This window comes from Saccopteryx bilineata, chromosome 11 (assembly GCF_036850765.1).
Source record: "Saccopteryx bilineata isolate mSacBil1 chromosome 11, mSacBil1_pri_phased_curated, whole genome shotgun sequence".
NCBI lineage: Eukaryota > Metazoa > Chordata > Mammalia > Chiroptera > Emballonuridae > Saccopteryx > Saccopteryx bilineata.
In genome coordinates, this window is record NC_089500.1 from 64894845 (window position 1) to 65022469 (window position 127625).

At 49.4% G+C, this 127625-nt stretch overlaps 2 protein-coding genes, 1 non-coding gene and 1 pseudogene across 4 annotated transcripts; 2 read left to right on the forward strand and 2 right to left on the reverse strand.

Annotated features, from left to right (window-relative positions):
- Nucleotides 1–6564: 6564 nt before the first annotated feature.
- On the forward strand, nt 6565–44760 carry ZXDC (ZXD family zinc finger C). 2 transcript variants are annotated; one of them, XM_066247637.1, is made up of 10 exons: nt 6566–7640; nt 10766–10918; nt 11010–11088; nt 12455–12585; nt 16903–17073; nt 22328–23007; nt 24818–24902; nt 39250–39419; nt 41699–41800; nt 43086–44760. In XM_066247637.1, the coding sequence occupies exons 1-10, from the start codon at nt 6665–6667 to the stop codon at nt 43170–43172; spliced, it is 2634 nt and encodes an 877-aa protein (XP_066103734.1). In that variant the 5' UTR covers nt 6566–6664; the 3' UTR covers nt 43173–44760. The 2 variants fall into 2 exon arrangements, with proteins under 2 accessions (XP_066103735.1, XP_066103734.1); XM_066247638.1 differs by lacking the exons at nt 39250–39419; nt 41699–41800; nt 43086–44760 and adding an exon at nt 33710–34165 and having other exon boundaries at nt 6565–7640.
- Nucleotides 44761–44983: 223 nt separating this feature from the next.
- CFAP100 (cilia and flagella associated protein 100) lies at nt 44984–94944 on the reverse strand. The gene is made up of 17 exons (XM_066246767.1): nt 94877–94944; nt 93471–93578; nt 82072–82158; nt 72530–72630; nt 69994–70186; nt 67820–67887; nt 67577–67740; nt 67279–67359; nt 66658–66839; nt 66316–66348; nt 66137–66230; nt 64129–64177; nt 63898–64049; nt 49281–49416; nt 47742–47947; nt 46167–46260; nt 44984–45285 (listed from the first exon to the last, which is right to left on the reverse strand). Exons 2-17 carry the CDS (start codon nt 93517–93519, stop codon nt 45175–45177), a joined length of 1800 nt encoding a protein of 599 aa, XP_066102864.1. The 5' UTR covers nt 93520–93578; nt 94877–94944; the 3' UTR covers nt 44984–45174.
- LOC136315855 (U2 spliceosomal RNA) lies at nt 81048–81207 on the forward strand (annotated as a pseudogene).
- Nucleotides 94945–103104: 8160 nt separating the features above from the next.
- Nucleotides 103105–103180, reverse strand: TRNAI-GAU (transfer RNA isoleucine (anticodon GAU)). Its single transcript has one exon. It is a non-coding gene; the product is annotated as a tRNA-Ile (tRNA).
- Between the last annotated feature and the right edge of the window lie 24445 nt (nt 103181–127625).

Below are 127625 nucleotides of genomic sequence, written 5' to 3' on the forward strand. Positions count from 1 at the left end.
GAGTAGTAGCAAACATTTGCTTAGAGGAGAGCTCAAAGGATACTCTGAACCTCCAGAAAGATAAACAAATATGGGTCCTGGAGCAAATAATCCTGAAACATTTCTGGGGGCAGAATGACAAACTGAAGCTGTCCACTTCAAGCACATCATGAGAAGGCAGGGCTCTTTGGAAAAGGCCATAAAGCTGGAAAAATGGAAGGCAGCAGGAAAAAGACCAAATATAAGATGAATTGACTCCATAAAAGAAGTCATAGGCATGAGTCTATAGGAGCTGAGCAGGGCTGTTGGGGACAAGACATTGTGGACATCACTCATTCATAGTCACCAGGATTTGGGGCCAACTCATCAGCTTGTAATACACACAAAAGTTATTTTGCCAAGTTCAAACATTCCAGTTTCAAGGAACAAAACAGTTCCTCTGGAATAGCTGTCCTGACTCCGTTTTCAACTGGATCTACTCATACCAATTCACACAATGAACTGGTCATCTATTAAGTAAAATGCTCCTCTAACTTCTGTGAGCCGCTCTACCGAATTAATCACACCTGAGGAAGGGAGTCATGAGAACTTCCAATCTATTACTTGTCAGTCAGAAGCACAGGTGACAACCTGGACTCACAACTGGTGTCCGAAGATGGGAGGTGGAGTCTTTGTAGCACTGAACCCTTAACCTGTGGTATCTAACTCTATCTCCAGGTAAACAGTGTCAGAATTAACATAATTGTTTGGTGGTATTTGGGGGAAAAAACCCAAAAGAAACGCACATTGGAAATAACTGCCCACTTAATTGGTAATCCTAAGTCCACAGTGGTGCCTTTTCAGCCTGTTAGAGGTACTGGGTCATTTCTCCCAAAATGCAAACAAATACTGGCTGATTTCACTGGGCATAATGTTCTCAAAGTTCATTCGTGTGCCATGTGTCAGCATTTTCTTCCTTTAAGGACCATGGGATAAACTACATTTTGTTTATCCATTTATCTTTCAGCGGACACTGGGGTTGCTTCCAACTTTTGGCTATTGTGAATAATGCTGTTATTATGAGCATACATGTAAATGTATCTGTTCTATTCCCTCCTTCAATTTTTTTTTGAGAATATACCAGAAGTGGAATTGCTGGGTCATATGATAATTCTAGGTTTAGAGTTTTTTTGTTTTGTTTTGTTTTGTTTTGTAGCAGAGACAGAGAGAGTCCGGGAGAGAGACAAATAGGGACAGACAGACAGGAAGGGAGAGAGATGAGAAACATCAATTCTTTGTGTGGCTCCTTAGTTGTTCATTGATTGATTTCTCATATATCAATCAATGAGAGGGGGGAGGGGGCTACAGCAGACCGAGTGACTCTTTGCCCAAGCCAGCGACCTTGGGCTCAAGCTAGTAAGCCTTGCTCAAACCAGATGAGCCCGTGCTCAATCTGGCGACCTTGGGGTCTCGAACCTGGGTCCTCCACATCCTAGTCCGACGCTCTATCCACTGTGCCACTGCCTGGTCAGGCTAGGTTTAGATTTTTTGAGGAACTGCCATACTGTTTTCCATAATGGAAAAAAAGTTTCATTACAAAAATTACTTAAAAACAATCATGATCTTAAAATCAAATAGTGCCAATGGAAGTGAAGTTTAAAGTGAAAGTACCCTTTTTCTCCCTACTTCATAGTCACAGGTACTAGAAGCTTTTTAAGGATATGTAACTACATAAACAGACATAGTTTTTCCTCCTATACAAACAGATCCAGTCAGGGGTCCCCAAACTTTTTACACAGAGGGCCAGTTCACTGTCCCTCAGACCGTTGGAGGGCCGCCACATACAGTGCTCCTCTCACTGACCACCAATGAAAGAGGTGGCCCTTCCGGAAGTGCGGTGGGGGGCCGGATAAATGGCCTCAGGGGGCTGCATGCGGCCCGCGGGCCGTAGTTTGGGGACGCCTGTATGTTCTACACTGACTTTTCCTAACAATATATTTTTAGTGGAGACATACGGAAAATAGAAGTCCCTGTTTTAAAGTTCACATAGTCATTCTATTGTGTACCAGCACCACTGCCTAATTTCAGAACATTTCCATCGTCCCCAAAAGAAGCCCCGCAGCTATTGGCATCAGTCCTAATTCTCCCTCTCCCCCACCCCCTTGCCACCACTATTTTCTGCCTTTATGGATTTATCTATTCTGAACATTTAATATAAATCAAATCATAAAATGTGTGTGGTCTTTATGTCTGGCCTTAGTATGTTTTCAAGTTCATGCGTGTTGTAGCGGCACCTGTACTCATTTCTTTCTTTTTTTTTTTTTTTTTTTTTGTATTTTTCCGAAGCTGGAAATGGGGAGAGACAGTCAGACAGACTCCTGCATGCGCCCGACCGGGATCCACCCGGCTCACCCACCAGGGGCGATGCTCTGCCCACCAGGGGGCGATGCTCTGCCCCTCCGGGGTGTTGCTCTGCCGCGACCAGAGCCACTCTAGTGCCTGGGGCAGTGGCCAAGGAGCCATCCTCAGCGCCTGGGCCATCTTTGCTCCAATGGAGCCTCGGTTGCGGGAGGGGAAGAGAGAGACAGAGAGGAAGGAGAGGGGGAGGGGTGGAGAAGCAGATGGGCGCTTCTCCTGTGTGCCCTGGCCGGGAATCAAACCCGGGACCTCTGCACGCCAGGCCGACGCTACACCACTGAGCCAACCAGCCAGGGCTTGTACTCATTTCTTTTTATGGCTGAATATTTCATTGTGTGGATAGACCACACAATTGTATTTACCCATCCATTGATGGACACTTGGTTGTTTCCACTTTCTATTGTGGAGCATTTTGAATAATGCTGCTGTGCATATTCACATACAAGTTTTTGTGTGGATGTATTTTCATTTCTCTTGGGTATATGCTTAGAAGTAGAATTGCTGGGTCATGTGGAAATTCTATAGTTATTTGAGGATCTGCCAAGCTTTTTTACACAATGGCTTCACTATTTCATATTCCCACCAAAAATATATGAGGGCTCCAACTTATCTACCTCCTCACCAACACTTGTTCTTTTCCACTTAAAAAAATTATAGCTATTTTAGTAGGTGTGAAGGGGTATATCTCATTGTGGTTTTCATTTACATTCTTCCTAATGATCTATGTTGTTGAGCATTTTTTTCATGTGCTTATTGGCCATTTGTATTCTTTATGTGGAGAACTGTCTATTCAAATCTTTTGTCTATTTTCAAATTGGGTTGTCTTTTTGTTGTTGAGTTGTAAGAGTTTAAAAATCTATTCTGGACATTACAACCTTATCAGATGTGATTTGAAAATTTCTTTCCCATTCTGCGGATTGCCTTTTCATTTTCTTGTTGGTGTTCTTTGAACCAAAGGAGTCTTTAATTTTGATGAAGCCTAATTTGTTTCTTTCATTGCTTGTACTTTGGGTTTCCTAAGAAACCATTCCCGCCTGACCAGGTGGTGGTGCAGTGGATAGAGCGTTGGACTGGGATGCGGAAGACCCAGGTTCGAGACCCCGAAGTCACCAGCTTGAGCGTGGGCTCATCTGGTTTGAGCAAAAGCTCACCAGCTTGAGCCCAAGGTCACTGGCTCGAGCATGGGGTTACTTGGTCTGCTGAAGGCCTGCGGTCAAGGCACATATGAGAAAGCAATCAGTGAACAACTAAGGTGTTGCAACACGCAACAAAAAACTAATGATTGATGCTTCTCATCTCTCTTCATTCCCGTCTGTCTGTCCCTATCTATCCCTTTTTCTGACTCTCTCTGTCTCAAAAAAAATAAAATAAAATAAAAAAAGAAACCATTCCCTAATCTAAGATCACACAGATTTACACCTACATTTTTTTCCTAAGTTATAGCTTTTACATTTAAGTCTCTGATCCATTTTGAATTACTTTTTGTGTATGGTGTGAGGTAGGAGATCTAAATACATTTTTTTCACATGTGGATATCCAGTTGTCCCAGTAGCATTTGTTTAAAAAATTATTCTTTCCTCCTTTGAATGGTCTTGGAAAAATAAATTTTTGTCATAAATTTATATATATATACATATAAAGATGTTTCCTATTCTTTTCAATATTATTGATACACATTATTTTAAAAGTACTTTTCATACTAAAGCATTCATTTATTTAATTTTTTCAATTTTTTAAAAGACTTTATTCATTTTTGAGAGAAGAGAGAGAGAGGGAGAAGGGAGGAGGAACAGGAAGCATCACTTCGCTTATGTGCCTTGACCAGGCAAGTCTAGGGTTTTTTTAAATTTACTTATTTTTTACAGAGACTGAGAGTGAGTCAGAGAGAGGGATAGACAGGGACAGACAGACAGGAACGAAGAGAGATGAGAAGCATCAATTATTAGTTTTTCATTGCGTTGCAACACCTTAGTTGTTCATTGATTGCTTTCTCATATGTGCCTTAACCACGGGCCTTCAGCAGACTGCGTAAACCCCTGCTAGAGCCAGGAACCTTGGGTTCAAGCTGGTGGGCTTTTGCTCAAACCAGACGAGCCCGCGCTCAAGCTGGCGACCTTGGGGTCTCAAACCTGGGTCCTCTGCATCCCAGTCCGACGCTTTATCCACTGCGCCACCGCCTGGTCAGGCAAGTCTAGGGTTTTGAACCCCCCACCTCAGCATTTCAGGTCTACACTTTATCCACTGCACTAACACAGGCCAGGCAATAGTTACAGCTAATGCTCGACTTACGACCACGATTGGTTCTGACAGACCGGTCATAACACGATTTGGTCATAAGTTGAGTAGGCTATATGTACAGTACTGTGAAATGATGTTATAAAAATAACTTTAAGTCATATTTTATCATAATTTTTTCTTTATTGTTATATATCATAATTTTCTTTGTTCATTTTATGCCATTTGTATCATCTCTACACCATTTTGTTTCTTATTTTTACATTCATCAGGTTTAAGTAAAACACTGCATTACCAGTACAACTGGTTTAATATTTGCAAAGACAATTTCCTCTTGGTAGACATCTTGGCAGGGGTTTGACGAAAAAAAATATCCAGGACACAAAACACAAATTGCTGTACCGAGTGTGGGATAACAGTTGAAATGGTGCATGCGGAGATGGTAGTGCTGCCGGAAGCTGGTCCACGCTGTCGTACGTCCAGCTGGGCAATGCTTGCGCTGCCAGACACAGAGCAATCGTGGCTAGAGATTATGGTTGTAAAATCGAGTGGTCGTAAGTTGCATAGGTCATAAGTCGATCAATATTTGTATTGTATTTTCTGAGTGTCTTTGCTGCTAGCCTCTGGGCATATAGATGTGAACTGGATTAACACAGTTCCTGTCCTTAAGGAGTCTACATTGTAGAGCAGTGGTAGTCAACCTGGTCCCTACCGCCCACTAGTGGGCGTTCCAGCTTTCATGGTGGGTGGTAGCAGAGCAACCAAAGTATAAATAAAAAGATAGATTTAACTATAGTAAGTTATTTTATAAAGATTTATTCTGCCAAACTTAAGCGAAAATCCAACATAAAGTACTTGGTAGTTATTATTATATGCTTTAACTTGCTGGAACTGCTTTATAAATTTTATAAAGTTACTTCTCTACTTTATAAATCAGCATTACTGTGGAACCGGTGGGCGGTTAGAAAATTTTACTACTAACAGAGATACAAAAGTGGGTGGTAGGTATAGAAAGGTTGACTACCCCTGTTCTAGAGGAAACACAGACAATGGATAATCAGAGACAGGGACAAACAAAAGTGTTTGCAATTCAGAGTTCTAAAAAGAAACAAAGGGGGAGGTGGAGAAGGAGGGCTTGCGTAAGAGTGTACGGAATCAGAAGGCCAGCTAAAACTTCCCCGAGGATTCAAACACTAGCATGGTCTCTGGGGCTGGGAGTAGCTTGGCCTATTGGAGAAACTGGAAAAAAGATGGGGGCTCTGAAAGAGTACAGTGACAACGAAGAGGCGTGTATTCAGGGGCATACCAACAAGGCCATCAGAGGAATGGGGAGTACGGGGAAGGGCATAATTAGATCTGCATTTCTGGGAGATCACAGACGAGGGTGGTGTCACTGTGACGCCGGGCTTGGGTTGGGGCGGCTGGGCGCAGCACGCAGAAGGATTCCAGAGAAGGCGCGCGTGCAGGCGAGGCACGGCCAGAAGTGGGGCTGTGAGCTTCATCAGGAAAGGGAGCTGCAGGTGGAGGCAGGGAGGCGGGCGTCGGGAAGGCCTCTGCAGGCACGGTCTGCAGCAGCTCGCAGCCGGCTGAGCTTCCCCAGAAAGGTGTTCAAGCCAGACGTCAGGAACCACGCGTTCCAACAGCGCCTCTCCATTCCCGGCTGCGCAGTCCCGGGCTCTTCGAGCCTGTTTCCTCACCAGTGGGTGAGAAGGCTGGCGGCTAGTTACCACCCCCACTACCCGGACGAAAGAGGATTGCTGTAAGACGGGCTACCGGGTCCACCGGCGCAGAAACAAACCACAACTCCGAGCCCGGGAGTCTGCCCAGGTAACCGGGGGCGAAGTGGGCGTGCCCCTCGTCACGCAGCCCGGTCATCACACGCCCCGCCCCGCGGCGCACACGCACGCGCTCGCGCACGCGCAGCTCTGGGCCGCGCTGCGAGCCGCCCTTTGGCGCCGACTTGCCGCGGCGGCCGCACGGCGTCGCGCACGCCTGGGCGGGGCCGAGGGAGCTTCCTCGGATCCGCGGCTTCGACGCCGCAGCTGGGTCCAAGATGGATCTCCCGGCACTGCTTGGCGGTCCCACCCCGCGCGGAGCCCAGCAAAGCGGCGACGGCGGTCCCGGTCCACTTCGCCGAGGTCCGGGGCCGCCGCCAAGCCCGGGCCCCGCGCGACGCCGCCTCCTGCTGGTGCGGAATCCCGAAGATGGCGGGTCGGGGCCGTGGCGAGGGGAGGCCCGGGCGGCGGCGGCGGCAGCGGCAGGCCCCGAGCCGAACCCGCCGCCTTTCGAGGACGGCGGCGACTCCTTCGTGGTGCTGCTGGAAGTGCCGCGCGGCGCCGCGGCCGAGGCCTCCGGGCCACGGGAGGCTGTGTCCGGCGCCGGCGCGACTCCAGCCGGCCGCCCGGAGCAGAGCTCCCGCGGCGCGGCCGCCGCCCCCGGGCCCGGCGCTGCCCTCGCGGACACCGTGACCATCAGCAGCCAGGACTTGCTCGTGCGCTTCGACCACGGCGTCTTCACGCTGGCCGCCGCGCAGCCGCCGCCGCCTCCCGGCCCGCCGCCCCGGGTCCCGCCCGCGCAGCCCGGCGAGGAGGCCGCGAGCCCGGCCGAGGGCCGCCGCGGGCCCCCAGGCCCTGGCGCGCTCGGCTACCGGTGCCCGGAGCCGCATTGCGCGCTGTCCTTCGCTAAGAAGCACCAGCTGAAGGTGCACCTGCTGACGCACGGCAGCAGCCAGAGCCGGCGGCCCTTCAAGTGCCCCCTGGACGGCTGCGGCTGGGCCTTCACCACCTCCTATAAGCTCAAGCGGCACCTGCAGTCGCACGACAAGCTGCGGCCTTTCGGCTGCCCGGTGGATGGCTGCGGCAAGAAGTTCACCACCGTGTACAACCTCAAAGCGCACATGAAGGGCCACGAGCAGGAGAACTTGTTCAAGTGCGAGGTGTGCGCGGAGCGCTTCCCCACGCAGGCCAAGCTCAGCTCCCACCAGCGCAGCCACTTTGAGCCCGAGCGGCCCTACAAGTGTGATTTTCCCGGTAACCCAGGGGCTGCGGGCGGGCTGCGGGGGGTGGGGCTTCTGGGCCCCCGGCCCAAAATCGGTAGCTCAGGGTGGGTGCGGTGGCGCCCTGCCTCCGGCTGCTGGGGTGGGCAGGGTTTAAACTCGGTGGGCCGAGCATGAGGGGCGGGAACGGAAGCGCTCCGGTGTTTGGGGTTTGTGTTCCGTGGGTACCTGAACCCTGCACTGCTGTGGGATTTCTACACCGAGGGAGCGGAGGTGATCACAGCTGCCCTTACCCACAGTGGAGGCCGCAGATCTCTCTGAAGTTGCTTCTGGTTAATGAAAGAAAGAATGTATTTTCCCAGAGACTTGCTATGAGAGGCTTTATTTTCTTTGGCCTCATCATTTAGAAATATTCACTCCTCGGATAGTATGGGGCACACACTCGGGGCAGAAGGAAAACAGATGAGTGACCAGATGTAAAAGCTTAAAATAGGGTAGGACAGATTTTTTGTGTCTTTGGATACTTTTCTGTGGATTTCACAGTTTTATGAAGTTCCTAAAATTATCCTCATTTTACTGATGAAGTAAATGAGGCCGAGCATTGTGGAAGAAAATCCAGTCGTGTTCTTTCTCCACAGAGATGATCTGCAGCAGTGGGGAAAAAAGACTTCAGCCCAGCGAACTCTTTACCAGGATAGGAGGGTTTAGGTGAGAGACAGTGCCTCCAGGGAGTTAGAGAAGACCCTCCCTGGGAAGGAGTTGGCTTGGAGAAGTAGGGTAGGAGGCATGGCTGGTGGTTAAAGCTGCAGATCCGAGGCAGGAGTATGGGCTGCAGGGGGCCAAGCAGAAGGTAAAGGACCTCCCATAGCCGGTTCTTTAAAACCAAAAGGCACGCGTGCCCCAAGCACGACCCTTACGTGTTCGTTGGCATCTTACATACAGTCAGTGCTCTCCTAATGTATATGTTGTAAAACAGGGGTCCCCAAACTACGGCCCGCGGGCCGCATGCGGCCCCCACCGCACTTCCAGAAGGGGCACCTCTTTCATTGGTGGTCAGTGAGAGGAGCATAGTTCCCATTGAAATTCTGGTCAGTTTGTTGATTTAAATTTACTTGTTCTTTATTTTAAATATTGTATTTGTTCTCATTTTGTTTTTTTACTTTAAAATAAGATATGTGCAGTGTGCATAGGGATTTGTTCATAGTTTTTTTTTATAGTCCGGCCCTCCAACGGTCTGAGGGACAGTGAACTGGCCCCCTGTGTAAAAAGTTTGGGGACCCCTGTTGTAAAATATACTCAAGTCTAGGGTTTTGAAAGAATGAAGTGAAAAATACAAACAGGTTCTAGTGTTTTCTTCCCACATGCTGTGAATTGTTTTGTGTGCTCTTTTTCATGGAGAACATGGCTCTAAGCCACTGATTGGAAACCTTTTTCAGTCATACACTCTGGGACTCTTGGCAGTGGTTTTAAGATTGCTTTAAGTAAAGTGCACAGAGAGCATGTCTCTGAGTATAATACTAGGAAAATCAGGGACCCAGCCAGCATCAGGGCATGAGGTCTTCCTAAGGGTTTTGTGCTAGATGACCAGTGGCGTGTCCGTGTTCAAGATGGGTAAAAGCAGGAGAGGAATTAGTGAAGCCCCCAGAAATGTTCCAGATGTGAGTGTCTGGAGGACTGATCTAGACAGTGGCAGTGGGAATGGCGAGGCGACTCCAGGTGCAGAGGCAAAGTCAAAGGGCTGGGTTGCCGAGGAGGAGTGGTGGTGGTGGATTGTCCTCGTGTAGGCAGAGATTCAGCATGCTCAGATTTACCTGACCAAGTGTATCACCGCACCAAAGCCCCAAACAGGGAAATGTGGGGTTGGGGCGTGGAGTGGATTTATGGCAAAGAGGTTGATTTTCCCAGTTCATTGTTGCCAAGAAGAACAGGGTTCCTTGGGCCAATATTTTTAAGTGGTGTTGTGCATTTTTTTCTGTTGGGTAGTTTACAGGCACTGTGGTAGCTAGCATGTTAAAGGTTTTGGGAAGAGCTGCAGTGAAGATACCTGATAAGCATCTTATATCTGGCTATTTTCCACCCTCTTTGAGCTCTGAATGTTTTTGTTAAAAGAGAACTATTGGTGGAAAGTCTGGGAATTGCACCTTTAGCTGGTGGCTCAACTGGGAGCTGAAGATGGAGGTGATGAAAAGACAGTGTGATTGAAGATGACCCTAGTAACCTTTGACAGAGCAGGGAGCCCTGATGAAATGGGCAAAAGGAAAAAGAGAAGCAAGGTGGCAGAGGTGGGGGCTACCAGTTGCTGAGGATGTCAGGGAGGACATTTATGATGAAGAGCAGCCGTAGTCACCCTGGTCCCTACCGCCCACTAGGGGGCGCTCCAGCTTTCATGTTGGGCGGTACCAGAGCAACCAAAGTATAATATAAATAAAAAGATAGATTTAACTATAGTAAGTTGTTTCATAAAGATTTATTCTGCCAAACTTAGTGAAAAATCTGACATAAAGTACTTGGTAAGTAATTATTATTATATGCTATAACTTGCTGTAACTCTGCTTTATAAATTTTATAAAGTAAAGTTACTTCCCTACTTTATAAATCACCATTACTGTGGAACTGATGGGCGGTTAGAAAATTTTACTACTAAGATACAAAAGTGGGCGGGAGGTATAAAAAGGTTGACTCCCCCTGATGTAGAGGATGGAGCATTACCCCAAGAGATTAAAAAGTCTTGGCTGTTATGATGGTCTGTGGTCCTTCCAACCTCAACACTAACAGAGAACATCTTGTTCCTTAGTATCTAATTTCTCTCATTGTATTTTCTTGGGTCTCACACCTGCAGCATTGACATTTGAGTTCACAAAATGTATGCAAGATTTGTGCCACAGAAGTGGGAGCAGATGTCTGTGATTGAAGACTTTCCCTTGATCAGGTCCTTTCTTAGTCACATTAAAACAGGTGACTTGCATGTGACAGTTGGCCGCCCTTAGCCACCCTTGCTGTAGCTATTACAAATGTCAGTGGTCATGTCTTTGCAGAGGTGCTTCGGACTCGTTTTCTTTCTTGTCCTCCTCAGTGCCAGCAGTGTGAGCGGTGGCTAGGGCAGCTGAGTTCTGTGATTTATGCCACACCAGTGAGCAGGTTTGTGTTTTCTCTGTTCAGGCTGTGAGAAGACCTTTATCACGGTGAGTGCCCTGTTTTCTCATAACCGTGCCCACTTCAGAGAGCAGGAGCTCTTTTCCTGCTCCTTTCCTGGCTGCAACAAACAGTATGACAAAGCCTGCCGCCTGAAAATTCACCTAAGGAGTCATACAGGTAATGAGCTAGAGACTGCAGTGTCCCTGGGATCCAAGATTTTTAGTAACTCACATTTATAATGATGTGGTGTAATTTTTTCTCTTCTAAGGTGAAAGACCTTTTATTTGTGACTCTGACAGTTGTGGCTGGACCTTTACCAGCATGTCTAAACTCCTGAGACACAAAAGGTAATCTACAAATTGGTTGAATTATAATATAAGTTTTGGAAATGAATGGTTTCTTAGTAACAAGCCTCTGGATAAAATGTCTGTAGATTTTTTTAAGTTATAAGAAAAGCCAAATGGGCCCTGGCTGTTGGCTCAGTGGTAGAGCGTCGGCCTGGCGTGCAGAAGTCCCGGGTTCGATTCCCGGCCAGGGCACACAGGAGAAGCGCCCATCTGCTTCTCCACCCCTCCCCCTCTCCTTCTTCTCTGCCTCTCTCTTCCCCTCCCGCAGCCGAGGCTCCATTGGAGCAAAGATGGCCCGGGCGCTGGGGATGGCTCCTTGGCCTCTGCCCCAGGCGCTAAAGTGGCTCTGGTCGCAACAGAGCATCGCCCCCTGGTGGGCAGAGCGTCGCCCCTGGTGGGCGTGCCGGGTGGATCCCGGTCGGGCACATGCGGGAGTCTGTCTGTCTCTCCCCGTTTCCAGCTTCAGAAAAATACAAAGAAAAAAAAAGAAAAGCCAAATGTAGGTAATTTGGAAAATTTAGAAAGCTAAAAGAAAAAAACAGTTGAGAATTTGATCGTCTGAAGTCATTATTTTGGATATATACTTGTTTTTAAGTTTAATTGAGCCCTGGCCGGATACTTGGTTGGGTGGTGTACTGTCTGGACATGCAGGTTGCTGGTTTGATCCTGGTCAGGGCACATACAGGAACAGCTCTAAAAAAATTTTTTAAATTGATACCCTTTATATACAATTCAGTATTTTCAAGAAAGTTAACATGTGGAATAAACTTTCCTTATGTCAATACAGACTTTCCACGGTGGTGACAGCCGTGGAGGGCTGAGCCTCCAGAGGTGATGCTCAGTGTGTGTGCATCTTACTGACTCTTGACAACAAGCCTGCTGTTCTTACTCTTCCTGTTTGACATTGAGACTCAAGAGTTGAGTGCTTTGTCCACGGTTGCACAGCTGGGTTTTGAGGGATTTAACTTAAAAAATGTTCCTCAGGAACAGACAGTGTTTTTGTGGGGGCTTTAGAAAGTCCTTCTAGCATGGCAGTGGATTTTCTGTGCACACCTCTCGTTGCGCTCTGTGGGTTTGAAAGCTTGCTTACTGTCCGGATTCCTACACAGTGGGAGTAGCTTTATCAGTGCATTGGGACTCAGCTGTTTCTAGATTGACCAGCACTGACTGTTCTGTGTCTGGAGTCCACTGTGTCATTGAAGTAGAATTTGCAGATACCGGGTGGTTAAACTGGACATCTGCCATTAGGCTGGAGACACAGTTAAGATTTCCTGAAATATACAGATTATTTTTTTACATGCAGAGAGTTGGGAGGTGCCTCCAGGTTGTGTTGAGTAATCGGTGTCATGGTTTTCTGTTCTGGCAGGAAACATGATGATGACCGGAGGTTCACCTGCCCCGTGGAGGGCTGTGGGAAGTCATTCACGCGGGCGGAGCATCTGAAAGGCCACAGCATCACCCACCTGGGCACAAAGCCGTTCGAGTGTCCTGTGGAAGGTACGTTTTAATATGTTACTTTGAGCTGTAAACTAGCACCACATCCACATTGATGTAGTAATTTTTAGCTATTTAAAGGTAAGTTTTGGTTGCTTATAGACAAGATGAGTGTGTTACAGAATTAAATATTTTGTAGTTTATTGCTGTATTTGGGGAGCAGTATATTGGGAGGAACAGACTTCAGAATCAGACCTGGTTTGACTCTTGGCCCTGCAGTGCACTCACTAGATATGTGACTAATCAGTTACCTGTTTGATTTGGTGGTTGTGAGGATTAGGTGAAATAACATGGAAAATGCCAGTTCTGGGCTCTGGCACACATCCTGGACTCAGTCAGTGAACGTTCTTCCCGCTGCGATCACATAGCAGTAAAGCGAGGCTGGCTTTCTTAACATGGTGTTGGAGATTTTTTTCCTCTAAAATCTGAAGGTATGATTCATTCACCAGAAGTCTGCTGTGTGGCTTGGCTGTGCAGACCTCATTCTGGTGCTGCAGAGGCCCTGGGGGGTGGCCGTGCCCGGTCAGTATGGCTGTGAACTCGGGTCCTGGCTCTGCCCTTCCCTGAGTGACCTCGGGCAGACTTCTTTAGACTTCAGTTTCTTTATCTGGAAACGGAGTTGTTAAAGACTCATTTGTAGCTGAGAATAAGTCCTACAAGGTAATCAATACAATACAGATGATGTAACCAAGACAGCGTTTTCTTCATCAGAGCTTACTTGGGGTATGACAGGTAACCTCAGGGTGCGGTGGGCACAGAGGTGGTCACCCAGACTGTTCCTGGGCTTGGGAGCTGAAAAGGGAGGAGGAGCTAGCACCTGGGGTGGGGGTAGCAGAAGGCCAGTATGGGGGTTTCTCAGTGCTGCCAGATTAGCAGGCTCCTGAGTGCTTAGGGCAGGCAGGGATGTGATCATACTGAGTTGAGGCTTGGTCTGGATTCCTGGGGAGACGACCCTGGACTGGGATTTGGGAACAGGAAGGGAGAGAAGGCATAGATGGAAGAGAGAGGAGTTAGAGTTAACAGTGCTTGCTGAGGGATTTGGAAGGTGGGGGTTATGAAAGATGTTGGAGTCAGCATCTCAGTTCAGAGGGAGACACAGGGCAGGTGGTTAGAGGAAGAGGAGTTCTCATTGGTCATGCTGCATTTTAGGTACCCGTGGGCTTTGCAGGTTCAGATGTTCAGAGGGCAGGGCTCTGTATTGCTGTGGCTTGGTGAGTAGGTAGGCTGGTGTGAGGCAGACAACACACCAGTAATCATTTAAACCGTGGAAATGGATGTAATTCTCAAGGACCAGTGTACAGTTAACCCTTGAATACCATGGGTCTGAGCTACGCGAGCCCACTTACATGCAGTTGTTTTTTCAGTGAACTGCAGTTCAGTTGGCCAGCATAATTCAAACCCATGTTGTCCAAGGGTCATTTCTGTGGTTGGGAATATGCATGGGTTTTCGACTGGGCAGGAAGTCAAGCCCACCTAACCCCTGCATTGTCAGGGTAAACTATAAATCAGAGAGAAGCAGTGCAGTAATTGAGAGTGTTACTGCTAGAGTCACACTGCCTAGAGCCAAATCCCAGGTCTTCCCGTAAGTAGCTCTGTGACCTTGGACAAGCAGCTCAAGCTTTCTTTGCCTCTTCTCTTCATCTGTAAAGTGGTAATAAAACCTCCTAGAGCTGTGAGGGTTTGATTAGTTAATGCGTTTAGTTAAGGCACATATAAACTGTCAGAAAAGGTCACCTGCGGTTGTTGCAGGGACTGTTAACAAAAGAAGGCCTAGGACAACCCTGGGGACTGCCTCAGATTCAGGTGGGAAAGAAGAAGGGGACCCTGAGAGGAGCCCGAGAAGGAATATCAGCAGTGACAGAGTTGCTGGACCTGAGGCCAGGAGGAGGGTGTTTGAGTGCCGAGTGCTGAGGTGTGGTGGGCTGGTGCAGATGTGCAGGGGCTCCTCTGGCAGGCAGGCTCCCCAGGTCCCCTGCTTACTGTGTGAGGTGTGGGGTTCAGTGGAGTAGCTGAGGCAGAGCCCTGGGCCCTGAGAGCTGGGCTGAGAGGAGGCTGGAGATGCTTGCACCATTCTTTTCTAGAGGTGGTTGCAGATAATGGAGAGAGGGTGACGGGCAGTGGCTGGTTGATAGTGCTTTTAGGGAGTGACAGTGAAGGCAGGAACTTGGGGGAGGGGTCCCAGAGCCTGCTTTCATTTTGGGTAAGTATTGATAATTCTTGAGCCTGGGTGACTGTACCATTTTTTTTGTAGCTGGTCTAGGAAAAAAACTGTCCTCCATGGAAACAGGAGGAGGAGGGAGAGGATGGAGGGCCATCAGTAGCAAGCATGTTTGAAGGAGGACAGGTGCGAGACTGAGGACATTGTGTAACAGGGTGGAGCTTCTCCAGGGCACAGGTGCTGGTGTCTCTGTCCCAGAGCATCTCACAGGGAGTCAGGCTTGGTAGATCCTTGTGTGGTCACTGTGCAGATGGTGCAGGCTGAGCAGATGCCTGTGCAGTTCGGGGCTTGGAGGGGAGCTGTCACAGGGACTCAAGTGGCACCTGGGCGGGGTGGTTTGGTATCAGGGTGGGTTGATATTTATTAGTATCTCTGATTTGTAAAGAACTGACACAAGTCTTATAGATAATGGTGAAATTAGGAAAGAGAGCTGTTAACACATGAAAAATCTGTCATACTTCTGGTTATCAAAGGAAATAAAAATTCACTGCTGGCAAGAGTGGAGCAGACGGCCCCATTGTGGTTGACCTCTGTCCTAGGGAAAGCAGTGTGATGATAAGTACATTCAGCACCCTGCTCTGCGAGCTCCCTCCAGAAATCTGTGCTGTGGGCTCCCAGCTAGAAAGGGGTCGGGAACACGGCAGACGGTGTTTCCCTGCACTACCGGGAGGGAACACAGTAGGCACCGTAGACAGGGCCTGGGCCTGGGCGCGAGCCTGCAGCACCTCTTCTCTCTGTTGTGTTTTCCAAATGTTCTTTCATGAGCTGGACTGGGAAACAAGTTTGAAGCTTTGTGTGAAAATGAAATAAGTTCAAAACTCCTCTCAGAGGCAGCCGAAATCCTTCCTCGTCTGGTCATATCCTATCTTAGCCTCTTTTCCTAAAATAGTCCTCCTCCTCGCTCTGGACTCCAGCAGCCCCACCTCACCGCCTCGCAGGTTCCCGCAGTGTCATGTGCTCCTTTCCACTTTGCTGTGCACTGTGTGAGGGCGCTGTGGGTTGGTGTTGGCTCCTGTTGTTTCCATAGCCGCTGGGAGGTTGGTGCCATTCCTACTTGACAGAAGAGAAGGGAGATTCCAAAAGGATAAGTAAGGCCACACACTAGTAGGGTGCTGAGCTAGAGTTAGGATCCAGTCTTGCCAGCTGCAGAGCAGGCTCTGCCCACCTTGTCCAGCTACTCCTCATAGTGCCCATGCCTTACCGAGGCAGCTCCTCCGCCAGATGCCCTTCGCGCTGCTGCAGCTGGCATTGTTGAGGCCCAGTCCCTTCGTGTGCTGTCTGCCTCCTGAAACTTTTTCCTCATCCTCAGGAGCTGTGCGGTTTCCTCAGCTTCCAGCACACATCATGGCACTGGAGGTGGTTTCATACTGCTCTTTATTATACAGCTGGTTGTTTACCTGTCCCTACCAGGTCACAGTCTGCCAAGACTGCCACTTCCTCTTCTGTCCCCATGGTGCTGAGTTCCAACATTGGACAATCAGGGCATGAAGAAAGGTGGCTATATTTTTGAAGCTGTGTTTTCTCTCTAACCTGCATGTGGGTCTGTGTTCTTAATGTCTTGCTGAATAGTCAACAAGACAGTACCAGCTCCAGGCTCCGCTCGGGCCCCCGACTTGGGCCATTTGCTTGGTCCCTCTGAGTATCAGTTTTCCAGTGGTAAAATGAGAGGAATTGGCCTTGCTGATCTGCTGAGATAGTTTCTAACTTTGAATATTATAGGATTATGGTTGTTTTCATAGTATAGTGTATTAGCTTAGTAGAGATGATTAGTATAAAGTTTTAGCAATTAAACATTTAACTTTTACTACTTAATATAACTTAATCTTTCCAGCAGCCCTGGGTGAAGAAACAGGCTCACAGTTAATTTGTCCAAGGTCACACATCTTCTGCTCAAATGATGTGGGACTTCAGATCCCCTTTTAAAACAGTTTGCTTTCAAATTTAATTCCTTATGATGCTGCTCCAGGGAGTCTTCAGTGTATCTCTCTCGCCAATGGCTGAAGCATGGGCATGCGTTGTCTCATGACTGAAGAGATGAGGAAATGTCAGCATTGTTCCTTGGTAATTCACAGGTTTAACACTCATCATTCCTTTTGTTCCAGGGTGCTGTGCCAGGTTCTCCGCTCGTAGCAGTCTCTACATTCACTCCAAGAAACACCTGCAGGACGTGGGTGCTCCAAAAAGCCGTTGCCCGGTCTCCAGCTGTAATAGGCTCTTCAGCTCCAAGCACAGCATGAAGGCGCATGTGGTCAGGCAGCACAGCCGGCGCCCAGGTCTGCTCGGTTATGACCCAGCTCGGCCTGTGTCAGAGAAACAGACGTGGGCCATTGCTTTCTTAGCTCCTTTCAGAAATTGGCTGAGTCCTAGGTTAGGGGAATCGGGTGCAGTAATGTCTTACCAGCCCAGGGAGCATGGCTGCTAAGCCTGGGGCCCCGTTTGGACCCTCCGGCCACTCTTGCCTCTGCTTCCCTAATCTCTCCTTGTCTGAAGTGCTCACCTCGAGGAACATTCAGTCTTCTACTTTGGTGGCTTTTCCTAGCATGTGTCTCCTAAATCTGTATCTTCTGTGACCTCTGTCCTCAGCTCTGAGCCTGCTCCTCCACCATTTCTAATTCCGCTCTTCTTGCTAAGTTCTTAGGTTCTTTGTGAGCATGTCCTTCTCTCTCCTCTTCTCCGTCCTGCTGCTGAAGAAAGTCTTTGAAGACGAGAACAGAGTTACTTCAGGGCAGGGATGGGAGCAGAGGCATGAGCACAGAGGGAACCACAGGCGTTCTCTAGAGCAGGGGTCTGGACACATGAGGACTTGTTCCTTTGGCCACCTGGTGGCATGGAACTGAGAATTCTGCCTCTTGAGGCTGCATACACAGACCTACGGTCACTATGTTGAGGGGCCTGGGAGGGGGCCAGGGGGCTGCATCCTCTTGAGCACTCATGTCACCCTGCTGTCTGGGTGTGGTCAGGTGGCTGCGCCTGGCAGGTCCTGGCTGGTGAAATCCTAGCCAGCTATAGAGTTACCTGAGTTTGTTGCTAACCAGGCCCTGCTCCTTGCCAACTGGGTAGCAGGTAGCACCAGCCTTAGGGCGCCCCCACTTCCCGTCTATCCTGGGCAGGGCACAGGTCCGCTAGCCTTGGTGGCCCCATCTGTTTTTTTTTATTTAGTGAGAGGTGGGGAGGCAGACACAGACTCCTGCATGCAGCCCTACTGGGATCCACCTGGCATGCCCACTAGGGGGTGATGCTCTGTCCATCTGGGGCGTTGCTCAGTCTAGCTATTTCAGCACCTGAGGTGGAGGCCATCTCAGCACCCAGAGGTCAAATTGAGCTATGGCGGAGGGGGGAGGGGGGGAGGGGAGGGGGACAAGTGGAGAAGCAGATGGGTGCTTCTCCTGTGTACTCTGACTGGAAATCGAATCAGGGACTTCCACATGCCTGGTACCAACTGGCCAGGGCCTTTTTTCTTTTCTTTTTAAAGATTTTATTTATTGATTTTATAGAGATGAGAGAGAAGTGGGGTATTATAGCAAGAAGTATCACCTTGTAGTTGTTTCACTCTGATTGTTCACTGATTGTTGTATGTGCCTTGACCAGGCAAGCCCAGGGTCTCGAACTGGTGACCTCAGCGTTCTAGGTCAATGTTTCATCCTCTGTGCCACCTCAGGCCAGGCATCCATCTTTCAGATATGGAATTTGGTTCTCAGGATGAAACGTTCTGTTAAAGTGCCTCGAGCAGAGCTTGATGGGAGTTGTTTCAGTGAGTGAGTGTGCCCTTCCTCTGGCTTCTGGTCCTGTTTAATGTGTCTCTTCTTTCCTCCTTTGGCTAAAACAGTAATTGCTATTCATCTTTGTATTTAACAAGTCTGTCCCCGACACTAGGTGTCTTGAGGATTCATGTTAGAGGCTGTCACCACAGTTCACAGAGGCCAGTCAAGTTTCTTATACTGTCATTCAGTGATTGATCAGGTTCCTGCCTGTTTCTAAAACTTAACCTGCCTCGCCCATCTCTGAGCTGGTCTGTGAGGCCGTGTGTGCCTGGTCTTTGCTCCTTCCCCTTTCCTAGCCCGGCTCATTCCCAAGTTAGCAGTGCCCCCACTTATTCTCAGGTGTGAGGGCCTCTCGGGTGCCTCCACAGTGCCTCTTTTCCAGGCTCCCTATTGATTTATTTTTATTTTATTTTTTTTTCAGGCTTCATATTTATGATGTGACGTTGACTTAACTTGTTTGTCGTTCTTCCCTGCCACATGTTAGGGATAGATAGGCCCAGAGCTCGCCTCATGAGAAATAGCTGCTTAGAAATATCCATATATTGTGGACTGACTTTGCCAGGGGCTCTGCAGTCCCGCGATTAGCTGTTTGAGTTCCTCCCCATAGGTGGTCCTGGGATGGGGGGTCCTCACCACTGTGTCACTGACAGAGAAGCTGAGGTGGAAACGAGAATTTGCCTGAGGTGTGTAGGCAAGGAAGGGCTGGAGCTAGGTCATCATTGTAATTTTATGCTAGATGCTCTATTGTTTAATGGTTTTTGAATATTGGCTTTTGCACATAGCAAGTCTCCAGTAAATATCTTTGGAATTAGTAAAGTGCTAAAAAGAAAATTTATGAGCAAATTGAAATCTATTTTTTTTTTTTTTTGTATTTTTCTGAAGCTGGAAACGGGGAGAGACGGTCAGACTCCCGCATGCGCCCGACCGGGATCCACTCGGCACGCACGCCCACCAGGGGCGAGGCTCTGCCCACCAGGGGGCGATGCTCTGCCCCTCCGGGGGGCGTCGCTCTGTCGCGACCGGAGCCACTCTAGTGCCTGGGGCAGAGGCCAAGGAGCCATCCCCAGCGCCCCCGGGCCATCTTTGCTCCAATGGAGCCTCGCTGCAGGAGGGGGAGAGACAGAGAGGAAGGAGAGGGGGAGGGGTGGAGAAGCAGATGGGTGCTTTTCCTGTGTGCCCTGGCCGGGAATCAAACCCTGGACTTCTGCATGCCAGGCCGACGCTCTACCACTGAGCCAACCGGCCAGGGCCTTGATGATTTTTTTTTTTTTTTGAAATCTATTTTGCATTAAGATTATTATTATTAATTTTTTCATAGGGTGCTGAATCCTTAAGATTGTCAGTGGAATTTTTGGGAAGTTTTAATAAAGTGACAGTTTTTGCCTGACCAGGTGGTGGCACAATGGAGATAGAGTGTCGGACTGGGATGCGGAGAACCCAGGTTCGAGACCCCGAGGTCGCCAGCTTGAGCGCGGACTCATCCGGTTTGAGCAAAAGCTCACCAGCTTGGACCCAAGGTCGCTGGCTTGAGCAAGGGCTTACTTGGTCTGCTGTAGCCCGTGGTCAAGGCACATATGAGAAAGCAATCAATGAACAACTAAGGTGTCGCAACGAAAAACTGATGATTGATGCTTCTCATCACTCTGTTCCTGTCTGTCCTTATATCCCTCTCTCTGTAAAAAAAACAAAAACAAAAAAACCAAAGTGACAGTTTTCATTTTAATTTCTCCAAAGAATCACTGCCATTTTTTTTAAGATGTTTCATTGGTACTAAGAGATACTTAATGAAGTAGCAATAATATACTGATCCTATTTTTAAACTTTGAAGTAATATGAAAACTAAAGAAGATATATTCCAATTTTGGTTATTTTTAAATTTAGGGGATTCTAAAATAGATTCTTTCATAGGTTTGCATGAGAAATGTAATAAGCATTCTTGACATGGTGTCCACAACCAGAAACTATGTACTGGTTTGGGATTACACGTAGTCCCTGGGTTACAGATGAGAGAGGTTCTCTAGGTTTGCTCTTTAGTTGAATTTGTACGTAAGTTGGAACAGGTACATTTACCTATTAAATGCAACTTAAACAGATGTTGTCTTAACATAGTATTTATTTTTACTTTTCTGTGCATATACTATAAATACTTAAACATTTTCAAACACAGCCTTAAACAGTCTTGGATGCTGCAGAAGGTGATGGGCTTGTTGGAGAGGATGGGTCTGGTGTTAGAGAGCCAGGATCTGACTCTGCTGCTGGAGGCAGTTTCTTGAAGTAGCATCAGGGAGGTTTGTGCAGAGCTTTTCTTTGTCTCATCATAAAGAGCCCAGTACATCTCAGACCCTCAGTAACTGTTCGGTAAACTCGGGTGAACCTCTCTGTGTCAGGATCTTGCTCCTCTAACTTTGCCATTCCTGCTTCAATGAGATGAAAAGCATCAGCTGGCTCGTTTCTGGAGTTTCTAGGTCCCTGTTTTCTTCCCTAATTGCTGTCATCTGCTCTTGTTCCATAAGGTCTTCATTGGTTAGTTCTTCGCCATAGGAATCGAGTAACTCTCTGATACCATTTTTCACTGATGTCTAGCTGCAGTTAATTACCAGTAGTCCTTGTGGTTCTCTGTTCTTAAGTACGAGTTCTGTGTAAGTTGGCTGTTTGTAACTCAGGGGCTAACTGTAGCTGATGGTTGGTGTGGGAAGAGAGCTGGGAGCTGAAAGCCTTTCCCTCTTGCTGGGCCTTAGCACAGTCTAGAAACTGCAGGGAGGAATTTCCTAAGAAAGAGTAGCATCAGGTCCTTGTTCGGCCCTGGCTTTGGCATGATTGGGTATATTTGTGTATAAACCCCCAACTTGATGAATATTCATTGAAGTTTTTAAAAATTATGCTAATGTTCATTATTCCCCTGAGGGTGTTATGATTATTTAAGTAAGTTAATTGGATAACATCTAATCAAATAATTAAAGAGTATTGGGACCAGTAAGTAAGACTGAATGAAGAGAGATCTACTAGAATTGTTTTTACTCTTATTAAATGCTGCTTGAGGGCCAGGCACTGTGGCTGGTGCTGAGAGAAAGACGGTCAGACTCTGCACCCTCAAAGTGATCCTAGCGGGGACGAGGGGAGTGTGTGACGGGCTGGGAACAGAGTGGTGGCAGGTGAGGAAAGTCCATCTCTAGAGAGCCAGGGGCCATGATCTCAGGTCTCTGCGGCTCTAGAGCTGAGGCCACAGGCCAGTCTTTTCCGCTGATTCCCCCAGATGACTCCCGTGTGTTGTGCAGTGGCGGTTAGTTGTGGAGTGAGGCATAGAGTATGATGAGACATGAGCTGGTACGAGCCAATTCCAAAAATACCCTCAGAACCAGAGTTCACCTCGTGTCTGACTCTGAAGATTGGTGTGCCGTGGAGTTTCAGTCTTCTCGTGGGTAGCTATTGTGGTATAGCAGAAAGAGCACAGGATTTGATGCCAGGAAGATTCAGGTCCTGTTACTAATTAACGTGACTTTAGAAAACATGATTTAGATGCTTGAGTCATTTCCTTCATCTGGAGAAATCCCTGTCAGCTCGAGGATTTGGGACAACACATGTGAAATTCCTGACATGTCATCATGCTGCCATGGTTCCGTGTGGCGGCTTTTGACCTGCCAGGCAGCAGTGTCGGGAAGAAGGCAGCAGATGTTGCCTCAGTGGGTCACCAGACATCTTGAGTACAAATAAAACTTTGTAGTCTTCAAAGGGCATGATCTAACTGGAGTATTCCTTTTTCCCCCAGATCTCTTCCCTCCGCTCGGAGCTCCGAGTTCTCTTGCGCTCGGCAGTGAGCTTGGCAGCCCAGGCCAGAGCGAGCTCAACAACCTAGACCTGGCGGCGCTCTTCTCTGACGCACCTGCTGATGGCACCGGTGCAGCTGGGGCCTCAGATGAGGCGCTGACCTCTGGAATCCTGACTATTGATGTGAATTCTGTGAGCTCCTCTCTCAGAGGGAGCCTCCCCAGTAGTAGTACCTTGGGGCCAATGGACCCACTGGTCTTGGTGACTCACAGTGACGTTCCTTCAAGCCCGGACAGCCCTCTTGTTCTTGGGACAGCAGCCACAGTTCTTCAGCAAAGCAGTTTCAATATGGATGATGTGCAGACTGTAAGTGCAGGAGCATTAGGCTGTCTGGTAGCTCTGCCTGTGAAGACCTTGAGCCAGGACCCACAGGCTCGGACATCCAGCAGCAGTTTAGCAGCGGACACACTGACCTCTTCGAGCGCCCCCTTGGGAAATACCAGCGTCCCGGAACTGCTGACTTCAATCAAAGTGGAACCAGACTCGCCTCCTGGCTCCGGAGCCGCCAGGCAGGAAGAAGGAAGCAGAGAGCTGTCCCCACCTGTGTTCTCCAGCCCCCCGGAAAAGCACAGGCCTCAGAAAGACGAAGGGCTCAGTGCAGGGCCGGGCAGCTTCTATTTGGTATGAAGTGCTCTATTTAGTCACTGCCACATGGGTCACTTCTCTCATACTCAGTTTTGAGGGTGTTCTAGATGAATCTCTTATGTGCAGACATTTCTTACTCTGTGCAGAGAGGCTTGGAGCCCTGGACGACAAGTTTGGAAATCTGAATTCTGGTCCTGAGTCTGAACTGACTGGTTTTTATGACCTTGAGCAAATTACTTTACTTGTCTGAGCCTTAAATTCTCTTTTTTAAAATGAGGGGGGTTGGCTAGATCTGTGATTGTGTGATAGTGTTTCTTTTCTTAAAAAAAAAACGGGAGTATTTCATACTGTTGAAATACTCTGCCTTTTTGCTTTTCACTTAATAACAAGCCCTTAGACTTATAATAACCTGAGGAAGAGGAATTGTGACGTCACCTGTCTTTACAGTTTTAATGGAAACTTTAAAATCGTGCAAAACATTTTTTTTTAAATAGTAGAATTAAGGGGGTGAAGGGAGTAGTTTGTGAACATTTGTTTTTGGAGGGTTATGAGTAGTTATCCAATTTTGATACTCAACAGTTAATATAATTTATATTTATGTCAGTTATACATTTAATATAATTTAACTTAAAAATAATTTAAAGATTTTGGGGTAGTATGACTTTCCTCAGGCTCACCTGGGAAAGATATCAGATAGGTTTTTTCTTTATGGCACAAGTTAAATTTGATGGTGATATTGTTAAAAGTGTTAAATCTTATTTTACCACAATTTTTAAAAAATGTTTAGTCCTTTGAATTAGGATCAGTTTTGAGGACTGTGGTAACTCATCTGCCACAGAGCCGACTTCTATGTCTTTGAGGCCGAGAGAAGCCCCGTCTCTGTCAGGCTTCTGGTGTCTCGTTTGTTGTGGGCACATCGCCGCATGTGCTCACCTGCTTCGGCGGCTGCACAGCTGCCAGGTGTGCGGGTGCCTGGGCCTGGAGGAGAGGTGGCCGACGCTTAGAGATTTGTGGGGAGTCAGTGCCTAGGGAAACAGCAGTTCTCTGCTCCAACTGCATCATCGCAGAGGCCTTACTGTGGGTGGAGGCCGGTGGAGCCACCATGACCTTGATCCTGTCCCCCTGTTCCTTTTCTTGCTCGCTATGTGACGTTGCGCTGCCTCGATTCTCTGAGCACAGATGGGGGGGGGGGGTGAATGGGCTCCAGGTATGCCATGAGCTGTTTAGGGTGGTTCTTTCTGCTTTTGTAGTGATAAGTGTTAAACTGTTTGTCTTATAAAACATTCACAAATTTACAACAGTTGAAGTTCTATTTAAATACTTCTTGGATCCCTCAGTAGACTTCCTGAAGTCATAACCAATATGGTTTTGGTCTGTAAGACGTGAGTTGAGCGCCTGCCGCCAGCGCGGCCCCCGCAGTGGGTATACGAAGCAGGACTCCCCAGTTTGCCCTGTGGGTGTTCTGGCGTGTGTGGAAACGTTGGGATGTGCTGCAGTGAATAAGCCTGAGTCTGAGGGAAGCTGGTTATTTGTTTCAGACAGCAGAGAAGTATGTAATTTATTTTTTAATGTAACTTAGTTTCTGTATAAAATGTTTCAATGTTTTAGACTTTGGAGGAATAAACTTTGCTTCTCTGGTTAATAAAATGATGTATATTCCACTTCTGATTTCATTCAGCTACCACTGTAACTGGACAGAGCATTCCGATTCTCGGCCCTTTGCTGGAGATTCTCAGCTCTGCACTTCACTCTGGTCAGGAAGCAGACTTGTTACGTGTCAGTGTTCCCTTGCTAGCCTCCCATTGCTGTTTGGGTCAGTGACTGACACACTTTTCTTTGATCTCAGGAAAGTGGGGGCTCAGCAAGAACTGATTCCCGAGCCATTCAACTAGCCAAGGAAAAAAAGCAGAAAGGAACGGGGAACAACGCAGGTGAGGCTGTGTGCACTGCAGTGCTGGGAGGGTGCCGACAGTGACCTTGGGCTAATGAGGGACAGAAGAAAAACAAGATGGGTGTTCCTGTGTTCTCTGTGTTACTTTTATGTTCAGAATGCCCTTTCAGCAACTCCTTAGTTTTATGTGAATTTAAGAAAAAATAAGTTACCAGGAAAATTCCTGGCATCAGTGTGGACATGTTTTATTGTATTTACTCAGGAAAAGCTGAGAGAAAGGTGGTGGTTGCAGACTTCAGTGTCTGTTACCTGGTAGGCAGGGAGGTAAAGAGCAAAGCAGACCAGGTGTCAGGAAAATAGAGGTGGAGGTCTGGTGCTGATGCTGCCAGCCCATGCACTTGTTTTTGGGGAGACCCTGAGGACAGGCTGCCGCCATCCCTAGAGCCAGCCTCTGGTTGGCATGATGCTTTATGGGTACCCAGTTGAGAGTTATGTTGAAAGCCTCTAATTTTAAAATGTCAGCAACTTTTTTTGAATTTTTGTTTTGTTTTGTTTTGTTTTGTATTTTTCTGAAGCTGGAAATGGGGAGGCAGTCAGACAGACTCCTGCATGCACCCGACCGGGATCCACCCGGCACGCCCACCAGGGGGTGATGCTCTGCCCATCTTGGGGCGTCACTCTGCCGCAATCAGAGCCATTCTAGCGCCTGAGGCAGAGGCCACAGAGCCATCCTCAGCGCCCGGGCCATCTTTGCTCCAGTGGAGCCTTGGCTGCGGGAAGGGAAGAGAGAGACAGAGAGAAAGGAGAGGGGGAGGAGTGGAGAAGCAGATGGGCGCTTCTCCTGTGTACCCTGTCCAGGAATCGAACCCAGGACTCCTGCATGCCAGGCCGACACTCTACCACTGAGCCAACCGGCCAGGGCACTTTTTTTGAATTTTTAAAAACACTATGTGGACCCAACAAAACCTGCCGTTTTGTGGCCTTATGTATCCTTCCATCTGTCCATCCTGAAAATAGAATGGTAGACACAGTGCTTAAAGGGAACCATGATGAAATCTTTTGTGAAGGGAACAGTGAATTCTTTTTAATATTATTATTTTGTATGTTTCTTTTGCCTTTTATACTTTTATATCTAAAATATATTTTAAAAATATCAGTGAGTATATAGGATTAGCAATGTATTTTTATATCTTTCTGTTCTTAATAACATAGGGCTTTTTCTTTAAAATGACAATTTCCTATTTTCTGCTGATCAGTTTTCTTAAAGCAAATATTTGCCCTGTAAGAAATGTTGTACATCTCAGTGCTCATTGTGACTGAGGAAGTGTTACCTCCATAGTTCACGAAGTACCCAAATGGGACTTTCAGAGATAATCAAGTATGGTGGGGGTGATATATAGAATGAAAGAATCAGCACATATTAGGCAGAGTTGATGAAGAAAACCAAATGTCTTTATTTAACCTGTTAACCTCACCTTGAAGGAAAAAAAGTCACTACAAACATTCAGGTGTATAATACATGGTACATACATTCCGTTGCTTTGGAGTACCATCTATAGATGGGATTTTATATTTTTATTACTGTTTTTTAGAATATTGTAGCATCTTAAAAAATATCAACACTGTAAAAACATAGCTACATATTAATCATATTATTGCCTCATTAAATATCAACACTTTTCTTTATGTTTAGTAAGTGTTCAAATTTTAATTGTCTTAAATCCCATTTTTTTTTTTTTTTTTTTTTTTTTTAGCTAAAGAGAGATGAGAAGCATCAACTCATAGTTGTAGCATCTTAGTTGTTCACTGATTGCTTTCTCATATGTGCCTTGACCTGGGGCTCCAGCTGAGCCATTGACCCTTGTACTCAAGCCAGCGACCTTGGGGTCATGTGTAGGACCCCTCATTCAAACTGGATGAGCCTGCACTCAAGCCAGCAGCTCATGGTTTCGAACCTGGGTCCTCAGCATCCCAGGCTGTTCTCTATTCATTGTGCCACCACCGGTCAGGCCCCATAAATGCTGCCTTTTTTTTTTTTTTTGTATTTTTCTGAAGCTGGAAACGGGGAGAGACAGACAGACTCCCGCATGCGCCCGACCAGGATCCACCCAGCACGCCCACCAGGGGGCGATGCTCTGCCCTTCCAGGGCGTCGCTGTGTCGCGACCAGAGCCACTCTAGCGCCTGGGGCAGAGGCCAAGGAGCCATTCCCAGTGCCCGGGCCATCTTTGCTCCAGTGGAGCCTCGGCTGCAGGAGGGGAAGAGAGAGACAGAGAGGAAGGAGAGGGGGAGGGATGGAGAAGCAGATGGGCGCTTCTCCTGTGTGCCCTGGCCAGGAATCAAACCCTGGACTTCTGCACGCCAGGCCGACGCTCTACCACTGAGCCAACCGGCCAGGGCCATAAATGCTTTTTATAACTGCTTGGGTCAGAATCCAAATAAGGCTCATATATTTCTATGGGTTGACATGTTTCCACGTTTCATTTACATGATAGGATAGGTTTCTCCTTTCAGATGTCTCCTGCGTGTTTGTTGAAGAATCTGGCAGTATGGGCGTTGCTGATTGTATCACTGTGGTGTAGTTTAACAGGTTTCTGTCTATTATGTTTCCTATAAATTAGTAATTAGACCTATAGGTTTGATCTGATTGAAGTTTGGTTCTTGGGGGGAGCAGTAAGTTGGGGGTAGGGCTCTTCCAGGGGGCCCTGACTTTTGGCGGTCTGTCCTGTGTTGATCAGAGAGGTTCTGTCGTTCCTTTCTTGTTAATTAGCTAGAGTACTACTGGAAAGAGCAACTTCTCATCAATTTTTTTTGCCCTGATATAGTTCATACAGGAAAGTCAGGATAAATGCCTGAATCTTTCTGTTCATCAGTTTTCAAAATAATGAGCAGGTTTCTTACCATCTTCCAAGAGTGGTCAAAGTGTTTTTTATACATGCTTTTTTTTTTTTTTTTTTGTATTTTTCCGAAGCTGGAAACGGGGAGAGACAGTCAGATAGACTCCCGCATGCGCCCGACCGGGATCCACCTGGCACACCCACCAGGGGGTGATGCTCTGCCCCTCCCCTAGCGTCGCTCTGTCCCGACCAGAGCCACTCTAGCGCCTGGGGCAGAGGCCAAGGAGCCATCCAGCGCCCGGGCCATCTTTGCTCCAATGGAGCCTCGGCTGCGGGAGGGGAAGAGAAAGAAGGAGAGGGGGAGGGGTGGAGAAGCAGATGGGCGCTTCTCCTGTGCGCCCTGGCCGGGAATCAAACCCGGGACCCCTGCATGCCAGACCGACGCTCTACCACTGAGCCAACTGGCCAGGGCTATATACATGCTTTTTTTTACTGTTGATTTTTATTTATTTATTTAGTTTTAACTTTTAACTTACTGTGTTGACATGATTTCAAGTGTCCCACTCAGTATAAGATCCTCTACACCCTGCATTATCTCCTCACACGTATACATGCATTGATTACACATTTTATATAGACTTTGCTGGGAAATAGAAAACTGGAATCTGGCAAGTACTCTGCCTTCATATGTGAAGGCAGTAGAAGAATTTCCTTGTAAGTGCAAAGGCTCTAATTTTGCCACTCACATACCAACCTTGAAAAGTCATCTTGCTTTAGTTTAATTGGCCGAGAGAGAGGGGATTATAAATATAGGTTCACAGTCCTTTTTCCAAAACCCTTGGGGCTAGGCCCTGGCCGGTTGGCTCAGTGGTAGAGTGTCGGCCTGGCGTGCAGGAGTCCCGGGTTCGATTTCCAGCCAGGGCACACAGGAGAAGTGCCCATCTGCTTCTCCACCCCTTCCCTTCTTCTTCCTCTCTCTCTCTTCCCCTCCCGCAGCCAAGGCTCCACTGGAGCAAAGTTGGCCCAGGCGCTGAGGATAGCTCTGTGGCCTCTGCCTCAGGCGCTAGAATGGCTCTGGTTGCAACAGAGCGACGCCCCAGATGGGCAGAGCATCACCCCCTGGTGGGCATGCCGGGTGGATCCCGGTCGGGCGCACGCGGGAGTCTGTCTGACTGCCTCCCCGTTTCCAACTTCAGAAAAATACAGGAAAAAAAAACAAAAACCCTTGGGGCTAACGGTACCCCCCCTCCCACCACCATTTTGTTTTTTGGAATTTTAGGGTTGCAGAAAAATGCGTTCTTCTTTGGCAGGTTGCATACACAGTGTCACCTGTTTGTGTCCTCCATTTGTGGTGCTCTCCACCCAGTTGCATCTCCCACAATCATGGCTCATTTGCCTAGCTCATGATCCCGGCTGCCACTGCTGTTCTGTTACGTGGACTGCAGGCTTTATTTGGATTTGACCAGTTTCCCAGTAGTGTCTTTTCTGTTCCAGGATCCCACATTGCATTTGGTTGTCATGACTCTTTAGTCTCTTCCTGTCTTTGTCTGTCCCTCAACCCTTCCTTGCCTTTTATGATGCCTATGAAGAATGCGGGTGTCTTAGTCTGGAATATTCACCTGTTTGGGCCTGTCTAATGCTTTTCTGTGACTTGACTGAAGTAATGAGCCTTTTGGAGCCAAAGTGAGGTATCCTCGTTGCATCATATCGAGGTATCAATATATTATTATTACAGGTGATGCTAACCTTGATCATTGGGTTAAGGTATTATCTGACAGATCTTCCCATTGTGAAGTTACTCTTTTTCCCTGTGTAATTAGTATTTATTTTGAGGTAGATACTTTGAGATATGAGCATCTGTTAAGGGTCTGTAAGATAACCCTCACTTTTTACAACCAGCTGCAAGTTTGATGGTTTTCAAAAGACTGCTCTTTTTTCTTTTAAGCAAGAGAGAGAGAGACAGAGAGAGGGACAGACGAGCAGGAAGGGAGAGAGATGAGAAGCATCAGTTATTCGTTGTGGCACTTTAGTTGTTCATTGATTGCTCTCTCTTATAAGCTTTGACCAGGGGGCTACGGCAGAACGAGTGACCCCTTGCTCTAACGAGCAACCTTGGGCTCAAGCCAGTGACCTTGGGCTTCAAGCCAGCGACCTTTGGGCTCAAGCCAGTGAGCCTGTGCTCAGGCTGGCAGCCTTGGGAACTCGAACCCAGTTCCTCTGCATCCCAGTCCGAAGCTCTGTCCACTGCGCCCCTGCCTGGTCAGGCCAAAAGACTGTTCTCAGTTCAGTAATTTTCTAGAAGGACTCAGAACTCATGGCTATGGTTTATCTGGTGAAAGGATACAGAAGGCGGCCAGCCAGGGCAATTGGGGTGTAAGGCAGGGTGCAGGAGGCTTCCTGGAGTGAAGTGCCCAGTGGGCCTTGCCCTGCAGTTGTGGACAGGATTGCTTTCTCCCACTGTGTGTTAACGTGACGCAGGGTATTGCCAGCCAGAGACTTCACCTGATCTTGCTCTCCAGCCTTTCATCAGGGCTCCTGGGTAAACAAACAACACACACCTACACCAGGAAGGACATTCCAAGGACCTGAGGGTCATTCTTACACACTGCTGGTATCTCGTTTCATCCTTAGCCTCACTGATTCAGCACTCAAGGGCGGATTTGCCAGTGGTGTTATTACTGTGATATTAAGGTGATTTTCTGTTTCCTTCATTTCTTATACATTTATTAATTAGAGTTCTTCTCTAATGAAGAATTGTTCCTTCTCTCCCATTTATTTATTCAGTTAAATTAGGATGCGAAGATACTTATTTTATCCTTTGAAAACCACTGACCAGTTTGTGGACTGGTGTTGGTCCACCAGATATTTCGTGGCAGTCTGCGAAAGAGTTAACCCCCCGATGTTGTATGAAGATTTTAGACCCAGTGACTAAACATCAGGGTGGTTGATCTTTTGTGAACCAACATGAAATTTTTTGGCAGACTGCACTTGAAGAACAGGTTATTATAATCAATATTGTATTATTATCAGTATTTATTTTGCAGCCCAAATTGTTCCAGCTTTGGCCATCAGGTATTTTGATTGTATTCTTGTGTGTTTTGACGTGCTCTCATGCTGTTGTTTTGGGAAGACACTTCATCGTTAGGCACTACCAACAGAGAGAGGGACAGACAGACAGAAAGGGAGAGATGAGAAGCATCAATTCTTCATTGTGGCACCTTAGTTGTTCACTGATTACTTTGTCATATGTGCCTTGACTGGCGGGCTACAGCAGACGAGTAACCCCTTGCTCAAGCCAGCGACCTTGGGCTCAAGCTGGTGAGCTTTGCTCAAACCAAATGAGCCCGCACTAAAGCTGGTAACCTTGGGGTCTCAAACCTGGGTTTTCTGCATCCCTGGCCGACGCTCTATCCACTGTGCCACCACCTGGTCAGGCAAGCCTGTCCCTCTTATTGGAAAGTGACACCAGAAACAGGTCTGGGCTGAGGGTGTGCTCGTTGCTCCCTGCTACCAAGGTATAATTGCATCAAGGCTCTCAACAGAGGGTGCTGAGAAGTGATTTATTACATTATGTACCAATAGACTATTAAACCACACTAGCTATGTTTGAATCCAGAATTATTTCACATTTTAGAATGGAATATGATGCGTATGTTCTATATTTGTTAACATGCCTAGTTACTGCATTGGCACATTTCATTGAAATTTATTCACTTAAGTGGGATCAACTAATACTAAATAGCTTTAAAAAAAAAAGACTAAATAGCTTCGAGTTCAGGCCAGGTGTTACTGGAAAATTAGTTTTGTCACCAATTTTAGGGCAGGGCAAAGGTAGGTTTTGAAGCTTTCTAGGTTTTGGGACTGTGATGAAGGGATTGGTGTAAGTCCAAGAAGAGTGAGGTTGCAGGGCAATAGGGCTATTAATGAGTTAAGTAACTTAAACAGAGTTTGGATTTCATATTGTCAGTGCAGTAAAGTCCAAAGCACACATGCCGATTCTTAGAAAATGTGTGATCTGAATGATTTGAAAAATGAGTTATAGGGTCTAAAACCTAAGACCCTAGGGTTGCTGTTGAGTGTAAGAAATATTTTTTTTTCTTTTTTATTAAGTGGAGGCAGAGAGGCAGAGAGACAGGCTTCCACATGTGTTCTGACCAATATTTACCTGGCAAGCTCCCTACCAGGTGATGCTCTGCCTATCTGGGGCTTCTGCTCTGTTGCTCAGCAACTGAGCTATTTTAGTGCCTGAGGTGAGGCCATGGAGCCATCCTCAGTGCGCAAGGCCAATTTGCTTGAACCATTTGAGCCACAACTGCGGGAGGGGAAGAGGGGAGATTGGGGGAGGGCTGGAGAAGCAGCTGGTCGCTTCTCCTGTGTTCCCTGACCAGGAATTGAACCCAGGACTTCCATATGCCAGGCTGACACTCTATTGCTGCACAAACTGGCCAGAGCCAATTACCACTTTCTTTGTCTTTAGTATTGACGTCTCTCTCTTAAAATAAACCAACAATATTTTTTCAGTGTAAAAAAATAGGAAACTTTTATTCTTGAAGTGAATAGTTAGCAAAATAAGCTTTAAAAAAATTGTAACCAATTTCAGAACTATATCAAATGTCTCTTTTTCTGCTCTCCAGGGCAGGGGAAAGGGAAGAAAATACAGTACTTACTGATCAAAATAGTAAACAACAAAGGTATCAGGGGAGTCACACTCATTCGCTTTTACTGTAAATGAATGTGACTCGCCTGAGAGCAAAATCCCAACTACATGTTGTCTGGAAGAGGCACATTCTAGACAGAGATATTAAGGAAAGTTAAAATTAAGAAAAGAAGAAAAACAAGCAAAAATTACAAAGCAGTGATTTCTACGACTAGTATTAAAATCATTCAATTTACAGAAGAACACTTGGGGCAGAGAAGATTTTTTCTGTTTTGGGTTGATGTTCACATATAATCAGCAGAACTCTTAAGACTTGTGACCATTTATATGAATATGTATGTGAAGGCTTACAATATCAAACATTAGGAAGTAAAAACTGATCTAGAATTGGGTAAAAAAAAAACCTAGCAATATCCACAGTGGTTAACTCATTTGTAGAAAAATACACAGAAGATGTTTACAATGAGTAATAAAGTTGACTCAATAGATCCTACTCCATGACCATGGAATATTAATGGAAATTAAACTGAACAAATTTGGCCATCAAGAAAAGCATTACTAAGTCTTTAGGAAAAAATGCCGCATTCTGAGACTATATGTCTTTTACCATAATGTGGTAAAATAGGAAGTAAAAATTACTTGGAAAACAATAGATAACCTACCAAACTCTTGAATAAAAGATGAAATAAAAGTTAATTACAAATAGTTAATAGAAGAAATGGATAGCCACGTGGTTATGAGTTTGGAATCTGGGTAAGCAGTTTCTCTGTGCTTCAGTTTTCTTTGTAAAATGATAACGGAGGCAGCTCTATTGGATTCTTGTGGTGAAGTGAGATAATGTAGGTAAAGTGCTTACAAGCACTTGGAATCTCAGCTACTTCTGCTGTCAAGGATGAAAGGTAAGGGACATGGCTGACGCAAGCTGCAAGTTTGTGCTATGGATACCTTCCTATTAAATAAGAGAAAGAAAGCTAAGTGAAATAAAACTGTCATGTCAAGATGGGAAAAGAACAAATCTAAGAAGAATCAGAAATCTGGATTTTGATCTTGAGTGTGACAACCTGTTCAGATTTTTAAAAATCTGGGCGTGCTGCCAGGTGGGTCCCGGTTGGGCGCATACAGGAGTCTGTTTGCCTCCCCCCTGCTTCTCACTTTGGAAATATACAAAAACAAAATCATTCTGTGTGAGCCAAACAAAACATCTTTATGTGAATACAGCACCTAGCTTATAAGTTTCTACCTCTAAGCAGTTTTACCAAGAAAAAAATTCTTTTCACAGATTCAATGGAAAATAAGTATCATGTAAACTCTTAAAAGAAATTGGAATGTTTACAACAAAATGCATATTTTTCAGGAAAACAAATCATCATTACTCAGAAATGGTCAACAGATGTGGAAGAGGTTGCTATCCCAGAGCCTCATGCTTGCCCGTTGGTTCTGCAGCATCCACCAACCCAGGGGACATGTGGGAGAGCTGTTGCTGTAAGCTTTGTGGGAAACAGGAGGCTCCCCAGAATCTGAATGCCAAGTCCTGGCAAGGATACCCCCCCAAAAGGAAAACTGTAGGTTGATTTATGAAAATGGATGGAATGTTCTTAAACACAGGGTCTGGCATACATTTAATATTCTGATCAGTGGGGTTCAGTTCCATAGCTTCAAGATGGTTTAATGTCACTTGGTTTATCACAGTAGGTTGGTGAAGAACTTTTTCTCAACAGACTGTTTTTATCTTAAAAATTGATACCCATTACTGATGGAAATAGAATGTAATAAAGATTCCATAGCCCAAACAGCCAACTGAATGGTGAGTTACCAGAGGCATTCTACATGCACACAAGAATTAATTTTTTTACTATTATTACCCTTGGTATTATTTTGTTCTAGAGAGTCTTGCTATTGAAATAAAGCAAGAAAGAAAAATAAAATAGCTGTAGGGAGTAGATTTAGGTATGATTTGGTTGTTTACTGAAAAATCCAAAAGAAGCAACTGAAGGATGAATAAAACTTAAAAGATATTTAAGTGTCCAATTATAAATGTATAACCATCTGGAGTTTCTGTGTGGTAACAATAGCTAATTAGGAAATACAATGGAGAAAACACCTCACAATAGCAACGAAAGTTGCAAAATTTCCAAGGGGAAGTGTCACAAGTGTGCGGGTCTGAACGGAGGAGTGTGAAAGGACCTGGAAAGAGCACGGTGACTCCTTCCTTCCGACAGTTCCCTGTGCCCGAAACAACACGCTACCACTGCTTGCGTTCCAGTGCGTGGGCAGGCAGGCGGGAGCTTCTGATAAAGAAGAAAAACAGTCATCAGATGGTAAATGTGAACAAAACAAGGAAAGGGGTCTGATGGTTTCCAGTTTTAAAAAGTTGGGGGCCAGCCCTAGTCGGTTAGCTAATTCAGGATGAGCGTTGTCCCAAAATGCCAGTGTGTGGGTTTGATCCCCAGTTGGGCCACATGGAAATCAGTGACTGTGCAGCTAAGTGGAACAACAAATGAATGTCTCCCCCCCCCCATCTCTAAAAATCATTAGATAATTTTTTAAAAAATTAAAACGGTAGAGGCCTCACAGGAAAGTGCCGTGCAAAAGATAGGGGGGAGAGCTTGGCCAGCTCTGGGTGAAGGACCCTGGGGGCACCTGAGGCCGGAGGGGCTGTCGGTGGAGAGGCCTTTGTTGGCAGAGCTGTGTAGCCCTTGAGGTCTTTGTCAGAACTTGACTTTTCACTCAATCAAATGGGGAAACATTAAAGGCATGATTAGAAAAATGACATTTTTTAAAAGGATTATTCCAGCTGCTCTTCTGAAAAAAAGGGCAGAGGAGAGCAGAGCAGGTAGAGGTGTCTTGTGGCCCTCAGGCAAGAAGTGAAAGTAGCTGAGATGGGAGTGGGTCTGAGCAGAGGGTAGAGGTGGGTAAATTCTGGGCCTGTCTTGAAGGTGGAGCCAGCTGAAAGTTGCTGGGAGATGTGTTTCCAGAGAGAAGTCACTGCAGACATGCTAACTTCCCGTAGTATTTTAATGCCTTTCCATTAGAAGTTCCTGAGAGGTTTCAGAGCAGTTGTGTAAGGAACATGGAAAAACTAGCCTAGAAGATTAGCACCGTGCTTGCTAAAACATCTCACAAGCTACATCAAAACGGGGTGCTGGTACCCATTAGGCAGGCCAGGACATCAGTGACGCGCACCGCAACAAACCTGAAACCACACTGTAAAGGTGGCTCCAGTTATTGGCAAATGAGTGATGGCCTTTTAGGGAAGGGACCAAAGGCTGGGTATGTTGATAGGTTTGTATATGTTTGTGTGTAGAAACAAGTGGTAGAACATATTAATGTGTGGATAGTGTTGTTTTTCTGACAAGTTTGTGGATTTTTCAATCACTTTTATTTTTTGTATTAAGTGTACAGTAATTATGTAATTTAAAAGTGAATATCAATGCCCCTCCCCATTTAAATGTGAGAAATAGAGCAGCAGTGGCCCCTAGATGGAGCTCCAGTGGAGGTTTCTTTTGTATTTTTCTGAAGTGAGAAGCCAGGAGGCAGAGAGACAGACTTCCGCATATGCCCGACCAGATCCACCCAACAAGCCCACTAGGGGGCGATGCTCTGCCCATCTGGGGTGTAGCTCTGCTGCGGCCAGAGCCATTCTAGAGCCTGAGGCGGAGGCTATGCAGCCATCCTCAGCACCCGGGCCAACTTTGCTCCAGTGGAGCCTTGGCTGCAGGAGAGGGAGAAACAGAGAGAAAGGAGAGGGAAGGGGTGGAGAAGCAGATGGGCTCTTCTCCTGTGTGTCCTGGCCGGGAATCAAACCCAGGACTTCTACACACTGGGCTAACGCTCTACCACTGAGCCAACTGGCCAGGGTCCTGTGGAGGTTTCTTAAGTTGTACTGGGGCACCTGTCAACTAAGATGTTTGGCCTGGATTCAATTTTCCTTCCTAGAAGAGGGTGAGGGGAGAGCTGGAGGAACCAGGCCAGGGCCTGGCAATATGGATCTCGGCAGCTCTGTGGTTCCTGCTTTGAACACAGGTCAGCTTGTCGGACACGAACATGGGCAGAGGGTGAGGTGATGCTGCTGTGCTCTGTGCTACTGGTCAGTCTGCGCTGCTGGGATGTTGGACTGAATAATTGGGTTGAATTAGCCCTGAAATTAATTTTCACATGAAAACAAAAATCTTTGGGCATGTGAGTCCCAAGGCGGCTTCTTCCTGTGGCTGCCTTGACAGAGCAGAGGACCACACTGAGTGGGCTGGGGAGGTGCTGCTTGCCCAGCTAACTAGGCCGTTACAGGAAGCAGTTGTGACTTTTCTGTAGAAGAGAATTCTAATAACCTTCATATGGACACTGAACTTGAAAGCCCAATGGATAGTGAAGCCCTGGGTGAGTCTGGATGGGGGGAGCCTTGGCTACATTTGGAGAAACACTGCCTGGTGGTGTAGAGGGGGCTTTTCATATCTTGTGGACCTCATTTAGGCTCCCTGGGGCGGAAGGTGATGGGGAAGGACGGTGGCCTTTGGCCTGTTGCTGACGTGAGTTGGGGGCCTCTGCTCTGGTCTTTGTTTTACATGAGGGCTGAATTTGTTCCACCTGTCACAGTAGTTCTCTGTGCTGAGCTCCACCTGCCCAGGTTAGAGTCCTTCAGGTCAGGGAAAGCCTTGGAAAGCTACCCGTAAAGTGAGCCTCTTGCAGCACACTCATGGGCAACACCGCGATCCTCTCTGGAATTGTTCCTTGGGCCCAGGGTTTGTTTCTGTCCCTGAACTCAAGTCGTAGTTTTGAAGGCTGGCATAATTGGAAATCTCGTGAACCAAGGTAGCAGTTTGGTGGCAGTGACCTTCCTGTTGTTCTAGTGAAGAATTATGACTCCTGTTCTTGAAAGGCTGTGAATTTAGCTGTCCTGTACCTGCACCATGAGTGGATGACAGGGGTTCTCACAGTCTTGCTCAGACAGGTCTGTCTGCTGACGGAGCCACCACTGAACTTGTTTCTGTTAGCCGTATGCCTGCCTGTGGTCTCTTGTGTGCATCCTGGCTCTCTTGTCTCCTGTAGACACCCATGTTTCCTTCTGGTCCTCCCCCCTTGCTGTCCAGGGACTGAGCATGTAAGTCTGTACCTGGCAGCCTGCTAGAAAGCCCTTTTTAGCAGGTCTCTCACTCTTGTAAGGAGGAGCCTCTGTTTAACTAAAAAACTGTCCATGTGCATCCGATGACGTGAGTCAGGGTGACGGTGCCAAGCGGCAGTGTCTGGGGACTCAGAGCACCAGTTCTGGAGTCAGGAGTGAGGGCTGCGGGCTGCGTTACTGGTTGCAGTGGCCGTGGGTCAGCCTCTGACTGCAGCATCCTCTGTGAAAGAAGGACAATATGGAGCTGCCCTTGTAGGTGGTTGAGTCACGTGCATAGATTCTTTCAAAATCCTTGATCCGGGGCTGCTGGGAGCCCCAGTGACGAATCCAATTAAATATCTGTTTTGTTTATCACATCTCCTTCTGTGTATTCATATAATGTTTGTGTTGGAGCAAAACAAGGAAGACATTGGCAGTGCTGTGTGTGTTTTCAGGTCCCTGACCGTGGAGCCCAGCTGACAAAACTGGGTCCCATGCCCTCGCTCCATGTAGGCGTGCTCTCCCTGCTCCCTGTCCCACGTGCTCTGGTGGTCCTGATGGCGCCTGGCTTTGCACTCCGCCCTGTGCCAGCCCTGGCGTCTTGTTTGCTCTGGGAGTCTCTGTTCAGCCTTTCTCTGTGGGTTGCTACATTGGCCTGTCCCCGCTGTGCCATTGGACTTTCCCGTCCTTGGCGACTTTCCCAGGCTCTTCCCAGGGTTGGGCAGTGGGGGTGCTGGTAAATAGGCAGTTGGGGGACGGGAACCAGGCCCTGTCTGGGCTCTGCTTTGGTAGGGGTTTTATAATGTCACGTCTCCCGAGGTCCCAGTTCTTGCTGGGTGGCCCCTGATGTAGTTCTGGTTACTGTACACTGTTCTTTCTGGACTCGAGTGTGGTGGTGCCTTCTTGCTATACCCACCTGTTTTCTCCTCAGGGCACCATCGCTGCTATGCTCGGTGTATGAAGTCCCTCTGGATGTAATAACCTAGAGTGTTCCTGGGGTCCAGATGGACACTGGCAGATTCCCCAACTAAAAACAGTTTGTCAAGAGCAATGACTGCATTGTGACTGCAGTATACCCAAACCCTGCCCCAGTCTCTATGCAGTAACCCCTCCTGGTCCCAAGGGTGCCCTGTATTCCTTTACCATTGCCTTTTGATTATAAGCTTGTCTGTATCTCCCTGAAAAGCACACACCTTTGCACTTAGCGCACGCCAGCCCTGGAGGCCCCATGGTGACTTGTCATACATAGCCCAGTATCCAAGTAGTGAAGTCCAGTCAGGATTCGCGAAAAGAACATGAATAGCAGATTTTCCTTTGTCCTTTTATTTTTTTAAGTCTGTTTTTATGAAACCAATGAAGTGATGATTTTTGTAAAGGAAGCTGGGCAGAAATAGCCTGAAGGATGGTGTGACAGCCAGTTAGTGTGTGCCGAGGTGCCCGTCGGCGGGCTATGGCAGCCTGCTTACTGCCCTCTCCCTTTCCGTGGCTCCGCCGCGGGCAGTCATTGGCTTGCTCAGTGGCCCGAGAGCGCATGCCTGGACCTGCTGGACTCGGAGGGTAAGAACGGGCGGCTGGGTCTGACTGCTGTGTGTCCAGGAGACACGTATGGTGTATGTGTTAACCATTTTCTTGTTTCTTCTCCTCTTACCTTTTGATAATCCCTGTTTGGTGATTTTAATGTTGCAGGACTGTGCAGAGTGGCAGGTCCTGGGAAAGCTGTCTCCCCCAGAGTGAGCCTCTGTGCAGGCAGGGGCCTAAAAGTGCAGTGTTCAGTGCATTGTTGGTTTGTTTCATTTTAGGACCCTCAGGGTCTACTCAGAGAAAAATGAAAAGTGGCAAAGTCAGTCCTGCTCACTTGTGTGCAAGCCAGAGCAGTTGGTTGTATGGGAGCCTTGTGGTCCCCGGCGGAGACCCTCCAGGACCTCCTCCAGCAGCTGCGGTGCAGTGTGTCCAGGACCAGTTACTGCAGGTAAGAGCCATCTAGCTGGGAGGAGACAGGCTACAGAGTGTCCCGGTGAGAGCTGCGGGCAAGGCCTCAAGCTGTATGTCCCTGCGTGCTCCTTCCTGTCAGTGGAGGGCCCTTCCCCAGCCCTGCTTCTGAATTGTTGCCAGTCCTCTTTTATAAATTCTATACGATCTCTCTATAAACCCCGTTTCTGTCTTCTTCCTAGCCATTGTACTACGTTTGTTCAAGCTTTCATCCCCATTGGGATCAACACTTCCGAGTCAGAGTGCTCTCTGTGTGTTTGGTCCCCCTCCCATGCGGCCTGTCTTCGTACCTCGCTGGGAGTCCTGTGACATGTAGACACGCCCCTGCTCCATCCCTGTAGCTGTCTTGCAGCTGCTTGGGCCGCCCGAGGCTGGCCGCAGACAGGCACTTCCCCTGTGGGTGCCCTGTGGCCCCGGCTCCTCGCGCAGCCTGCCCTTCCCCAGACCTTCTTTCAGGGCTGGGGTACAGGGGCGGCCTCAGGCAGCGCTGGTCACTTCCATCTTTGGGTTCCTTGCTACAGTGTAGCACACCAGAGGCTGTAGCTTTTATATATTTAAGGTGCTAGCTTTTTCTTTCCCTGTTTTCTTCTTTATCAAACAGCTGTTCACAGTCAAGGCCAGCCACCTCTTAGACTAAGCCCAGGGCCCAGCAGATTATCTGCAGTTGGCAGCTGTTGAGTGGTAGACACATTTACTGCCACACCTGTGTGTACACTGTTATTTCTAGTCTCGTTTTTGAGGGGTCAGGATAGGGAAGTAAGGTACTTTGGGTTCTAGGACAGAAGAGATTGAAAAGCTGAGGATACGTCCCTCTGACCTGACCCGGTCACATACTAGCTCTTCTGTGTCCTGGGTACTCTGGGGCCAAGGAGCACCGTGTGGGAGGGGGTGCAGCTAGAGATTTTGTAGGACATCTGAGTCCTGAGCCGATCTGGAGGGAGGCGGGTGGTTGTCTTTGGGAGCTCAGGAAGGAGAGCAGAGTCTGCAGGGTGCGGGCAGGTGAGAGAGAAGCGAATGGCCTGTGCAGAGCCCGGAGGCCTGGGAGACAGGCCCAGGGAGCCGCCATGCTGTTCACACAGAAGCTGATGTGAGGGTTTCATGGGGGTGGGACTTGTCTGTGCAGTGATGTAAGATTCTCCCCAGATAGAGGGAGTGGAGGGGGTCTGGGAGACAGGCCCAGGGAGCCGCCATGCTGTTCACACAGAAGCTGATGTGAGGGTTTCATGGGGGTGGGACTTGTCTGTGCAGTGATGTAAGATTCTCCCCAGATAGAGGGAGTGGAGGGGGTCTGGCCCGGGCCTGCTGAACGTGGTTCAGGCCAGCAGGTCAGACGTGAAGAAGGCAGGACCCGCGGTTCAGCAGTGGAGACTGCAGGGAGCTAGTGGGAGGGACAGGAGCAGAAGCAGAGTAGCGGCTATTTTTCTAAGAGACGTCCAATCAAAAATGTCAGCTTCGAGGTGGAGAAACCTGGCTTTTAATCTTTTATCTTTCCCTCACTGGCCAGTGTAGTCCTGGGCAAGCTACTTAACCATGCCAGGCCTCCGTGTTCTCACATACAAGATGAGAGGGACACCGCTCAGGGCTGGCACAGCCACCTTGCAGTGTGCGGGGGAGGGAGGAGGGAGCTTTGGATGGGAGGGCTGTGGATGGCCCTGTGCTGGACGTGCACAGAAAGACCGGTGAAGTGTGAAGCAGTGTCCCTTTTCTGATCTGGATGATTAGGCACCTGGTAACCTCCCCCTCTTGGGAAGACCTTTCATCTCTAGTTCCTTCCAGCTCGTCTGTGGGCCGGGTCCAGCACAGAGGTAGCCTGCCCGTGAGGTCTGAGAAGGCTGCTGGGCAGCAGTGAGGACCCTCAGGGAGGGACGCCGGCAGCCTTTGCCGGAGCTCAGTAACCCGCAGGACAGAAACTGGCACTTGCACGGAGGGGAGGTGTTTGAGCGTGGGAGAGGACGGGACGTTCCAGAGGGGCTTGGCAGGGAGGAGCAGCCAGACGGCAGGTGGTTCAGGCCAGCTCAGCCCGCTGGCCTTGGGCTGGGGTCAGGGTGAGAGAGTGAGGACCACAGGGCGGGCAAGCAGCCTCCCGGCCTGATGCCAGTTCCTGTTGGGTTCTCAGGCCTTTCCTGGGTCCAGGTCGCGCCCTGCCTAGAATACAGTCAGGTGGGGCCAGCTCGGCGGCAGAGCAGTGACAGAGCTCCTGGCTGAGGTGAGGGGTGCTGCTGTGCCCAGTTAATACAACGTGTGCTGTTGCCTCCCCAGGACGACCCCTCAAGTGAAGGAGTCTTGCCGTTGGTGCTCAGTCCGCAGCCGTCCGCCTTCCGCCCCCTGTTTGCCATCCTTGTGCCCACCTGTGTCCACCAGGTCTGCTTCCTAACACTCTTGGGGTCTGTGGGTAGGACTGTCACGAGGCGTCCAGCTTCTGAGGCGTGTCACTCAAGTGAACCTCGGGTAGAGTCATTGGGTTGGTTTTCAGATTGTGCCTCTCTTTCTAGGAAAGGTAAGTAAATGGCCAAGAAATAAAAGGCTAAGACTAAAGCTCAAATTTGCTGTCATTATAGCTCCTACTTGTAAATAAGATGAAACCACTCTTTAAAATATTTTATGTTTTGGGATTCTAGTCATTTTCTTCTATGGGAAGTTAATTTTTAACCTGTCGGACAATAGACCCAGGTGAATTAAATAGTTTGCTTAAGCAGGTGGTCAAGCTGGGCACAGGTGGCTGTAGGGAATTCAGATTTAGATGTGGAATAATGAAAGTGTCAGCTTACTAGGTTTCTAACAGTTAAGCTTAAATATGTATTTAAAATCCATACAAATAGTAATTTTGGCTTTCTTGTATTCAAATAGGGCTAGTAAACATTTCCCTTAATGTCAAAAATATATATTGGATAAAGCACTGGTGTGATATGGGGTGGGGGTGGGGGTCCCGGACTGCTGGAATGGGATAAACTGGAGGGTGGTTTCGTACCACAATCCGGCAAGCCTTGTGAGTTGTCTGCTGCTTCTACCTGGTGTTCCCACTCACAGGATCCCTCCTACAGAAGTCAGGAGGATGCAGATAGCCAAAAGCTGGTCATCATGGCCTTGAATCTAATGATGCAGAAATATTTCTCTGGCAGGAAGAGGTGGATTAGATGGGTGATGATTGTGCAGCTGTGGGCCTGGTCAGCCACTGATGACACAGGTGGACACCTGTTGTAACTGTGAAAGGTGCTTCCCACATATGAAGTGGGGGAAAAGGGTTAAAAGTTAAACAAGGACAATCTCCCCTTCCCCTTCCCCTTCCCCTTCCCCTTCCCCTTCCCCTTCCCCTTCCCCTTCCCCTTCCGAGTCCTCAGCGTCCCAGGTTGACACTCTCCACTGCGCTCCACCAGTCAGGCGGACAGTTTTATTTTTGAGAAAACCTATAACACAGTATTGAGTTTATTTTTCCTGATTTTTGTTTATATTTAAATTTCTTTCTTAAGGGAACATATGTTTAAAATAAGGGGAGAACAAGTCCTTTCTGAGGAAAGTCAGAAGCACCCTATTGGCTAGCCCACAGGTCCTGCTGCCAGCTGTTGGGTGGCTGTGTGGTGGCCTCTGAGGTGGTCCTTCCCCGCTCAGCTGTCCACTCTGCCCCTCATTACTCTGTTTGGTTTTGCAGGAAGTGCCTCCTGCAGCGGGAGGGGCTGCTGGCCCTGAGGACACACAGCACATAGGCATCGCCGCCAGCCTACAGGACCCGCAGTGAAGCAGCCTCCCTGGGGGCCTGGGCATCGCCGCCAGCCTACAGGACCCGCAGTGAAGCAGCCTCCCTGGGGGCCTGGGCATCGCCGCCAGCCTGCAGGACCCGCAGTGAAGCAGCCTCCCTGGGGGTCTGGGCAGCGCCTCCGGTCTGCGAGGCTCTGGTTCATGGTCTTGCAGGCCGGGGTGAGAACCCATTGGTTCTGCTCAGAAGGTCAGCCTCGTTCTTCAGAGACTTTTGGGAACACTTATTGAAAATGTTTTTCTTATAGTCTTTCAGGAACCAGTTTGGGGCTGTACTTTTTGAAACTGCCTTCTCCAAGCAGAGTGCATCGTGAGGCAAGCATTGCCTTCCTCAGAGAGCACACACCTCTTCGTATTTGCCTGTGCGCGTGCGTCCCTTGTCCCGTTTGGTCTGAGCCATGCAGCACCAGCTGCATGTATAACGACAGACTGTGCAGGGACTAGAGTACAGTACCCTAGTCAACTTCACCCGGAGTGAAACCAGATGGATGAGGTCTTTCAGCTTATGTATTGAAGCATCTGCCCTGAGAGAGAAAAATTTCCATTTGGCCCAGCCCCTTGGATGGTGTTCATAGTTGGGTTAATTTTGTCACACTGTGGGGCAGAAGTGGGGTTGTTGTCACAGAATGCCAAATTCTGATCTGTGTTCTGGCAGACCAGGCAGGCGCTGGTGTGAGAAGAGAATACTGAGGGTGAAGTGGGCACATCGGGGGCCCTGTTAGCGAGCCCTCTGTGTAGACTGAATTTTGAGCTCCTAGTTTGGGGATGGTAGAGTTAAAACATTCAAAATAATTTTTCTAAATTCTGTATTTGGTTACTAATGTTTAATAGTAACTTGACAATGGTGTATAATGTTCTGAATGCTATAAATTATGTGCAAGACTAGGGTAATGGCATGTATATGTTTTTGTAGAGGTTGAGGATGTACATATCATGTTTCACCATATATTTCACAAAGGAAGTTCTGTCTTGCGGAAGGAAACAAGTTGATAACCTTGCACATATTTATTTGTTAATTGGTTAGTGGACTGGACATGCTCACTCAAAATGCTGTTTTTGCCTCGTGCTTTTTGAAGTGTTTATTCACATGCTGTTTTGGTTCTCAGACTTGGAATCATTCAAACACTGCCCAGTCTATGTCCTTTTGTTTCTTGAGTGTTTGGACTTGGGCTTTTGGAAGTGACCCCAGCGTTCAGGATTCCTCTCTGTCCTGTTCTGGGGTGCCACCTGCTCCTGCTCCTGTCAGTGCTGCCCCACCCAAAGGAAGCTAGGCCCCGTTGGCAAATGGTTCATGCAGAGCTCTGTGCTGCATCGCAGCTCAGGTCTGTGCCCCCGGCACCTGCGTCTCCAGGCCCTCCGAGACCCTCTGCCTCTCCAGGAGCCAGGCTGTCTGCCACGTGGCCGTGCCCCGGCCTCCTGCAGGAGGATGGACCGCTGGACCTCTTCCCACACATCCCCCAGGGAACGGCCACTACACATGGTTGACACTGGCTGTCAGTTCTCTGGGCAGTGAGGTTCCCTGCTGTCAGTGGACCCAAACAAATGAATAAAAGTGTTTGTATAGTTATGTACTGAAGGTTTCGCTTGGCTTAATTTAAGGACTTGTGTATGGTGCTGCACTCACTCTTCCTCGTCAGTAGTAATCATCCCTCCACTTGCCCAGCTGGAGGCTCACTCTTCTCAGTGTTGGGGCTGGCCCTTACTATATACACCCCGCAGGGACCTGGCTCTGCTCTCTCAAAGCAGTTGTAGACGGGAGCAGATGCGCTCCTTCCCTCAAGCATTCGCTTAGGGTTCAATGATGAAAAAGGGGCACATTTGGGAATGGGGTCTGCCTTCTTAGGCCATAAACACCAGTCATGGGGTTTATTTCATGTGAGTAAGGAGCTGTACAGCAGGAGGCCATAGGGGCACCGTAGTGGCCGCGTACGGGTCCTGACAGCCCAGGTCGCTCCGTGCTGCGGTCTTCCCTGCGCCCGCGCAGGCTAGGTGAAGAAGAACAGCTGCTCCTCCTTTTCCTTGTCCAGCAGCTCGAACTCAGGCTCCTTAGATTTCATGGCCGGGGGCTGGGAGCGGCACACCAACCTCCTGCCTCTCTGTGTAGGAAGAGGACTCAGTGACCGTTTGCCTGTGGCCTTAGCACACCAGAAGTGCTGCCTAACTGCTGAAGTCACACCCCCGCTGGGAGGCTGGGGAGCTGGAGATGTGGGCCTCTGGGCACTGGGTCCAGCTGTCAGCTGAGGGCTGGAGTTGCCGAGCTGACTCGGGAGTGTGTCTGTTCAGCACTAAAGCCTGTGCCCTGAGGTGCCAGCCCCTACATGTGTGGGGGTGGGACACCTGGAAACACGGATGGCAAACACCAGGCTAAACAGACCCATCTCTTGCTGCAGGGATTACGGGGACTCAATGCTGTGCACCATTCCTCATGGGACAGAGGAAAGAGTGCTGGTCTATTCTGGGAAGCCCGACTGGCCTTGTTTGTCCATTAGGTTCAGGCTCGGGGCTGCGTTATAGACCACGCCTCCTGTTGCCAGGACCAAAGCAACAGGCTGCTCCTGCTCATTCTTTGTGGGTGGATGCCTTGGGACGCAGCAGTCAAGGGGACCCTAGTGCTAGGTGACAAGCTTGACCTGAGTGCAGGTTGTGTAGAGGGACTCTGGGCAGCTGAGCTGTTCATGCTGGCTCTCCGAGCCTAGGGCTTGCTCCTGGGCAGAGCTGGTAGGGCATGACCAGGCCAGTCACTGACTGGGAGTGTGTGTAGGAGAGCTAGTAGCCCAGGGGAGGAGCCCTGAGGGTCGACAGGAATGGGAGACTGCTATTCCCTGGCCTTGCTCTCCTGGCCCTAGGACCCCTGCTGCAGTGTCTGCCAAGGGTTCAGGAGAGCAGGCTCGGCTGCAGGCCCTCTGCTTCCCCAGCCCTGCTGTGCCTGTCATGGGACTCTTCCCCGGCAGTAGCTCCCCGGAGCCACCCTGCTAACCTTCTTTTTGATCTCGGCCTGGGCGCGGGCCTGGGCCCGTAGGAGACGCTCCTCTTGCAGCTGCTTCTGTACCCTGGCTTTCTCCTCCCTGAGTCTGGATGGCAATGGCAGCAAGAGATGGATTAAGGACTAGAGGGCCCAAGGGAGGCTCTCCAATCCCCTTCCACCTCTTTCTTCCACAGCTCTCGGGCCATGCCTGCCCTCTTCTGAGACGACTTCCCACTGTCTCCACCCTTCCTTTCCAGGGCAGGCCTTGTTTCTGCCCCTGCTCCTGGGAAGCTTCCCAGCTCTGGCTCCTCTGCGAGACAATCTAAGGGTCATCATCTCATGCCCTCCGGAAGCCCAGGTTCCTAGGTCGTCATCCCCGGTCACATCCATAACTTAGGTGCCTATGGCTTCCCTGTCATGACCCCTGAAGGCCTGGACTCCAGCAGGGTTAGTAGTTTTGTCTCGTTTCTGTTTGTGCTTCTGGTCCTGACTCCTTTGCCCAGGGTGTGCCCTGAGCAAGGTACCAGGGACACAGAGGACGAGCACTTTTGCTCATGGGAGAGAGAGATGGCTGTCCATAGGTGGTGTGTCTTGAGGCTCCGCACAGGAGTGAGTGAACCAGGTAGCCGCCGGGCAGAGGAGGCCTGGCCCGGAACTCACCTGTACCCCGCTGGGTCTCCGAGGAGTTCCCCAGGCCTCCCCTCAGAGGCTGGGCCCATGCCCCCCATGTTCAGTGTCCTGACACCACCAGTTCTGCCCATCTGTTCCTGCCAGTGTACTGTGGGCTTCCCCCAACTGCTGCCATCGTCTCTGCCTTTTCCCTGCCCTAGGCTCTAGCGGTGCCATCCTCTTTCCCTCTGATCCAGTCAGGAAAATGTCCCCCGTCCTTAGTGGCGAGGCTGTGCTAGCCATCCCTTCCTTTGGCTCCTGGGCTCCCTGACTGCACGACATCCCCTTCTCCACCAGAGGGGCTTCCCTCCCTGGGGCTGAGCCGGGTGTCTCCTCCACCAGAGGGGCTTCCCTCCCTGGGGCTGAGCCAGGTGTCTCCTCCACCAGAGGGGCTTCCCTCCCTGGGGCTGAGCCGGGTGTCTCCTCCACCAGAGGGGCTTCCCTCCCTGGGGCTGAGCCGGGTGTCTCCTCCACCAGAGGGGCTTCCCTCCCTGGGGCTGAGCCGGGTGTCTCCTCCACCAGAGGGGCTTCCCTCCCTGGGGCTGAGCCTGGTGTCTCCTCCACCAGAGGGGCTTCCCTCCCTGGGGCTGAGCCGGGTGTCTCCTCCACCAGAGAGGCTTCCCTCCCTGGGGCTGAGCCGGGTGTCTCCTCCACCAGAGGGGCTTCCCTCCCTGGGGCTGAGCCGGGTGTCTCCTCCACCAGAGAGGCTTCCCTCCCTGGGGCTGAGCCTGGTGTCTCCTCCACCAGAGGGGCTTCCCTCCCTGGGGCTGAGCCTGGTGTCTCCTCCACTTCTCCCCCCAGAACCCTGGCATGGCGAACCAGGGTCCTGTCCCCTGGGCTCAGGAGTTCTTGGAAGGCAGGCCAGCAGGGCCTGTCCAAAGCGGGAGCAGGGCTGTGGGGGGCAGCCTGCGCCCTCACCTCTGGCGCCGCTCCTTCTCCTTGGCCTTCTCTGCCTGCTCGATCTTGACCTGGGGCACACGCTCCAGGTTCTCCAGCAGCTCGTCCAGCTGGTGCTCGATGATGGTCAGCATCTGCACGGTGCCCAGGTTGGACTCCTGCTGGAGGCCGGCACACTGCCGGTACACGTCCAGCACCTTCTGGTTGAGGCTCTCCAGCAGCTTGTCCTACGAGTGGGCGTCACACCCGTGAGTTCCCCCTGGTCCCCGCTGTGTCTGCCCCCAGTCCGTGGTCTGCCCTGTAGGCTTGGCACATGTCCCAGGGCCCTGCTCGGCGCTGTGAGCACTTGGGAAGTGTGGGGAAAGCAGAACTTGGACACCTGGACTTTCACGGCCAGAGCTGTGACCCCCTTGCTGTTTTGTTGTCAGCTACATCTCAGGTTCCAGCGCCCCGGGGGGCTCATGCCTGTGGCTTGGCACCTCTGTCCTCCCCACAGGACCACATCCTGTGACCTACTTTCTGTGTGGTCTTGGCCTGATGCACTCCCCTCTCTGAGCCTGTTCTGGCATTCAGAAAACAGCCCCCTGCCCCCCAGCTGACACACAAGTGTGCCTAAGGACTAAATTAGGGACAGCAGGCAGAAAGACCTGTGCCAGGCACAGGGCAGAGCCAGTGTGCACTGACAGCCAGCAGGAGGTAGGGGCACACGGGCCTGTTCATCGCGGCTTCATGGACCTGGCCCCGGGCCAGGCATGCAGTAGGAGCTTACTAGGAATCTGGGTGAATTAGGGAACGGGCTACTCAAGAAGGGTGTGTGCCACATCCTGGTCCCACTGTCTGGAACGCCCCTGGCTTTCTGTGCCCTTGGAATTCACATTCTCCCAGCCGAGCCTGTGGACGGCCCGTCTTCCTCCAAGCAGGGTCACTGGCTGGGCACATTGTACATATTTAAGAAACAAACATATTTGTTGAATGAAAGAAGGAATGGAGAAGGTGTTTTGGGCAGCTGACCAGTCATTGGTGCAGAAAAACACAGGTTGCCTCGGGTTCGGGGCCCAAGGGCCTTCTCTAGCCGATGCACTAGAGAAGGTCAGGCCGACAGAGCCTGGAGGGGGTGATGAGCTACGGCAGCCCCAGAGCACAGCTAACTGCAGCTGTGCTTTCCCACTCTCAGAGTTCCAGGCACTGGACCTAGCAGATGCCTGTAGTAGCCCCCTCGCCCCCGGTGCCAGCCTGTAGCCACCGGCAGAGGCAGATTAAAGTTGGTTGAGGCCCCGGACGCAGAAGAAAAGATTGGGCCCCTTAAAAAAAAGAGGGGAAAATAAAAATACATGTTAACCATATTTTTAAATAAAAAATATTATGTACTATAAATGTTAAAATTGCACATATGAAACCAAACTTGGTGGCATTAGAAAAAGTGTAAAGTTGGGGTTTTGCGGGGCCCTTTAGAAGTCAGGGCCCAGGGCGCGTGTCCAGTGTGCCCACCATTAACTCCGCCTCTGGCCACCTGCACTCCTTCCACAGCCACTGCCTGCTGGCTGCGATCTGGGGGCCTACCTCCTGAGCGCCCTTGTACTCGCCGAAATGGAAGACTCGAGCTTTGAGCTCCAGCTCAGCAGCTGTCTCCTCCTCCTTGGCGATGGCCATCGTCAGTGTGGTGACCAGCTGCTTCAGCTGGGTGACCTCCCTGTCCCTGGATGGGAAACCAGGAGGGCCCTGCTCACTCAGTGGCCCAGACTATGACTGCTCCCGCTACTGTCCCAGGGCTAAGGGACCATGACTGTCAATTGTCTGCATGCCCGAGGGTCAAAGGAGCTGGGAGATGCAGGGATAGACTTTAAGATCTTTAACAATTGACATTAAGGACAAAGTTTAGTATATTCACACAACTGCACAATCATTGCCATAACCTAATTTCAGAACATTTTTATCACGTAGAGAGAAACCCAGTATCCATTAGTGGTCACGCCCTATTCTTGACCCCCACTTTATGTCTCTTTCCTGGACAATTGTATAAACGGACTCATATGCATGTGGCCTTTTGTGTCTGGCTCTTTCATTCAGTACAGTGTTTGCAAGGTCCACCGATGTGCCATGTGTCATGTCAGAACTTCCTTCCTTATGACCTCATATAAGTAGTTCATTGTGCAGACAGACTACACTTTGCTGACCCACTCATCTGTTGAAGGACACGTGGTTTCTGCCCTTTGAGTCGAGGGAATAATACTGCTATGCACATTCACAGACAGGTGTTTGTAGTTCTCTTGGGTGTACATTTAGGAATAGAATTAAAACAATTTTTAAGTGATATAAGAAAAAATTTAAAAATAAAAATCTTTCACAATCATGGCAGACTGACCATTATACAGGAATGGGTAAAGTAGGTTTGCAGTTATATGGAAAAAGGCATGCAGGTTACAGTTATAATACAGGAATAAACTCTGTTTCATGTACTCACAACTGTAAGTCTACATTTTTTTTTTTTTTTTACCAGAGACACAAAGAAGGAAAGACAGGGACAGACAGGAAGGGAGAGGGATGGGAAGCATCAACTCGTAGCTGTGGCACCTTAGTAGTTCATTGGTTGCTTCTTATATGTGCCTTGACCAGGGGACTGCAACTGAGCCAGTGACTCCTTGCTCAAGCCAGTGACCTTGAGCTTAAGCCAGCGACCATGGGATCATGTCTATGATCCCACGCTCAAGTCGGAAACCCCGTGCTCAAGCCGGATGAGCTCAAGCCGGAGACAGCTGGTGACCTTGGGATTTTGAACCTGTGTCCTCAGCATCCCAGGTCGGCGCTCTGTCCACGGCACCACCACGTGGTCGGCTGTGAGTCTACTGCCCACCCTGAATGCTGAGGTTTCCCAATCTGGAATCCCAGCGCTTAGTAAGGCTGGCATGGCTTCACCCAGTGCAGGCAGCAGCATGCAATTCCCGGTCACAGTGACTGCGTGGACATCAGGCCACTTCACCAGCAGTGCCTGGGAGGCCCAAAGCTGACCCCCTACTCCCATAATGATTTTGTGGCTGTGTCTCAATTTGTTCATAGAACCTACTGGCATTTTCTTGGTCTTAAGCAAAGTGCCATAGGCTGCTGCTCTTTTGCCCACTAGGGGTCCCAAGGTCTGTCACCTGTACTGGCATAGGGCCACAGCCCCACAGCAGTCCCCAGACTGCATTTCCCAGCTGTGGGGACAACGCTGAGTCCAGAAGACTGAGCGTGAGGGTTACTGAGCTGGTCTGGCTGGTTCTCTTGGGCTGAGTCTCAGAGGTCGTGTCCAGAAAGGCCATATGCAGCTCACAGACACCCCATCTGTCAGGGTGCTGGTGGCGCGCAAACAGGTCACCTGGGGTGACAGCAGAGAGCACCTTCTGGCATCAGGTCCTGCTTTGCCCTAACCGCGAGCGCCCGCTGCAGGGATGGGTACTTTGGGCTCAGTACTATGTCTTCTAAAAGATACATGATTGCATTTGGCTTTAACCTGGGGCTTAATACTTCCTTCACTTTTAATGCCTTAACTGGTCAGTGTGCTGTCATCCTACAGATCCTACCATCCGACCGGTGTTGCTCCTCTGCCATCCTTGTTATCTGGATATGGTGGAGGTGATTGGGATCATTTCTCCCTACTAGTTCTCTTTAAATGTAAAATTCTTAGGTCACAATCTTTTTTTTCTCAACTAGATTCCCTCCTCTAATTTACAGGAAATGCAGAGGCACAAGGGCCACACTGTTCGTTGTTGCTCCTCAGACTGGTGTGGGCATCACCTGCATGTTTGACAAAGATGCAGAGTCCCGGCCTCAACCAGGACCTGCCCAGTCAGAGACTTCGTTTTACAAGATTCCCAGGTGAGTCCAGTACACACAGAGTCACAGGAGGACTTTGCTGCCAGAAAAGTTACCTGGGTTCTCCACAGGTGGACTGCAGGGGGACAGTCGGATGGAGAGGGAGCCTGGAGATCTAAAGGGTTTAAGGACAGCCAACTGAGGAGTGTGATCTTAACTTGGATTCTGATTCAAATTACCAGCTTAAAAAATGCAATCACATATGGATTATGGGTATTAAATATTGAAGATTGCTGGGGTTTTTTTGTTTTTTTTCAGGGACAGAGAGAGAGTCAGAGAGAGGGATAGATAGGGACAGACAGACAGGAACGGAGAGAGATGAGAAGCATCAATCATCAATCTTTCATTGCGACACCTTAGCTGTTCATTGATTGCTTTCTCATATGTGCCCTGACTGCAGGCCTTCAGGAGACTGAGTAACCCCTTGCTTGAGCCAGCGACCTTGGGTCCAAGCTGGTGAGCTTTGCTCAAACCTGATGAGCCCGCGCTCAAGCTGGCGACCTCGGGATCTCGAACCCGGGTCCTCTGCATCCCAGTCCAACGCTCTATCCACTGCGCCACTGCCTGGTCAGGCAGATTGCTGGTTTTTTTAAAGATAAGATGATGGTATTGATGTTATGTTAAAAAGCCCTATCTTTTTAGAAATCTTTAATATTTACAGATGAAATAATGTAATGCCAGGAATTTGTTTAAAAATAATAAGGAAGATGGAGAAGTGGATGGGGTCCAGGAGGAAGGAGATTGGCGGTGAGCCAATCACTGTTGAAGCTGGTGGTGGGACTGGAACTCACTATTTTCTCTAATATATATGTATGAAATTTCCTTAAAGTTATTGGGCTGAATTGGAGAAGTTATAGGAAGTTTTTTTAAAGTTAACAAGAAAGGATTCCTTTATAAATACTTGGAACAGTCTGACTGGGTGGTGGCCCAGTGGATAGAGCATTGGACTGGGATGCAGAGGACCCAGGTTCAAAACTCTGAGGTCACTGGCTTGAGCGTGAGATCATAAACATGACCCCATAGTCGCTGGTTTGAGTCCGAAGGTTGCTGACTTGAGTCCAAGGTCGCTGGCTTGAGCAAGGGGTTACTTGCTCTGCTGGAGCCCCTTGGTCAAAGCACAAATGAGAAAGCAATCACTGAACAACTAAGGTGCCACAACAAAGAATTGATGCTTCTCATCTCTTTCCCTTCCTGCCTGTCTGTCCCTATCTGTCTGTCTCTCTTGCTAAAAAAAAAGAAAAAAGAAAAAAGAAAAAAAATGTGGGGACATATAACCAGAAAGTCTAGTAGACTGGTAGTATTATAAAAAAAGAAAAAAAAGGAAAAAAGATTTAGCATCTTTCTGCAGAAATAGAGGGAGATGGCAGAATAGGAAGCACTAGGAATCTCTCTCCCATCTGGACAATAATTGCACAGGCAGAATCCGATGAAACCATTTGGAATTCTGGGGTGTCTAAGCTTGCAACTTCTAGGGGAAGCCTGGACAGTAATTGCAATTAATTTCAGCAAATTTCAACTCTGAGCATAGTAGCAACTATCCAGCCTTTGTTCAGAACCAACTGGCAGGCACCTGTGTACGTTTCCTGGCGCGCTTGCATGGCCTGTGGGAGCTAACTAGGGTGGGCAAAAGGATCCTGTCCAGATATTGGAGATCTGAGCTCTGATCACTGATTGGTACTTTTTTTTCTTTTTTTGGTTTTATTTTTATCTTTTTAATTAAAATTTTTAATTTATTGTACTAATATGGATTCAAGTGTCCCACTCAAAATAACACCCTCACCCCCCAACCACGTGTTCCCCATTACACCCTTGTTGCCCCCCTGCCCCTAACTCCCTCCTCCCTTCCCTCCATTCCCTATGGGATTTGCTGTCCTGTTACCTGTATCTATGTGTTACATATATATAATTTCACTAATCCCTTCACCTCCTCTGATCCCTTCTCCTCATCCCCCTTCCCTCTGACAGCTGTCCCTCTGGTCCCTGTGACCCCACCTCTGCTTCTATTCCATTCCTCAGTTCACCATGTTCATTAGATACCACATATAAGTGAAATCACATATTTTTCTTTCTCCGCCTGGTTTATTTCACTTGGTATAATAATAATCTCCAGGTCTATCCGTGCCATCGCAGTAGGTAAGATTTCCTTCTTTTTCATGGCTATCTAGTGTTCTATTGTGTATATGTACCACTCCCTTTTTATCCACTCGTCCTCTGACGGACACTTGGGCTGTTTCCAGATCTTGGCTATTGTAAACAATGCTGCAATAAACATGGGGGTGCATATCTTCTTTTGAATCAGTGTTTTCGCATGTTTAGGGTATATTCCTAAAAGTGGGATAGCTGGGTCAAAAGGCAGTTCCACTTGTAATTTTTTGAGGAATCTCCATACTGTTTTCCACAGAGTCTGCATTCCCACCAGCAGTGCAGGAGGGTTCCCTTTTCTCCACATCCTCGCCAGCACCTGTTTTGTGTTGATTTGTCACATTCTGACAGGTGTGAGGTGGTATCTCATTGTGGTTTTTATTTGCATTTCTCTGATTGGTGACATTGAACATTTATTCATATTCCTATTGGCCATCTGTATGTCCTTTTTGGAGAAGTGTCTATTCAGTTCTTTTGCCCAGTTTTTAATTGGATTGTTTACCTTCCTGGTGTTGAGTTTTACAAGTTCTTTATAAATTTTGGTTATTAACCCCTTATCAGACGTATCAGCGAATATATTCTCCCATTTTGTGGGTTGTCTTTTTTATATTGTTAATGGTGTCTTTTGCTGTGCAAAAGATTTTTAGTTTGATACAGTCCCATTTATTTTGTCCTTTATTTCACTTGTCCATGGAGATATATATGTGTGTATATATATGTATATATATATATATGCAAAAATATTGCTATGAGAGATATCAGAGTTTACTGTCTAAGTTCTCTTCCAAGATGTTTATGGTTTCACACCTTATATTTAAGTCTTTTACCCATTTTGAGTTTATTTTTGTGAATGCTGTAAGTTGGTGGTCTACTTTCTTTTTTTTGCATGTACCTGTCCAATTTTCCCAACACCATTTATTAGACTGTCACTACTTCACTGTATGCTCTTACTTTCTTTGTCAAATATCAATTGTCCATAAAGGCATGGGTTTATTTCTGGGTTCTCTGTTCTGTTCCATTGATCTGAATGCCTGTTCTTATGCCAGTACCAAGCTGTTTTGAGTACAATGGCCTTGTAGTATAACTTGATATTAGGAAGTGTGATACCTCCTGCTTTATTCTTTATTTTTAAGATTGCTGAGACTATTCATGTTGTTTTTCGGTTCCGTATAAATTTTTGAAATATTCTATATCTTTGAAGAATGCCACTGATATTTTAATAGGAATTGCATTAAATCTATAGATTACTTTGGGTAGTATAGACATTTTAATGATGTTTATTCCTATCCATGGACACAGTATATGCTTCCACTTGTTTGTATCTTTCTTGATTTCTTTTTTCAATGTCTTATAATTTTCCGAGTACAAGTCTTTTACCTTTTTGGTTAAATTTATTCCTAGGTACTTTATTTTTTTTGTTGGTGTAGTAGTGAAGGGGATTGTTTCCTCAATTTTTCTTTCTGACAGCTTATTGTTGGTGTATAAAAATGCCACTAATTTCTGAATATTAATTTTATATCTTGCCACCTTGCCAAATTCATTTATCAGGTCTAGTAGTTTTTTGACTGAAACTTTAGGATATTCTATATACAGTATCATGTCATTAGCAAATAATGACAGTTTTACTTTTTCTTTTCCAATTTGGATGCCATTTATTTCTTCTTCTTGTCTGATTGCTGTGGCTAGGACTTCCAGAACTATGGTGAATAAGAGTGGTGAAAGGGTGCACCCCTGCCTTGTTCCTGATCTTAAGGGGATTGCTTTTCATTTTAACACATTGAGTATGATGTTGGCTGTCAGTTTGTCATAGATGACCTTTATCATGTTGAGGTATGTTCCCTGTATTTCCAGTTTGCTGAAAGTTTTGATCATAAATGGGTGCTGAATTTTAACAAATGCTTTTTCTGCATCTAGTGATGTAATCGTGTGGTTTTTATCTTTTATTTTCTTCATGTGATGAATCCCATTTGTGAATTCATGATTTGTGAATATTGTACCAACCTTGCCTACCCGGAATAAATCTCACTTGATCATGATGTATGATCCTTTTAATGTATTGCTGGATTCAGTTTGCTAATATTTTGTTGAGAATTTTTACCTGGTTTTGGAATGAGGATAATGCTTGCCTCATAAAATGAGCTTGGAAATCTCCCCTCCTTGAATTTTTTGGAATAGCTTAAGAAGGATAGGTGTTAGTTCTTTTTTGAATATTTGGTAAAATTCACCTGTGAAGCCCTCTGGTCCAGGACTTTTGTTTGCTGGGAGTTTTTTGATAACTGTTTCAATTTCATTTGTTGTAATGAGTCTGTTTAGATTTTCTGATTCTCCCAGATTGAATTTTGGAAGATTATATGTTTATAGAAATTCATCCATTTCACCTAGGTTGTCCAATTTTTGGCATATAGATCTTCATAGTATTTTCTTACAATCCTTGTATTTCTGTGGTTTCAGTTGTTACTTCTCCACTTTCATTTCTAATTTTATTTATTTGAGTCCCTCTTTATTTCTTGATGAGTCTGGTTAAAGGTTCATCAATCTTGTTTACCTTTTCAAAGAACCAGTTCTTGATTTCATTGATCTTTTGTTTTTATTTTTAGCCTCTATGTCATTTATTTATTCTCTGATTTTTATTATTTCCTTCTGCCTACTTCCTCTGGGCTTTATTTGTTGTTCTTTTTCTAATTCTTTTAAGTATAGGGTTAGGTTATTTTTTTTTTAGCTTTTTCTTGCTTCTTAAGGTATGCCTGTAATGCTATGAACTTCCCTCTCAGGACTGTTTTTGCTGTGTCCCATAGATTTTGGGTTGTTGTATGTTCATTTTCTTTTGTTTCAAGGAAATTTTTTATTTCTTCCTTAATCTCATTGTTAACTCATTCATTATTTAATAACATACTATTTAGCCTCCAAGTGTTTGAATGTTTTCAATTTTTCTATTGTAATTGATTTTTAGTTTCATGCCATTGTGATCAGAGAAGATGCTTGATGTGACTTCAATCTTCTTAAATTTATTGAGACTTGTTTTGTATCCTAACATGTGGTCTATCCTAAGAAATGCATCTTGACCACTTGAAAATAATGTATATTCTGTTGCTTTTGGGTGAAAAGTTCTGAAGATATTAATTAGATCCAATTGATCTAGTTTGTCATTTAAGGCTGCTGTTTCTTTGTTAATTTTCTGTCTGGAGGATCTATCCATTGATGTTAGTGAAATATTAAAACCCCCACTATGCTATTGCTGTCAATCTCACCCTTTATGTCCATGAAAATCTGCTTTATATACATTTAGGTGTTCCTATATTGAGTGCATAAATATTTACAATGGTTATATCCTCCTGTTGGATTGCTCCCTTTATCACTATGTAGTGACCTTCTTTGTTCCTTTGTTTTAAAGCCTATTTGTCAGATAGAAGTATTGCTATCCCAGCTTCTTTTCATTTCCATTTGCCTGAAATAGTATAATATTTTCCATTCCTTCACTTTCAGTCTATGTGTATCTTTTGTTCTGAGGTAGATCTCTAGTAAACAGCATATATGTCAGTCCTGTTTTCTTATCCATGCAGCTACCCTATGTCTTTTGATTGGAACATTTAATCCATTAAGTTAAAGATTATTATTGATATGTACTTATTTATTGCCATTTTATTCTTTGAACCTAGAATCCTCCTACTCTCGATTTTTTTTACCCTTTTCTCTTTTCATAGCAGGCTCCCTAACATTTCCTGCAGTACTAGTTTGTTGGTAATGAATTTCTTGAGCACTTTTTTGTCTGGGAAGCTTTTTATGTCTCCTTCAATTTTAAATGATAGCCTTGCTGGATCAAGTTGTCTTGGTTGTAGTGGGTTCTTGTTTTGCATCACTGAGTATTTCTTGCCAATCCCTTCTGGTCTAAAGTGTTTCTGTTGAGAAGTCAGATGTCATCCTTATGGGGGCTCCTCTGTAGGTAATTATTGCTTTTCTCTTGCAGCTTTTAGTATTCTTCCTTTGACTCTTAACTTTGGCATTTTAATTATGATGTGTCTTGGTGTAAGCCTCCTTGGGTTCCTCTTTAATGAGACTCTCTGTGCTTCTTATAGTTGTGTGATTTTTTTTTTCTTTCATCAATTTATGGAAATTTTCAGCTATGATTTCTTCAAACAGGTTCTTTAGCCCTGTTCACTCTCTTCTCCTTCAGGAACCCCTATGATGTGGATGTTGTTTTTCTTCATGTTGTTGTAGAGGTCTCTTAATGTTTCCTAAGCCTTTTTGAGCCTCTCTCCTTTTTCTGCTCTGCTTATGTGCTTATGTTTATCTTTTCCTCTGAATTGCTGATTTGATCCTCCATTCAGCCTCCTTCTGTTTCCTTCTAGTGCAGTCTTCAGTTCTGATATTTGTCATTTCTGACTGGTTATTTTTGTATGATTTCAGTGTCTTCTTTGATGCTTGCTATCTTTTTGTTTAAGTTCTCATTGTGATCATCCATTGTTGTTCTAAGATCCTTAACCATCCTAAAAGTCTTTTTTTTTTTCTTTTTTTTTTTGTAGCAGAGACAGAGTCAGAGAGAGGAACAGATAGGGACAGACAGACAGGAAGGGAGAGAGATGAGAAACATCAGTTCTTCATTGCAGTTCCTTAGCTGTTCATTGATTGCTTTCTCATATGTGCCTTGACCAGGGGGCTACAGCAGACTGAGTGACCCCTTGCTCGAGCCAGCAACCTTGGCCTTGAGCTGGTGAGCCTTGCTCAAACCCGATGAGCCCGCGCTCAAGCTGGCGACCTTGGGGTCTCGAACCCAGGTCCTCTGCATCCCATTCCAATGCTCTATCCACTGTGCCACCGCCTGGTCAGGCTACTGTTTTTTAAATTTTAAGATTTTATTTAGAAAATTAACTTTAACATGGTATCATTGATCAATAAGAGTACATAGGTTTCAGGTAAACATTTTTATAGCATTTGAACTGTTAATTATGTTGTATACCCATGACCAAAGAGAAATTATTTTCCATCACCTTATATCGGTCTCTCTTTACACTCTTCCCCCCAACCCCCTTTAACCCCTTCCCCCACGTACCCCTCCCCTGGTAAGCACTTCACTTTGATCTATGTCCATGAGTCTTCAGTTATATATCCCACATATGTGTGAAATTATACAGTTCTTAGCATTTTCTGATTTCATTCAGTATAATGTTCTCAAGTTCCATCCATGTTGTCATAAATGTCACTATGTCATCATTTCTTATGGCTGAGTAGTATTCCATTGTATATATGTACCACTTCTTCTTTATCCAATCTTCTATCAAGGGACATTTTGGTTGTTTCCATGTCTTGGACACTGAATAATGTTGCGGTGAACACGGGGATTCATGTGTCTTTTTTATTTTCTGGTCGATTAAATTTAACAGAGTGACGTTGGTTACAGGGTGAAAGTCATAGTTAACATTGTTCAACTAGAGTACATAGATTTTGGGCAAACATCTCCACATCATTTGGACTGTCGATTATGCTGTATACCCATCACCCAAAGTCAAATCATCCTCCATCACCTTATATTTGTCCCTCTTTATGTCACTCTCTTCCCACTCCAATAACCACTGCACTCCTATTTCTGTCCAGGAGTCTTAATTTTATGTCTCACCTATGTATGGAATCATACAGTTCTTAGCTTTTTCTGATTTACTAACTTCACTCAGTATAATATTTTCAAGGTCCATCCATGTTGTTGTAACTGATACTATGTCATTTTTTCTTATGGCTGAGCAGTATTCCATTGTATATATGTACCACATCTTCTTTATCCAATCCTCTAGTGAAGGGCACTTTGGTTGTTTTGGCTACTGTGAATAATGCTGTGATGAACATGGGGGTGCATGTTTTTGAGTTTTGGGGGTATATACCCAGTAGAGGGATTGCTGGGTCATATGGTAGTTCTATTCTTAATTTTTTTAGGAACCACCATACTTTCTTCCATAGTGTTTGTACTACTTTACGTTCCTACTAATAGTGAATGAGGGCTTTTTTTTCTCTACAGCCTCTCCAACACTTGTTATTACTGTCTTGTTGATAATAGCTAATCTAACAGGTGTGAGGTGGTATCTCATTGTAGTTTTGATTTGCATTTCTCTAATAGCTAGTGAAGATGAGCACCTTTTCATAAATCTATTGGCCATTTGTATTTCTTCTTGGGAGAAGTGTCTATTCATGTCCTTTCCCTATTTTTAATTGGATTGTTTGTTTGTTGCTGAGTTTTCTGAGTTCTTTATATATTTTGGATATTAGCCCCTTATCTGAGCTGTTGTTTTCAAATATTATCTCCCATTTAGTTGCCTGTTTGTTTTGTTGTCAGTTTCTTTTGCTGTGCAAAAGCTTCTTAGTTTGATATAGTCCCATTTATTTATATTTATCTTTTTTTTTTTTTTTTTGCATTTTTCTGAAGCTGGAAACAGGGAGAGACAGACAGACTCCTGCATGTGCCCGACCGGGATCCACCCGGCACGCCCACCATGGGGCAACGCTCTGCCCACCAGGGGGCGATGCTCTGCCCATCCTGGGCGTCGCCATGTTGCGACCAGAGCCACTCTAGCACCTGAGGCAGAGGCCACAGAGCCATCCCCAGCGCCCGGGCCATCTTTTGCTCCAATGGAGCCTTGGCTACGGGAGGGGAAGAGAGAGACAGAGAGGAAGGCACGGCGGAGGGGTGGAGAAGCAAATGGGTGCTTCTGTGTGCCCTGGCCGGGAATCGAACCCGGGTCCTCCGCATGCTAGGCCGACTCTACTGCTGAGCCAACCGGCCAGGGCTATTTATATTTATCTTTGCCTTTACTTCTTTTGCCTTTGGGGTCAGATTCATAAAATGTTCTGTACAGCCAAGGTCATGAATTTACTACCTATGTTTTCTTCTATGTAATTTATTGTTTCAGGTCTTATATTTAGGTCTTTGATCCATTTTGAATTAATTTTTGTGCAAGGGGACAAACTGTAGTCAAGTTTTATTCTTTTGCATGTGGCTTTCCAATTTTCCCAGCACTATTTATTGAAGAGTCTTTCTTTTCTCCATTGTGTGTTTTTTACTCCTTTATCAAAGATGATTTGCCCATATATATGTGGTTTTATTTCTGAGCTCTCGATTCTGTTCCATTAGTTTCTGTGTCTCTTTTTCTGCTGATACCACATTGATTATTGTATCTCTGTAGTATAATTTAAAGTCAGGTATTGTAATACCTCCATCTTTGTCTTTTTTTCTCAGAATTACTTTTGATTATTTGGGGTTTTTTATGATTCCATACAAACCTGATGATTTTTTTGTTCCATTTCTTTACAAAAAGACATTGGAATTTTGATGGGAATTGCATTAAAATTTGTATATTGCTTTGGGTAATATGGCCATTTTAACTATATTTATTCTTCCTATCTAAGAACATGGGATATTTTCCCATTTCATTGTGTCTTGTTTGATTTTCTCTAATAATGCTTTGTAGTTTTCAGTATATAGGTCCTTTATATCAGGAAAGGAGAGAGATGAGAAGCATAAACTCATAGTGGCGGCACCTCAGTTGTTCACTGATTGCTTTCTCATATGTGCCTTGACTGGGGCGCTCCAACTGAGCCAGTGACACATTGCTGGGCTCAAGCCAGTGACCGTGGGGTTATGTCTAGGATCCCATGCTCAAACCATTGAGCCTGTGCTCAAGCCGGTGAGCCTGCACTCAAGCTCGATGAGTCCATGCTCAAGCCAGCAACCTTGGGGGTTTGAACCTGGATCCTCAGCATCCCAGGCTGACGCTCTATCCACTGCACCACCACCTGATCAGGCATGCATGGTTAGATTTTAATCAAATGCTTTTTCTGCATCTATTGATATGATCATGTAAATTTTTTTCCTTTAGCTTGAAGATTGCTTTTCAAATGCAGAACCAGCCTAGCATAACATACCTGGAGAAAATCTCACTTGGTCATGGTATATAATTCTTTTTATATATTGTTGAATTTAGTATTTTGTTGAGGATTTTTATATCTCTGTTCATGAGAGATACTGGTCTGTAGTTTTCTTGTAATATTTTTGTCTGGTTTTGGTATTCGGGTAATACTGGTCATATAAAATGAGGATGTGTTCTATTGCCTGGAAGAGAATGCACAGAATTGGTATAATTTCTTCCTTAAATATTTGCTAGAATTCATCTTTGAAGACATCTGGATATGAAGCTTCCTGTTTTGGAAACTTACTAATTGTTAATTCAATTTCCTCAATAGATAGGTCTGTTTAGATGGTGTGTGTGTGTGTGTGTGTGTGTGTGTGTGTGTGTGTCAGAGACAGAGAAATAAAGAGGGACAGATAGGGACAGATAGGAAGGGAGAGAGATGAGAAACATCAATTCTTCATTGTGGCTCCTTAGTTGTTCATTCATGATTGCGCTCTCCTATGTGCCTTGGGAGCCATAGCAGAGCAAGTGACCCTTTGCTCAAGCCAGCGACCTTGGGCTTCAAACCAGTGACCCTTGGGCTCAAACCAGCGGCCATGGGGTTATGTCTGTGATCCCATGCTCAAGCCAGAGACCCCGTGCTCAAGCTGGTGAGCCTGCACTCAAGCTGGATGAGCCCGTGCTCAAGCTGGCTACCTTGGGGTTTTGAACTTGTGTCCTCTGTGTCCCAGTCTGACACTCTGTCTACTGTACCACTGCCTGGTCAGGCTGTTGTATATATTTTTTAACTTTTTTTTTTCCTTAGGGAGGATAGTAGAGTTCATGGAAGTTAAAAGCATACACGCTGTGACTCCCCTGTAAATAAAGTGTTGGTGCTCTCATGATGGCTCAGCTGTGGGAGTGGTTCAGTTGGCCAAAGCCCAGTTACTAGACAGCACCTCCAGGAGTCTGCGAGACATGTGTGAATACGTGTGTACTCTCACCAGGTTCTTGGAATCTGGGAGGCTGGCTCTCTCCAGCTCATTTCTGTGTGTGTCTCTGCTGCCTCCCAGCTTTTTAGGAAACACAATCTTGCCTGAGAGCTTGTGGTTTCATAGAACTGTGGAGACTTCCAGCAGGAGTTTCTTTGTGGCAGGACATGGGCCAACAATACATGGGTATTCAGGAACATGGTTTCTCCATGGGACAGCAAAGCCTTGAGCTGGCTTCTACCTCAGGGCCTTTGTACTTGATTTTCCTCTGCCTGGCACCCTTTTCCCAGATCACTGTCTTGTTGGCCATCACTCAGGAAGTGCCTGACTCAAATGGCATCTTCCCCTGGAAGCCTTCTCTGCTCTCCTCAATCTGTGCCACCGTCCACTTAGCCCAGGGGTCCCCAAACTTTTTACACAGGGGGCCAGTTCACTGTCCCTCAGACCACTGGGGGGCCGGACTATAAAAAAACCCTATGAATAAATCCCTATGCACACTGCACATATCTTATTTTAAAGTAAAAAAAAACAAAACGGGAACAAATACAATATTTAAAAAAAAGAACAAGTAAATTTAAATCAACAAACTGACCAGTATTTCAATGGGAACTATGCTCCTCTCACTGACCACCAATGAAAGAGCTGCCCCTTCCGGAAGTGCGGCGGGGGCCGGATAAATGGCCTCAGGGGACCGCATGCGGCCCACGGGCTGTAGTTTGGGGACCCTTGATTTAGCCCCTTCTCATACCAGTCTCTTAATTTTCTTTCGAGCCTGTGTCAGTATCTACAAGTCAAATCTGTGGGCCTGTCTGTTGTTTTTGGCCTCCACGGAATGTCAGCTCCATGAGGCAAGGCCTTACCTTATCCTTGGAGGACTTAGACCCAAGACTGACCCAGAACAGGTGCTCAGACTGTGTTTGGGAGTGAATCCCTTGCTCCGAACAGGCCTCACGTAGTGCCTGAGCCTGATCCTGCCCAGCCCAGCTCTCCTGGGCTTGCCATCAGCAGAATTCACCTGGGGTGGGTAATAGGTCCTTAAGATGTCCCTCTGGCTGCAGATCGCTCCAGTTTGGTGTGGCTCCACCTACGTGATCTACTACTCCCAGGCTGATCCTGGGTCTCCATGCCCTCAGCGTCCCTGCCCAATAGGACATGTGACCTCACCAGAGCCAGGCACAGACTTCAAATGGAATTTTCCAGAACACAGAGATCAGGGCTATGAACAAGGAGGGTGAGGGGGGGGACACAGTCCGGCTCCCAGTGGTTGTGGGTGTCACAGGATGACACTGCTCACTGGCCTGGGCAGCCCTTCTCGAGACTTACATGCGGGCCTGTGTGTTTTTCAGGGAGAAGCTCAACTCCTCCAAGGTCTCCTCCATCTCCTGTGTGTTCTGGATCAGTGAGAGGTTCTGCTCCTCCAGCTCCGTGAACACATCCAGGAGCTGCTGGGGCTCCGTGAAGTACAGCTCCAGTGCCTGCAACCAGAGCTGTGGGTGTGTGTGCAGAGGCAGCGCGCTGGCTCCCGCAGGCCCTGCCCCCTGTGGGGCCACTGACCTCCTCCTCGCCGTCCGGGTCCTCTTGCACAGGGACGGCCGAGCTGGGCCTGCGGAGAGAGGGGAACGCAGGGCCCCGGGCTCAGCCTGGGCTGTGGTGCCCACCCCAGTGGTGAGGACTGCAGCATTTCTACAGAGTCTCTCCACCCCAGACCCTGTGTCCCCTTGTCCACTGCACCAGTGCCCAGGTGGTGGCACCAGCTTCCTCTTGGTCCCCCTCTTACACCACAGGTAGGGAGATATTTTCAGGTTTCAAAGAATTTATGTCCCTCCAGTTAGAATAAAAGTAGGCCTCCACCCGGGAGCTGCCACCCTCCCCACCCTCGCCTCACCCAGAGCCCGAGGTTACTCTGCTCCTGCCCTACAAGCACCTTTCTTGTCTCTGTAGGTGCTAACCCTGCCTCAGGGCCTCGGCACTGTGGCTCCCACTGCTGGGGCTGCTCCTCTCCATTTGCTATCCTGCTTTAAGAAACCACTGGCAGGGGCTTTTCTGTCCATCTCCCTATAAGGCCAGGAGCCGCCATCGTGGCCATTCACATGCAGGTTCCCATTGGATTTGGACAGACGGTAATGAAACAACGGAGCCAATAACTGGTGGGCCATCAACTTTAATCCTAGCTTGCACCCGACGGGCAAGTAAAAACACACACTAGGCTCCAAAACCCACTCATTCAGTGCTCACAAAGCTACTGCCTTATCCGAGTTTCCTAGAATCAAAGGTTTCTAGCTCACCAGCCTTAGTCACCTCTGCAGCCTGCTAGCTTGCCCACAAATTGCATGAGCCAATCAAACTCTTTCTCTGCCCTGGCTTCAGGCCTGCCAGCCACCTGCCCAGGCTCCCACGTGGCTCTCCAGGCCCTCACCCCGCTGGCCCAAGGCGGTCCAGACTCCATGGGGCAGGTGAGCACCCTGGCGGTAGCCCTGGCACAGTGAAGACAAATGCCAGACGACCATGAGATGCTGTGGTCGGTGCCCTGCCCCATATTCACATCTTGTGAAGTTTACTCCAGCAAGCATCGAGAGGCCAGGGGTTAGACAGGCTTGAGCCCTGGCTACAGGACTGCCCTGGACCCCCTGGCACTGTGGCTGATGGAGAGAGAGTGAGGTGGGCGGAGTCAGCTCCCTTGTGAAAGGAAGGGTGGGCGTAAGAAAATCGCCTCTGCTTCTGTTGAGGTTGAATCATAAACACATGCCAGTACACCTTTGCCCTACACAGCCACCTCGTGTGATTTAACATGCTGTTTACTTAAAAAGGGAAATAATGAAACTCCTCACAATGCTGCCCGGGGTTCCCTGGGCCGGCAACCTGGAAGGAGGTGCGCAGGGACTGGGGGTTAAGACTCCTTAGCGTATTCCTTCTATAGAACTGTAATTTGTGAACATTCCAGTGAGAAAGGAGTGACCGGGTGACCCAGCAGCTAGACACGTGTCTGTCCGTTCTACGAAGCAGGTGGGGTGGGTGGGGGACAGCTCTGGCTGCAAGCGGAAGGCTGGAGGGACAGGTTTGCACCGGCCCAGGGATCTGCTTGGGGTTTCTGTTTGTCCCTCACCATGTTTTTAGAAGATTTGAAAGTAACTGTCACGCTTAAATCTGGGTAATTTTATAAAGAAGCCTTAGACTTCCGGCTTCTCTTGAATGGCTCTGGCCTGTTTCCGCCTGGGGCAGCACCCCCTGGCCACAGAGGGCTGGTGGAGGACATGTGCCATCCTGTTCCGTGTGCCCACCTGGCTGCCCTTACCTGTTCCTATTTGACTAGTCAATCAGCACCCAAGTGGGCCACCCCAGGCTTAAGTTTCCCGAATCGCACAGAAACAAACCTTTCTTAAGAAAGCCTCTTCTTTTACAGCTAAGTCTGACTTATATACTCGCCAGGCTGGCAACAGCCCTTCCTCACACTCACCCCTTCGGGGAGTCTAGGCCCATTCTGGGCGCCTCTGTCTTGGAGCCATTAGGGAACATGCCCCACCACACCCCAGCCACCTTGGCAGCTCCCCCCAAGCCCACTCACCCATTGGGCTGACTCTCCTGGTCGAGGCCGATGGCGCTAGACAGGATCCTCCCTGCCCGTATCACCTGCAGCACTTTCCAGAGTTTCTTTGGGCCTTGCCCCATTGGAGGAAGAAGGGGAATAGTTTCTATGTGCCCCCACCCAGGGTGGGGCCCCTCCAGCCTGGGGTGACCACATACCTTTGGAGCTTGTCTTGTACCTGATCCCTGGTCCTATAAGAAGCAAAGAAAGGTACCAGATGGCCATGGCTGCAGCCAGGCCTACAGCCGCACTGCTCGAGACCCCTCAGGAACAGAAAGAGAGGATGAAAGCCCCTTGGGTTTGAGTCGAGAGCCAGCCCCGCTTCCCCAAGCAGGTGGGTGGGCTGAGCCACGAGTGGCTAAGGGGCAGCTGCTGCCCCAGCTAGGGGTCTGCAGAGCATGGAAAGAGCCACATCCACAGCCTGGACACCCCCAGGGCTTTCGCTAGCTGGCACAAGGTGTGTAGGGGGACCAAGGGGTCTGTCTTCTCTTTTCGACTACCTCTGTCCCCTTGTGTGGAGATGACACTGTTCTCTTTGGGGACCTTGGCTGCCTCCTTGGCCTGTTTGAGAGCCAGTTGCTTCTTCTCTTGTCCTTCCAGCCACTCCTTGGGTGACAGCTTGTACAGGAAATCCTTGTAGACCTTGAAATGATGCAGAGTGTCTTCAAGTTTGGAGATTTCACTAAGCCGGGGAAGGGGACGAGTCAAGTCAGGCTCTGCCCACTGGGAGGCCCTTCCAGGGGGACCGCAATGCTCCCTGCCTAAGAAGGGCAGGCACAGAAACACCGCTATGCCAGGGAGAGGATGCCCACCTTGCAGGGACCAATGTGGGTTATACCTCTAGGAGTGACAGCCCTCCCGGGGCTGAACCTGGGGGCCTTAAAGCCATGTGAGCCTTGTGTCTTGGTGGTGTGGCTTTGGGAAAGTCACTGAACTTCTGGCCTTAGTCACCTCGTTTGGAAGATGGGTAGCAGCTTGGCAGGGTTTGGAAGCCCTGAGATGTTTAGGATTCCGTGTTAAAATGACGAGTTTGTGTTGTGAGGGGCCCCTTGGACTAGGGAAGACGCGGTGGGGGAAAGTGTGGGCAGGCCAGCCCAAGCCCAGCCTGCCTCTGACCTCACCTTTTCATGTTCATGATCTGGGTGGTCAGGCCTCGGATTTCGGTGACCTTCTCCAGCTTCAGTTTGGTCTCCTTCTCTGCCCTGGAGGGTGGGGTGGGGGCAAGAAGCCAGTCTCAGATTGTCAGAAGAGGGACGTCCACACTGTCCTGCGGCTGGCTGGAGGTGGGGCGCTCCCAGGGACCTGGTGTCAGGGGCGGAGGTGGAGACGAGGGCTGGGGCCGGGTCCAGGCTAGGCTGGGGGGGGGGGTCCCTGGGCAGACGGTGTGCGGCCAGCCAGCCCCTCTGGCCGCAGGCTCACGCTCTCAGGGCCTGCACCGAGTTGCGGTCATTCTCCCTGAGGAACTCATCAAACAGGGCCGAGTCCTTCTCCAGGGACTTCTCAGCCCTCTCCAGCTTTGCCTCCTCCTCGGCCTCCAGGAGTGCCAGTCGCTGGATGTCACTCTGCTTCATATTCAGGGCACGCTGGGGGCCACAGAGCAGGGGTCACCGTCCTCACTGGGGTAGCCCACCGGGTCCCTTTCACGGGAGCAGATGGGCCTACCTGGAGGAGGAACATCTGTCGTTTCTGGTTGATGTACTTGTGTATGCTATCGGACTCCCATTTTCTGTCTGCAGTGAGAGAAAGGAGACATCGGGGGTAGGCAGGCAGTGGGAGGGGACCAGGCTCACGGCTGAGGCTGGACACGGTATTGTGAGAAGTGAGGAGCCAGCCAGCTGCTCCTGGTTCAGTGCCATGAACGGGAGAGCGAGCGCTGTCTCCAGCAAAGGGAGAGAAGGCTCTGGGCTGTGTCACATCCACGTCTGGAGACAGGACCAGGTGGGAAGAGCCTCTCTTGAGGTCGCACTTCCCTCACCTGGAAGGAGACTCTGGACACTTTGCCCTGGAGGCTTCACCCAGCTGAACTTAACAGAATGCCTATTGCTCAGGAGCCGAGAGCAAAGGGGAGCAGCAGCATCTCTAGCTGGGGTGCCCAGCTTGGGCAGAGTCGAGTCTACACTGCCGGGGTGAAGCCAGGTGCGAGGAAATGAAGGTGGGCACCTGGAGGACCTTCCGAAGAACAAGCAGGGAGGCAGCACTCCGGCTCCAGGGCCGTGGGGCCCCCTCCTTGGCCTTTCCGGAGAGGAAGACCTGGACACTCCCCACCGTTGAAGAGCTCAGGGACTGTAGAAGGGACTGCAGAAGCACACGACACTCTGTCCTGTCTCTCAAGTCCCCTCTTTTCTAAGAGAAGCCGATGAGGCACAGGAGTCCCGATTTAAGGCTGGATGCCTGGCAGTGAGCCCGCCAGACCTCTGTCCGCCTCCTCAGCCTACCCTGGGCAAGGCCCTGTCCTGAAGGAGACCCAGTTCTTCCCTGAGAACCAAGGCTGGAACACTGACAAGTCTGTGTCCAAACCCCCTGGGTCCAGCCTTCCCCATCCAGTGCCACCTGCCTCTCCCAGGTCTCAGGAGTGGAGGCTGGGGGGGGAGGGGAACAGCTGTGCCGCTCCCCCCATGCAGCGCGTGGCACACCTTCATCAGAGCAAGTACAGGGCTCCCACCCGAAGAACAAACCGTGCATGTCCGGGGAGGCTAGCAGTTTCCTTACGTCTCTATTCACACTCACTACACCTGTAGTCCCGGGGGTTCCAGGGCTCTGGTCCCAACTTCTTCTTGCTAGCTTCGTGATATACTTTATCCTGTGTTCTTGCTAGCTTCGTGATATACTTTATCATGTGGTTGGTAGAGTATTAATGGATTTTCCACTTTTTTCTATCTACAGCAGTGGTTCTCAACCTTTCTAATGCCGTGACCCCGCAATACAGTTCCTCATGTTGCGGTGACCCCAAACCAACAAATAATTTTGGTGGCTACTTCATAACTGTAATTTTGCTACAGTTATGATTCGGAATGTAAATACCTGATATGCATTATGTATTTTCCGATGGCTTTAGGCGACCCCGCTGGGTTCGCGACCCACAGGTTGAGAAACGCTGATCTACAGTGTCTGACAACATTGAATCCCACAGCCATGAGGTTGCTCCTGTCATCAGCCAGGAGAGGAAACTGTGGTGCAAAGGATTTAGCTAACTTGCCCGGGATGGTGCAGCCATTAAAGCCGAAGCTGAGGTCCCAACCCAGGCAATCTAGTTCTACATTGACTCTGCTTATCTCCAAGTTAAATGCCTATACTTTATATGGCCTGCATTCACTGTGTGCATAATCAACACTCAGAATGCATGCAGTACTGGGCTTCGAGGGCTTTTAGACTTACAGTCCATCTGGAATTGATCTTTGTGATGCTGAAGGTAGGGACCAGACAGAGAACAGACAGAGAAGACCCCCCCCACACACTGCACCCCAGCCCTTCCTCTCCAAATGTTTTTTTGTTTTTTTTTTTTGACAGAGACAGAGAGTCAGAGAGAAGGACAGATAGGGACAGACAGGAAGGGAGAGAGATGAGAAGCATCAATTCCTTGTTTCAGCACCTTAGTTGTTCATTGACTGCTTTCTCATATGTGCCTTGACCTGGGGGGATATAGCAGGGCGACTGACCCCTTGCTCAAGCCATCGACCTTGGGTCCAAGCCCGAGATCTCGGGTTTCAAACCTGTGTCTTCCAGGTCCCAGTCCCACGCTCTGTCCAATGCGCCACCGCCTAGTCAAGCTCCAAGCGCTTTTAAAGCACGGCCCCATCGGGGGCGCAGATCAGACATTGGGGAGGGAGGAGCAGCACCTTTGGTCATGGAGAGCTTCCAGGCCGTCTGGTCCTGGAAGCTGCGCAGCTGCTCAGCCTCCGCGAGCGCCTCCTGGTCCTCAGTCTCGTCCTCCAGCTGCATCTCGCGCCGCAGGCTGGTGTGCCTGGCCAACACTCTGGATGAGTAGGTCATCTTCTCATGCACCCGCAGCGTCTTCTTCCGCTCCCGCTCCTGGAGGCAGGGCACATGGGGTCCCGCAGGGCCTGCCTCCACCCACACGCTCCCACCCCACCTGGACCGGGTCTCCTGTGGCATCACCCCGCTCCAAGGTCATGCGGACTTGCGGTGGTGGCGCGCGTTTAGCTGGGACAAGGTGGGCGAGGGGATGAGGCGGGGTGGGGGTGCGCACGCGTGCGCGCCGGCGAGGCTGTGGCACTGTGTGCACGGGGGAGCGCCCGGGCGCGAGGGTGGCAGGAGGGCCACCGGGTGAAGTCCAGTCTTCCCACCACTCAGATGTGCATCCTAGATCAGTAGTTCAGGGAGGTACACACTAAAAGATGATTCCTGGTTTATCTGAAATTCACACTTAAACGGAATGCCTTGTATTGTGATTTGCTAAATCTGACACCCCCCAGATTCAGGGAACTATGTCTTCTGAGTTTCCAGAAGAAACTTAAAAACCTGAGTTTGATCTTTAGTCAGTGTTGGGGCTCCTGCTGTCTTTGGGGGGGGGTGTACGACCCCCCACCTAACAATTCTCCACCTTGCCGCGCCAGCCTTTCACTTGGGCGGATCCCAGAATGGAGGGGGGGAGTTTGGGGCGTCTTCTTCCTGGAGGCCTAGTGAAGATGTCTGGCTACTGGGGTGCCCAACCCCTTCTGCTGTGCAGGCCCTGGGGGGTATCCGTGTCCCTCACAGGCTGGGTAGCCCAGCCCACCCCGTCAGCCCCTCACGTGAACTCTTCATTTGGTTCTTTTCTGGGCCAGTGCTATTTCCTGTGGGGCCTGGCAGGTGCAGAAACCGATGCAGCCTTTGAAGAAGACAGCTTAGGGAAAGCCCAGCTGTGCACGAGCCAGTGTGAAACTACCAGTTTGTACAGTGCTATATAATAATGAAGCTGGGAAAATGTCACCCTCTAGAATCCCAGGGGCAGAAGGTCTGTGTTTAGAAGCTATTGGGCAGCTGCTTCTGGTCACAGTGAGGTTGGGGGCTCTGCGGAGTGGGGTGGGGGAAAGTGTGAGATTGGGGGGTCTGTGCTGGACTGTGAGGTTGGGAGTGCTTTTGGAAGAAGGCAGTTAGCCCCAAAGCAGGGCCAAGTTGGGAAAAGAAAATCAAATCTACATTGGTAAGGAAAGAGAAAGGTGTCTCAGTCAAGGTCAAAGAAAGTCTGCGTGTGTGTTAGCAGTAGCTCCCTACTCTGGAGGCCTCAGGGAAGCCTGAGCTGCTCAGTGTGGCTCTTCGTGGGTGCTTCCTTCCAGGGCACGAGTGGGTGCACAGCATGGCAGAGGGGGAAACAATGATGGAGGGCTGGTGCCCCCCCAGAGTTTCTAGGCTAGAGGGGTGTCATTACTGGTTGGAGTTGCAGTGGGAGTCATTGCTCTAAGGCAGTGGTTTTCAACCTTTCTAACGCCGTGACCCCACAATACAGTTCCTCATGTTGCGGTGACCCCAAACCAAAAAATAATTTTGGTGGCTACTTCATAACTGTAATTTTGCTACAGTTATGACTCGGAATGTAAATACCTGATATGCATTACGTATTTTCCGATGGCTTTAGGCGACCCCGCTGGGGTCGCGACCCACAGGTTGAGAACCGCTGCTCTAAGGAATCTCAGACTCTGAGCTCTGAAGTGGGGTGGACAGGGTCAGCCCAGGAAAATGCTGAGGACACTGGCCATGAAAGTCTGACCAGAAACATGGCCTGTGGTGGCCACCTCCTAGGGGATGTGCGCACTGGGCGAGCTCTCTCAGCCTGGCTGCAGAGTGGCTTTGTCAGTGGCTGTGGTGGGGCGGGGCAAGGGCGGGTGGGGGTGGCGGGCTGTACGGGCACATGGGCTCTTGGAATGAGGAGGAAAGAGAGCGACTCTGCTAGGAGGCAGGGCTGTCCCCAAGGGACATACTGATGTCTATGTGCACTTGTGTGCATGTCTATGTGCACATCTGGCCTCTAAGAATCCCAACTGGAAGGCTGTGCAAGGCAGAGCAGTTGTGGGTGGGGGTTAATTTCCTGGGGGAGGTGAGAGGGTCCCTGAGATGAGCCTTGAAAGACAGGGAGAGCCCAGGGAGGGGATGGCATCTCACGCAGAAGCCAAGGGCTGGTAGCTGAGGCTGTGGCCACAGCGGCTCCAAGGAGCCCAACCTGACAAAGGCCCGGGCACAGTGGGGATGACAGTGGGTATGATGATGGCACAGGTCAGGGACCCGGAGCCAGGCTGAGTTTAGAGTTGACTCTGCAGCAATGGGGAGCCATTCTAGGGTAGAAGAGGGACGTGAACGCTCCTCAGAAACCTGGCTGGCTGTTGCCTGTGTGAGGGAAGAGAGAGCTGGGGGCAGGCCTTGGTCCTGGATACTCACTGAGCAGGACTTCTTCTGCTCCTGATCTCTGAGCAGGAAGAAATCCATGTCCCCAAACATGTGGAAAGGGTCAGCTGACTGGTGGGAGACAGTCGCAGACACTGGGGAGGGAGACACCTCATTGGAGAGAAGAGCCAGCGCTTCCCAGCTGATTTCTGCGTCTCTGGGGTCCCAGCGCCCTGCCAGCCCAGCACAGAGAGCTGCCACCAGAGCGTGAGTGAGCGGCATGTGCTGAGGGTCTAGCTCTGCCTGAAGTCTAGCTCCATCAGCCCACCCGTCTGGGTGAACCTGGTTGGAGTTAGGCTTCTGTCCCCGGCACCTGAAGGAGACCTCGTGAACACAGCCCCTCCTGTGTCTGCTATGTCCCTGGCACTCTGTCCTCTCCCATTTAAGTCTCAGGAGGTGAGAGCCTATCGACGCCTGAGTCGAGGTGCCTGCCTACGCATGGGAGGTGGGCACTCAGCTGACCATGCTTTGTCCTTGCAGGAGTCCCCCCAGCCTCCCAGGGAAGCCTGGGCTGGGGCTGGGTGAGGGGAATGTACCCGAGGCCTGGGGGGGGGGCAGTCCAAGGATTTGGGAGGTGGAGGCTGCCCAGCCTCCCAGGGAAGCCTGGGCTGGGGCTGGGTGAGGGAAATGTACCCGAGGCCTGGGGCGGGAGGCAGTCCAAGGATTTGGGAGGTGGAGTCCCCCCAGCCTCCCAGGGAAGCCTGGGCTGGGGCTGGGTGAGGGAAATGTACCCGAGGCCTGGGGGGGGAGGCAGTCCAAGGATTTGGGAGGTGGAGTCCCCCCAGCCTCCCAGGGAAGCCTGGGCTGGGGCTGGGTGAGGGAAATGTACCCGAGGCCTGGGGCGGGAGGCAGTCCAAGGATTTGGGAGGTGGAGTCTCCCCAGCCTCCCAGGGAAGCCTGGGCTGGGGGTGGGTGAGGGAAATGTACCCGAGGCCTGGGGGGGGGCAGTCCAAGGATTTGGGAGGTGGAGTCTCCCCAGCCTCCCAGGGAAGCCTGGGCTGGGGGTGGGTGAGGGGAATGTACCCGAGGCCTGGGGGGGAGGCAGTCCAAGGATTTGGGAGGTGGAGTCTCCCCAGCCTCCCAGGGAAGCCTGGGCTGGGGCTGGGTGAGGGAAATGTACCCGAGGCCTGGGGGGGGAGGCAGTCCAAGGATTTGGGAGGTGGAGTCTCCCCAGCCTCCCAGGGAAGCCTGGGCTGGGGGTGGGTGAGGGGAATGTACCCGAGGCCTGGGGGGGGGGAGGCAGTCCAAGGATTTGGGAGGTGGAGGCTGCCCAGGTCCCCCGTTCTGCTACCACTGTTCCCAGGGCTGGGAGAGAGGTCCCCACAGTTCAGTTCACAGCGTGTCAGGGAGGACAGAAGCCAGAAGGCACCAAATGAAGGGCTTAAAAATATGGTTGCTTTCTCCCCTTCCCCTTGACTTAAATGGAACAGGGTTCATTAAAAACAAAGCAAAACAAAAAATTCTTGAAAATGAAAGGGAATGAGACTAAACACACACACACACACACACACACACACACACACACACCAAAAAATGACCCCAAAACAACTTTTGCTTTGAATCAGCTGCTGGTAACATTTTGGGTGTATTTTCTTCAGTACTTTTCAATGCACATTCTTAATAGTTCCATATATTCCTTTATAAAAACACTCTGCCATCAGCAGCTGCCTGTGAGATGATTAATTATCTGTGGACCTCGGAAGCAAACAGGGAGGGCTGCAGCGACACAGCTCTGTCACTAGAGTGCACCTGCCACGACGCACACAGCAGTCCATGGCACCCAGATGGCCCCAGGACACTGTCGGCCACCACTGACTGGTTCTTGCAAACGGATTTCCCAAAGGGAAACGAGGCCAAGGGCTGTAGGAAGCTTCCAGGCTTCCGAGACGTGGTGACCCTCCTTCCAGAGGCCTGTCTCATTGTCCACCCTTACCAGCGGAAAGAGGGTACAGTTACAGCAAGTTCAAGTTAGGATTTTCTTAAAACACCCGCACACAAGATAGTTATTAATTACCAAGACACAAGGGGCTTTACTGTGGAGAAGCCTGGCAGGAGCGTCACTCAAGAGACCAAAGGGAACGCTGGCAGGAGAGAGGCGAGCACATCCCTCAGACACTCGTGCCTAGGACGCTTCATTCGCAGTCTGTCCTGACAAAGTGTAAAAAATTAAGTGCGAAAGAGAAGAATAAAGGTTGTTTGTTCCTTTGCCCAGCCGACGGGAGGAAGTCAGAAGGGGCTCCGGTCAGTTCTTAGCCTGGCTCCTGAGGAGGGAGTGGGGCGTGCACTGTGGCCGGAGATGACCCACAACAGGGAGGGGGCGCTGAGCAGTGCTTGCTCCGAGTCCATCAGGACCCACACAGGGAGGAACTGCTGAGCAGTGCTTGCTCCGAGTCCATCAGGACCCACACAGGGAGGGTGCTGAGCAGTGCTTGCTCCGAGTCCATCAGGACCCACACAGGGAGGGTGCTGAGCAGTGCTTGCTCCGAGTCCATCAGGACCCACACAGGGAGGGGCGCTGAGCAGTGCTTGCTCCGAGTCCATCAGGACCCACACAGGGAGGGGCGCTGAGCAGTGCTTGCTCCGAGTCCGTCAGGACCCACAGCAGGGAGGAACTGCTGAGCAGTGCTTGCTCCGAGTCCGTCAGGACCCACACAGGGAGGGGCGCTGAGCAGTGCTTGCTCCGAGTCCATCAGGACCCACAGCAGGGAGGAACTGCTGAGCAGTGCTTGCTCCAAGTCCATCAGGACCCACACAGGGAGGGGCGCTGAGCAGTGCTTGCTCCGAGTCCATCAGGACCCACAGCAGGGAGGGGCGCTGAGCAGTGCTTGCTCCGAGTCCGTCAGGACCCACACAGGGAGGGGCGCTGAGCAGTGCTTGCTCCGAGTCCGTCAGGACCCACACAGGGAGGGGTGCTGAGCAGTGCTTGCTCCGAGTCCATCAGGACCCACACAGGGAGGGGTGCTGAGCAGTGCTTGCTCCGAGTCCATCAGGACCCACACAGGGAGGGGGCGCTGAGCAGTGCTTGCTCCGAGTCCATCAGGACCCACACAGGGAGGGGTGCTGAGCAGTGCTTGCTCCGAGTCCATCAGGACCCACAGCAGGGAGGGGCCGCTGAGCAGTGCTTGCTCCGAGTCCATCAGGACCCACAGCAGGGAGGAACTGCTGAGCAGTGCTTGCTCCGAGTCCATCAGGACCCACAGCAGGGAGGAACTGCTGAGCAGTGCTTGCTCCGAGTCCATCAGGACCCACAGCAGGGAGGAACTGCTGAGCAGTGCTTGCTCCGAGTCCATCAGGACCCACAACAGGGAGGGGCGCTGAGCAGTGCTTGCTCCGAGTCCATCAGGACCCACAACAGGGAGGAACTGCTGAGCAGTGCTTGCTCCGAGTCCATCAGGACCCACAGCAGGGAGGGGCCGCTGAGCAGTGCTTGCTCCGAGTCCATCAGGACCCACAGCAGGGAGGGGCCGCTGAGCAGTGCTTGCTCCGAGTCCATCAGGACCCACAGCAGGGAGGAACTGCTGAGCAGTGCTTGCTCCGAGTCCATCAGGACCCACAGCAGGGAGGGGCGCTGAGCAGTGCTTGCTCCGAGTCCATCAGGACCCACAGCAGGGAGGGGCCGCTGAGCAGTGCTTGCTCCGAGTCCATCAGGACCCACAACAGGGAGGGGCCGCTGAGCAGTGCTTGCTCCGAGTCCATCAGGACCCACAGCAGGGAGGAACTGCTGAGCAGTGCTTGCTCCGAGTCCGTCAGGACCCACAGCAGGGAGGGGCGCTGAGCAGTGCTTGCTCCGAGTCCATCAGGACCCACACAGGGAGGGGGCGCTGAGCAGTGCTTGCTCCGAGTCCATCAGGACCCACAGCAGGGAGGGGCGCTGAGCAGTGCTTGCTCCGAGTCCATCAGGACCCACAGCAGGGAGGGGCGCTGAGCAGTGCTTGCTCCGAGTCCATCAGGACCCACACAGGGAGGGGTGCTGAGCAGTGCTTGCTCCGAGTCCATCAGGACCCACAGCAGGGAGGAACTGCTGAGCAGTGCTTGCTCCGAGTCCATCAGGACCCACAGCAGGGAGGGGTGCTGAGCAGTGCTTGCTCCGAGTCCATCAGGACCCACACAGGGAGGGGTGCTGAGCAGTGCTTGCTCCGAGTCCATCAGGACCCACAGCAGGGAGGGGCGCTGAGCAGTGCTTGCTCCGAGTCCATCAGGACCCACAACAGGGAGGAACTGCTGAGCAGTGCTTGCTCCGAGTCCATCAGGACCCACAGCAGGGAGGAACTGCTGAGCAGTGCTTGCTCCGAGTCCATCAGGACCCACAGCAGGGAGGAACTGCTGAGCAGTGCTTGCTCCGAGTCCATCAGGACCCACAGCAGGGAGGGGCCGCTGAGCAGTGCTTGCTCCGAGTCCATCAGGACCCACAGCAGGGAGGGGCCGCTGAGCAGTGCTTGCTCCGAGTCCATCAGGACCCACAGCAGGGAGGAACTGCTGAGCAGTGCTTGCTCCGAGTCCATCAGGACCCACAGCAGGGAGGGGCGCTGAGCAGTGCTTGCTCCGAGTCCATCAGGAACCTCTGAACAGGAAGAATAGAGTTGTACAGGGGTCATAGGGGTCATGCAGGATGAGGGAGGAGTAACAGGAGACTATTACAGGGGTCATGCAGGCTTGGTTTGGGGAGTGGGTTCTTGTCTTGTGCCTATGCATGATTTTATTTTGCACACTGACTTGGATTCTGACTGGCTGCAGGAGAGACTTCCAAAGGGCCCCTGTCAGCCTCAGGAGGCTAGGGAGGTTGATGGAGAAGGTGAACCAGACACATGGCTATTCTACACAATAGGCCCCTCTCAACCCCTAGAAATGACGTAACAGATTCAGGAATGGCAGACAGCTCTGAACAAAAGGGTGTCCCTGGGGAGCAGAGCTGACAGGGAGCTTAGGGGTAGGAAAGGCAGACAGCGTGGGTTTAATGGGGGAAGTACAGCTTTAAGAGCAGGGCGTGGAGGGCTGAATGGCTTGGGGCAGCAGAAGAGGGCAGGAGACCTGAACAGAGTTGCCACAGCCATTCCCTTCCCCAGTCCTCCTCTCACTCTCTCGCTCTCTGTTCCTGGCCAGCACCCAGGGCAGAGACCTTTGCCCTAAATTTAGGATGGTGCAGATGGAGTCTGGGTCACAGTGGTGGGTGAACTAAGAGTCTTAATGACCCCAAACTGTCCGGCAACACCTGGGCTGTGTCCCTCAGTCCCCATCAGAGAGAAATTAATTATGATAGTTAATGCTGAGTATCTCCCTTGGTCAGAATAAGGACTTTACATGACTGAACTTTCCTAACAACCTATGAAGTAGAAATTGTTGTTATCCCAATGAGAAAACTGAGGCACAGGGAGGTAAGAAGCGCCCCCAAACCTATGCAGCTACATGCTGTGTGAAGGCTGATTCCGAAAACAGAATTTGCAATCAAGTGAGTAGGAAGATTTAGTACCAAGATAATCAGGATGTTAATGTGAAGATGAGCCCACAACCAAGAACGACAATCACTTGAAGCAAACCACCCCAGAAATGCACAGTTTGACATTTATAAATCAATTAATGTCGACTACCCCATAGCAGAATGAGAGAGAAAATAATATGGTCGTTTAAATAGATGCAGTAAAAGTATCTGATAATATTAAAAACTTATTTTGAATAAAAGTCTTAGCAACCTAGGAACAGAGGGGGCTTCCTCAGTCTGATAAAGGGAAGTGGGGTGGACTGAGGAGTGTCCCTGAATTCCCCAAGCCTGTGACTTTGTCCTCTTCCATGGTAAAGAGGGCTTTGGAGATGTGATGAGGACTTGGAGATGGGGACACAGATGATCTGGGATTATCCGGATGGGGTGCTCAATTTAACCACAAGGGTCCTTATAAAAGGGGGGCAGGAGGGTCAGAAGCAGCAGGAGGAGGTTTGATGAGAGAAACAGAAGTTGGAGTGATGTCATAGACATTGGAAAACGCTGCCTACACTGCTTGTTTTGGAGGAGGAGGAAAGGGCCACAAGCCAAGCAATGTAGGCGGCCTCTAGAAGCCGGAAAAGGCAAGAAAAGGGCTTCTCTTCCAGAGCCACCAGGACGAACGCAGCTCCGGGACACCTTGATGCTAGCCCTGTCAGATTCATTTTAGACTGCTGACCTCTAAAGGTGTAAGATAATATATTTGCGTTGTTTTTAGCCACTGAGTTTGTGGCTAATTTTTTACAGCAGCAATTGGAAATAAAAACAAGCATGTATAAGAAAGCTCTAATAAATATTGAATGCCTCCCCCCAACCAAGGTCAGGAACAAGGCACGGATGCCATCTTTGCACTTCTATTCAATGTTGTGGCAAGGTTAGAAAAAGAAACAAAGCATATCAGATTGGAAAGGAAGAGAAAATAATGTCATGCAGGGTGACATAATTGTATAGCAGAAAATCCAAAATCTACAAACAAAATGGTTACAATTAGATCAACTAGAATGGTTTATAAATCTTACTGTGGAATTAAATGAAAACTTACAGATGATACAGTAAACAGAAATCTTAATGATTTGTTAGGGGTCAGAAAATAGTTTTAAAACGGCACAAAATGTACTAATTATGAGGAAATAATCATTAAAAATTGAACTACCTTAAAATCAAGAACTCTTGTTCACTAAAAATCACCACCAAGAAAGTAAAAATGCAATCCACAGAGCGTGGGGTAAGTATTTGCAGTACTTATATCTGGAATATGTAAAGAGTTCTTAGAAATCATTAAAATGAGACAGACAACCCTGTAGAAAAGTGAGCAGTAGACAGGAACAGGCATTTCACAACATAGAATCATCAATGGCCCATTTAAGAGGTACTGTAGTCACCATCGTTGGTTACCAGGGAACATGAGATACTATTACATTCCAAATGACCATGTAGTATTAAAAGGATCAACAAAGTGCCAAGGGTTGGAGAAGACATGGAGCAACTGGAACTCACACCTTGGTATAACTGCCCTGGAAAACTGTCCAAGTATATTTATTAACGTTAAACACATGTTCCTAACTCCTCTCCTTTGTATATACCCAGGGGCCATGGGCGCCGTGCCCCCAACATAGCCTGTGCAAGAAGATTCATAGCACCATTCTTTGTAGTGGCTGAAAACCATAAACCCAAATGTTCACTTCCCCTAGGAAGAATAATACATTGTTTGCCTGCGTGTACAACAGAGTACACATAGCAACAACGCAAAAGGGACTCCTGTTCCGTGTGTCTCACAGAAGTGATGTCGAGCGAAGGAAGGCAGACTAAAAGAACACAGAATGATTCCATGTATGTAAGTTTCAAGAACAAATAAAATGATTCTATGATGGTAGAACATTGGCCATCTTTGGAGGAAAGGGAATTGAGCAAATGAAAATGTTCTAGACAGTGGATGAGTGGAGGGTAGAAGTTGTATACGTTTGTCAAAACTTATCAAACTGTATAGTTGAGATTTGTTCCTTGCACTGTGTATGAATTATATCTCAGTAAAAGACAAAACAAATCCAAACCCAGACTCTTCACCTTTAATTTAACAGTCAGTTCAGCACAAGTGGGACAAACTATTGGGTGAATGGCTGATGGGGATCTGTGATGGACAGTCAGGTGGTAGCCACGTGACCCTACTATTGCAGCGTGGCCGACAGTGAGGAAGGTGGCCACGTGGGCTTCCTATGACAGACGATAGGAAGCACATAGCCTATGGAGGAAGGAGTCTGTGGGCAAAGTGGAACATGGATCCATCCTATCGAACATGTAGTATCCCCTTAAAGAAAATATGGGTAACAAAGAGTTATAGGGACAACACCAGGAAGCAGACACATCACCAAGGACATTCTATAGGATATCACCATTTTTCAAAACTCAAGGCATGGCCTGAGCAGGTGGTGGTGCGGTGGATAGAGCGTTGGCCTGGGAGGACCCAGTTTTGAAACCCTGAGGTCGCCGGCTTGGGCGCAGGCTCACCAGTTTGAGCACGGGGTCTCTGGCTTGAGCATGGGATCATAGACATGACCCCATGGTCACTGGCTTGAGCCCAAGGTCACTGGCTTAAGCAAGGGGTCATTGGCAGAGCTGGAGCTCCCTGATCAAGGCACATACGAGAAGCAATCAGTGAACAACTAAGGTGCCGCAACTATGAGTTGATGCTTCTCATCTCTCTCCCTTCCTATCTGTTTCTTTCACTCAAAAAACAAAAACAAAACAAAACAAAACAAAAAAACCCCAAAATAAAACCTCAAGGCATGGAAAATGAACAGATGTGGGAGAGTGGCTGTGCTGGGTTAACAGAGACTGCAGATGTTCACATCCTATTTGAATCACTATGAAAACACATCTTGAGGGAGCCATTTCTTAGATAATTGGCTAAATCTGATGATTGTCTGGTTAATGTCATTGTGGACTTATAAAAAAAAAGTCCCTATTTTTGAAAAATATACATTGAGGTATGTAGAGATGAACTGACATGTCTGGTTTTTACTTTAAAATATTTTGGCAAATGTCACTTCTTGGCTTTTTGGCTAAGATCAAGTGTACTGTCTGTTCTTATCAGTTTAACATATTTTGGCAAAGACTGAAAAGACAAGGAGAAAAGGGATAGATGAAGCCAATGTGGCAAAACCTTGTCTACTGTCTCACCGGTGATAGCATGTGAGTCCACAGGCCTTTAGTCTCTACTTCTGGGCAGGTTTGGATTTTAATAATTAAAAGAAAGGAGGCAGGGGCAGGGCGGGATGAGGGGCGGGCGCTTGGCCTGCGAAGGACAGGCACAGGGAACATGCTCACAGCTGCACAGCTCCGTGGAAGGACCAGACTGGCCTGTAAGCCCAAGGGTCTCAGGGATGGGTGGGGGCAGTGCAGAAGCAGGGGCAGGTCGGGGAAGCCAGGGTGTGGAGTAACCCAGGGTCGGGGAGCAAGGGCTCAGGGGCCGAGTTACTTGCACCTAGTTGCCTCCCTTCTTCTTTCTAATAGGTAGCAGCCATGTGCCTAGCTGAAAAGCTATACTTCGTATAGCAGATGCTGATGGCCCTATGGCAAATAAAATGTAGTCAGAAATTGTTGGGTGGAGCTTCAGGGAAATATCTTTTCCCAGGTAGGGTTGAGTTGGTGGGTGGGTAATTTTGCCCTTCTCTTTGGTCTTTCTCCCTGTCTGGAATGAGATGAGATGTGATGGCTAGAGCCGCAGCAGCCATTTTGTGGTCATGTGACCACCTGTGGTTGAAAGCCCTACAGATGAAGATAGCAGAGGAGAAAGACTTAGGGTATGATCCCCTGTCTGATTTTGTAGAACCGCTGTTGGTGGAGCCTCAGGGAAGTGTGGACTGCCTCCCACATGTCCCTTACCACAGGAAACATATCCTACTTTGTTTCTGCTTCTGTTTCTCAGGTCTCAGTACCTCACTTCCTAATGGAAATGGAAGCATTTCCCTCTGCCCTGTACACCTGAGACGAGGCCTGAAGGCACCTGGTGCTGAGGGGGAGAGTGCCCCCCACTGGGGACCCAGCTCCCCACTCCCAGAGCTACCTTTGCCTTTCTTCCTCTGTTTGTTTTCCTCTTCAGTGATTGGAGAACTGTTGTCTGTGGGTTTGTCTGTGGGTTTCAGGCTGTTCTCTGGGGAGACACAAAGTGAGGGCACAGCAAATGACGTATTTTGTGATAGCTGTGGAGATAGTGTGAGGACGGGGAGAGACTAAGCAGCACTGTAGGGCTCCAGCTCCACGCTCTCACCCGCCTGCTGAGTGGGCTTGGCAAGTCACACAACTTCTCTGAGCCTCAGTTTCCATATCTGAGATAATCATGCTGACTTTCTTGGGAAGTTGTTAGAATTATGCAAGAAAATGGACACAGAAGTGCCTAGCACATGTACCCGTACCCAGAAGGTGATAGTGTGCCTTCCCTCTCATACCCTTCCATCTGCCCCTGAACAGCCACGCAGGATGTCCAGGGAGACCGTGGGCCTGCACTCCTTCCTCCTGCCCTGAGCGCTCCTGCTGCGAGCCACCCAGGGTCCGTCCGGGTTATACCAGGAAACCCAAGACTCCCACTTCCTTGCTCTCTCTTCAGCTGGTACCCACAGGGAAGGAGGCACTGGGCCTTCTCCTTCCTCCCACCGCAATTCAGGAATCTTTTGGAACCTGGAGACCCCAGTCTCTGCCAGTCTGGGAGGGCAGCCACCTTAGGGGGCAGGCGGGGTGGGGGTTGCTGGGGAACACAAGGAGGCGCTGTGGTGGAAAGTTCAGGGAGTGGCTCCTCTTGGATCAGTGTAGGGGCGGGTGACCTGGGATGATGGAGCGAGAGTGAGGGCTGGGAGATGGGGTGGAAATCGCCAAGGGCCAGGCCCTGAGCCAATGAGTCATGGGGTGTGCAGAGACCGGGGAAAAAAGAAGTCCTGTGGGAACGGCAGGAAGGTTGGGACATAGGACCAGGCAGCATATCTACTGGTAAAGGAGAAGGAGGCTGTAAGGAGTGGTGAGGCCTGTGAAAAACTCAGAGGCACAAGTTACTGAATCTTTATTATTTTTTAACTATCTTTCTTAGTGAATACATGATTAAATTTTCAGGGAGTAACCTTTAATTAACCATATAAAAATCAGAAGATACCACTGTAACTTAAATAGACCAACATAAAAAAAATAAGCCAAAACCCTAATGGAATTTAATTTTTTGTTAATTGAACAAGCAATGCACATACATAGAAAGTTTTTCTAACAATGTAGGTTTGATATGTTGATATGATGTCTTTCTATGATAATACTTACCTGAAGCCCTTACTGCCAGACAGATTCTTGTGTATCTACTCAGAGGTATTTTATATATAAACATTCTTAGATACCACTAGTTTTCATTAAACATGCTTCAGCTTACATGCTAAGACATGGATAAACCTAAAGGACATTATATATATGTATATATATATATCTATATCTATCTATCTATATATATAAATATATATATTTATTTTATTTATTTTTTTAAACAGAGACAGAGAGAGTCAGAGAGCGGGATAGATAGGGACAGACAGACAGGAACAGAGAGAGATGAGAAGCATCAATCATTAGTTTTTCCTTGAGACACCTTAGTTGTTCATTGACTGCTTTCTCATATGTGCCTTGACTGCGGGCCTTCCGCAGACTGAGTAACCCCTTGCTAGAGCCAGCGACCTTGGGTCCAAGCTAGTGAGCTTTTGCTCAAACCAGATGAGCCCGCGCTCAAGCTGGTGACCTTGGGGTCTCGAACCTGGGTCCTCTGCATCCCAGTCCGACGCTCTGTCCACTGCACCACCGCCTGGTCAGGCTATCATATCTTTTCTTTACAAGACCTTTTACTGTTTGGTTAAGGAAATGCTTTGACATTTTGTGTCCTGCTTTAAAAGGCATTCCTGATCTGAAGGTTAAACGCAACAAAAATAATACTTCTTTTTCTAGTGCTTTAGCAAAATTAAACATTTTCAAATAATGACATTTTTAAAACACAAACTTAATTTTACGATAATTCTTCAGGAGAAACAGGAAAAAGATAAACTGGATGCAAAATATCCTCATAAAAAGTGAGTCCCCCGCATCCCGGAACGGTGGGAGATCAGGTGTGTCCCCCCCCCCCCCCCCCAGCAGGCAGCATAGCACAGCGCAGGGTTTGCTGCTCGTGGCGGGGACACCAAGGCGGTGCCCGCTCTCTGACGAGCTTCCTCAGGCCTGCCGCTGCCCTGCTCCCCCAAGCCCAGCTGTTTCTCCCCACCCCGCTCCTCAGAGCCATCTTCTCTGCACCCTTGAGGCTGTGGCCTCCAGCTGCAGGACGGGCAGCCACTTCAATGGGGCCCCATTTTCAGTCATTCTTCTCTTTCCCTCTGGGACTCAGCGAGCTTTAAAGAGCATGGAGCAGGAAGGTGTACAGACACAGCTATATCTCCAGCACCTCAAGTGAATGAGACCCGGCATCCCAGCCTGAGGGCAGAGGCAGCGAGGACGCCCCCCTCCTCCCCAGGGCCTGAGCTAAGCTCGCTGAGACCTCTCTGTCCCCTCTTCTACCACCTCTGAGTGAATGAGACCCGGCATCCCAGCCTGAGGGCAGAGGCAGCGAGGACGCCCCCCTCCTCCCCAGGGCCTGAGCTGAGCTTGCTGAGACCTCTCTGTCCCCTCTTCTACCACCTCTGAGTGAATGAGACCCGGCATCCCAGCCTGAGGGCAGAGGCAGCGAGGACGCCCCCCTCCTCCCCAGGGCCTGAGCTAAGCTCGCTGAGACCTCTCTGTCCTCTCTTCTACCACCTCCTTTCCCTCCCTCTGTTCCAGCCGCTCAGTCTCCTTGGGGTCCTCACACAGGCCCCACAAATCCTGCCCCAGCACCTTCCCACTGGCTGTTCCTCTGTCTGGAATGCACCTCCTTTGGCCCTTTGTACAGAGGGCTCTGTCTCTCTCAGCTGCTGCCCACACAGAAGGGTCTGCCGGACATGCCACCACAGACAGCCCAGTCGACACCACCTGGATTCACTCGACTCTCAGCCCCTCTCTCCTTGTCTGAAAGCGTGTGAGTCAGCTGGGCGTTGCTCACTTTCTGTCTTCTCCTCCTAGCCCAGGGGAGTCAACCTTTTTATACCTACCGCCCACTGTTGTATCTCTGTTAGTAGTAAAATTTTCTAACCGGCCACCGGTTCCACAGTCATGGTGATTTATAAAGTAGGGAAGTAACTTTACTTTATAAAATTTATAAAGCAGAGTTACAGCAAGTTCAAGCATATAATAATAATTACTTACCAAGTACTTTATGTCAGATTTTCGCTAAGTTTGGCAGAATAAATCTTTATAAATGTTGGGCAGATAAAATATATTATGCTCACTTTGTTAAAGATGGCGTTGCCCAGGTGAAATTAATGTGTGTCTCTGTGGGCAGGCAGGATCGTTGTAGCCTGGGGCTTGGTTTTGGGATTAAGCCTTTCCCACCCTTTTTGATGTGGGGTGGTACAATCCCATCATGCCTCAGAGAAGTGACTTTGTATTAGAGACTTCCCTATTTTGTATATTGGATTAAAGGTTTGGATTTCTACACTATAAAATAGGGGCAGAACAGGAGCTTGCTCTCTTGGTTCCTGGGATGATTAGCATGAGAGAGCAGAGGGAGCAGAGCAGAGAGCAGAAAGAGGCCATGTGGCCAGGAGAAGCAGCCAAGATGGCAGAGTGCTGAGTGAGAGGCCAGTTTGTGCAGTTTGATGCTGGAGAAGGAAGGAGATGGGGAACTGAGGAGAATAAGGCTGGTGAGCTAGAAACCTTTGATTCTAGGAAACTCGGATAAGTCAGTGGCTTTGTGAGCACTGAATGTGAGTGGGTTTTGGAGCCCAGTGTGTGTTTTTACTTGCCCGCCGGGTGCAAGCTAGAATTAAAGAAAATGGCCTATCAGCTTTTGGCTCCATTGTTTCTTTACCAACTGTTCGAATCCAATGTGAACCTGCATGGGCCGGGTGGCTGCTGTGATAGCAGCTCTGGCCCTGGCTGCTGGCTTTACATTTGGCGTAGTCTGAGGCAGGATTCAATACAGTTCGGTATGGAGCCACTACCACTTTTGAGTGGTGGAGTAGAGGACTGGCTAGTGTTATGGTTCCCCATGGCTGTCCTTTTGGGGACCGTAGGCTGGCTGACTTTTACAGCCATGCGTGAGGCAACTGAGAGCTCTGTGGAAGAGGCTGCCTGGGACCTGTAAACCGAGCAGCGGAAGGAGCTGGAGCAAACGCAGGAGAAACCGATGCTGACCCTGGAGCTGGAGGAAATGCTGGAGGAGGAGGCCGACCAGGTTTGCGAGGTTCACCTGGAAATGGAGCAGCTGCTGGAGGAGGATTCACAGGTTCGTGAGTTGCAGATTGCCCTGGATGTTGTGGAGAGCCAGCAGCGGCGGGAGGCCAGAGCCAGGGCCGGGGCTGAGGCCTGGGCTGAGGCCGGGCCCAGGGCTGCAAGCCCGACAGTGGGAGCTGGTGTTTTCAGTTCCTCTTTGGAGGATGAGGAGAATCGGGCTGGAGTTGCAATCCGCAGTCTCCATAAGATGGAAGCCCAGCTGGAAGGAGCACCTACTGCGGCCCCGGTAGGTCTGCGATTTTGGGACATAGGGCTGAACACCATCTCTGGAGCAGAGATGGAAATGCTGACTGCCATTGCCATGTGCCCCTCTTTGGGACAGTGTAAGACCTGCCAGGACGGCAGGGATGAGGGGGGTGGCTAAGGTCTCATGTGTATGGACTGATTTCCTGGACTACAACTGGAGTGGGCATTGGCTCCTTTGTTGGATGGACTTACGGATTATGGATTTTGGGCAATGTGAAATACCCTGATGGGGGTGGGGGGTGGCTTTGCTGGAAGCACTCCCTTACCCAGGGAAGCTTTTCCAGTGGCTAGAAAGAAGGCCGAGGACATTTTGCGCTTTGGGCAAAGTGCTGAGACTGGTGAAGTGTACCTTTGTAATTGTTGAAATTGTATGATTTGCCATGTTGTTGTAATTTGTGTAATGTGCCTAATTTCCTTGCACGGGGATGCTGGTGATGTAGATTGTGAATAGTAAAGTGAGCATAGGGGTGGATTGTTGGGCAGATAAAATATATTATGCTCACTTTGTTAAAGATGGCGTTGCCCAGGTGAAATTAATGTGTGTCTCTGTGGGCAGGCAGGATCGTTGTAGCCTGGGGCTTGGTTTTGGGATTAGGTCTTTCCCACCCTTTTTGATGTGGGGCGGTACAATCCAATCATGCCTCAGAGAAGTAACTTTGTATTAGAGACTTCCCTATTTTGTATATTGGATTAAAGGTTTGGATTTCTACACTATAAAATAGGGGCAGAACAGGAGCTTGCTCTCTTGGTTCCTGGGATGATTAGCATGAGAGAGCAGAGGGAGCAGAGCAGAGAGCAGAAAGAGGCCATGTGGCCAGGAGAAGCAGTCAAGATGGCGGAGTGCTGAGTGAGAAGCCAGTTTGTGCAGAGTTTGTATCTGGGATAAGGAAGGAGATGGGGAACAGAGGTGAATAAGTCTGGTGAGCTAGAAACCTTTGATTCTAGGAAACTCGGATAAGTCAGTGGCTTTGTGAGCACTGAATGTGAGTGGGTTTTGGAGCCCAGTGTGTATTTTTACTTGCCCGCCGGGTGCAAGCTAGAATTAAAGAAAATGGCCTATCAGCTTTTGGCTCCGTTGTTTCTTTACTGACTGTCCGAATCCAATGCGAACCTGCATGGGCCGGGCTGCTTTGATAGTGGCAGCCCTGGCTACTGGCTTTACAATAAAACAACTTCCTATAGTTAAATCTGTCTTTTTATTTATACTTTGGTTGCTCCGCTGCCGCCCATCATGAAAGCTAGAATGCCCACTAGTGAGTGGCAGGGACCAGGTTCACTACCACTGGCCTAGAATCTAAACCTTATAAGGGTGTTTAATTTTGTTACAGCACTAGAAAAGTCAGCTGTGCCTACAGCGTCCTTGGTACCTAGTCAAAATACTTGATGACTTGGCAAGGGCAAAGGTGTCCCTGGAGGGATGTGAACATTCCTTCACGACCCTCCCCTCGGGGCAGGACCCGTCCCAGACTTGCAGGGCTCTGCTTGGTCGCCCGCCTTATCCCTGCAGGCAACTCCGCCCCAGGCACTCAGTCTGCCCCGCCCACCTTGGGCTTTGCAGGAGGGCAGGAGAGGGCCCTGAATCAGGCTGTTTGCCATTGAAATCCCAGCAACTGCCAACCTGCCCAAGTGGGAGGCAGCAGGGAGCCAGCCTAGAAGCAGGGCATGCTCACCCTTGCCTCTGTCTCCCCTGCCTTCCCTCTTGCTCAAGAAACCTGGCTCATCAGTGCCAAACACTGGCTTCTCTTCCTCCCTCTCTGAGCCTCTCTGTGAATCCCCCTCAGACCTTCAGAAACACAATGCTATCCTCTTTCCTTGGTAAGTGTGGAGAGAGGAGATTCTACCCTCGATCATAAGCCATACCATGACATACATGTCACACAGACATCAGTATACACACAAGCACACATGTGTGCTCACACCCATCCTCCTCCCACCTTCTCTGTGTATTTGTGTGGCCCCAGCTAAACACAGCTAGTGTCGTGAGCCTGCCGGTCTGCCTGGCGCTCTTTGAGGCTTGTGATAGCACACCCATCCCACACCCCACAGAGCCCTGTCCTCAACATCCAACCATGTTGTAGCACATGTCAAAATTTCCTTCTTTGGCCCTGGCTGGTTGGCTCAGTGGTAGAGCGTCGGCCTGGCATGCAGAAGTCCTGGGTTCGATTCCCGGCCAGGGCACACAGGAGAAGCTCCCATCTGCTTCTCCACCCCTCCCCCTCTCCTTCCTCTCTGTCTCTCTCTTCCCCTCCCGCAGCCAAGGCTCCATTGGAGCAAAGATGGCCCGGGTGCTGGGGATGGCTCCTTGGCCTCTGCCCCAGGCGCTAGAGTGGCTCTGGTCGCAACAGAGTGACGCCCTGGAGGGGCAGAGCGTCGCCCCCTGGTGGGCGTGCCGGGTGGATCCCTGTCAGACGCATGCGGGAGTCTGTTTGTCTCTCCCCCTTTCCAGCTTCAGAAAAATTAAAAAAAAAAAAATTCCTTCTTTTTGAAGGCTGAATAATATTCCTCCCCTGTCACACACACAAAAAAGCAATTTCATTTATAATGGCATCTAAAAGAATACAGTAACAACAGTGATATCATGGGAGATGGAAGAGTAAGAAGACCCAGGAATCGATCTCTTCACCAAAACAACCGTGGCGCTGGCAGGAACTGTCAGAATCCCAAATAGGAACTCTGGAGTCTAGTTGAACACTCAGAGGAGAGGTGGTGAAGGGGCTGGGAAATCCTGGCCACCAGCCTCTAGAGTAGCCTCAGTGGGGAGAGCAACCACAAACTGGGGCTATGTGTTTGACTGCTGAGGGTCTGCACTGAGGCTGGTCATTATTTCAATCCCCAAAAGCTGGAGTGACTTACCTGCCATGTCTGTCAACGGGGGTTTAAAGAGGTAGGACCTTCCTTCTTCATTCTTTTGGGAGCCAGACATTTAAAGAAGTCTTTGACAAGAGACCACTATCCAGGATATATAGAAAACTCCTAAAACTCAACAACAATAATCGAAACCAAACACCTCAACTCAAAAATGAGCAAAGGATTTAAATAGACATTTTCCCAAAGGCACACAAATGGCAAATAAGCACATGACAAGATGCTCAATATCATTCGTCACTAGAGAGATGTAAATCAAAACCATGACAGTGTATCGCTTCACACTTACTAGGATGGTAACAGTAAGAGAGAGAGTGACAAGTCTGAGCGAGAATGTGAAGAAACTGGAACTCTCCTGGTGGGAGTCAACGGGTTCAACTTCTGTGTTAGACTGCTCTCTGAGAGCGGGCACCCCCTCTGTCTCACTGACCTCTGCACCCCCAGTGTGACACAGTTCCTGAAAGACAGTCGGTGCTCAGTAAACATCAGTCAAGTAACTGAGTGACTGTGGCTTAAGAACAGTACTTGAGCCCTGGCCGGTTGGCTCAGCGGTAGAGCGTCGGCCTAGCGTGCGGAGGACCCGGGTTCGATTCCCAGCCAGGGCACACAGGGGAAGCGCCCATTTGCTTCTCCACCCCTCCGCCGCGCTTTCCTCTCTGTCTCTCTCTTCCCCTCCTGCAGCCGAGGCTCCATTGGAGCAAGGATGGCCCGGGCGCTGGGGATGGCTCTGTGGCCTCTGCCTCAGGTGCTAGAGTGGCTCTGGTCGCAACATGGCGACGCCCAGGATGGGCAGAGCATCGCCCCCTGGTGGGCAGAGCGTGGCCCCATGGTGGGCGTGCCGGGTGGATCCCGGTCGGGCGCATGCGGGAGTCTGTCTGACTGTCTCTCCCTGTTTCCAGCTTCAGAAAAATGAAAAAAAAAAAAGAACAGTACTTGACACATAGTTTATGTGGCCACCAGGGTGGGCTTCAAATGGCCGGTATTGCAGCTCCCCAGATGAAGCATGGGTCACTTAAAATCATAATTTTAAAGTTGCCAAATTCAACCTCTGTATCTGGCTTTAATGCACCTCCACAGCCACACAGAGGCCTGGGCATCTATCTGGTTCAGAAGTCTCTCGGGACCCCATACTCTCCTTTGATGCTCCCAGCATGGGAAATGTGGGCTTCAAGGGCAGCACACCTGTCTGCTCAGCACTTGTACCTGGTGAGAGAGGCTTCTTAAGCAGGGGATGGCCTCTCCCCTCCCTCATCCTAGTGTCCACAGCCTGGCCTCTTGGGAAATAAATTCAGCCACTCAATGAACAGCACCCGCTTGGCTCCCATTAGGCTCATCTAGGTTCCAGCCAGGATGTCAGGAGCCCCAGAAATGGAGGGACCGGAAGCAGGCCAGGTCTCCCCGAGCTGGCTGTTGGTGTAGGGTGCAGAGGGTATGGGGGCAAAATTGAGGGCATGACCTGCAGCCCCTGCACCTATTAGCCCTGACTAGAAAGACTTGGAGTCTGCTCTGGGCTTTGGCTGGCTCTTCTGCTTGGCCAAGGCCTCTCAGTGTCTTCTCTACTTTGCATCACTGTGGGTCAGTTCTTCCGTCTGTATCACAGGGAATGGTACCTCTAGTCATAAAAGTCATACAAAACAGAAACTAGGCATTCTCCCTGCTTAAACACTTCCAGTCATCTCAACAAAGATGTTCTCCTTTTTTGTCCTTTAGGATGTTAGTGTAGGTATCAAGTGTCACCACCACCTAGAGGCCTTCCCTGATCACCGTTTTTTCATTTAAATTATCCTTTGCCATCTGCTCAAAGCTTCCAGTCGTTTTTCCTTTCTACCACTTTTTGGCTGTTGTAAATATAAACTGGTTGTTTGTTTTTAAATCCCATAACAGGGGACTCCATCCGTTTTCCTCACCCCTGAATCCCTAGTGCCTAGAATGCATGCCTGCACACAGTTGGCATTTGTATTTGTGAATGAAGAACAAACCCAAAGCTCGCTCCTCTGAGTCAAATTCCAGCTAAGTCTTTATTCAGATTTATCCTTCTGCCCTCAGCCCTCTGGCTGGAACCAAGGTGCAGACACCCTATATGTATCTGGTCCAGATTTGGAGCTCGATGTCCCAAGCGCCTCACCACCCAAGGGTTAGGAGCCTTCCTGGTCCCCCCGCCTTTGTCCCTGGCTCCTATTGCTGAACCCAGGATGTCAGGTTCAGCAATCTCCCTGGCTTAAGCCCTTCTCTGGCCAGCGCGTCACCTCACAAACGGACATCACTCAGCTGCCTGGCTTGTTGCCCTGCACGGGCCCCATCTGCTAGTGCCCTTGGGCATGTCAGCTCAGTCGTGCCTGTTCAGCCTGGTTTTCTCCCAAATGAATAGACCAGGCTACTCAGCTCAGGGAGGCCTCCTGTCTGCATATCACGTTCTAGGGAGACGCTGTACCCAAACTGGACAGTCACAGAGTACACCCTATCACCACCCCGATACTACAGGATGAATCAGTATAACTTATACAGCCTTCAATTGTCTTGTGATAGTACAATTATATTGCATTTGTGTGTGTGTATGTGTGTTTAGAGTTAATTTGTTACCTGTAAATTATATTGCATTTGTGTGTGTGTATGTGTGTTTAGAGTTAATTTGTTACCTGTAAATTTCAAAGCTATCATTTTTTTTGGTAACCTTATTTCAACCTTCATTTTTCAATTTCCTGTGGAGCATTGTGAGTGAGAGAGAGAGTGAGTACACAAATGTAATAGTGGGGACAACTGTTGACAGCAGTGTACTTTTTGAAATAAACTAAATGCCCATTAACAGAGGGCTGTCTAGATAAATTAAGATACTATGGATTACTATTGTGCTCGAAACATTGGAAATGTAAGGTAACTCTTAACTGTATGTGCACGAAGCATGTGCACAGAGCACCCTTGGGAGGGTAGGAGGGACACTGCGGACATGGGCTGCCTCCAGGGAGGGGTGCTGGATGTCCGGGGACAGGTGGGGCTAGGCTCTTCACAAGGTGGGCTTGGACACGCTTCTTTGAACCATGGTAGTACTTTACCTGTTCAATACCAATTTAAACTAAAAGCTGAAGGTGACTGAGAGTATATGACAGTAGGTGGTATTGCCCCATCTGCCCGCTTCAGCCCAAGCAGCCCCAGATGTGCCTCTGCAGCCTCCCTCTGTGTGCCCAGGTGGGAGTGCCAGGCAGGTGTGTGTGTGTGTGTGTGTGTGTGTGTGTGAGACTCTGGGGAGGCAGGGAAGGGAGATGTTTCACACAAGGACTGGGGCCTGCTGGCACCTCCTCTGGGCTCAGTCGGGGACCTGGGGCTGTAGGAAAGTTGAGAGAGGCCACATCTGCTATGGCACCTTCTTCAAGGCCTGTTATGGGGTGAATTGTGCCCCCCCATTCATGTTTTTGAATATTTGACATCCTAACTCGAACACCTCAGAATGTGACCTCTTTTGGAAATGAGGTGGTTGTAGATGTAACGAAGATGAGGTCTCTGTAGTGGTGTGGCTCCCTAATTCAGTGACTCGGGTCCTTAATGAAAAGGACAAATTTGGAACACACACATACAGACAGAACAACACGTGAAGATGAAGGCAGACACTGAGGGTCTACAAGACAAGGAACATCAAAGATTGCCAGCAAACTGACAGAAGTTAGGAGAGAGGCCGGGAACAGATTCTCCCTCGTGGCCCTCAGAAGGGACCAACCTTTGATTTTGAACCCAACACTTTGATCATGGACTCCCAGACCCTAAACCAAGAAACAATAAATCTCTGTTGTTAAAGACACCTGTCTGTAGTAGTATTTTGTTCTAGCAACTTTAGGTCATGAATCCATGGGGTTTGAGGGAACCTGGCAAACAGTGATTTCTGCCTCATACTTTAGCATCCCCTGACCCGTCGATTAAGTCGAGACCTCACTGTCCCAGGCTGTCTTTGCTCTTTGAGAGAGCCCGTGCCGCCTGAGTACTTACTGTTGTATGTTATGTTCTTGGAGACTGTAGTAGGCAGGACCTTGGACATCCTGGCAGAGGAACAAGGGCTTGCTGCAAAACTTGACCTTGGCTAAAGGAAGTTCCAACCTGGGGAGCGACACAGTGCTTAAGCCTGATGGTTTCCAGGCCCACAGTCTCCCTTCCCCTTGGTGGCTGGCATTTAGTGAGGGCTCCGCATGTGGCCAACACCAGCAGCTCCCTGCCACTCCTCTCACACCCCATCTTCCCTCCCCTTCCTGACTTAGTTCTAGCTTTCCTGCCTACTCTGCCTGTGGCCAGAACACAGCAAACACGGTCTGCCTCGGGGCCTTTGCTGCCTCCTCAGTCAAAACGTGTTCTGCCATTCCCAGCTCCCACTCTCTCCAGAGCATCACCCCTTCAGAGAAGCTTTTCCTCATCACGTCACCTAAAGTGGGTTTTTAACCCCCCTCTCCCATATGACCTCACTATTTTTTTTCTCTGCAATTACCCACTGTCTGATTATTGCTTTAAAACATCGGTTTATTACCTACTTCCCCCCAGAATGTAAGCTCCTTGAGAACGGGTCTTTTCTAATTTGTAGCCCATGAGCTTAATCAAAAATGCCTAGCACCTCCTTAACATTTAATGTCTTTTTATTTTTGCAAAGGAGGGAAAAAGGAGAGATTTGGAGAGTTGTCCAAAGTCACACAGCAAGGAAGGGTGGAAGCTAGGATTCCAGCTCAGGATTCCTGGACTCCAAAGCTTGCGAGCTTCCAGCCACATTCCTGCTACGCTGCCATAGACACGGTTCTGGGTCCCAGAGGCGCGGGTTAGGGCCTGGCTCCCCAACCCCACTGGGCGGGGCTTGAGGTCGGACTTGGGACAGAGGAATGGCTAGAGTGAGTGACAAAGCAAGTATAGTGGCCAGAGAGGAAGGGCAGGGAGCCTGGCAAAGGGGCCTTGTGCTTCGGTCCAGGTCCAGAGCGCACCTTCATCCCGCACCCCATTCCAGCACAGCCCCTTGCGCTCCCCCAGCACCCCGCCCCCGCCCCCGCCCCCGCTGCCCAGCACAGCCCCACGCGCTCCCCCTAGTACCCTTCCCCCAGCCTCTGCTCCGCACCCCCGCCCCCGCTGCCCAGCACAGCCCCGCGCGCTCCTCCCAGTACCCCGCCCCCAGCCTCTGCCCTGCTGCCTCCCGCCCCCACCCCCGCCCCCGCTGCCCAGCACAGCCCCGCGCTCCCCCTAGTACCCTTCCCCCAGCCTCTGCTCCGCCCCCTCGCCCCCGCTGCCCAGCACAGTCCCGTGCGCCCCCCGCCAGTGCCCCTCCCCCAGCCTCTGCCCCGCCACCCGCGCCCCCGCTGCCCAGCACAGCCTCGCGCACCCACGCTTGCTCCCAAGCTTCTGTGCTGGGGTTCCAGACTCACCTCACCCAGCCCTTTGGTTTACGTCGTCATGGCAACCATTCTCCTGCCTGCTAGGGCTGTGACGTCACAAAAGCCTCCGAAGCCGGCCACTTTGGAATGAGGCCTGTGGGCCTAAGGGTGGGGTGTGTGTCGAGTAGAGTCCCTCCACTTCAATTCTAGGAGCCGCCAGGACGGGATCTAGTGATCAGAGATCACCTTCCTCCGCCCTTCATGGTCATTCATTATGGGTTTTTTTGTTTTGTTTTGGTTTTTGTGTGACAGGGACAGGGACAGAGAGAGACACAGATAAGGACAAACAGGCAGGAAGGGAGCCAGATGAGAAGCATCAATTTTTCGTTGCGGCTCCTTAGTCTCCTTAGTTCATTGATTCTTTTGCGTATGTGCCTTATTGGGGGGGGGGGGCTACAGCAGAGCCAGTGACCCCTTGCTAAAGCCAGCGACCTTGGGCTTCAAGCCAGCGACCATGGGGTCATGTCTATGATCCCACGCTCAAGCCAGGGGCCCTGGGCTCAAGCTGGTGAATCCCAGCTCAAGCCTGAGACCTCAGGGTTTTGAACCTGGGTCCTCTGGGTCACAGTTTGATTCTCTATTCACTGCACCACTACCTGGTCAAGTTCCCCCCAGCTCTTTTTCACAAGGCAGGCTTGGACACTTCTGAATTTTGAACCATGGTAATACTTTACCTGTTCAAAACCAAATTAAATTAAAAGCTAAAGGTGATTGAGAGTATGTGATAGTAGGTGATATTTCCCTGTCTGCCTGCCTCAGCCAAGCAGCCCCAGATGTGCCTCTGCAGCCTCCCTCTGTGCCCCTCGGTGGGAGTGCCAGGCAGCTGTGTGTGTGTGTGTGTGTGTGTGTGTGTGAGAGAGAGAGAGAGAGAGAGAGAGAGACTCTGGGGAGGCGGGGAAGGAGATGTTTCACTCAAGGACTGGGGCCTGCTGGCACCTCCTCTGGGCTCAGTCCGGGAGCTGGGGTTGTAGGAAAGCTGAGAGAGGCCACCTCCACTATGGCACCTTCTTCAAGGCCTGTTATGGGGTTCTTCATTGTTAGTTATTGATTCAAATTGCACCATCGGCCGCACGTGGTCCTTTCTGCAGAAGTGCAGTCCTGGGAACTGTAGCTTCAGAAATACTGGGAACTCGTGGGGAAAGCAAATGCTCTGCTTCTCGTGCAGTAGAAGCTCTGGGGTGCAGCGGTCAATCTGAGCTGTAGCAAGCCCTCCTGGGATTCGCATGTGAGACAAAGAATGAAGACACAGAGTAAAAGTTTTATCAATAAACAGAGGGGAACAGATGAGGTGATAAAGAGCTGGGATCCAGTTTCTATCGTCCAGATTCACCAACTGGTGTGGCTACAGGCTCTTTCCCTCCCTGAGACTGTGGGCCCCCAGAGCAGCCAGAGATCCCTCTTTGAGTTCCGATCATGGCTGCCTAATTTTTTTGTGTATTTAGGGGATTTATCTACAGACAAAGGCTATTTTGAGTTAGGAATAGTCAAGGCTCTTCTTTCTCAAGAGCAGTCTGCAGGTGGTAACGTGGTGACGGTGAGAATGCTAGCAGCTCCTAGCTCTGCCCAAGGCTAGTGTAGTGGGTGGGAAACCAGTCTCACTGCAGGATCTCTGGTAGAGCTCAGGGTGGGAGTGCGGAGAAACTCCGGAGGGGGAAGGAGCAGGAATGCTGGAATCACCTCTGGAAGATACAGTCCCACCTGTAGTGACAGCATTCCCCTGGAATTACGCACAATGGGCTGTGTACAGGGAGGAAATAGGTTGTGTGCCCATGTGTGTGTGTGTGGGTGCAGATGGGTATGGGGGAGTGTTTGTTAAAGCAGCCAGCATTAAATATCCTAAACAGGCAAGCGGCTCCCCTAACCTCCAGGATAGAGACCTCTTAAGCGATCTAGCCGTGCCTGTTTCTGTGGCCTTGCAGCCCTACTAACTGTCACACAGACCAGCAGAACGGGAAGTTGTGCACTGGAGTTAGGTCTCAGCAAGCACTCGCTAACTAGTGACTGAAGTAGAAAAGCAAACAGTTCTGAAATTATTTATCTCAAGCACCAAGAGTTTCAATGAGACTTTTGGGAATCTAGAAAAGAGATAACTCAAAGGGAAAGAGCGACTGAACATACTTACACTTCATTGTTTTCAACAGGAAGTTTATGGAGCATCCTGAATTTTTCATGAACCTTTACAGAGTGTTTCCCTGTGCCAGGCACTGCTCTCTGTGCTGGAGACCATTTAACACAGACTACCCAGGGAAGTGGGTCCTGCTGTTAGCTCTACCGTCACACAAGGGAGGAAACTGAGTCACTGTGAAGTTAACAAATGTACCCAGCAGAGCCAGGGGTCCCAGAGACAGGACTTGTAGACTGAGGAGTTCATTGTCACTCTTAACCAAACACACATTGCCTTTCACTAGGCCTGCTGGCTTGAGCGTGGGATCATCGACATAGCCCCGTGGTCACTGGTTTGAGCCCAAAATTTGCTGGCTTGAAGCCCAAGGTCAGTGACTTGAGCCCAAGATTGCTGACTTGAATAAGGGGTCACTGGCTCAGCTCAAGCCCCCCCCCCCATGTCAAGGCATATATTAGAAGCAATCAATCAATAAATAAAATGAAGCAACTATGAGTTGATGCTTCTCATCTCTCTCCTCCCTATCACTCTTCCCCCACCCCCTCTCTCTCAAAAAAAAAAAAAAGTTGGAAGAAATGGGTCTTCTTTTTAAGTCTTTATTTTTTATTTATTTATTTATTACAGAGACAGAGAGTGAGTCAGAGCGAGGGATAGACAGGGACAGACAGACAGGAAAGGAGAGAGATGAGAAGCATCAATCATTAGTTTTTCATTGCGCTTGCAACACCTTAGTTGTTCATTGATTGCTTTCTCATATGTGCCTTGACCGCGGGCCTTCAGCAGACCGAGTAACCCCTTGTTGGACCCAGCGACCTTGGGTTCAAGCTGGTAGACTTTTGCTCAAACCAGATGAGCTCACGCTCAAGCTGGCGACCTTGGGATCTCGAACCTGGGTCCTCTGCATCCCAGTCTGACGCTCTATCCACTGCGCCACCGCCTGGTCAGGCAGAAATGGGTCTTCTTAAAGGGGAAATTTGTATTTATGATTTCATATTTTCCTCCTTGAAGAAGGTGCATCAGTCAGGGTTCTTGGAAACAGACAACAGAAGTCAGCTACAGCTGTAAATGGGAAAAGGATATGGAAGCTCCCAGAATCTTCAGGTGGACGGGGAACCAGGCTGGGAGGATGTAGCAAGGAGCAGAGCCCAAGGCCTACTGTGGGTGTGTCCTTGTGCAGACTCCGTGGCTGTGATTCCGGGCCTGGCTGTGTGATTATCACTGGCAGAAACTGGGTCACCTGCCTGCACCTTCTATCTTCTAGGCCGAAACCTGAGTCCCTGCTTCTACTCTGGCTGCAAGGGAGGTGGGAAACAGCTTTCGTAGTGGGGGTGGCAATTCCTCCAAACCCAGGAAGGGTGTTCAGAGGAGCAGGTGGTCTCCCAGCAGGACAAGCAGCTGTGTCAGTTCTCCGCTGTATACTGGGTCTCAGTTTGCTCCTGCGGCACTAACTCTATACCTTTGTTTCTATCCCGCCTGCCCCGTCGGTTTTTGTTTGTTTGTTTTTTTGAATATCCTTCATTCTGCTGGCAAATTCCTCTGGGTCCATCACCCATATTGCCCAGGCCCTCTGTCTCCAGCAGCTGGGCTCATCCAGCCGGTAGTGGATTGGAAGGTGGGAGATGTCGGAAGTCGGGGCAGCTGTCCCCTCCCTTTCCTTCCTGGCTGTGGCTGAGCAAGGTGGGCTTGCTGTTCCGACAGCCCTGGCTCCTGGGCCCCACAACACCACCTCCTCCCTTAGACTGCTGCCCTCCTGCTGATTTCTGATGGCTTCACCATTCCCGTTTCTGCATCTATATAGTTACTTTCATCAAGTGTGTAACCAATTCCTTGTATTAAATCCCTCTGTGAAGTTCCTTGAGGGCTCTGTTTTCCGGACGGAAGGCTGACTGACACACATAAGACAGGCGGGAGAGCACAATGGCCAAGAGGATGGGCAGTGGCATCAGTCCAGGCTGGGTCCGACTCTGAGCTCTTTTACTGGCCACGTGGCTTTGGGCAAGTTACTTAAGTGCTCTGAGCCTCAGTTTCCTTATCTGTGAAGTGAGAATACTAATAATGGCCTGGGGGGAGGTGTTGTGTGGTTCGCAGAGCCTGGCACCTAGTTGGCTTCAAATAATGCTTGTCTGCTATTTTATATTAATGTCTACGGGGTTGTTCACTATAGTCACTACTGTACATTACAGCCTCAGGACTTATTTATTTAATAAGTGGAAGTTTGTACATTTTCATCCTATTTATCCATTTTGCTTCAACCTCAACCCCCACCACTGGCAACCACCAATCTCTTCTCTGTATGTATGAGTTTGATTATTGTTATTGTATTTAGGTTTCACATATGAGATCACACAGTATTTGTCTTTCTCTGACTTATTCTACTCAGCACAGTGCTGTCAGGTCCATCCATGTTACACACGCGCACGTGCCACACACACACACAATGGCAAGATCTCCTTCTTTTTCACAGCTGAGTAATATTCCAATGTGTGTGTGTGTGTGTGTGTGTGTGTACACACACGTATCACATTGTTTTGATCCATTAATCCATTGGTAGACACTTAGGTTGTTTCCATGTCTTGGCTATTATAAATAATGCTACAATGAACATGGAGGTACACATAGCTTTTCAAGTTAGTGTCTTCATTTCCTGTGAATAAATACTCAGAAGTAAAATTGCTGGATCATACAGTAGTTCTATTTTAAGTTCTTTGAGGAACACCCATACTGTATTCCATAATGACTTCACCAGTTAACATTCCTACCAACAGTTCACCAGCGTTCCCCTATCTCTATATCCTCACTAATGTTTGTGATCCCTTGTCTTTGATGATAGCCATTCTGACAGGTATGAGGTATATCTCGTCATAATTTTCAAATCAGGGTTTCTCAGAGTGATATTGACCACGCCCACTGCTTTCTCTTTACCAACTACATGTAGCCATTAGCCTCTTAAGCTTCCTTTTCTTTTCTTTTTTTTTTTTTACAGAGACAGAGAGTCAGACGGACAGACAGACAGAAACAGAGAGATGAGAAGCATCAATTATTAGTTTTTTGTTGCGCATCGCGACACCTTAGTTGTTCATTGATTGCTTTCTCATATGTGCCTTGACTGTGGGCTTTCAGCAGACCCAGTAACCCCTTGCTGGAGCCAGCGACCTTGGGTCCAAGCTGGTAAGCTTTTGCTCAAACCAGATAAGCCCGCGCTCAAGCTGGTGACCTCGGGGTCTTGAACCTGGGTCCTCCGCATCCCAGTCCAACGCTCTATCCACTGCGCCACCACCTGGTCAAGTGCCATTAGCCTCTTAGAGCCATGATCTGCTATATGTCAGGGGAAGCTGACAAGTCCTGGAAGTGAGTCTGAAGCTCCAGCCTTTCCCTCTCTCAGGACCCTCTCCCCACCGTAGTGCCTTCACCTGCCCTTTGGTATTTTGGTCTGGCACGCTTTTTTTTTTTTTTTTTTTTTTTGTCATAGTCATCAGACTGCTTTCCTGCTAACTCAGATGGGCAGATAATTTGATAGGCATCTGGAGAAAAGATGGGTGGCTTTGGCATCTACATTTGAATACAGTACAAAAGAAAGTGTTATATAAAGTAATAAAGAAAGTCTTGGAGCCCAGGGGTGATTTCGTGAGCTTGAGTCATTAGCAAGGGCATCCTGGGGGTGGCGTCATCTGGCCTGGGTCAAAGCTTGCATAGGATCTGAACAGGCAGAGGGCGCCACGAGTAAGAAAGGTGGAGAGCACAGAAGACTGAGCCTGAGTCCAGGAAGCAAGAGCAGCCCCGTGAGGCTGGGGCATAGGGTGTGTTGTGGCAAAGGCAGTGGTAGGGTTGGGCAGCATGTAGGGGCCCCAGGCAGTGTCCCTGGGTCACTGAGGACCAAAGCGTTGTTCCGTAGGCAAGGGTGGTGGTCTTTTCTCACTCCAGTGGAGCATAGAAAAGGCAAAGCCGCTGCCAGCTTTGGTGTTTAGTTTGGTCTTGAGCTTTGTGGAAAGGATGGGTTGGAGAGAGACACTAGAAAGCCGTTTCTAAGCAAACGATAATGTTGAACTGACACCGGATGGAGGTGGTTAAGATGGAGAGAGGCTGACAAAAGTGACATTTGAGAGACTGGCAGTAGGGTGAGGGGAGGGGAGTGGACATAGGCAGCTTGAGTGCATTTGCTGAGATGGGGAATGGGGGGAAGTGTGTGCTCAAGGCTCCTTTCCAGAGAGCAGCTGTGAGGGGAAGAGCGGCTTCGCTGGGGCCTTGCTTCACCAGGCCACCCCTAGCCAACGGGCACGGGACCTCCGTCCCCAGAGTGCACCGGCATGGAGTGTGGCTGGGGAAAGAACTATGTGGTTGTAGACGGGCTCTATGTGATTTAGGCTGTAGATGGGCTCCACGTGAAATGCCTGCGGGCTGTCCTTGGAGCAGGTGCGAAGATGCAGGGAAAAGGTGGTGTGAAGGTCACAGGCAAGCTCGCCATGAGGACGTCTGGAGTGGGAGAACAGGGCAGCCTGGGGGAAGAGGAGTCTCACAGGAGAAAGGGAAAGAAGCGACAGAGAAATGGGAAGAAAGCTGGCAGCCTTGTTCTTTAGGAAAATCACAAAAATAGAGAGTTTAAAGAAGAAAGTGGATGCCAGGACAATTCAATGGGTAAAGAATGGTCTTTTCAGCATATGGTGCTGGCATAATTGGATAGCCACATGCAAAATAATGAAGTTGGGCTCCACCTCACATCATACACAAAAATTAACTCAAAGTGAATCATAGACCTAAATGCAAGAGCTAAAACTCTCTCTTTCCAAAAAAAAAAAAAAAAAAAAAAAAAAATCCAGGAGTAAATCTTTGTGACCTTGAGTTACACAATGGTTTCTTAGCTCTGATATATAAAAAGTAAATGACAAAAGGAAAAAAAATAAATTGGGCTTCCATAACAATTAAAAACTTTTGTCCTGTAACAATACCATTAAGAAAATGAAAAGAATGGGAAAATATATTTGCAAGGTATATGTCTGATCAGGCATTTGTATCTGGAATATATAATGAACTCTTACAACTCAATAAAAAAGCAAATGATCTAATTACTTGGCAAAGACGTTGAGTAGATATTTTCTAAAGGAGATATATTCCAAGGGGCTTGTAAGCACATGAAAGATGCTCAACTTTACTAATCTTTAGGGAAATGCAAATCAAAACCACCATGAGGTATGACTTCAGACACACCAGAATAGCTATAATCAAAAAGTCAGACAACTGGCTGATGAGGAAGTGGAGAATTTGGAATCCTCATACAGAGCTGGTGAGAACGTAACATGGTGCAATCACTTTGAAATCAGTTTGCAGCTCCTCAGAAAGTTAAACAGAGACTTACCATATGATCCAGCAATTCCTCTCCTAGGTGTATATCCAAGAGAGATGAAAACATATGTCCACACAAAAACTTGTACACAAATATTCATAGCAACATTCTTTCTAGCAGCCAAGAAGTGGAAAAAATAGAAATTTTCATAAACTGCTGAGTGGATAAATAAAATATGGTATGCTCATGCAATATAATATTATTTGGCAATAAAAAATGAAGTGCTGATAAATATTATAACACAGACAAATTTTGAAAAAGTTATGCTAGATGAAAGAAGACGGTCACAAAAGACCCCATATCTTTGATTCTCATTTGCAATGTTCAGAGTAGACAAATTCATAGAGACAAAAAGTAGGTTAGTGCTTGCCAGGGACGGGAGGTGGGGTGGGGTTTGGGAAAAGTGGTAGTGATAGCAAAGGGGTATGTGGGTTTTTCTTTCAGGTGGTGAAAATTTCTTTCTTTTTTTTTTTTGTATTTTTCTGAAGTTGGAAATGGGAAGGCAGTCAGACAGACTCCTGCATGCGTGCGACCGGGATCCACCCAGCATGCCCAACAGGGGGCGATGCTCTGCCCATCTGGGGCACCGCTCTGTTGTGACCAGAGCCATTCTAGCGCCCGAGGCAGAGGCCATGGAGCCATCCTCAGAGCCCGGGTAAAACTTTGCTCCAGTGGAGCCTTGGCTGCGGGAGGGAAAGAGAGAGACAGAGAGGAAGGAGAGGGGGAGGGGTGGAGAAGCAGATGGGCGCTTCCCCTGTGTGCCCTGGCCGGGAATGGAACCCGGGACTCCCGCACATCAGGCCGACGCTCTACCACTGAGCCAACCGGCCAGGGCTGAAAATTTCTAATATTAGATTATGATGATGGTTGCACAGCTCTGTGAGTTTACTAAATATACTTTAAATGGGTAAAATTTTTGGTATGTGATTTATATCTCAATAGATATGCTAAAAAGAAGAGATGCTCTCCAGTAGCTAAGAGATTGAAAAGTATTCATTGGATTTGTCAGAGGACTACTGGCAGTTGATGAGAGAAGTTTCAGGAAGCACTGGGGGCAGGGCAAGTGTGAATGGGTGATGAGAAAGAGAATTCATGAGGATTTGGGCCGAGGCCCTTTCTTGCTCTCTGAAGTCCCACCGACGCCCAGTGGGACAGGGAGACATGAGCAACTTCTTCCCTGCAGCTCTGGTGGAGACTAGGTCATTAAAGCCAGACTGAATGCCACAGCTCAGGAGTCAGATGGCAAGGCTGGCGGGGTTCCAATACAGTGTTACAACTTCATTGTACCAAATAGAGACCAGCAGGGAAAAAATAATAACCCATAATTCTACTGGCACTGTGCTCAGCCAGGAAGAGGGGTGAAGACTAGGCTATGCCTGAAGGCACAGAGGAAACAAAAGACAGAGAGAGAGGGAGAGAAAGAGAGAGAGAAGAAAGTAGAGGAGGAGGAAGAGGAAGAGGAAGAGGAGGAGGAGGAGGGGGAGGAGGGGGAGGAGGAGGAGGAGGAGTAGTAGTATGGGATGGATGGGCCATGGTGTTGAGGAGGCCAGGGTGTGTGGGGTCCAGATATGCAGGAAAAGGACATTCATTCCATTGTGACAGGAGATTTGAGATGGCAGGGTGTCACCTTCAAGATTGTTCCCCACAGGAGGGTGTCACTTAGCTTCAGGAGCCCAAGATGAGAAACTTCTCAACAATAGTTCCCTAACATGATTTAGGCTGCATTTTGATGCAAGAAACAGAAGCTGGCCCAGGCTGGTTGGCTCAGCAGTAGAATGGCCTGACATGTGGATGTCTTGGGTTCAATTCCTTGTCAGGGAACACAGGAGAAGTGACCATCTGTCCCTCCACCCGTCCCCCCTTCTCTTTCCCTCCCACAGTCATGGCTTGATTGGTTTGAGTACATTGGCCCCAGGCACTGAGAGTGGCTCTGGGGAGCCTCCACCTCAGGAACTAAAAATAGCTTGGTTGTGAGCACGGCCCCAGATGGACAGAGCATTGGCCCCAGATGGGGGTTGCTAGATGGATCCTCAGTTGGGGTGCATGTAGGAGTCTTTATCTTCCCTCCTCTCACTTGGAAAAGAAGGAAAAAAAGAGAAAGAAACAGCTGAACAAGAAATGACTTAAATGATAAGGCAATATCACCTCCTAAAATGAGAAGCCCCCCAGAGCACTTCTTGTCGTATTTGCTTAGCAAAAATATTTTTCCATGCATGCCTAATCCGGTGCAGGCATGGGGATGGGAACTCTCTGGGAGAACTTGCTTTGGGGCATTTGGTCCCAGGGACAAGTCAGGTGACTAGGCTTCATCAGTTGTGTTAACAAGGAGAGGGGGTGATTCAAATAGATGATGGGCTGTTCCCCAGTGGCATCTGATGTGTCCACTTCAAGATATCCTTAGAGTGGGGCATCTGTGAGACCTTGAGGAGGGGCTGTGGCCTTGCTCACTGTCACTCTAGCACCTGGCACTGAGGAGCCTGGCACAGGCTGCCCCATGGGTGCACAGGAGGGCTCCATACATGCACGTACACCAAAATATCAGCTCTGTGTGTTAGAATTATGGGTTGTTATTTTTCCCCTACTGATCTCTATTTGGTACAATGAAGTTGTAGACATGTATCAGTTCTGTAAAAAAATAAAACAGCTTGAAAGTATAGAAAACTCTTTTGTGGCACAGCTAACTGGGGTGACATCTAAGTCCTTCAAGGGGCTGACAGGCCTTTGTGGGTTTGGCCTCTCTTCCTTTGGCTCCTCCACACCCTTTGCTCAGAGTCCACTCTGAGGTGGCTCTGGCCTTCCCCCTCCTGTTTGCCTGGTTCATCTCAGCCACTCTTTAAAGCTCAGCTTAGAAACTGTTTGCTCACTTAGCTGTGCTGGGCTGCCAAGTCTGGGCGGATACATCCTCATAATGCTCCTTGAGTGTTACGGTCATTTCACCAAGGCCTCTCTGGGTGTGTCTCCTCTGCTGCTCCACAGGTCCGTCCCATAAAGACCGGAAGTGTCCTGTGACCCCTTGATCCCAGTGCTTTGTGGGGGGCCTAACACACAGAAGATGTTCCATAGATATTTTGTAAAATGACTGGAAAGATGAATATTTACCCGAAAAGATGAAAATTCCAGCGGAATGGTGACTGGATGGGTGAATGAATGGAAAGAAAGTGGATGTAAGGCCAAGTCACAAGTGCTGGGTGGGCGTGTGGGCGTGCGATGTACGGGTGCACGGGTGTTCTGCATAGACGGTGTATGGCGTGCAGAGTGCAGGTGTGGAAAGAGTATATATACACGTGGGTGAATGGTGTCATGGGTGAATGGATGAGTATGCGCTGTCTGAATCGACCACAAGGTGTCGCCCTGCACCAGTTTGAGTACAGGGTTCTGGTCAATGCCCTTTCTGACCAAAATGAACTTTTAAAAAAAGGAACCTTTTGTCCCAGGCAGTGGTGAAAGGTTCCCGAGTGACGCAGGCTTGTAAACAAGTTGAAAATATGCTGCGCAGAGAGCCCACGTCAAAGCGACACCGCTCAAACAGCGCAGCCGTGACCTTGGCGCTGCCAGTGTCCCGCTGTTCCTACCTCGTGGGCCCCGGGGGTGGGGCTGGGGGTGAGGATAGCACTCTCTGAGCGTGGGGTCAGGAGTCCTACTGGCTGCTCCTGGGCAGCTGCAGACGCGGACGCAGCCACCTTCCCTTGGCCACAGTGTCCTGCAGGGGGGCTGCAAAGTCCCCTTCCTTGGGCTGAGGCGGAAAGCCGCAGGAAGATGCTGGGGTTGGGCTAGGAGTTGGGAGGCTCTCAAAGCCTAAGCAGTTCCTTTGGTCAAAGGCGCACAGTCCAAAATTCTAACCTGCCTTATTTCAAACATAATTTAGAAATCCACATCTTATCTCAAACTCCAACCCCGCCTGAACCCTTCCTAGCCTTCTCCATTCAATCCAAACTTATTCCAAATCTTGATTCAGACTCACCTTCTGAACCCTATCCTTCCCAATACTAACCAAGCCAGGCGTCTTCACCCTTGCTCTGCTGAGCCTTTCAGTGCAAATGCCGTTCCTAGCCCCAAACCCCAGTCTTCCGACTCTAATCACAGCGCCTTTTAAACCAGTAGCAATAAAACCTAGCCAACACCAATCTGAACGAACTCCACACCCAACCGCGGACTCACAGACACTTCAAAATGCTGCTTAAAAAAAACAGGTAAGAGACCCTGGCCGGTTGGCTCAGCGGTAGAGCGTCAGCCTGGCGTGCGGGGGACCCGGGTTTGATTCCCGGCCAGGGCACATAGGAGAAGCACCCATTTGCTTCACCCCCACCCCCTCCTTTCTCTCTGTCTCTCTCTTCCCCTCCCGCAGCCAAGGCTCCATTGGAGCAAAGATGGCCCGGGCGCTGGGGATGGCTCCTTGGCCTCTGCCCCAGGCGCTAGAGTGGCTCTGGTCGCGGCAGAGTGACGCCCCGGAGGGGCAGAGCACCGCTCCCTGGTGGGCAGAGCGTCGCCCCTGGTGGGCGTGCCGGGTGGATCCCAGTCAGGCGCATGCGGGAGTCTGTCTGACTGTCTCTCCCCGTTTCCAGCTTCAGAAAAATACAAAAAAAACACCAAAAACAAAAAAAAAAAACAGGTAAGAAATGCACGAATACTCCTTGTATAAAAATCTCAATGATACAAATGAAGGTGATCAAACACAGATGTCCCCTTGACCAGCCACAGTGTCCTCCCCCCCCAGTCTCTTCAGTCCTCTCAGCTTTGTAGCTGGACTTGCGCCCTTCCACCAGAGGGCTCATCCTATCCATGCTTCCCTACAACCTGCTTTCTAGACAAGGCTGTTATGAAACTCTACTCAGGTGACCTTTGGGAGGCTGTGGCAATGGTCCAGGAGAAGGAGGACCATCATGGTGAAGCAGGAGGTAGCAGTGTATGTGGTGCAAAGTGGCCTAGTCCTAGATACACTGTGAAAAACTTGCTGGGTGTGGGTCATGCGGCCGAGGAGCGTGCGAGGGCCTCAGGAATGATTCTGGCCTGAGCTCCTGGGAGGGACCGGAGCACGTGGAGAGAGAACTCCGGGCCCTGGAAGTGCTCTCATTTCCTTCCAGGCCCCCAGAGCCTGCTCATCACTCAGCGGGAGTTCAACGCACCCATGCATTCCCATACTGAGGACTCGGAGCTAGGCTGTGTGTTTAGTCACTTATTCACTCAGCAAATGTTTATTCAGCTCCGACTATGTGCCAGGCATGTGGCAGGAGCTGAGGGTGTGACATGGTCTCTGTCTCCATGGAAACTATAGCCCAACAGGGGGGAGGGAGGTTATTCCAATGCAGGAAAGCAGCACAGTGAGCGAGAAAGGACAGGCCACGAGGCCCTTCCCACACTACCGCTGGCCTCTCCCTGACTGGGGAAGACGTGGGAGGCACCAAGGGGCAGTCCCTCCACTCACCACCTCCAGTCCAGTGCAGGCCTGGAGAGCACAGGATGAAAGGAAGAAGGTAGAGGTGTGTGCAAGTGACAGGGAATACGGGGCTGGAAACAGACAGAAGGGGGGAGGAGAGGGACCCCCGGGAGCTTACACAGAGGGAGGTCGGAGAGGCTTCTGCACAGAGATGTTTAAGGGCAGAGTCAAGGCTGAGATGGAGTGGGCATGATCAGGGTGAAGCTGGACCTAGGTGGGCATGAAGGCCCAGAGGTTGGGATGGCCTTGGCCACCTGGGGGGGACTCCACCACAGTGTCAGCTAGCTTTTGCTCTCTAACAGATCACCCCAAAGTGAAGTGCTTAAAACAACGACCGTGAGCTGGGCCTGGCCGAGTGCACTGTGAGGCCGACAGGGAGGTGGGCCGGAGCTGGGGGCCCCGGGAGACCTGGGATGAGGGGGCTTACCTATGCGCCCCCGGAGCTAGCCTGAGCCTGCCTCCTGGCGGCTGAGCAGGGGTAGGAGAGGGAGCTGCAAGGGGTATGAGAGGAGCAGGGCTATGAGCCTGTCTCCTGGCGGCTGAGCAAGGGTATGAGAGGAAGCTGCAAGGGGTATGAGAGGAGCAGGGCTATGAGCCTGTCTCCTGGCGGCTGAGCAGGGGTATGAGAGGGAGCTGCAAGGGGTATGAGAGGAGCAGGGGTAGGAGAGGGAGCTGCAAGGGGTATGAGAGGAGCAGGGCTATGAGCCTGTCTCCTGGCGGCTGAGCAGGGGTATGAGAGGAAGCTGCAAGGGGTATGAGAGGAGCAGGGCTATGAGCCTGTCTCCTGGCGGCTGAGCAGGGGTAGGAGAGGAAGCTGCAAGGCCAGGTGAGCCCCAGGCTCAGAGCAGCACGATGTCACTGGTGCCACTTTCTGTGGACCAAGGTGAGTCACAGGCCAACCCAGACTCAAGTCATTCGGCAGTCTCCACATTCGGACAGGAAGAGCTGTGAGGATGATGGCCGTGGCCAATGGGCTGGAGCTGAGAGGAGGGGTGTGGATTGGAGTCTTCACATAGCTCTAAATCAGCGGTTCTCAACCTGTGGGTCGCGACCCCAGAGCGGGGTCGCCTAAAGCCATCGGAAAATACATAATGCATATCAGGTATTTACATTCCGAATCATAACTCTAGCAAATTACAGTTATGAAGTAGCCACCAAAATTATTTTTTGGTTTGGGGTCACCGCAACGTGAGGAACTGTATTGCAGGGTCACGGCATTAGAAAGGTTGAGAACCACTGCTCTAAGTGCAAGGGGAAACTGCTTAAGTGGGAAAGACTTAACCTAGTTAAACATTTCCACGAACCGGGTGGATCGAGTGGACAGGAGTAGGAGTGGGAGGAGCTGCTGCTCCGTCCAAGGATGAGAGGATGGTGACTCGGATCAAGTCCCAGGGACTTTCTCAGAAAGAGAATCTGCTGGACTAGGCGAGAAGAAGGAGAGTTGGGGCTGACTTCTCAGGTTTTGGACCCTGAGAGTTCCCTGCCTAGACAAGTAGGAGCCTGCCCCCAGGCCTGACTCCTCAAGGGGGGCTGTGCCCTGGGTGTGTGTCCCCAGGCAAGGAGGCAAGGGCGCTGTTTGCAGGGGCAGACGTTGGTGTGTACGGAGCTTGGACTCGACCCTGGGTGTCATGCACAGTTGAGCGAGGCCCCACAGCTCTGCATGGAGCTGGGTGCGGAGAGAGCAGGTGCTCTGGGTCTCACAAGTGTTAAGGGTGAGCCTGATGGCGAAGAAGGGACCCGTGATTGAGGTTTGCCTGTGTCTGGGAGTAACCCACGTGGCGACAGCAGACAGGTGGCTGAGTGCAAAAAATGGGGATTCAGGGACAGATCCAAGCAGAAGATAGAAGTCTGGAAGTCACTGGCAAAGCGATGGAATACAAGCCGTAAACACTGATAAAGTTACCTGGAAAAGGCCCGTCCCAGGGCATGATGCAGTATCAGCACAGGAGAGGTGGCTGAACGAGTGATTCAACTGCACGAGGGAAAGAAATCCCGCTCTTCGGGTGGCTATGTTACTGGAGACAGAAGTAACTATCAGAAAGTGGCTGATTTCATTACTTATTGAGATTTTTAGAAAGGCCTTCAAATCCATAACACATAAGCATGGAAGATCAAAGTTGAGCCGTCATATTGGAATAATGACTACACCTGTGGAAGTGAGAGATGAACTTGACAAGCATCGAGAATGAACAAGAGACTGGTTGACAGTGAAACCTAGGCTACCCGGCCATGTCTGACACAGGTTCTTCTTCAGGGCAAGAGAAATGGTTGCACCTGACCAGACAGTGGTGCAATAAATAGAGCATCGGATGGGGACGCGGAGGACCCAGGTTCGAAACCACAAGGTTGCTGACTTGAGTGTGCGCTCTTGAGCGCGGGGTTGCTGGCTTGAGCCCAAGGCCGCTGGCTTGAAGCCCAAGGTCACTGGCTTGAGCAAGGGGTCATTCGCCCTGCTGTAGCCCCCCAGTCAAGGCACATATGAGAAAGCAATCAATAAACAACCAAGGTGCCGCAACCAAGAATTGATACTTCCCATCTCTCTCCCTTCCTGTCTGTCTGTTCCTATCTGTCCCTCTCTCTGACTCTGTCTCTGTAAAAAAAAAAAAAAAAGAAAGAAAAAAGAAAAAAAGAAAGAAAAAGAATAAAAAAGAAATGGTTGCAATTTAGAACCCAAGGTCTCAGAGCAGGTAAAATTAGAAACAAAAGAAGCCAGTGTGTATTAGAATATACCCAGCAATGATCTAAGTAAAATAAGCATGAAAACTCGGTCCCAACATACAGCTGAGCGTTTTTCTGTATTTCAAAATAAATCACCAAACCCCCCCAAAGTTTCTGGCAGAAATAGACCATTACTTTCAAAGACTTGAGTTCCAGATTTACGCTCAAGAAAGAGCCTCAGAGAGACGGAAAGCCTCGGGGGTGGGGAAGAAGAGACAGGAGGTTTTCACCACCAGCTGAGTGAGCTGCTCAGGTGTATAGCTGTGGGCACCGCGGAGCTGGCATTTTGCTTCTGTTTTACGACAAAAAACTGAGGCCTCGAGAAGTCACCTATATCAAGGACGCACCGCTGGTGAGCCTCTGAGCTGGGTTTGTCTGTCTAGGGCATCATTCCCAGCATCAGCCTGGTCAGTAATCTCTTAGGGACCCTTACAGCCGGCCCACCTCCATCATCAGGCATCTCCCTGGTGACCATTACTTCGGGCCCTTCCTGCCAGGGGCTGATCCCAAGTCCTGTTGACCAGGCTCCTCCCGCCTGTGGTTGCACCGCTCCCAGCCCTACCCACTCAGTGGGGCAATCTTTGCCATCTCTATGGATGTGGGCGCAGCACCCTTTCATGTCTGCGGTGCTTGAGCCTCCGCGGCACCCCGGCAGGGGCTGCTGTCCAGCCCCCACTTCCCACAAGATGAGAAGGATGTTTGGGGAGTGCCAGAGGCTTGCTGAGCTTCCTCTTCCAGATGAGGGGGAGAAGGTTGCCTGGCAGTCAGACCAGAGCCTGGCCTTTGTTTCTCTGCCGACCCCTCTGTCGAATGAGGGCCCAGAGTTCTATTTTCTTTAGAAACATCTTCTTCCCTGGGCTCTGGCTTCAGACAACCTGGATTCAGTTTGGGCTCTGCCACCTTTGAGCTGTGTGGCTTAGCATGAGTTACTTCACCTCTTTGTGCCTCAGCATCCTTCTCTAGACAACAAGAGCCATAATAAGAGTACCTGCTCTAGAGAGCTGCGTGACATGCAATGAGCGGGTCCCATGGCAAAGCACTCGGAACAGAGCCTGGCCGAGGCCAAGCTCTTGGTTTCACTGAGGGTCCCGGTACAGAGTCACCCGGCAGCTGCCGCTCTGCCTCAGACACCGTCCCCAGATTGCTGACAGAGCCTTCCATGGGTCTCCTGGCTTCCGCCTCCCCACCCTGATCCTGTCCTCTGACCCTCCCTGTGCTGCCGCAGCGGTCTGTCCTGACACCTTGCTTTCTCAACTGCACCAGACTAGCTGTGTCGGGACCTCCCACCGCCCGTTGCCTCTTCCATTCACCCTCGAGAGGTTGGCACCTTCTCAATGAGGCCTGCTTTTCATCTGCTGCCTGGGACTCCTGAGTGCCATGACCTTCGCCAGTTCTCATTTCTCAACCGTGTGTCTCCCTCCTGACCTTCCCACCATTCACTGTTTGAACTTGTCCGTTTGTTCTCCATCTTCCACTGATGGACTCTAAGCCCTCAAGAGCAGAGGTCTTTGCTTCAGTATTCTCTGCCGGGACCCGAATGCCTGAACGGTCCTTAGCACACAGCAGTGACTCTGAGTGATGCTGGCTAAACTGTGGGTTTCATCATCAGCTGGGTGCTTCCCGACAATGCAGATTCCTGGGCCCCCAAATCAGCACCTCCGGAGGCGGGGCTCCAGATCTTGTGTTGGTCACCTCCCCGCCCCACACCCCCAGTTGGGTTTGACGCAGGCGCATGTTGGAGAGTCATTGTGTGGAAGCGGGAGTCATGTACTGCAGACCCCAAGCTGACTGACTGCTGCGTGTCCCAGCCCCCAGACCACAGACCACATCTGATTCCTGGGTCCCCAGCTGCGTAAGCCCCTGAATCTTCCTGGCCTCTTGAACAGTGGCAATATGCCCCGTGCTGTAAGAGAAGCATTTGCTTTGGCCAGAGTCATGGATAAAAGTCCCAGACAGGACCAGGATCAGAGGAAGGCCCGTTTTCGGGTGGCTGAAGAGCCCTGAGCCTTGAGAAGGGGGGAGGGCCGGAGGCTGGGGTGGGGCGGGAGTGCTATTCAGGGAGATGCACAGAACTGGGTAGGCCCAGAGAATGGGGGTGAGCCTGGCCCCGGGGGAGGCCTCCAGGCACCCCAAGCAGAGAGGGGAGCTGGCAGGGGTGATACAGTGCACCCCTCCCACCGCCCTGCAAGAGGGACTGGGGCTGAGGCAGGGCTACAGGTATGCTGAGCACTGCTAGGCAAAGGGGCTGAGAGTCAGCTACTCAGCTCTGTGATCCTCACGTCCAATTCAGTTTAAGAATGCAAATACTCTTGAACTAAGAAGCCCCTCTGTCCACGCTCCCCTCCCCCCCAGATACAGTATGCTACAGACATGCTGCCCTGGTGAGCAGAGGGGTCACAGGGCTCGCTGCCCTGGCGGCGGCAGCGGGGTGGGGGAGCGCTCTGGGGGGGGAGCGCTCTGGGGGGGGGAGCGCTCTCCGGGGGGTGGGGGGTGGGGAGGAGCGCTCTCCGGAGGGTGGGGGTGGGGGGGTGGGGGGGAGGGAGCGCTCTCCGGGAGGGCATGGATGACGAGTGTCTGCGCAAGAGAGCTGCTTGCAGAGTCGGGGTAGGTCTCCGGTACCTATATGGCCGCTCAGAAAAACGAAGTGTGGGTGTGCGTGTTAGAATCCATTTTGTGTTGTCAGAATGACATTTTATTTTGCTTAGCATATCCGTGGACACAGCTGCAGGGAACGGGTGCTGCGGAAAGCGGTGCCCAGTAAGTGGGACACTGGCCCTTCATTCAACACCCTTTCCTACCATTTGGCTTATTCATTATGTGCACGAATTACATAGAAGAACCTGCTACACTGAAAACAAACCCGTGCGGTCACTGCTCCAGCAGTGAGCCTGTGGGCAGCGTGCTCACCGCACAGCCCTCTCGCTCTTCCCGCCCCAGGGGGGTCTGTCTGCATGGGGCTGCTGCGCACCGTGCGGTCTGTTTTGAACTGGGTAGAGCTTAATCCTGAGAGTCACTGGAAAGTAGGGTGTGTGAGAACATGGCTGTTCTGGACCACGGTGGGCCCAGGACCATGGATCTGGGGATGATCAGGGTAGCAAAAAGCTTTGCACATGGCTAGAAGCAAGTCCTCCCCCCCTGACCTGCTGACCTCCACTGCACTACCTGCACTGACCCCTTGGCAGACTGTGCTCTGGACACACTGGCCTTCTCTTAGTCTATCTCACCTCAGGGCCTTTGCACGTGCCCAGTTGTCAGCCAGGAATGCTCTCCGTGACTCTTGGCCTAGCTAGGCCCTATCATTCTTCGGGCCTCCACTCAAATGTCCTTCTGAAAGATGTCTGTCTTGACATTTCAGCCTAATTATGCCTCCTGCTTCTCCTTCTTATTCTCTGATTTTCTTCAATCATATTACAAGTAAGTTCCCTTCCTAACAGTTATTTATATAAATGTCAAGGAGCAGGGACTGTGCTGGTTTTGCTTACTGCTCTCTGCCCAGAACCCAGAACAGAGCCTTGGTAGGACTTGACGCCCTTCCTCGGCCGTGGCTCCAGAGCCCAAGGAGTCAGGTAGGTCCTCTCAAGCCTCCGATTTACTCTGACTTCACCGACAGTATGCCTCCCTATCTACTGCTCCTCCCTCCCTCTGACTGTCCTGTGGCGACAGCCCTGGGGACTGTGCCTGCACACTCAGGCGGTGCAAGCGGCTTTGAGGTCCTACTAGGTGGCCCTGGACAGGCCATTCTCCGTCCCTGGACTTCAGGGTCCTTATCACTAAAACAGAGACAAAAACAGGCAAATATGATGCATTGAGCCAGAGGAGGGAAGAACCAGAGAAGGGGAGAGTTTGCACAGGTCCCAAGAGAGGGGACCTAACAGCCTGGGAAGCTGACCAGATGGAACGCAATATGCAGGTGGAGAGGAGAAGCGAGGACACTTGCTTGCAAATGCATGACTCTCCCCATTCTCTTGTCTGTCACCCAGTGAAGGAAGTGCAACTCCGAGAGGCAGGTTTCACAGAACAGCCCTCACCTCGCCATCTCTTATTGAACTCTGATAGTTTCTTTCCTTTCCATTTCGATTTTATTCTTTTCTTTGACTTTTGTTTTTAATGATGCTGATTGCACTTTATTAAATGGATTCCAGGACCCACAACTGGGTCACAACTTGCTGTTGGCAATGGCGATAAAGAGATCTCGCAAATGACTGTCAAGAAAGCACATCAGCCAGGCCCGCCTGTGCCCCAGCCCCACATCCCTTCCCTGAGCATGTTGGGGTGGAGGAGGCAACGAGTGTCACCTGTCTTCCTACGTGCTGCTGGCTTGGGCTGGTCCTCCACCCCGATGCCACCCCAAGCTGAGCTCTGCCTCTGTTTTCTGCTTGTGCGATCAGAATATTCCAACATAATCCCAAATGACACACCTGAGAGGTGACATAGCCAGTATGCCCTGGCACAGAGGGACCAGCTAGGAAAATATGCAGCTTTGTGTTAGGAGCCCTGCCCCACCCCCACAAGGGCCTCTCCTCCCAGCCACTCCGCTGCGCTGGGCCCGGATCTGGAGCCTAGGAATGGAAGAGGCACCTCACACTGCCAGCTCCGCTTCCTTGTTCTGACCAGCGGGGGCCTGCACCCTTCCTCTGTGTAGGTATTTTGAATGTTCTCCCTGCCGGACCAGGGCTTGGTGCCGGGCCTGGGTCCCTCGGAACCTGGAATCTCTGCTCCACCCAGTCTGGTCTATCTCTTCACCATAGTTATGCATCTTGGTTTTTTTGTTTGTTTGTTTGTTTGTTTTTTTCTTTCAAAGAGCCACCATGGAGGAAACAAAACCTTTTCCTCACCCACATCCAAGCCACTGGCTAGTTCCCAGCTTCTGCCATCCATATGATCAAGGTCACTCACATCTCCCCTCGCCACACTCTTCTCTGCCCTCTGCTGTGTCCTGGAGGTCCCTTGGGTCTCACCCTGGGTGTCTGGTTCGGTCTGACAGGTAGGAGGCCCTGGAAGGCAGGCAATGGGGGTGGCAGCAGAGAGAGGTCAGGGGTTCCCCTACTCCTGCCAAGCTTCTGGTATTGCTGCGGGCACCCCTCCTCCCCACTCCAGTCCCCGGCTATTTCTGGTCTCCAGGGGGAGTAACTGGGAGCCGCGCTGCCCCCCACCTGCCCCACCTCTGTCAAGAGCGTTGTCTTGAATTCATTTTTCAGCCCATTTGAGTGCATTGTCTTGTCTCTGGGATGCTGGTTAACTGCTAGGCCTCAACAACCCTTTCTGCGTACAACAGCAGAACAGACTTCTAAAAACCTAAGCCAGCCCCTCCCTTGCCTGAATACTTCAGTGGACTCCCACTGCTTGAGAATGCAAATAAAAACCTTTATTACCATTTATAATAGTGTCGGTTTCACTGCCAGTTGCATTCCCTTAGCAGGTCAGGAGGTTAATTGATGAGCTGCATTTCTTTCCTTTCTCTTCTCCCCGTCCTTCTTCCAAGGACATTAGAACAAGCAGAAGGGTAGGGGTGGAGGGCAGCAGTGCTCACGGCCAGAGCCTGGGTGAGGGCTGTGCGGCTGAGTCAGAGGCGACGTCTTTCTGTGGGCTGTGGGGCCGGACGCCCGGGACCTGTGGCCTCCGTTCAGTCCTCTTCATGGCCTCCACCTCACCCACCATGTCCACCTGGCTTAGAGCCTTAGCTTCTTGTCAGTGCCTCAAAGATGCTCTTTCCCACCTTGGGGCCTTTGCACCTGCTGTTTCCCAAGCCTGGACTGCCCTTCCCTCTTCTCTTCCCGAGACTCCGTCTTATTCCAACATCACCTCCTCAGAGAGGCTCTCCCTGGTCGGCCCACCTGCAGCAGCTCCTTCCCTCCATCTTCCTGTTTTCTTCCACAGAACATTGTTTTATTAGCATCTCCAAGAGGATGTAACGAGTGGTTAGATGAAGAATACTAACTGTTCCTAGCACTTCTTTTTTTTTTAAATTTATTTTATTTATTTATTTATTTATTTATTTATTTTATTTATTCATTTTAGAGAGGAAAGAGAGAGGAGAGAGACAAGGGGGAGGAGCTGGAAGCATCAACTCCCATATGTGTCTTGACCAGGTAAGCCCAGGGTTTCGAACCAGCAACCTCAGCGTTTCCAGGTCGATGCTTTATCCACTGCGCCACCACAGGTCAGGCCCCTAGCACTTCTTATCATCAGGAGTTACCACGCCCACTTACTCTTGCTTTTCCCCCCGCGGGACTGAAAGATCCCAGAAGGTAGGCCCTCACCTCTCTTGTTAACTGCTGCACCCCCAGACCAGTATCTGGCCCACTGTAAGTGCTCAATAACTGCCTGCTGAGTGACTGAGTGAGCGAGCTCTGTTTCTGGGGACAGACTGCTTTTAGAGACGGACTTTCCCAGGATGCATTGCACACTTGGTAACCCCGGACAGGTGATGGGATTCAGAAGAGTGGGTTCGGGTTGGGGGTAGACAGCTAAGGGCCCTTTCCTGCCCGGGGCCCTGTGTGTGCCCTCCCTGGTCCTCCGCCCCATCAGCCCTGACAGTGTGCAGTGTCCAAGCTCTGAACGAGCCAACAGCCGGAGCTCTCGCCAGCTCCCATCTCCAGGCGCCTGGTCGCAGAGGCACACCAGGAGAGCCTCCCCTCGCCTCTGCCACTGCTGTGTTGTCATCAGACTCACTCCTCTTTGCAGCCCAGCCCCTCAGCTAAGAAACTGAGATAGTAATGCCTGTTGTGAGGAGGAGATGAAGCCACGTGTTCGGCAGTCAACCTGCTGCAAAACTGATGTGAGGCTCACACTGATATCGTTTGCCGTCCCCACTCAGTCATGGCGGAGAGCGTCAGCTCTGGTTAGCCAGAGGGAAGGGAAACTCTATGTGCCACGATGGCTTATCCATTAAACATAGGATAGTGGAGTGTCTGCAATGCCACTGGCTGGGCCCCCTCACCTGGTAGCCTCTCCCGAATCCTCTGCAAAATCGCAAAGGCTTGCGGGAAAGGCTGTGCAATAGCGTCCAGCCTTCAGGGCGGGAGTGTTTTCTTCTCCTTGCAGGCGGGGTCATGGAAAAGGCCAGTGTATTCAGGAGAAAGTGATGGGGGGCATGAGGGGAAGGACAGGAAGCCAGGGCTGGCCTGGCCCTGACTTTTAGATGTAGGAAAGATCCTTATCTTAGCACACACTCTTCAGAATAAAGTCCAACTGGATTGAAAAGGGTAATGGTAACAACTGAACCATGACCACTCTGGAAGGGTGATGTGTAACTATGCAGCAGCATGAAAATGTGACCAAATCCCGCAGATGGCCCAGAGAGAGGGTAAGTTTCTAAACATGACACCAGAGCCAGAATCCATGACTGCGTTTGGCTACATAAATATAAACGAATCCTCCTACAACTCGAAAAATGTGGTTGGCCACGTCTATGATGCCTAAAACTCAAGTCCCCTTCTTCTGCAGGAGTTCATACACATCAGTGAGGAGAACATGAGCGCCACTATCCCAGGCAGACATTCCGTATAGGCACTTCACAGAAGAAACAACCTCTGGTAAAAGATAAACAAGCGTATGAAAAAAACATTCAACTTCAATAACTCAAGAGACAAAAATGAAAACCATGGCATTTTTTTTTTTACCTGTCACACTGGCCAAAACTGACAAAAAGTCACTTTTTATAGAGTGACAATTCTCACTGTTGGTGAGGACGTGGGAAGTGGGCATTGGGATATATTGATGGCAGGGATCTAAGTTAAGATAATTTCTAAACGATGAGTTGGTTACAAATGGTAAATCTAAAAATGCCTTGAATCATAAATCTCATTTTTCAAATTTATCTTTCAGAAACAGGGTAAGTATACAAAGACATGTGCATTAGGGAGGTTTATTGAGGTTTTTATATAATAGTGAAAGTTGGAAACAAAATGAATATTTTTCAAGAAAGCATTTTCTAAATAGATTATGATGTGGCTCCCTCTGTGAAATACTAGGTAACTTCTAACAATGATTGTTATCAATCTATGACTATTGGCATAGAAAAAAGTTCACAATGCATTCTTCTGTTTTAAAAAGGCTCCAGAAACACCCATGTTCATGGATTGGTGAATGAATAAACAAAACGTAATCTATCTAAGCAATGGAATGTATTTCAGCCTTTAAAAGGAAGGAAATTCTGACTCATGTTATACTGTATGGATGAACCTTGAGGACATTATGTAAATGAAATACGTTAGTTACCAGAGGACAAATATTATATGATTTCACTTATATGGGGTCCCTAGAGGAGTCAAACTCATAAGGAAAGTAGGATAGTGGTTTCCAGGGAATGGGAAATTAGTGTTTAATGGGTATAGAGTTTCCATTTGGGAAGATGAAAATCAGATAGTGGTGTTGGTGGCACAACATTGTGACTTTACTTAACATTATTGAACCGTATACTTTGTTAAGAAGATAAATTTTTTTAATTTTTATTGTTTGTATTTTCTTAAGTGAGAAGCAAGTAGGCAGAGAGACAGACTCCAACATGTGCCCGACCAGGATCCACCCCATCACTAGGGGGTGATGCTCCACCCATCTGGGGCCGTTGCTCTGTTGCAACTGGAGGCATTCTAGGCCATGGTCTGAGGCCAGGCCATGAAGCCATCCTCAGCACCCAGGCCAACTTGCTCCAATGGAGCCTTGGCTGTGGGAGGGGAAGAGAGAGATAGATGGAAGAGATGAAGTTGCTTCTCCTGTGTGCCCTGACCGGAAATCAAGCCCAAGACATCCACATGCTGGGTTGACACTCTACCACTGAGCCAACTGGCCAGGGCTTTATTTTTATTTATTTTTTATTAAGTGAGAGGGGGGAGACGGAGGCAGAGAGAGACTCTCACATGCACCCCAACCAAGATTCACCCAGCAAGCCCACTAGGGGCGATGCTCTGCCCATCTGGGCTGCTGCTCTGTTGCTTTGAACGGTGCTATTTCAGCGCCGGAGGTGAGGCCATTGATCCATCTTCAGCACCCAGGGACAAATTGCTATTCAAGCCGCCATGGCTGCAGGAGATGAAGAGAGAAAGAGATTGAGAGAGAGAGAGAGAAGGGATGGAGAAGTGGAGAAGCAGATAGGCGCTTCTCCTGTATGCCCTGACCAGGAATCGAACCTGGGACTTCTATATGCTGGGCTGACACTCTACCGTTGAGTCAGCTGGCCAGGGCCAAGATGATAAAATTTTTAAGTGTTTTTAGCCCTATTTTTGTTTAAAAAAGGCACCAAAACAATATATATAATGATTCAATTTTTTGTAAGAAAGCAAAAAAAAAAAAGTTAACTGTGATGAAAATTGTTAATTTCTCTTTTTTTGTGTGATAGAGACAGACAGATAGGGACAGACAGGAAGGGAGAGAGATGAGAAGCTTCAACTTGTAGTTGCAGCACTCTAGTGGTTCATTGATTGCTTTTCATATGTGCCTTGATGGGGCAGAGTGGGGACTCCAGCCAAGCCAGTGACCCCTTGCTCAAGCCAGTGACCTTGGTCTCAGGCTAGCAACCTTGGGCTTCAAGCCAGCAACCATGGGATCATGTCTATGATCCCACACTCAAGTTGGCAACCACATGCTCAAATTGGTAAGCCTGTGCTCAAGTCAGATGAGCTCGTGTTCAAGCTGGCAACCTCAGGTTTCAAACCTCGGACCTTAGGGTCCCAGGTTGATGCTCTATCCACTGCACCACCACCTGGTCAGGCGTGAGGTTCTTTTTTTTTTTTTCCTTATAGTTGTCTGTATTTTCTGATATTTGTGCAGTAAGAACATTTACTTTTATTTTTAAAATTTTATTTATTGATTGATTTTAGAGAAAGAGAAAGAAACAGAAAGAGAAAAGCTGTGGGAAATATTGATTTGTTGTTCCACTCATTTATGCATTCATTGGTTGATCCTTGTAAGTGCTGTGATTGGGGATCAAACCTGGGTCCTGGCAACCGTGGTGTATTGGAACAATGCTCTAACCAACTGAGTGAGTTACCTGGCCAGGGCTGAGAACATTTACTTTTATACTAATAAGAAAAACTAGAAAATAACATGCTAACTTACACATTCAAAACAGACATAAAACAAAACCATATTTTTCTGGTTATTAAAGAAATATATATTCATTATAGAAAATCTGGAAAAGTAAAAAATCTATATCTAAAAAAAGAGATCATTTGTGATCCCATCATTCAGAGTAAATATTTTTAAAAACCATCAGTATAAATACTTCCATAACTATTTCTCATTTTTCTATGAATATATTTTCCTTTACATAATCATATATAGAATTAGAGTTTTACTCTCTCATTTTTTTTCACTTTAACTTTCATCAAATAGTCTTTTTTTTTTCTTTTTGTATTTTTCTGAAGTTGGAAACAGGGAGGCAGTCAGAGACAGATTCCCGCATGCGCCCGACTGAGATCCACCCGGCATACCCACCAGGGGGTGATGCTCTGCCCATCTGGGGCGTTGCTTTGTTGCAACCAGAGCCATTCTAGCGCCTGAGGCAGAGGCCACAGAGCCATCCTCAGTGCCTGGGCCAACTTTGCTCCAATGGAGCCTTGGCTGCGGGAGGGGAAGAGAGAGACAGAGAGGAAGGAGAGGGGGAGGGGTGGAGAAGCAGATGGGCGCTTCTCCTGTGTGCCCTGGCCGGGAATCGAACCCGGGACTCCTGCACACCAGGCCGACGCTCTACCACTGAGCCAACTGGCCAGGGCCTCAAATAGTCTTTTTAAAAAGCTGATATTAAATAAATGATATTTCATTGCACAGACGGGACATAGTTATCAGTTTTCCTTTTGTTGGACCTCAATTGGTTTTCAATTTTTCTCAATTGTAAGTAATGTTGGGAAGAACAAATTTGTGTGTAAATCTGATTGCAAATCTGATAATTTGTTGGTAATCAGTTCCTAAAGCAGAAATTACTGACTAAAAAGCAATGGTTTATTACAAGGCTGCCTTTTGGAAACGGACCAATTTGACTACTTTCTGAATATAACATTAAAATATTCTTGCCAACTGGCTGAAATTGATACCTTGTTTTAATTTGTGTTTCTCTGGTCAATGGTGAGGTTAAGAAATTCTTCGTGTATGCATTGGCCAGTTGTATGTTCTGTTCGTATCTTTCTTCCACTTGGGTTTGGTGTTTTTCTTACTGTGCTTTGAAGCAATGAGGAATTTGTTCCTGAATCCGGCAAGTGGCTAGTGTCACGTTGGTGTAGTGGTGTTCTTAATGTATTCACACAAGTCCAGGACTTCTGAACAGACCACTGCTTATGTGTGAAGCCTGCCCTGTGTGTGTGATCAGCAGTGACTTCCCCCACACACTGGTTCCCTGTGCTTTGCTCAGAGCCAAGTGATAGCCAGCAGCCCCCCAAATCACCAGATAGGTACCCTGGGGGAAGGGGGTGGAAGCTTTAGACTAGAATTGTGTCTGAAAAAACATGCGTTAAACTTTGAGGACTTTAACCAGCAAGAGTGACTCATTAACTCTCTTGTCACCCAGCAATACCCATCCTCCCAAGCATAGTAGGGGCCAGATATCAGTTTCCTTGGGAGGTGATTGTGATGTCTTTATTTCTGAGTGTGAATTCAATTCCTTCCAGTAGACACTGTGAAATTTTTCTCTTATGATTTCCATCTGTCATTTAGATTTGGTTCTCAAGAGTGTGCATTCTTCTATTCAATCTTGGTTGGATTTTCATGAATATTATTAAGTATTAAAGTTTCAAGAATTCTTTCTTGTTCTTTGAGTGCTTCTTTTTCATAGTGGTTGGTTCATGTTTTATGGATTCACTATCCACATGGTGATCACAGAAATGCTTACTTTATAGAGAAATTGTGTGGTTTAGAGGAGGTTAAAGTTCACCTAAAACAGTGTCAGTATATAATAAACACTCATAAATGTTAGCTCATAGTTCCATGTCTCGTATGGCAGTGCAACCCAACCTTTTTTGGGCCACGGACCAGTTTAATGTCAGAAAATATTTTCACGGACGGGCCTTTAGGGTGGGACGGATAAATGTATCACGTGACCAAGACAAGCATCAAGAGAGAGTCTTAGACGGAAGTAACAGAGGGAATCTGGTCATTTTTAAAAAATAAAACATCGTTCAGGCTTAAATATAAATAAAATGGAAATAATGTAAGTTATTTATTCTTTTTCTGCGGACCGGTACCAAATGGCCCACGGACCGGTACCGGTCTGCGGCCCGGGGGTTGGGGACCACTGTCATATGGAGCAAAGCAGTTAGTGTAGTTGCCTACTGTATTAACTAGCAGTTTACAGAAGCTTTCCCAAGGAAGCTTGGAAACTCTGGGGCTGTGCCGATGGCCTGGGACGCACGGCCTGCCCCCAGCCTCGTCGCACAGTTGAGGGAGCTGCACGTGGCCTGACTTCAGCTTTCCTTCCCCACGGCTGGGCCTCACCACCTCTGGTGTCCTGGAGTTCAGAGTCCTCCATCAGGAAGGGCCCTTCAGGGGCTGTTCTGGCCAAACTTTTGGTGCAGAGGGTAAAACAGATCTATGGAATGTGGGGACTTGCTCTGTCTCCGCAGCCAGTTAGAGATGGGACCAGACTCTAGGGGGTTTAGGTGCCCAGATCCACGGGCGGAGAGACACAAACCTGGCCACGGACTTCAGATCCAGACCCTTGTTTCCTCACAGTAACGGTGGCGCCTTCTGTGTGCTGGTCTTGAAGGGCTGCGGTCAGCAGCACACCCTTCCCTCCCTCTTTCCCCGCTGCCACGGGGCTGGAGCCCGTGCGTGACTGTGAGTTACCGAGGAGAAGGGAGCAGCGGTCAGCAGTGGACGAAGCTGGGCCCCTGGCACTGGGACGTGCTGCAGCAGCTCGAGAGTCGGCAGCATGGGCCTGGCGGGCAGGTGTGAGGCAGGCTCCTCTCTTATTGACGACACCGTTATTCTCATTTCTGAGCCACCGTCAGCACGTCTGTCCTGGTTCTGCACAGCGGGCCAGCAGGCCTGGCTCAACCCCAGGCCTGCGATCACTAGGTTGCCGGTCACTGCTTGGACCTCCAGAGCCGTGACATTTGTTCCTTGATCCTCTAGGCTGGGATGCAGCAGGCTCTTCCAGAGCTGTGGCTGTAAAAACGCGAGGACCAAGTGACAGAAGACCCTGGACAGGCGAGTGCCACATGTCACCGCCGAACGTGCTTCAGCTGTTTCCTGTCCCGGGAAGGCTTGGCGTCCACATGCCCCCGCCCTTCCCCTGCAAATTTCCACCTCCACTCTGTGAGGGGCCTCTCTCTAGATCAGGGGTCCCCAAACTTTTTACACAGGGGGCCAGTTCATTGTCCCTCAGACCGTTGGAGGGCCAGACTAGAAAAAAACTATGAACAAATCCCTATGCACACTGCACATATCTTATTTTAAAGTAAAAAAAAAACAAAATGGAAACAAATACAATATTTAAAATAAAGACCAAGTAAATTTAAATCAACAAACTGACCAGTATTTCAGTGGGAACTATGCTTCTCTCACTGACCACCAATGAAAGAGGTGCCCCTTCCGGAAGTGTGGCGAGGGGCCGGATAAATGGCCTCAGAGGGCCGCATGCAGCCCGCGGGCCGTAGTTTGGGGACCCCTGCTCTAGACCCTTCCCCTACTCCGCCCTCTCCCAGGCTCTCACAGCCTCACCAGGAAGCAGCAGACACTTCCGAAACTATTTTCCAGGTGGAAACCTGGGCACCACTTCTTGCAGGCTGAGTGATCCTGAGCAAACGACCTCTCCGTGCCTGTTCCCCCCTCTGTAAAATGGGCCCAGTAGGAGAGGAGTTACGAAGGTTAAACAGAATTATCTGTTTAAAGAGCACCAGGCTCTTTAAACAAAGCGCTGGGCACACTTCCCTGCCCTCCGCTCACCCACTTGACCTTTGCCCAGGGGGCTCCTGCTTTACCAACCATTAGGTTCTTTCCGACACAAAGTTGCAGGGTGTTCCCAAGAAGAATCCTTCCTCAGCTACCGACTTGCAGTGTCAGTAGCTGGTTTGACAATGACACCCTGCTTTCTGTGACAGAACGGCTGCCTTGTCTGATCAGAACTGCAGGAGGGCTTAGGTCTGAGGTGGGGCTCCATCTTTTCTGCATCTGGTGGTGGCACCATCCTGACTCTTTCCGGGGAGGTCGTCTGTGGGTGACATGGTGTGGCGTGAGAGGGAGGCTCTGTGGGGTGGAGCAGGAGTGGGTGTAGTGTCTGAAGCTGAGCTCATCAGCCTGGTGACGAGAGAAAGGAAGGAGCACCGGAGTGAAGAGGTCTGAGTCCTGTGGTCTGTGCAGACCGGCCTCCGGGGGCACAGAGCAGGTGAAGGGCAGAGAGGGCGCTGGAGGGCCAAGCCCCGCCCACAGAGCGGCCACCAGCCTCCTCTGGAGACACAGAAGAGGCAGCATGCTATGTAGAGTTTGGTAATAAGAACAGAACAAAAATGCTCAGTGGGACTGAGGTTGAATTATTCAGTCATTCTGTAGTGTTTGAACTTTACAATAATGTGCAGGTGTTATTTTTTAAAAGAATTACTCAAAAGATTGGCCTAGATATCACTCTGAGGCTTGGGCTTGAACCCGTAGGGACAGAGATACACTTGATCCCATGGAGTACAAAGCAGTCAGTTTCCTGGGCTTCTTGCATTTTCTCACGTGTTGCCCCATTTGAGTTGTGATTTGTCCCCTGCACTGCCATCATTCTGCTGCCCCTGGGCCTGTGTGCCAGGGTCCCTATTCGGCAGCATTGCCCAGTACCAGGCCAGGTTGACGGTCAAGGAGTGCTGAATAAATACTGGAAGGAGTGATAAAGCCCCTCCTTAGCCTCTGGACTTCCCAGCTCCTTCTCCTCTCCATTACTTTACTTGATCCTCAGACAACCCTGTGAGGCAAGTAGGACAGGGATCTTGGCACTCAATTTATAGATGAGGAAACTGAGGCTCTGGCAGGCAAACTGACTTGCCCAATGCCACTCAGCTGGGTGGAGGAATCCAGGACTAGAGTCCTGGCTGCCATACAGACAGCCCCATGGGGCTGAGAATACGCCTGTCCCACCTTCGGTCTGGAAATATTGGCCAGAGGCCAGCGAGCTCACGATTCATGACAGAGAAGAAGAGGACAGCTGAGCGCCCTCTTCCCCCAGAGCTGCACCTGTGGGCATCAGTCCTGAACCAGGGAATTCCAGAGTTCTTGCCACAGAGTAAAGCCACACTTCCAACCTTGGGGCCTTTGCCACTGGTCAGGGCTTGGGGGACAGGCAGGCTTGTGGTACTCAGGCTCTGTTCTGTTCTTTTCTTGACAGCCACGTCCCCAAGGCTCTGGGCTGATGTCCCTCAGAGCTATGTGTGTCCAGGGGTGGGGGTTTGGGGACTGGTCTCTTGTTTGCACATAAACTCCAGGACCCTGCTTGATGGGGAAAAGGCCCGGGCCCCTGTGTGCGGAGCCTGCTGCAGTGTATTTCTTCCCCAGCCCAACCACCTCTTATAGCCTTCACTGTGTGTCTGCCTACTCTCAGCTCATACCTCAAAGCTACTTCCTGAGTCCACAACAGATGGGGTTTCGGCATCCTAGGCCTTTGCTCATTAGCAGAGATGGACACTGGTCAGAAACTCCTGAGGTTCAACTGAGGGACGCGGGATCTGAGAGTGGGATATTTGATACTTCCCACCTAAGATGGGGAAGTTTGTGACTGCAGTAGTTCACTGGGCTTGATGGCCTCAGATGGTCTCTCTGTGCTCAGACCACTGAGCCACTGAATGGACCCTGAGGGCAGGCTGGGCTCAGCACTGGGCAGGTGTAAGTCAGAGGAAACGCTCGAGGTCATGGGGGACAGTGGAGGGGGTGTGGGAATGGGTATGGGGTGGAGAGCCAAGACTGGTGACGACAGTGCCGTGGGACAATGCCAGCCCTTCAGGAACTTCTTTAAAGGCTCACGATCAACATTTTAGAAGCTTTAGAAGGAGAAGTCAGAAATAATCTTTTTGTTCACTTACATATTTCTGGAGTATCCTAGGTTCTGGGGATATAGCCATGAAGGAAAAAAAAAAAAAAATCCAAGTCCATGTTCTTAAGGAACTTGCCAGCTAATGGGAGACATAGGCAATAAACAAAAAATTAGTTACGAATATGAAATCAGGCCTGACCAGGCAGTGGCGCAGTAGCTAGAGTGTTGGCCTGGGACACTGAAGACTCAGGTTTGAAACCCCGATGTTGCCAGCTTGGGTGTGGGCTCATCAGCTTGAGCATGGTGTCACAGGCTTGAGCGTGGGATCATCAACATGACCCTATCCATGGTCTCTGGCTTGAGTTCAAAGGTTGCTGGCTTGAGCAAGGAATCACTGGCTTGGCTGAAGCCCCCTCCTCCCCCATCAAGGCATATATGAGAAAGTAATCAATGAACAACTAAGGTGCCAGGCAGAGAAAGAAAAATATCATATGACCTCACTTATTTGAGGAATCTAATGAACAATGTGAACTGAGGAACAGAATAGAGGCAGAGGCGGGATCAAAGGGACCAGAGGGACAGTTGTCAGAGGGAAAGGGGATGAGAGGATGGGATCAGAGAAGGGAGAGAGATTGGTGAAATTATATATACATAACACAGCATTATAGAGAGCAGGACAGCAAATCCTGGAGGGAAGGGGGGAGGACGTTGTGGGGAGAGGGCAAGGGGGGTGTTGAGGGGAACACGGGGGTGGGGGGATATATTCGGTGGGACACTTGAATCTATGTAAACACAATAAATTAAAATCAATAAAAATTTAAAAACAAAACAAACAAAAAAACAACCAAGGTGCCGCAACTATGAGTTGATACTTCTCATCTCTCTCCCTTCTTGTCTGACTGTCCTTCTATCCTCTCTCTCTCTCTCTCTCTCTCTCTCTCGCTAAAAAAACCAAAAACAGGCCCTGGCTGGTTGGCTCAGTGGTAGAGCGTCGGCCTGGCATGCAGAAGTCCTGGGTTTGATTCCCGGCCAGGGCACACAGGAGAAGCGCCCATTTGCTTCTCCACCCCTCCCCCTCTCCTTCCTCTCTGTCTCTCTCTTCCCCTCCCGCAGCCAAGGCTCCATTGGAGCAAAGATGGCCCGGGCGCTGGGGATGGCTCCTTGGCCTCTGCCCCAGGCGCTAGAGTGGCTCTG

Bases quoted from the DNA above. Each gene is read 5' to 3' on its own strand.
- ZXDC (XM_066247637.1), top strand. From the start codon at position 6,665: ATGGATCTCCCGGCACTGCTTGGCGGTCCCACCCCGCGCGGAGCCCAG. The intron at 11,089-12,454 runs GTAATCTACAAA...CTGTTCTGGCAG, and splicing joins AAACTCCTGAGACACAAAAG to GAAACATGATGATGACCGGA. The intron at 17,074-22,327 runs GTCTGCTCGGTT...TTTTTCCCCCAG, and splicing joins GCAGCACAGCCGGCGCCCAG to ATCTCTTCCCTCCGCTCGGA.
- CFAP100 (XM_066246767.1), bottom strand. From the start codon at position 93,519: ATGTCCAAGGTCCTGCCTACTACAGTCTCCAAGAACATAACATACAAC. The intron at 72,631-82,071 runs GTAGCTCTGGGA...CTCCCTCCCCAG, and splicing joins ACAGAGGAAGAAAGGCAAAG to TGTCTGCGACTGTCTCCCAC. The intron at 70,187-72,529 runs GTGAGTATCCAG...CCCTGCCTCCAG, and splicing joins AGCAGAAGAAGTCCTGCTCA to GAGCGGGAGCGGAAGAAGAC.